This window comes from Heptranchias perlo, chromosome 27 (assembly GCF_035084215.1).
Source record: "Heptranchias perlo isolate sHepPer1 chromosome 27, sHepPer1.hap1, whole genome shotgun sequence".
NCBI lineage: Eukaryota > Metazoa > Chordata > Chondrichthyes > Hexanchiformes > Hexanchidae > Heptranchias > Heptranchias perlo.
The window spans coordinates 29,323,108-29,454,957 of NC_090351.1; the positions used below are offsets into that span (position 1 = coordinate 29,323,108).

A 131,850-nucleotide genomic window follows, 5' to 3' on the forward strand; every position below is an offset into this window, starting at 1 on the left:
TCTTGAGATAATGACACTTGGTAAATTGCTGCCACAAATGTGAGAGTAGTAGAGGGCAACTTGGCCACTGATTTCTCCTCTTCCCCCCCCCCCAACCCATGCCCCCCCCACAAAATAATGGCATTGACTAGCCTTCCCTTGGCACCTTCCCCTAACCCCAGTAAAGAATGCAAATTCATTTAGCACAGAATTGCAAACTTAACCCTGTGTTTTATCACACTAGTTTTAAAGAAACTAGTTTTGCATATTCACATGATTGAGACCTTTTTTATTTTCCCAATTTTCTCCCCACATTGCCCCCTATGGCTTCACAGACACCAGCAGCCTTCTTGCTGAAGTGGCCATTCTTCATGAGAGACGATAGACAATAAGTGAATGCAGGCTATTTGGTTATGGAGGGCATCATAGCTGGACCCAATCCCATCACTCAATAGCTACACATGCTCACTTTCCACCAAAAGTACGTGCAATCAACGGGCAGGAACTTTGATTTTCTTTTCCACTTCTAGCCCAAGGGTGCTGTGGCCAAATGTAGCACCTTAACTGCTGTGTTGGCTTAGATCAGGTAACTCAACACAGATCAGGAATTGATCCTGGGACCTTTTGGTCTATAGAGCTTAGCGTGACATTGGGGTCAGGGGTGGGGGCGGTCCTTATACCTTCTAGATGAGTTCTTTCTCAAAGGAAAGAAGAACATTTATTGGGCCTACTTCCTTAAAATAAAAATGAGAACACCTTTACGATAAACAAGCATCGATAGTTTTAACGTTTTTTGTTCAAAATATTTTTTAAAATTTATTGAAAGAAAAAATGTCATAAAATACAATACTTGTATAACCTTCCAGTCTTTACAATTCTGTCAAATATATTTTCTGATGTAAATATATGGTCCTGATTCTATGCATACTATTAGCGGCTTGTCAATACTGATGTCTGAATGGGAGTACAAACATTATTCTCTATAGTGTAGCATTTTGTTGATCATTGCTATTTTAATATTTAGATTGCAATTTTCATTCCTTCCTCCTGTGGTTTATTGACAGCAGTAGTCTCAGTGCTGTGTTCCAGTAAAGAATGACTGGTCAATGTGCAAGTAAGTCCAGAGCTATTTGCCTCCCCCACATATTCTATATAATCAAATAATTAGTACAGAAATAAAATAAAGTGACCACATTGCATTCTTGGGCACTTATGCCTCTAGGGTCAAGTCCCTTTTTCTGGAGATTTTATTTAATGTAGATAAAGAGTAATGATTTTGTTGGTTTAGGTGATAGTTCATGGCAGCAAAATCATAAACTGCACAATACACATAGTAACAAAAAATAGTAATGTGACACAAATAGTGCTCACGGACACCGAATTTAAATGAGTATAACTATTCCACAATTGTTCAAGTGCTAATCTTCAGCGATGGGGACAAGATTCATTCACAGAATATAGAGTTTACTTGTCAAGCAAGAATATAGAATCAGGCCCTGGCTTTTTGAAACAACACTTTTTTTTTAACCTCATTCCTTACAAAAATATTTGGAATCAAATCCTACACGATCCTATCAGATAGATCAAATTCCTATTGGATTTCATCACATTGTAGAAAATTCAATGGACAGGGTTTGTGCCAATTTAACATTCAGTTCCTTATTTAACTTTTACCATTCTCTGTTTTATGTTAGAGAACTGTAATTTATGCAACAATTAGAATAGTAGAGAAAATATGACATTTTAGTATACAAAAATGTTTTGTCAGAAGGGGTTATAATATTTGTTGCCGAAGCCTTTTGGAAAGGTCCCTTTAATCCTAGGATGTAAGATCAAGACCCCAGTAATGATGGGGCCTGTAATTCAAAAATTGGGATGTCAGTTTTTCTGTCATTAAAGACCTGCTTATGAAATTTTGGGTTTGAAACATGCAATTTCTGAGAATTTCATTAATGGTCTTAAAAGTAGAGAAAATCAGACACTCTCCTGTTTGTTGTTAAACCAGATATTTCACCGTCAATCATTCCTATGGGATAGGTACAATATTCTGCAGAATTGTTCAATAAGAGATTTGTTCTGTGTTTTTGGAAGGTAAGTTTATAAAATAAAATAAATTAAAAAGCACAATATACACATATGCATCTCCTCTGCCACTTAAGGCTAATGGTTTGCTGCTGGAATTTTTACAATGTACAGTTACTGTACTCGTGTGGAACTGTCAAACAAAGCAAAGACACAGTCCGCAGTTAGATGGGATGTCTCTCTAAATATTGAACATCACTGCCCTGAGGCTCTACTGCAGAAATATTCCACTGTCATAATGACTACCTGTCAAAGGAGGTTTTTCCTTTTCATAAGTATGCTGACAAGTTGACTCAGCATCTATACCAGTACACCATTAATAATCTCTTTACAATATCTAATTATTCCTTGAACATTAACTGATTCAGAAAGAACTTGCATTTATATGCGCTTTTTATGTCCTCAGGATGTCTCCTGCATTACAACCAATTAATTACTTATGAAGTGTAGTAACTGTTGTTTTGTAAACAAATGCAGCAGCCAATTTGTGCACAGCAAGGTCCCACAAACAGCAGTAAGACACATGACCAGTTAATCTGCTTTGGGGGTGTTGGCTGAGGGATAAATGTTGGCCAGGATAATGAGAGAACTCCCTGCTCTTCTTCAAATAGTGCCATGAGATTTTTTAGGTACACCTTAAGTCCAAATTATTTTTGAACACTAGTTCATTAGTTTCCAATTATTGGTCTACAGACTGGATCTACTTACTCCTTTCATACACCAAGAAATGAATCTTTAGCTTGCGATGTCCCTTTAATAGCCTTTAAATCTACTACCATATACATATTGGTTAAACAAATCACTCTAAGGTTTGGACATTCTGGGCGATATTGCATTTGCAAAGGTCTCAGCTGAATTCTGTCAAAAAGTTGAGAGTCCAGCGAATTTATTAAAAGAAAGGTTTTACAAAGAGAAAATGAATCAGATATTTAATCGGCAAAATGAGTTTTAGGAGGAAATTATGCATATAAGATGTTAAACAGCAATTTTCAGAAATCCCTATTTACAAAATATGATAATAGACATGAGGCTGCCAAAAAAGATTTTTGGATGGTTTCAAAAAGCACCATCTTAGTGGAAAAGCTTTAATGAAAACCACCATTCAAAGCCACCAGATAAATCCAGTCTGTCCAGTCTCATCTGTATTTAGCCTCCACAGTAATTATGTGGGTTTTTTTTAATAAAAAAAGTTGGGAAGAAAATTTTATTATGTCCAGGCTAATAATCCTTTTTCTAGCTAAAAACAAAATCTGGAAGTTCTTTAAAATTGCAAACTCACTCAAAATTCTGATACAAGCTTATGTACTTTCAAATGGAATAGAAATGAGTCACGATTTCATGAACATTATTGGCTAAATGTTCCACACTAAACTGTAATATTTCCCTTTCCAAAAATGAGAAGGTAGGGATAACTTAAAGAAGACATGGCCACACAAAATAGTTTTTTGCTAAATTGGCCCAGCAAACTAACTGGGGAAATTTTGTTTGGCTTCATGCAATGGATGTGCTTCAGTGCAATGATTTGAAATCAGCAGTCTTAGTCTATTCATGGCGCTATACCTGTCCTTGGCTTTTTACTGTGTCAAAGTAACATGAATAGGGTAAACAGAAATGTTTTTTTTGCTCTGCTAAACGCGTACTTGGAGGGTGAAATTCATCTTACGCAGTAGCGCAAAACTGGTGCTAGCAAATCGGCCGCTCATTTTACACGCCATCCAATTTTCTATTCTGTTGACTTCAATGGAAAAGAAAATCATGTGAAGTGTAGAATGAGTGGCCGATGTGTTATCGCCTGTTTTGCACTACCGCCTGAGACAAATTTCACCCCCTTGGAAACATAAAAGCATAGCTGTAAAATGAACAATATCATAAATGAACATGGAAAAATAACACACAATTTTATAATATGACTATTTTTGGTAAATTCTGATATCACAATATACCAGGGCAGTATGTAAAAGAAAAATAATACTCTAGGTCACCTGACAGTGATGAAGTTTAGTAAGAAGCACCTATGCAAAAAGGTTCAAAAATGTCAAGATTCAAATTTTAGAGTGCAGCCAGAGTCATGAACAGAACGGATGTGAGGAACAAAATGTCATGGGTATCGTTTAACCTCATCAATGCATTCTGGATCACGTTATCCAATGACAACAATGGTACATTATCAAACTCACTGAAAATTCTCATCCCTGTTTTTAATTCCCTCCATGGGTTCACCCTTCCCTATCTTACTAATCTCCTCCAGCCATATAACTACCCCCCCTGACCTTTCCATTCCTCTGACTTCCCCCTCTTATGCAAACCCCCTCCCCCTCCTTTAACCCCACCAATGGGGTTTCAGCTTTTAGCCACCTAGGCCACATGCTCTGGAAATTCCTTCCCTAAACCCTTCTGCCCCTCCACCTCTCTCTCCTCCTTCAAGATCCTCCTTAAAACCCACCTCTTTGATCAAGCTTTAGGTCACCTCTTTTAATCTTTCCTTCTTTGGCTCGGCATCTATTCTGCTGTATGCTTCTGTGAAGTGTCTTGGGAAGTTTTGCTGTGTTAAAGGCACTATATAAATGCAAGTTGCTGTTGAGACATTTTCCCCATTTTAAGCAGCCAGTATCATCAAAACTCCCAGATCAGAATTAGCAGTTGCAAATAAAGCTTCCTCCACTCTGCCCCAAAAAATGCCTTAGTCCAAACCTCACTTGCTTCTCTTTTGCGGCAATTGCATATCCTATAGTAGTTATCCTTTTGGCCTTACTGAAATAGATTGCAGAATTAGTACTACACCCACTGCCTAAACTCATTTCATGAGTCTGGGGTGAATTCAAATCCAGGTCCTAGAAGTGATGCGATGATCTGCTAACTCACTGCATTATCCAGAAAGTAATCTCTCAATCAAGGTAATTTTTTAATTAAAATAAACTGCTCTCAAAGAGGAGATAGTACAGAACAGAAACAATGGTAGCGGAAGTGGAAAGGCACACTACCCCATGCAGGATGTCATCAGGCCACAAGAATAAAAAAATGCAAAGCCATTTCCAGCCAGTTAGAAACAGCAACATTAACAGCAAAAAAACTGAATTTACTCAAAAATGCTAAGAAGAAAGATTTCTGTTAGTTTTATAGTAAAATCTTAAACGCATTCTTTATACGTGTGTTTAGGATTTTATTATAAATGGCAAATGGTGCAAATCTTCCCTCAATGTTTTCTTTAAACTGGTATCATGTTGGTGCTTCCTCATTACTATAGATCACCACTATTCAGATAATTACATATGGTACAGCTCTCCTTAAAGGCATCCAATTAAGAACGCTGTATACTTTCTGAGACAACACTCATGATGGCATTCTACGCAATTACATTCAGATCCAGACATGCAACACTTGATTAGAGAAACTTTTTTTAAAAAAAGAAGTAATGATTTTTGTCTAACAACCAGCTACCAGCTGTAAATAGTCACTTCTCCTGAAGCCCCAAATAGTGATTTGGTGCATTGCAGAATAACCAGTATAACCCTTTGAGCACTGAATGCTCTCTGCAGCTTCTGAACTGCACGTCTATTTCTACCATATCTAAATTTTCTGTAAATTTGCTGTGTTGAGTATTAAGAAGAGGCGGTTTGTAATTCACAGTATTCTTTGAATAGACTTTAAAAAGTAATATAGGAATATGTTGTAATTATGTTTTTTGTCTTCAATACTCAAAGGGTTAAATTAAAACACACTATGAAAAGCAGCTGTTTTTTGGTCAGTCCAGAGTGTAGCTCCATTCAGACATTCTAGATCCTGGCACCAGCCTGCACTTTTACAGTTTTGAAAGCAACATTTGTTGTTGCCTTGTTGTTGCACTTGTCCCTTGAGATAATCGTGCCCAAGCATCCTGAGCAACATTTAAAGAAATGTCTTATGTTTATTTTTTGGTTTCTCTGCAATCCAGTTATCCAGGCTTCCCAGCCTCTTTCAAAGCCTTCTCCAGCTTTTGACGAAATGTGATGTATTTTTGCTGCAGTTGTTGGATCCGTTCCTTTTCCTCTTTCTCCAATATAATGAGGAAATTCTGCAATTCTGGCACGCTAAAGGCATCCCACTGTAGGAATGAAAAAAAAATTCCAAAAGGTTAATATCTTATTCTGAAATATTAGTTTGGATATAAAATACAACCTGAACCTTTAGGATCAATGGGGGTAATTTTAACTTTGGGCGATGGTGTAAAATCGGCGATATCAAATTGGCTGCACATAAAATGTCCCGCCCGATTTTCCTTCCGTTGACTTCAACGGAAAAGAAAATCAGGCATAGTGTATAATGGGTGGCTAATTCGATGTCGCCCATTTTACACCAAAGGCTAAACTTAAAATTACCCCCATTGTCTGATAATGTAATGGCTGTATAGGGATCCGTCATCCTGTAGACATTGAAAGAGGTGCAGAAGTGTTAGCAATCCCCAAAAAGGTAAAAATAAAGAATTACTTTAAAAACACATTTTCTCCAAGGTTTCTTCCCTTTTCTCCTGGAGGAGCTAATTCTTCATGGGGTATGGTTGCAGAGGTGCTGACATCCTTCTGGTACTTCACCCAATTCCTTCATATATAGGCCTTGACAGTGAGTGCCAGCCAACAGGACATCACAACTAAGCCCAATCCTGTTCTCATTAGGGAGTTCAAATTCCTCTTACGTATTATTTTTAGCATAATGGTTAATGTATTTATGTCAAATTCCTATATGTGCTATTTTAATTAAGTTATTAATTGGGGAGAGAGCAAAAAATGTGTTGATTTATATAGCACAATATTTTTACAATCCAGACAGTAAAGCCTAAATTCTATTTTTGCTAACATTATAATCCCCACATGCATTTCAAAACTTTGCATTCTACATTACTCAGATAAACATGACAGGCAGAGCAGAAATCAGCCGCTGATATTTCTTTCCGGATCCTATCAAAGCTTTCAAGCTTGATATTTATATGCACTATACACTATATATGCATCTTTAATCTAATGCAGAATAATTTTAACAATTTACTTGCACTTTCTAACGATGTAATGCAGCAAAGAAAGTGGAAAATAGTTTAAAATATAGGACTTGGTCTAAAACAATTTATATTTTAAATTTGAATACTATTTTTATGAACAGGCCTACAGATGCAACAGGTAGTTTGCAAAATTGCCTTACTTTTAAAAGTGACCATTGATATTTACAAAGTGGTAACCTATGTAGGTAACTGGTTAGCAGTAATTAGAAAGGAATATTGAGTGATCCTATTGGCTATATGGTCTCAAGAAGGAAAGGAATGTCGGTCACATGCTGTACTCTGTTGATTTGGGTTTAAAGTAGCAAGAGCAGGTGTTGGCCCGTGGCCACTTGTGGCTTTTCCAGGTAAATTCAACCCTATGGTTAACATAATTTTGCAGATGATGCTCTTAACACATTCAGACTTCTTCTGAAGAAAATGCTGCAATTTTTCCCTACAATGGCAGTCCAATAAATTATTTCACAGGTCTTCAGAAGTTTAGAATAACATAAACAATGAATAGCTTCTGTGGTACTTAAATGAAAAACTGCATGACACAACCAGTGTAGTTTATTTATTTCTGTAAACTTATCACTTTTCAAAAACATACCTCAACTTCCCCAGTTTCATTCTCCTTCAAAGCAAAACTTGAGGCTTGTGTGTCTGGGCCAGCCAAAAGACGGATTAAAAGGGGATGCTCATTTTCTTTAAGTTTCTGCAGGTGCACTAATAAAAGAAATAAAAAAATGTGGTGTACTCATCGTAATTATTAAGTCTTTTGTGTTACACTGAAACAACAGACTTGGAATCAACAGAATTACTTGCTCCTACTTATGTAGCACACTATGGATCAGGTGTAAAGTATCAGGTAATTACAAATTAAAACAGTAACATGTACAGTTCAAGCTGATAAAATTATATTTAACACAAGAAATATCCTTAAGGGAGCAGGCTCTTATGTTTTGTCAACTGTTGGAATATAACAGCTAAAACAAATGCATAGAACCATCCATTATAAATATATTGGGATGGAAAATCTTTAGCCCTGCTTTGTTGGCGGAAGTGCAGAGACCTCCGCTTTTGACCTTCCTGGAATATCTGGGATCGGGGGCAGGTCGCCCTATTTACATGGTAACACTATGGGTGCAATTTGGATGTCTTCCAGGGAAGGAGAGAGTCAGAAAAGCAGCCCCCAGAAGAATTAGCATTGAAAATGATTGGCCACTTTATAAAGGGAGCCTATCAGGAAGTCTCCAGGGAACAATATCAGGCCTACCTCAGGCCAGGACGTAGCCTCGAGACCCCAACGGGCCCCACTTTTGCCCCATAGCTGATTTGTACACAGGATTTATTCTGACATCCAGGTCACTTGGCGGAAGTGAGGCTGGAGCTGAGGAAATTCCCGGCATAGACGCTCACTCCCTCAGTGTTTCCGACATCATGGGAAATGTTTGGGGTGTTGCCCCAAGCAGGGCCTGATGGAAACTCATAACCTGGTCTGAGGCCAGGCGTAATCTAAGCCTTATTGATTTCCCAGCAGCCACGCTGCTCTCCTGGTAAACTCATGCCAGGAGTGTGCCGCTGGCACTGTGCAACTTTGGGGCCATTAATATTCTCACTATGAAGGCTGACCAGAATTTTTTTTCTGTTCCTACTTAGAGATCAGAAACACTTTTTTTAAAAACAACTATTGAGGGGCTGGGGCGGGGAAGCACTCCTGCTCCTCCTGGCCCACAAGCAATGCTGGAAAGGCACTTACCTGCTGGATCCGGGCATTTTCACCCCCCTTCAGCTGCTGGGTTTCCCGAGCCCTGGAAAACCTGGCTTGCAGCCATTAAATTTAAAACTGTCCTAAAATTTGAGGCACGCAGCCTCATTAAAATATTTAAATGATGGGCCTGCCTCTGGAGAGCAGGCTAGTCGCCAGCCCCACAACCCACCTCCGTTAAAACTGGAAGCTGGAAGCGGATTGGGATCGGATTTCTCATTTTTGAATTTTAACCTATCCTGGGGGGGTTAAAATTCCCCCCAATAGATATGAAAATGGATATAAAAGCAAGTCACAAGGACTACTTTATTGGTAGTTATCTGTTGATCTATATTTCTTTAGTATTAAGCAGTTGCAGTGTTTTGATAAGGCTTAGAAACTTAGGCTTAGAAATCCATTCTTCCTTTCCCTCTCCCCCAAAAAGTAAGCACAATTTAAAATATGTAAAATAAGTCATGAAAACATAACACAAATGTTTAGATTACCATCATTGCCTTTTTTTGTCTGGTAGAAGAGAGCAAATTTTTGAGGATTATCAATCACCATGAACTTTTTGAGCAATCCTGTGATCACTTCAATAACAGTGGTTCCACTACTGATGTGAAGCTGTTTGATTGCGTCCAGTGGCAGGTAAAATGAGGTTCGTTTGTTTGTGATTTCTGCTGGATTCACTTCCTTCAACACGTCATAGATTGATTGTGGTCTGATGCCTGCTGGGACAGTGACTGGACGGCGTAGTTTGAGATGAACTTTGATGAACCCTGTGTATGTGCCATCCGGATTCTGAAAAATAAAATGATCAACTTGTTGAGAATTTAGAAAGAAAATTCCTGTTTCAATAACTGATGGGGAGGTGGCCATAGATTTCTGTTTAGATTCCTATTTTTCTCTGCCAAAGGTGAGCCACCACTTTTTACAACTTTTTCTGGTCTGGCGCTCTCAATGGAACAGCATTCCACAATGGAAGCGGCTCAAAGATTTTTTTTTGCATCATGCTTATTATGCTATGTGTATACTATATAGAAGTAGAACTGAGAAGCAATGTGGTATGTTGGAGGACTAATATACTGCACCACACAGTGGTGAGATGCAGCATCATTGCTGCATATTGTTATAAAGGGGGAAGAGAATGAAATACATTAACAAACACCAGCTCAGCTATACTTTCAACAGATGGTAGGGCTTTGGTTTCCCATGACGCTCAGACTGCCACTGCACAGGCATACATATTTGAGTCATAAATGCCATGTGTATGCCCGTAAATACTCAGCTGAGTTTTGAAGGAGTCTGGAGTATCCAGTGGGCATGTTTGGTTTAATCATGTTGCAAACAGTTACATCTACCCAAAAACATAGGTTTACCAGCCTGAGTGGCAGTTCAAGTCACATTATTAAGTAGATAGGGTAGTTTTAATGTGCATTTGATGTTAAGGTATGTGATGTTCCTCCAATTCTGGTCTTTTGCGCATCCCCGATTTTCATCGCTCCACCATTTGTGACCGTGCCTTCAGCTACATGGGCCCCAAGCTCTGGAATTCCCTCCCTAAATCGCTCAACCTCTCTCTCCTCCTTTAAGATGCTCCTTAAAACCTACTTGTCACCTGTCGTGATATCTCCTTATATTGCTCAGTGTCAAGTTTTGTCTGATTACGCTCCTGTGAAGTGACTTGGGACACTTTATATGTTAAAGGTGCTATATAAATGCAAGTTGTTGTTGTTGTTATTTTGCTTTAGCTGCCAGCACAGCATTTCTTTTGTGTTGAGCCACCTTCTTAGGTGAAGATCACTGTGGGGAAATCGATTGAATCAGGAATGCAATTTGCTCCATATCAGGATTTTCATGGAAAATTTACCACAGAGTGTAGCATGAAAATCATAGTATAAAAGGATTATTTACTATGATTTCTTTAACAACTATTACATTTAATTTTAAAAACTGGTAAATTGAGTACTTACCAAGCGCATTCCCAGGCAGTTTTTAGCCTTTCCATTGTATTCCTCAATTTTTCGTTTAATCTCCTTTTCTGTAAGAACCTTTGGTTTTTCTTCCTCTTTTGTTGCCACATTCTGAAACGTAAAAACAAACCATAATTAGAAGGGGCTTTCTATTTCCTAAATTATCAAGATGTATTATACTCACCTAAATCCCAAGAAAGATTTCAGAAAATTTAAAATCACTTAATTAACTGTTTAAAACCTATGTCTATACTAAAATCAGTGCCATGAGTACTATTTGCCAGGTTTACACGTTAACTTGCTACAGCCAAATATGCTCAACATTGTCATATGACAGTTAAAACAAACTGATTACAATTCCTTCCATATCCAAAGCTATACCAATGTTAAAGCAGCAATGTCAATCTGGACAGCATCTTTGAAATGGCCCAGAATCATAAAATTCATTGTGGACAGCATGCTGAATATCCTCAAATTTATCCATTTTTACTACCATGAATTACAGTCACAATTTTAAGAACAACAGAGCATATTTAAGAATAGAACTTGGGTATGACATCAACAAAGCTGAATATATGTATAAAAAGTAAAAATTGCTGATACTGGTCCTCCTGGCTCCACATTCAGGTAACATTTTTTTTTAAAGGAGCTTGCCTTTTTGGTGGCGGCCTCCAATGGTCCCTTTAAGGACCGCTGGTTATGCACATGTAGACCCCGGTGCCAGCTGCGTTCAGGGCAGCCCAATTTTGGGAAGGGGTCCAAAAACAGGCGTTAGGCTTCTCATTAACATATGCAAGGGGCCTAATGGATATTTTAGGTGTTCACCCGAAATGCCTAAAATTGGGCCCGGCCTACACAGATTGGGCGCAGGCTGTCCGACTGCTAAATTGGAATGCTTTGTGTTCATTTTACGCCTGAAAAACGGTTGCAATGCATACTGATTTCTACCCAGAGTATATAAGGAGGATGCAGTTGTGATACATTTTCTTCATACAGTGGTTTCCTGAATTTTGAATAGAGTTGTTTGTACCACTGCATATATGTAAATATTACACAATTCTGTTTTACAGAAGGCATCTGGCCATCCACAAACAGTTGTGGAGATTATTGAGCAAGGAGAGCCTTCAAGATCCTTTTCTATTATGGCAAAAGAGAGACTAATGGCTCGGGGAGGGTTTGGTGTGATTGTCATCTCCAATTTTACTTCCAAAATATCTATATATACTATTCAAAACCATTAATCACAATCTACTATAAAGACATTTTTAAATTAACCTAAACTATAATTAAAGCAAAAAAAAAGTAGCTGTTCCTATCACTGATCTGCTAACACATCCATATTTGTGCTAGACTGGTATGGATTTCTGGTTTACTCAGCTGGTTTTCGATTCACTACATGATGAGTTTACATTCATATATAGGCTGACTGAGGGGAGTAGCAAGATGAAACGAGGGGGAAAGAAACAGAGGATGAATTAACTGGGGTGTTCTTGCACAGCTCCGGACAGATAGGTCAACAACAGTATTGAAAGAGGCCTGGAAGCAGAATACATTCGTACATTAATATCACTAATAGTAATTTCTAGCCATATGTTGCTGTCTTAAGAAATATGTTGAGTGACGGTTCAAGTCATAACATGGATATGTGACTTTTACATCTTTACATTTTATATATGGTACAAAAGGTAAATATTCGGGTATAGCACAATTCAAAAGGACTGAAATAATGCAATCAATTCCTCCAAGAAAAATTATGGAAATATATAACTGGTTGGTAAGCATCTGAAGGAGAAGAATAGGTAACACTTTTGGTGCAACTGTTCATTAGAAAATGTTAAACAGACTAAATGTAACCTGCCTCTTAACCAATGTCTTTCAAATGCTAACTAACCTGATGTGTGTTTCCAGCATTTTCTGTTTCTAATTTGGATTTCTAGCATTTGCATTTTTGTTTTGCCAATTTCTCCCCTTTCTGCTCCTGAAGGTGTTGACACCTCCTGGAGAACAGATCCCCAGCACCAAGCACCTTCCCTTAATTCGCCCATGTGTCAGTTCTTCAAACATGAGTATAGACAGTGAGCACTGAGGCTATTTTATCGTGGGGGCATCAGAGCAGAGCTCAATCCTGTCCGCTCTCAATGTTCATACAAGTGCATTTTCCAGTAGAGGATGGAGCTGGAACCTTGGTTGATTTTCTCCTCCCTTTCCTATTATCACCCTGGCTGAGATGAGCTAATCCAACACAGATCAAGAATAGAACCTGGGACCCCTCTGGTTACTACAGCTCAGCTATATGCTGCCTCTACCAATTGAGCTGTTTGATTCTCCTTTTATCTCTGACATTTATAATGGAGTGCTTGCCCAACATCCACAGTCTTGGATGAATACTCTCCAGACATTGCTTTCACACATTATTGAAATGACAAACCCTCTAATACTTGTGACTTGTTTTCATCAATAATGCAGAATTTTAAGATTAAGTAATTATACACTTAAATCAATCTCGCTACTACACTGGGGGATTCTTCATTAGATTGGTAATTAAGATAGTCCAGGTTGGATTTATCTCTCTTGCTGCTGAAATGAATACATTAAGTGGTTCAGGCTCTCCTGCCTGTCAACATGCAATTACAACAGTGTTCTTATAACAGGATGGCTAATTTTAAGTATAATTGCTTCTTGCCAAGAGAAATAAAATAATACCATAGAAATCTATGACTTTGTGATAAAATGTCCAAAATATTTGCTGCAATTTTTTTTACTGCAAGTAAATAGTTAAAAAAATACAAAATCTTTTATTCAGATAGTTTAATTTAAATTTGCTGCACACTAATCAATAAAATAATTAGTTTTCACTTATGATATGCCACAGATGATGACAATGTAATTTGAATTCTAAAAAGTAATGTGTGGAAATATGCCTAATAAATGATTCAAAGCAGAATACAACTAATGCAGTTGGCGAATTTGTACCGATACAGGGGGAAGATCCAAAATTTTCTGTTAAGTTTCTATTCCAGAAATATAGGATAAATTTCCACTTAAAATGGTAAATATATTGACATTGGTCCTGAAATTATGCCATGGGATAGCAGTGGATAAATGCTAATACATTCATCTGAAATTCCTTTCTTCGCTACTTTAGCAGAGGCATTAACCAGTTTAAGATAAAATTACTCATCTCACCTGAATACAGATATTTTTAAAAAATTCTTAGAGAGATTTTGCCCATCTCTGCTTCATTTAGTGCACTTTGAACTGCTGATTAAGTGGACTAGAATGTTAATCTGAAAATCTTACAATACCATGGTACAATACGATAAAAGTTCCACCATTGAAAAATAGTGTGCAATAATGTCTCAGCAGTTCTTAGATTTATATCCCCCCCACCTTCTTCTCTTCCCTTCCCCAACTGCTACTCTACTCAGAGTAACTCATTTGGTTGGTTCAAACTGGGTTATATATCAAAGCATCTCATAGGCATTTTTATCCTCTAGTCTGCTGACTGTGCAATAAAAACAGCTGCATGTGGGTAATCTGTGAGGATTTATTTTGATCTACATCGGACTTCAGTGCCACAGATCATGCAGAGTAAGGTTCTGACTTCCATTCTTTCTCAGAATTCTAATTTGTGCATTCATGACTTGAAAGCAGAAATGGACATTTGAAAGATGGCACCTAATTATAACCAACAAGCTGAAAGTTCACCTGTTTCTTGTTTGTGTTTATTGACTGCATTAAATAAGGCTGTAAGATTACTTGCTGCTATCAAATTAGAACAGAAATACTAAATTAGCATTTCTTCATTAAAGGGCATCGTGAGAGAAAGACCTAGTTGAGAATTACTTTTCCCCAAATGGCCTACTTAAAGGTAACGTGTATTATAAAACAAAATATTTAAATTCTTCCAAAAATGTTGCAATTTTAAGAATGTAATCCTTTCCTCAATTTGTAAACAAGAAAATACGATCTGGAAGAAAACTTGATTTCATACCATTAATGTTTATACATTTTATGAATTATTCAGCTAACCTCCCAACCTGCACCTACTAAATTAATAAAATATAAGCAGATGGCAACTTAACTGCTCCTCTACAGAAATCAGTTCCCTCACTAGAGACACTAGAGGTAACAGAAAAAAAAAATTCTCTCGTTATTAGTAAAGCCTATTATACGGATTTGGGTGTTTCTGCTTGTCCCATTATACGGATTTGGGTGTTTCTGCTTGTTACATTGTACAATCAGCAGTCCAAGTCTGTATAGGCAGAATGGTAAAAACACTGCTGCAAAAAGTGGTTTCTAGCTGCAGGAATCGCCAATGAAATTCTCCATAGTCTTCAGGCTCAAACTCCTCACTTCTGCTCATCTCAGCTGATGCTGGCAACTGCTGTGCCAAGTAATTCTCAATCTAAATTACCAAGTGCTTTGCATGTGTAAAAGCAGGAAACTCAGAACAACAGCACCACTGGTCCTTATTATAGTATATGTAAATGCACTCACTCAGGATGCAGTGGGTGAATCGTGTGAAGGGAAAAGTGCAAGAGAAATCGGGAAGAAATTTTGTGGTGGGGAACTGGTGTAAACCTCTCCTGTCCACTTTCCTGCCACAAAAAGTTACCTGCCCCAATTATATGCTGAAATTACGCTGAAAACAGCGTGGAAATTCTCACCCAATATGTATTATGGGAGATAAATAGGATTTGATTTTTTAAAAAATTATTTACTTTGCGCTGCAGAATTTCTGGACATGCTTTGGACTTCTTCAACAAAGAAGACTATTAGCACCAGGGCAGACTGTTTGGAATATGTGCACATTTATCTTTCAAAATAATTAGAAATAGACCATAATGACATGCAGGAAGCAGAGAGTTTGTGGTTCAGTACAATATGCCACCTGGTAGGATGTGGGCTGGTGCAGTCAATGCATATCATCTGTTTATCTGCACTGAAGCCTACATATCACTAACTAGTGAGTTTCTCAAAATACTTTACAAAATGAGGCAAAGAAAGTAAACATTGATGGCTTATTCCAAAGAGTTGTCAGTCATTATAAATGTGTATATGTTTTAAATGAAACCTAGCAACTGACATATTTGTCACCCTCCCAACTGTAATTTCTTATTTAGTACTCCATTTATATCCTTGATGCTTTATAGAACAAATGCTTCAGTACAGATAAGCTGTGACATGTATTGACTATACCAGCCTTTACTATTCTGGAAAGAAAGCACTAACAAAGTGCTGTCTGTGGCGGATGCATGGTAGTCCTACCCCAGCTGGCATACTGTAATATAAAAGATGAACTCCATGGGGTAGATTTTTTCCTGGTATGAAGCATTGCCTGGGCACAGTACAGAGAGGAAAATTGGGCAGGAAGGATTGCATGGATGTAACAAAGTCCACCCAATTTGTATTCCATCTAAATTAATGGACGGAATATTGGATGGGCTCTGTTAACATTATACAAAGCTCCTTATCCAATTTTCCTCTGTGCACTACCGCCGGGCAATGCTTTATGCTCAGGCACTAAAGGTGGAAATCCAACACCACCTTTCCAACCTTTCCCTGTGTTGTAAGAATGGCTGGCAAAGGCATAGAAAGATAGGGCAGCTTCCTACAGACTGTCTCAACAGCTCGAACAGTAAAATTAAAAAGGTAGAGAGCAACAGTAGGAAGTCACAGGTTTCCAGTTAAACATCATTCTCCTGGCGCTCCATAATCAATATAGAAGAATGCAAAACAATTTATATTGCATCTCTGATCACAATGGTAACTAATTTTTAAAATCAAACATTCCTTCTGAAACAGACACTACTTTACATTCCAAAAATAGTGTTACATTCTATACACATTTGAAAAAAACACCACTCAGAAATAGATTCACCTGCTGAAGGATCCAGCCCTGACCATCTGTGGCTTTAACTGTTACATCATAGTACAGCTTGGGTCCTCATACTTAGCATGACTCGTTGGTAGAAATTCAATTTAACAAAAAACATTTTTTCTTCATTTCAAGTAACAAGGATTGTAATCTTTAACGACTCTTAGATGTCAACCAATCTCCTGATCCCTCTTCACTTTCTTCCAACCCAATTTCTCCTTCCAATCTCACCCCTTGCAGGATTTTCACTATCCTTTGTGAAAAAGACTCTCCATAGATGCTGATTAACTTGCTGAGTGTGCCCAGATGTTTTAGATTTCCATATCTGCATTTTTTTTGCTTTTTGTTTACAATGGTAACTACATTCTATGTTATAGTCTGAGACCAGACTTCAATCTCACAGTACTAGTTCGGTATTTACAATGTTCAATGCATAGTGACCTTCAAGCGGTTTTGCACATTCAGATACTGGAAATAGTTCAAAAATATTTCCCTCCTGGATCTTGCAGAAGGTACTCAAATAGCAATACTTCGATCTAGTTGCAGTCATCAGTTGGCAGGTATCCTAGGGCAGATTATTAATAATACATTGGTAACACATATAAAAGCATGAGATTTTTGTTCAGTAACTAGTGTTTATATATACCAGAATGTGGCCTGCTTACTGCACAGCTCTGATTCTGACTGATTTTCACATATATACATAGTTGGCAAACAATTATAGAACCAATATTTACAGTAATTACTGTAATTTGTTGAAAAGAGACTAGGCAACATTAACAACTATTTGTGGAAAATATTTTTTTTATAATTTCATTGCACAAGGTAAGATTGCATCTGTTTGGGTTTTTAAAAACATTCTGCCTTCAGTTTTCTCCTTTCCTCTCGTGAAGGCGCCGACCCCTGCTGAAGTACAGTTCCAAAGGCATTCTCAAGGTACTTCAACCAAGTGAAGGTAGTGAGTGTCAGCATGATACTCAACCATGGGGTATCACAGCTGAGCCCGAACCTACTGTCACCCTTAGTTTACATATGAAAGCTTCCTCGCAGGTGTCATTGGATAGCAATCAGCAGTGAAGACCATTCAAATTTTGTCTCTTCTCTGGCCAAGGGATGCTGATGCCAATTATAACACCCCTGCTGCCACACAGGCTGAGATCAGTGAGCTCAGAACAAACCAGCAATGGAATCTCGGGCTTTCCTGGTCTGTATGGCTGAATTTCAGGCTGGGCTGTGAATTCACCAACTGAGCCACTGGAGCCCCCATTACTTCTTTCTGGAAGGTGTTATCTTTTCAAAATCCAGTTTTGCCATGTTGCACCAGTCCTACCAGCTTCTGTGTCTCTGTTTCTATAACAGATGCCTTACATGTTTGTGATCCTTTTGCTTTTGTTGCCGTACAGCACATTGTTCTAGAAATGAGATCAGAGTGCAGAAGGATGGAGCTGTAGTTCCCATTCCCCCCCACCACCGCCGGTAATCCAGCTGAACATCTGACCAAAAGCCAGCAGCAACACCATCAAGATTTCTCCGCTTTTGTGACAGGTACATTTAAAAAAAAAATCAGTATATTTAAAATTCATGGTACTTTGTCAGCAGCAGCATCTATTAGTAATTCTACCACCAATAACACATTACTATGGCATACTACTTCTTTAAGAATTAGAAGGGAACTTCATTTAACACATTCTGTCAGCTGTTTTTAACACACACACAACAAAAAAAGACTTACAATCTGTCATGGAAGATCTGAATAAAAATTATTTCCCATACACTAGTCTTATACCAACTCTAAATGCCTCCATTCATTCGCTGATGCTGCAATCCAGACTAAACCACTGAGCCCCCAGGGTGTTGCTGCAAATCTATTTTTGGAACAGTCAGTACCAGTCTTGTCTCAATTTGTTTTTCTTTTGCTTTGTCTTTGAATTTAATACCCTAAAGTCTAACCTAAAAAGAAAATTAATTAAAGAAATTCAGAAGAAAATAAAACTTATTGGGATCTATTCTGGCAAGGTAAATATGCAGCAAAGCAATATAAAATAAATGTACAGTTTAACAGTCTAACTTTTCATCACTTCCTCCCCCAGTTTCCTAAATCAAACATTTCCCAGATAATATGTATCATGTGTATTCATTTTATAGCAGAATACATTTGGCAACTTTTTCTTTTACCGCCAGAATGAGTTACTGGATTTGATGTTGAGCGTAATCCTGTCAATGATTAGCTGTAATTGAATTACGAGTGTTGTGACATATGTGCAGCACTTCCGTGTGACACAACGGTAAACTTTCTGTTCCTTTTGCTGAATTTTGAAGTATGGCCTTGAACACAAAGTAAAACGTTCTCAGTACAGTACTTTATTATATTAAAAAGTAGTGTTCATATGATCCTGAAGCAGCTGTAAAATTTCCCAGTAGCACAAGAGTGCTTTCTTAATACCACAAAAATATTACAGCTCTTCCTGTGCTGTATGACAATGCTGTTTGACACCACTATCACTGACCATCATGGAGGATACTCATACAATAACAGACTCCATAGTCACACACATTAAAATACTTTAACCAGTCCCAAGCATAGAGCTATGTATATAAAATAGGAGGTAATTTACACCACAAGTTTAATGTTAGTGCAAAGCAATTTCAGCTCACACCAATGTTAAACTTGTGGAGTATAAATCAGATGTTAAGCGCTGAACTGACCCCGAATTGAAGCCCAGGGAGAAGACTTCCTCCAGCCCCCAACTACCGGGGAATCTCAGGTCAGACCCCGATTCCAATTTAGGTTTTATTTACAGTATAACTGACACTTTAGGGACATTGACGGTGCAACTAAAGACTGTTACTTGCTGCAAATCTGGTGAGCTGTTTTTATTCTATATGAAGCATTTTGTTATCTGAAAGGTGCAACATAAGTTTATGTGGCTGTTATTGTAGAACATTTAACATATAAAAATGATCTTTAAAGGATGAGCTTATTGGGCCAATGTGTTGGCCAACTAGTTCTCAAATTCTTATGTTGTCTAAGAAATAATACAATTCAGCTAGTCTTTCAGAATTACATTAGATTTATCTTAGAAAAACAATAGGGTTATTGGAAGGGCTTTTTTCCATCCCTGAATAAGATATACTATAAGATATTTTCCAGACTTGGCGGTCAGAAAAATTGGGGTAGATTTTAACTATCAGGGGGCGGCTGACCGGAGGAGCATGGCTGCTGGCCACCCGCTACTGCCGGCAGAGCGCCCAGTCCATTTTGCAGGGCAAGCCTCATTACCATGTCATTGGTAGGCTGCAGGTGCCAAACAACTCACCAGCTCCGGACCAGGTCAATACCATGTGGCTCAGAGGCTGACCTGGCCGGCAACATGGCACGTTTGGGTGGGACCACGTTGAAGGGGGGGGGGGGGGGGGGGGAGGGGTTGCCCGGGGCGGCAGCGGCCCACATTAATCTTGTGGAGCCCAGAAGAGCACTCCTGCTCTTCCTGGCCTACAAAAATAATCTTAAACATCCTTGTCGGCTGTACTATGAGGTAAAACTGGGCAGTGCGTTAACCAGCACACAGCTCTGCCCAGCTGTCTACCATGAGGCAATAGGTATGGTATGATATGCATATTGAAAGGAAATACCACCCGAAACAATAGGGTTCTCGGGCCGACTAGTGGTAGGTCCCTTACAGGATAGTGGTGGCTGGATCGGGAGTGGGAATGGGGTGGTCATTTTTCCCTATGATTTTCGGGGTGCTACCACCCGGTTTCTGCCCGTCAGAGCCAGTGAAAATCTCCCTCACTATTTCACTTTTGTAGGTCTATAGTTGGAAGTTTTTTTTTCAAACAATTAAATAATGTAATTAACTGGCTGAAGTGCTGTGTCAATAAGCTCAGCAAAAATGTAACAATCATCAATTATCATGGAAGTGCTGCAAGTCCGAGTATGTGAAATGTTTGTATCCCTTTTGGTTAGCACACTAGTGACTTCTTGTTTCCAAGAAGCACGACATTAATCTCTCTCTGAATGTTAGTCATTTACCCTGAAATGTTGTATGCATTTTTTTGTGGCATTTCCAGTCCAAAAGACAAGTTACACAAATTACCGCAGGTAAAGAATACGCAGGCAGAAAGGAAATGGGTGACCGCCAGGCAGAGTAAAAGGACTAGGCAGGTAGAGCAGGAGTCCCCTGGGGCCATCTCCCTCTCAAACAGATATTCTGCTTTAGATACTGTTGAGGGAGATGGCTTATCAGGGGAAAGCAGCAAGAGCCAGGTTCGGGGCACCACGGGTGGCTCTGCTGCACAGGAGGGGAGGAAGAAGAGTGGCAGGGCTATAGTGATATGGGATTCGATTGTAAGGGGAATAGATAGGCGTTTCTGCGGCCACAAACGTGACTCCAGGATGGTATGTTGCCTCCCTGGTGCTAGGGTCAAGGATGTCACGGAGCGGCTGCAGGGCATTCTGGAGGGGGAGCGTGAACAGCCAGTAGTCGTGGTCCATATTGGTACCAACGACATAGGTAAAAAAAGGGATGAGGTCCTGCAAGGTGAATTTAAGGAGTTAGGAGATAAATTAAAAAGCAGGACTTCAAAGGTAGTGATCTCAGGATTACTACCGGTGCCACGTGCTAGTGAGTATAGGAACAGGAGAATAGACAGGATGAATGCGTGGCTGCAGGGATGGTGTAGGAGGGAGGGATTTAGATTCCTGGGGCATTGGGACCGGTTCTGGGGAAGGTGGGACCTGTACAAGCGTGACGGGTTACACCCGAGCAGGACCGGGACCAATATCCTCGCGGGGGTGTTTGCTAGTGCTGTTGGGGAAGGTTTAAATTAGAGTGGCAGGGGGATGGGAACCTGAGCGGGGAGTCAGAAGGGAATAAAGTTGAGAGCAGCAAGAGAGGGGAAAACCCAGGGGAAATCTACAATACAAATAGTACAAACAGTTGTTCAAGAACAAGTAAAAGGGAAAAGCATGGAGCAGCGGAAAGAAAGTCTACTTTAGGCACGAGAGATAAAATAAAAACTAGAAGGTGCAAGGCGATTAACCCAGCATCAAAGCTGTGGCAGGGGGTTGGGAACCTGAGCAGGGAGACAGAGGAAAGCGTGTCAGGAAGGGACAGAAGGTATGGAGAAAAAGGTAAAGTGTTAAAAAAGGAAAAAGCAGGAACTAAGTGTCACAAAACATATTTGAAAGTTCTTTATCTGAATGCACGTAGCAGTCGTAACAAAATGGACGAGTTAACAGCACAAATAACGACGTATGGGTATGATCTTGTGGCCATTACAGAAACATGGCTGCAGGGTGACAACGACTGGGAATTAAATATGCCAGGGTATTTAACAATCAGGAAGGACAGGCAGGAAGGAAGGGGAGGTGGGGTGGCTATGTTAATAAAGGAAGGAATCACTGTAATACAGAGAAATGATATTGGGACAAAGGATCAGGATAATGAAACAGTTTGGGTAGAGCTAAGGAATAATAAGGGGAAAAAAACGCTCGTGGGCGGAGTATACAGGCCTCCTAATAGTTGCAACTCTGCTGGAAGAAGTATTAATCAGGAAATAGTCGGGGCATGTAATAAGGGAACAGCTATAATTATGGGGGATTTTAACTATCATATTAACTGGACAAATCAAATTGGGCAGAGCAGCCTTGAGGAAGAGTTTATTGAGTGTATTAGGGATGGATTTCTTGAGCAGTATGTAACTGATCCGACAAGGGGGCAAGCAAACTTGGACATGGTCCTGTGTAATGAGCCAGAATTAATTAATAATGTCCTAGTTAAGGATCCCCTTGGAATGAGTGACCATAACATGGTTACATTCCATATCCAATTAGAGGGTGAGAAGGTTGGTTCTCAAACAAGCGTACTGAGCTTGAATAAAGGAGACTATGATGGTATGAGAGCGGAATTGATTAAAGTGGACTGGGAAAATAGTTTAAAGGGTAAGACGGTACATGAACAGTGGTGTTCATTTAAGGAGTTATTCTACAACTTTCAAAAAATATATATTCCACTGAGGAAAAAAGGGTGTAAAATAAATGACAGCCATCCGTGGCTAAGTAAAGAAATTAAGGATAGTATCCGACTAAAAACAAGGACATATAAGGTAGCCAAACTTAGTGGGAGGATAGAAGATTGGGAAGTCTTCAAAAGACAGCAAAAAGTAACTAAAGGATTGATTAAGAAAGGGAAGATAGATTATGAAAATAAATTAGCAAAAAGTATAAAAACAGATAGCAAGAGTTTCTACAGTTATATAAAAAGAAAAAGGGTAGCTAAGGCAAACGTAGGTCCCTTAGAGGATGAGACCGGGAAATTAATGGTGGGAAACATGGAGATGGCAAAAATGCTGAACAAATATTTTGTTTCAGTCTTTACGGTAGAGGACACTAAGAATATCCCAACAGTGGACAAACGGGGGGCTCTAGGGGGCGAGGAGCTAAATACGATTAAAATCACTAAGGAATTGGTACTCAGTAAATTAATGGAACTCAAGGCGGATAAATCCCCTGGACCTGATGGCTTACATCCCAGGGTCTTGAGGGAAGTGGCAGTAGGGATTGTGGATGCTTTGGTAATAATTTTCCAAAATTCTCTGGACTCGGCAAAGGTCCCGGCAGATTGGAAAACTGCTAATGTAACACCGTTATTTAAAAAGGGTTTTAGGCAGAAGGCTGGAAATTATAGGCCAGTTAGCCTAACATCTGTGGTGGGTAAAATTTTGGAGTCTATTATTAAGGAGACAGTAACGGAACATTTGGATAAACATAATTTAATAGGACAAAGTCAGCATGGCTTTACGAAGGGGAAGTCATGTCTGACAAATTTGCTTGAGTTCTTTGAGGATATAACGTACAGAGTGGATAAAGGGGAACCAGTGGATGTAGTGTATTTAGACTTCCAGAAGGCATTCGACAAGGTGCCACATAAAAGATTATTGCTCAAGATAAAGAATCACTGGATTGGGGGTAATATTCTGGCATGGGTGGAGGATTGGTTATCTAACAGGAAGCAGAGAGTTGGGATAAATGATTCATTCTCGGACTGGCAACCAGTAGCCAGTGGTGTTCCGCAGGGGTCGGTGCTGGGTCCCCAACTCTTTACAATCTATAATAACGATTTGGAGGAGGGGACCGAGTGTAACATATCAAAGTTTGCAGATGATACAAAGATGGGAGGGAAAGTAGAGAGTGAGGAGGACATAAAAAACCTACATGGGGATAGAGACAGGCTGGGTGAGTGGGCGGAGATTTGGCAGATGCAATACAATATTGGAAAATGTGAGGTTATGCACTTTGGCAGGAAAAATTGGAGAGCAAGTTATTATCTCAATGGCGAGAAACTGGAAAGTACTGCAGTACAAAGGGATCTGGGGGTCTTAGTGCAAGAAAATCAAAAGGTTAGTATGCAGGTGCAGCAGGTGATCAAGAAGGCCAACGGAATGTTGGCTTTTATTGCTAGGGGGATAGAATATAAAAACAGGGAGGTATTGCTGCAGTTATATAAGGTATTAGTGAGACCGCACCTGGAATACAGCATACAGTTTTGGTGTCCATACTTAAGAAAAGACATACTTGCTCTCGAGGCAGTACAAAGAAGGTTCACTCGGTTAATCCCGGGGATGAGGGGGCGGACATATGAGGAGAGGTTGAGTAGATTGGGACTCTACTCATTGGAGTTCAGAAGAATGAGAGGCGATCTTATTGAAACATATAAGATTGTGAAGGGGCTTGATCGGGTGGATGCGGTAAGGATGTTCCCAAGGATGGGTGAAACTAGAATGAGGGGGCATAATCTTAGAATAAGGGGCTGCTCTTTCAAAACTGAGATGAGGAGAAACTTCTTCACTCAGAGGGTAGTAGGTCTGTGGAATTTGCTGCCCCAGGAAGCTGTGGAAGCTACATCATTAAATAAATTTAAAACAGAAATGGACAGTTTCCTAGAAGTAAAGGGAATTAGGGGTTATGGGGAGCGGGCAGGAAATTGGACATGATTTTAGATTTGAGGTTAGGACCAGATCAGCCATGATCTTATTGAATGGCGGAGCAGGCTCGAGGGGCCGATTGGCCTACTCCTGCTCCTATTTCTTATGTTCTTATGTTCTTATGATGAGTGCCACAAGTTTTTCGTTGCCTTGTGCCCTGAGGTTTAATTTCCCCTCTGGTAGCACACTACCTAATGCATGCGTGTAAAATTCCTTTATGCGCTATTTTAATGCAGTTTAAAACAAACAGGTTAACGATAGTATTAAAATAGTGTACAAAAAAATGTAAATAAACATGTAAAACAGCATTGTGCCATCAGAAGAAATTAAACCCAATTGCGCCTGAAAATGGGTGCGCAGGGGACGGGGCAGTGCTACATGTGCCTGTTCACATGGTCCCAGGCAGCATGTTATATTCGTGCTGAGACCTCATTAAAATTATTCAGGCATACAGCCAGCACTACCCACGCTATTCATTGGCTACATGCCTGTTTAGGGGGGCCAGAAATGTGGAAGATTGCCCAGGTTATGTCCTCTCCACAAAAAACAGGACAAATCAATCCGGCCAATTACCGTCCTATCAGCCTCCTTCCAATTATCAGTAAAGTAATGGAAGGAGTCACCATAGTGCCATCCAGCAGCACCTACTCACCAATAATTTGCTCACTGATGCTCAGTTCCAGTTCTCTCAAAGCCACTCAAGCTCCAGACCTCAGTACAACCTTGATTCAGACATAGACGCAAAAGCTAAATGCCAGAGAGATGCTCTCGACATCAAGGCAGCATTCGACTAGCAAAACTGGTCAAATGGAAAATCGTCCAATGGCTGGAGTCATAACTGACACAAAGAAAGATGGTCGTGGTTGTAAGAGGCCAGTCATCACAGCCGCAGGACAACACTGCAAGAGTTATGCAGGAAAGTGTCCTTAGCCCAACTATCATCAGCTGCTTCATCAATTCCCTCCATCATGAGGTCAGGAGTGGGGGTGTTCACTGACAATTCCACAGTGCTCAGCTCCATTCACAACTCAGCTGATAATGAAGCAGCCCATGCCAGCCTACTACAGGACCTGGATAACATCCGGAATTGGGTTGACAAGTGGCAAGTAACATTCACGCCACATAAGTGACAGACAATGACCATCTTGAGCAAGAGAACGTCCCGCCACCTCCCCTGGACCTTCAATGGCACCGCCATCACTGAATTCCCCACCATCAACATCCTTGGGCTCATCAATAACCAGGAATTGAACTGTACCAGCCATATCAACACCATGGCTACAAAAGCAGGGCAGAAGCTTGGTACTCTGTGATGAATGGCTTACCTCAAGATCCATCAAAGCCTCTCTACCATATACAAGGCTCAAGTCAGGAATGTGATGGAATATTCACCACTCACCTGGATGAGTGCAGCAGCAATAACACTCAAGACACTCACATTATCCAGGACAGAATAATTCACTTGATTGGTGCCCCTGCCACTGGACTCAACATCCAGCAGTATGCACAATCTACAGGATGCACTGCAGCAACAATCCAAAGTTCTTCAAAAGCATCTCCCTTCCCTGCAACCTCTACCACCAAGTAGAAAATGAGGAGCAATGTTGTGAGAACACCATCATCTCCAAGTTCTCCTCCAACATGCACACCATCCTGAGTTGAATATATATCGTCCTTCCTTCATCATCACTGGGTCAGAATCCTGGAATTCCTACCTAATACCATTGTGAGAGCACCATCAACACAAGGACTGCAGCCATTCTCAGAGCAATTAGGGATGGGCAATAAATGTGGCATTGCCAGCATTGCCCACATCCCAAGAACAAATTTTAAAAAAACATTGTAGCATCGAATTGTTTCCTAAATAATTCCAGATTTTTTGCCTCCACTACTTCACCTGGAAGCTTGTTCCATATATTGATCAGAAGTGTAGCCTATTTCGGAGTACCAGTACAACATAGTTATGGTCTGATGTGCTGACTGCTAGGTTGTTTGTGTCGCAAGAAACTGCTTTTGTGTTATTGAGCTGTGTCTCATACTCTACTGGATCAGAACTTGGTAACAAGAAAGGTGTTGGGCTCTGTTCCCTGCAGCCAAGAGGACCCCTGATGCACAGGAAACCTTTTTAGAACAGTTACCTTTGTGGCAGACTTCAGACAGCTGGCCTCCAACAAGTGTTTATTGTTGGGAATGCTATTAGGTTTTCATTATAGCCTCCTTATCTCTAAAAGAGGAGGAGTTTTAAAACATGTTTTTAAACTTTATGAACTGGCTAAACAAATTAGAACAAATGGAAGCACTGCCAAATTAATCCAATTAACTGTGGCTGCATAATCACATGAATTTGGTCTCTCATCAGTCTCATTTAGAATAAAGTGTCAAATCTGCTTAATCTATCATTCCTTGTGAAGTGAATACTCCTTTTATTATCTAAGAATCTAATTTATATATGACATACTATTCATTAGCCATTTTTCAGATTGAGCATTTCTTGCAGAATTAAAAATGACTTAATGGGCATGGTTTTGATCCCGAGCCGGGAAGGGGGCAGGGGGGTCAAATTGCGGACTGGAAACCCGGAAGTACGGGTTTCCTGGACATCCTTATGATTTTGACATAAGGAAGTCTTTTTTTTTGTCGGTTTGCCGTCCAACTGGCCGGCCTGATTGACAGGCTTGCCTCAGTCGGACACGACAGCAGCCAGGGAGAGGACGTGAAAAGGTAAGCCTTCCGGTAAGTCTTTGATCGTATGGAATGGGGGGGGAGGCATGGGTGGGCACCAATGGGCATGGGGCACCGATGGACATAGGGGAGTCAGTAATGGGGGGGGGGGGTGTCAGGATCGGGCGTCATTGCAAGGGTCCGCGATCGTTGGTGGGGGGACTCAAGTCACTGCAGGTAGGCTTGTTGGGTCTGGGGGAAGTACTCCTGCTCCTCCAGGCCCATAAGCTGTGCCATTAAGGCACTTACCTGCAGTTTCGGGCCTTCTCGCCCCCTCTCACTTGGCATGAAGGAGAAGACCCGGGAATCTCAGCCCCCAGGGATTGAAATTGCAAAATCTATAAAAATAGAGGCCCGCAGCCTCCTTGAAAGGTTTTAGTCACCAATCCACCTTCTGGAAACGGGTTGATTGCCCACCCCTTGTCCTGCCCTGGTGAAAACTGGAAAAGGGCGGGTTGGAGGCGGGTCTGTAATGGGTGCGATTTTCAATGCCGCCGCACCCCCAACCCATCCATTTTTCAATGTTAAAATCGTGCCCCATCTGTCATGACATCTGGGGAAATGCATGGGCTCTGGTCTGCAGTGTCATAGATGGGTTGGGGGCTCAATGTGGGAGTTCATGGAAATGAGCCACTGTGTCTTACCACTCCATGATTCATAGTGTTGGGGCTCCAACACACAGTGCCCCTGTGCTGACTTAATTGATTTTTGAATATGCTCATAACCTTATTCTGATTTTTAAAAACATGTATGTTATTCACAACACAGTGCACTAGTACAATGCTAAAGAATGTAGTTAATAATAGTCGGCTCAGTAATAATAGACATGGCAAGTGACAGGTATGATTGTGAAAATCTAGACCTGCCTAAGTAAGGTGAAGGAAATAGTCTTTTCTTCTCCTTGTAAAAGTATACCCTGACAAGTTGAAATGGTTAAAATACTATACATCTTTACATTTATTCTAGTGTCAGCTTAGCCCAGTGGTAACTCTAAAACAGAAATCATGGGTTCAAGCCCCAATCCAGAGACTTGAGTACATAATCTAGCCTGACACTTCAGTGTAATACAGGCAAACTGTTGAATTGTTGGAGGTGACATCTTTGACATGAGGGCCAGGATTTTGACTTGGAGCCAGGAAGGGGGCGGGGGTCGAATCGCGGATGGGAAACCCGGAAGTACGGGTTTCCCAAATGTCCATATAATTTTGACGTAGACATTTTTTTTGGCGGTTTGCCGTCCGACAGGCTGGCCTGATTAAGCAGAGCAAAGAAGAGGACATGAAAAGGTAAGTCTTCAGGTAAGTATGGATGGGGGAGGGGGGGGCACAGGAGGCATGGGGGCATGATGAGCATGGGGGCACTGATGGGAGAGGTCAGTCATCGGAGGAGTCAGTCATGGCGGGGGGGGGGGGGGTGATTGGGGGTCATGGGGGTGCGATTGGGTGTCAGTCACCGGGGGATCAGTCACCAAAGGGGGGTGTCGGGATCGGGGGTCATCACGGTGGTCCGCGATCGTTGTGAGGGGGCGCATCCGTGATCGTTTGTGGGGTTTCCGCGATCGTTGGGGGGTGGGGGGAGGGGGGAGTCGCTGCAGGTATGCTTGCTGGGCCTGGGAGAAGCACACCTGCTCCTCCGGACCCACAAGCTGTGCTATAAAGGCACTTACTTGCAGTTTCGGGCCTTCTTGCCTCCTCTCATGCGGCATGAAGGAGAAGGCCTGGGAATCCTGGCCCCCAGGGAATCCTGAAAATATGGAGGCCCATGGCCTCCTTGAAAGGTTTTAGTGACCAACCCGCCTCCCGGGAGCGGATTGGTTGCCCGCCCCTTGTCCCGCCCCAGTGAAAACCGCAAATGAGTGCAGGTTGGGGGCTGCTCTGAAATTATTGCAATTATTGTAATTTTCAATGTCCCTCTGCCCCCAACCCACCCGTTTTTCAGTTAAAATCCTGCCTGAGATGTCTAATTGAGGCCTGATCTGCCTGTTCAGGTGGATGTAAAAGACCCCATGGCCTAGTCAAAAAAAAAAGCAGGGGAGTTGTCCTCGTGTCCTGGTTAACATTTATCCATCAATCAACACCACCAAAAGCAAATTTACTAGTCATGTATCTCAATGTTGTGTTCAAATTGGTTGCTATTTTTGCCTATATAACACTGACTATGGGGGTGATTTTAGGAGGCAATTGCGGGTGCGTTGGGGGCAATTGAAGCCGGTGGGATGACAGTTAAAGAGCCAAATGTATGTCATTGAGGTACTTAAGGCACTTTACCTGTGACAGAGTAAGTAACTGTAACGATTTTTAACTTACCCGGGCGGCTTGCCCACCGCGTGAAGGGCCAGATCAGAGAACAAGAAACTAAATAAATTAAATAAAAAACCATAGACGGAAGTGAAAACACTAAATGAACCTACCTTTGCACCCTGCTCTAATGTCCGATGTCTCCCGCTCCGATGTCCCCGTTCACCCCCCGGATGTCACCCTCTTCACCCTCCGATATCCCCCTCTTCACCCTCACGACGTCCCCCACTTCACCCCCCCCGATATTCCCCACTTCACCCCCCCCCGATATCCCCCTCTTCATCCCCCCCCGATCTTCCCCTCTCCCCCCCGATCTTCCCCTCCCCCCCACCGATCTTCCCCCTCCCCGCCCACCCAATCTTCCCCTCTTCCCCCCCCCCACCCCAGTCTTCCAGTCCAGCGCCGGATCTTTCATTCTCCCTCCCACCGGTCTTCCAGTCTAGCGCCAGATGACGTCTTGTTCTCTCTCTTTCTTGCCCCCCTCCCTCGCATTGAAACTCCTAATGGCAGCCAGCCTGTTAATCATCAGCAATCAACATGCGATCAAGTTGGAAACGGTAAGTTTTGTTCATGCAGGTTTTCCATGCACACCTTCATCGCCCCCCCCCCCCACCGCTGCCATCGTAAAATCGAGCCCTATGTTTCAAAAATAATTCATTGGCTGTAAAGTGCTTTGGGATTTCTGAGGATGTGAAAGATGCTATAGAATCTCAAGTGTATTCTTTCTTTCTCAGTGATATGGTAACGGCACTCAGATCTGCTATTAGGTAATGTGGGCAGCAGTTCCACATTTGGCTTTACTCTGTAATAAGCAGGGAGGTTCATATGATCCAAGCGTTGCCTCCATATCTTTGGCTATGTCTCATTTGCAAATGTCTCTCATACTTACTACAGTTAAGTTCCAAGGGTTTGAATTACTGAACAAAGACAGTTGTTAACTCACCCAAAGACAGACTTCCAATCAGCTGTTGAAAGGCTTAATGGATGGAAGAAAGTAAGTTCAGCATCATACTGACCATATGCCGAACAGCCCCACTGCCAGGGTTAGAACTGCTGGAGTACAGTCCAATTTTTTTTTGTATTAGTCTACTGTATCTACCATCATGTACAGTACAAAAAAGGCATAGGGGTAGAAATTGTTTCTGTGTTCCCCAGCTGACAATTTTTCACCCATTTATTGAAGGGAGAATCGTGCAGTGGCGAGTGCAGAAGCTGAATTTTTACCCATCAATCACCAAAGTCCTTTTTCGCCTGTTTGTAAAAACAATCGCACAACCAGAGTTGAAATCTCTCGCTGCACCATGTTGCAGTGATGAGATGTCATTGTGACAATTTGCAAGAAGCGGTTTCATTTCTTCCTCCCTGGTGATAAAATCAGTGTCTCTTTAAAAGGAAAAATTATGCTATACTGGAAACATTTCAATCAAGCTCTAAGACTAGAACAATCAATAATGGTCTGCTTTGAAAATTTGCCAGGGAAAATATTTTCATGTATTTATCTTCTTTTCAAAATGGAATCAATGTAGTCTAAAAGAATGGACAACCAGAGAGTAATCCTTGCCACAGTTAACATTGTAAATGATACACATCTGAAATGGAAAGTCCAAGGCAGAGTTCTAATTTGAACTTTAAAGAGGAGCTTTTCTGAGTCCTTACGCGCGGCTGCCATTGGGGGTAGATTCAAAATTACCTGAGATACTACAGAATAGTGGGCTTGTGACACAAGACTTCACTGACTGCTGGGTTCTTTTGCATGGTGAATTACAAAGGAATTTGTCATCCTCCGTGCATTGTTTTGTTATAAGAAAGTTAATTGTGTCTCCTCAAAGTGCTTGATGCAATGGAGCTGCCATAACAATCACATCACAGAATACTGGAGTGAAATATTGGTGTCATGCTGAGAAAAACTATTTATATCAGAATATAAAAAGATATGATCAGGGTTAGCTAGCTAGAAAGGCCAAAGTGGCTCTCTCTTTCTCTATTAACCTGAGATTTTCATAGCAGGCAAGAAATTGCCTCCACTTCATGCTGCACTGTGAGGCATTTTATTCCCAATTTATCTATCAAATTTGAGTGTGCCACTACAAAAGCATGCCAGAAATGGATGTAAATGGCTTCATTCATATTATTTTTAAAATATGAAGTGCATAGAATAGAATAGTTTAAATATTGCCTAAAGGTACAATGTATAGGTGTGTGTATCAGTGCATGAATATCAAATAAAAGAACAAACCTTTATTAGATTTGTAATGTTGCCTGACTCAATTTTCATAACAAAATATGTACACCTGAACAGAACTAAAACTAGCAGTTGCAAACCAATAAAAATGAGACCTTAACGTATACTATAAATTTCAAATGTTTTCCTTTGTTTAGCTGGTTAAATCCTTATGTTCCGTACTCAATGCAGAATTTTTGCATGTGAAGTACACTGGTAGCTGTTGCCAGGATTTCAACAAAAAATCCCAAATTAGCCTCCGAAATTGAAACATTAACAGCATAATACCAATAGCAGTAATCTGAACACTTTCATTAGATTACCATTTCTGAATCAACCAAGTATCTATTATTTACTATGTAATACACACTAACCTTACAATTAAATAGTAAGATGCACTATGGAAATACAGGCCTAGAAATTTGATTCAACAGCACCCATTTTTCAAGTGAAGATTTGATTCTTCAGTTCAGAACTATAAGACCAGATATTAACTCAGGGCGTGAATTGGGCGGGTGGAAAGCCCCCATGACTTAGTCAGCTTGAGGCTCAGGTGATTTTACTCCCGGGCCTCTTTTTCCATGTTAGATGCCCAACTCCTGCTCGAACCCGGCGGCAATCACTAACCAACCGGTGGGCAGGATTTCTGGCAGTGGGAGGCTGCTGCTGGGGATCTTTGGGAATGATCCCTGGCACTGAGGTAAGTGGTCAGGGGGGTGGGGTCCAGAGGGGATTGTGGTCGGGGGAAGGGGAGGGAAGCCCGGAGCAGGGAAGGCACAAAGTTGCCTTGTGGGGCCCAGAGGAACATTCCTGCTCCTCCTGGCCCACAAGAAAACCTTAACAAAATTATAATTACATACCTTCCTGGGCCTCTTCTAGTCCCGCTCCTGTTTCATTGGAGCTTCCAGCGGTGTGTGCGACTTGCGTGATCGGGAGATAAAATGGCTTCAAAATCCAAATTGGACCGCAACTTTTACATATTAATGAAGCTCCTGTCTGCCTATTGTGGGGACCGTTCCAGAAACCAAAAGCTGCACAGTTAAAATGGTGGACGGGCAGGAGCGCATCATGAACCCAGCAGGAAGCGCATGACAGCTATTTTAATCACCTGCCCCGTTCTCATCTGGCGGGCAGGGTTAAAATTGGGTGTCTAGTTTCTATACAGCAGATGTTGGGGAGAGAGTGTAAGACTGTAATTCATACATTGCTTAAGCTGTCTACCTTGTGTTTAAGATGTCCCCAGAGCTCCTGAATTAAATTATAGCCTTCAATCACCTTCACAGCATCCAATATTCTGTATGTCTTTCATAACAAGCCGTTGAAATTTGTGGTCAAGCTTATTGGGGATGTCACGAGATGTTTACAAGAATATTCTAAATTTAGGGGATGAAATTTGCCTTGGGTGGCAGTGCAGAAAATCGGGCGGAGTGTGAACAGGCTGCTGATTCGCTATCGGGCGGAGTGTGAACAGGCTGCTGATTCACTATCGGGCGGAGTGTGACCAGGCTGCTGATTCACTATCGGGTGGAGTGTGACCAGGCTGCTGATTCACTATCGGGCGGAGTGTGAACAGGCTGCTGATTCACTATCAGGCGGAGTGTGACCAGGCTGCTGATTCACTATCGGGCGGAGTGTGAACAGGCTGCTGATTCACTATCGGGCGGAGTGTGACCAGGCTGCTGATTCACTATCGGGTGGAGTGTGAACAGGCTGCTGATTCACTATCGGGCGGAGTGTAACCAGGCTGCTGATTCGCTATCAGGCGGAGTGTGACCAGGCTGCTGATTCGCTATCGGGCGGAGTGTGACCAGGCTGCTGATTCACTATCGGGCGGAGTGTGACCAGGCTGCTGATTCACTATCGGGCGGAGTGTGAACAGGCTGCTGATTCACTATTGGGCGGAGTGTGAACAGGCTGCTGATTCGCTATCGGGCGGAGTGTGACCAGGCTGCTGATTCACTATCGGGCGGAGTGTGACCAGGCTGCTGATTCACTATCGGGCGGAGTGTGAACAGGCTGCTGATTCACTATCGGGCGGAGTGTGACCAGGCTGCTGATTCACTATCGGGCGGAGTGTGACCAGGCTGCTGATTCACTATCGGGCGGAGTGTGACCAGGCTGCTGATTCACTATCGGGCGGAGTGTGAACAGGCTGCTGATTCGCTAGTGCCTATTTTGCGCTACCACCCGAGATGAATTCCATCATTTAGTTTCCAAAAGTCTTATAGAAATCCAAGTGTGACATCACAGGGAAACACGTAAGTGATTGGCTGGTGAGTAATTGACTGGTTTAACTTTCAAAACAAGTGTAACTTAGTAATTGTAAGGTTTTAGTAGTAGTAGAAGGTTTACTAGCAGTTGTAAAGCTTATTGGGAGTAGTAGGGTTTATAAATTATAAATTTAATTAATAATAATAATAAATTAATTAACACACAATAAAGATGGCAGGGCAGGTGATACATAGCGACTGCAGAGTGTGGGAGCTCCTGGACGCCAGTGTGATCCAGGACAAACACGTCTGCAGTAAGTGTGTGCGGCTTGAGGAGCTTCGGCTCAGAGTCAATGAACTGGAGGTCGAGCTACAGACACTGCAACACATCAGGGAAGGGGAAAAATACCTGGACATTTAGTTCCAGGAGGCGGTCACACCCCTTAGGATAAGGTCGTCTAAATTGGTCAGTGGTCAGGGACAGGAGGGTGCGACTGCGAGCAAAGGCAGGTAAGGGGATCGAGAAGGTAAAAGTGGAGGAGCCTCAGCCTTTGCAATTGTCCAACAAGTTTGAGATGCTTGAAGCCTGTATGGACAAAAGCAGGGGCTGCAGGGTGGATGAGCAAACTGACCGTGGCACTATGGTGTTGCCTGCCCGGTGCCAGGGTTCGGGACATTTGCCCTGGGCTGGAGAGGAACTTGTAGTGGGAAGGGGGAGGATTCAGCTGTTGTGGTACACGTAGGTACCAACGACATAGGTAGGATGAGGGAAGAGGTTCTGCTTAGGCAGCATGAGCAGCTAGGGGCTAAATTAAGAAGCAGAACCTCAAAGTTAATAATCTCTGGATTATTACCTGAGCCCCGAGCAAATTGACATAGGATAAATAAGATTAGAGAGTTAAATTCATGGCTCAAAGATTGGTGTGGGAGAAATGGGTTTCAATTCATGGGGCACTGGCACCAGTACTGGGGAAAGTCGGAGCTGTACCGTTGGGATGGGCTTCATCTGAACCATGCTGAGGCCAGTGTTCTGATGAATCATATAACTGGGGCGGTAGAGATGGCTTTAAACTAAATAGTGGGGGCGAGGGATCAAGTAAGGGAAGATGTGATAAATTAAAGAAAGACGACAAGGCAAGAGAGCAAGGTGGCAATAAGGGAAATGATAATCAGAGAGTGGCAGGAAGGGACAGAGCATGCAAACTTAAGAGTGGACCAGCAGATAAGGCTAAAGGTTGCAAAAATAGTAAAAAGACAGTACTAAAGGCTTTGTATCTGAATGTGCGTAGCATTCGTAACAAAATGGATGAATTGACAGCTCAAATAGAAATAAATATGTAAGTTCTGATAGCCATTACAGAGACATGGCGACAGGATGACAAAGGTTGGAACCTGAATATTCAAGGATACTTGACATTTCGGAAGGACAGGAAGCTAGGAAAAGGTGGAGGGGTAGCTCTGTTAATTAAGGATGACATGAGTATAATAGAGAGAAATGACCCTAGTTCTAAAGACCAAGATGTGGAATCAGTTTGGGTAGAGATAAGAAATAGTAAAGGCAAGAAGTCACTTGTGGGAGTAGTTTATAGGCCCCCTAAAAGTAACCAAACTGTAGGACAGGGTATACAGGAAGAAATAATGGGAGCTTGTGAGAAAGGAACAGCAATAATCATGGGTGATTTTAATCTACATATAGATTGGAAGAATCTGATTGGCAAAGGTAGCCTGGAAGATGAGTTCATAGAGTGCTTTCGGGACAGTTTCTTCGAGCAGCACCTTCTAGAGCCAACCAGAGAGCAGGCTATTCTAGATCTGGTAATGCGTACTGAGACAGGATTAATTAATGACCTCATTGCAAAGGAGCCTCTAGGTAGCAGTGAGCACAATATGATTGAATCGTTTGAGGGAGAGAAGAGTAAGTCTAAGACAAGTGTTTTAAACTTAAGTAAGGGCAATTATGAGGGCATGAAGACAGAGCTGGCTAAAGTGAACTGGGAAATTAGGTTAAGGGATAGGTCAGTAGAGATGCAGTGGCAGACATTTAATTTGATATTTCATAACACTCAGCAAAGATACATTCCAGTGAGAAAGAAAGACTCTAATTACTCCCTCCTTCGCTATCTAGGGGAAGGACGTACCATCTGTGGCTAACTAAAAAAATTAAAGATAGTATCAAATTGAAAGAAAAAGCATACAATTCTGCGAAGATTAGTGGCAGATCAGAAGATTGGACAGAATATAAAAAACAGCAAAGAATGACTAAAAGAATAATAAGGAGGGAGAAATTAGAGTATGAGAGAAAGCTAGCTAGAAATATAAAAACAGATAGCAAGAGTTTCTACAGGTATTTAAAAAGGAAAAGAGTAAGTAAAGTGAGCGTTGGTCCTCTAGAGATAGAGTCTGGGGAATTAATAATGGAGAATAAGGAAATAGTGGATGAATTGAACAGATATTTTGTGTCTGTCTTCACTGTAGAGGATATAAATAACATGCTAGAAATAATTGTGAATCAAGAGGTGAAAGGGAGGGAGGAACTTAAAACATTTACATTCACCAGGGAATGGGTTCTGAAAAAAATATTAGAACTAAAAGCTGACAAGTCCCCAGGTCCTGATGGACTTCATCCTCGGGTCTTAAAAGAAGTGGCTGCAGAGATAGTAGATGCATTGGTATTAATTTTCCAAAATTCCCTAGATTCTGGAAGGGTCCCATCAGATTGGAAAATAGCGAATGTAACTCCTCTATTCAAGAAAGAAGGGAGACAGAAAGCAGGAAACTACAGGCCAGTTAGCTTAACATCTGTCATAGGGAAAATGCTAGAATCTATTATTAAGGAGGTTATAGCAGGGCACTTAGAAAATCTCAATGCAACCAGGCAGAGTCAACACGGCTTTGTGAAAGGGAAATCGTGTTTGACTAATTTATTAGAGTTCTTTGAGGAAGTAACAAGCAATGTGGATAAAGGGGATCCTGTGGATGTGGTATACTTGGATTTCCAGAAGGCTTTTGACAAGGTGCCACATCAAAGGCCACTACACAAAATAAGAGCTTATGGTGTAGGCGGTAACATATTCGCATGGATAAAGGATTAGTTAGCTAACAGGAAACAGACTGTAGGCATAAATGGGTCATTTTCAGGTTGGCAAGATGCAATGAGTGGAGTACCAAAGGGATTTTAAGGGATAAACAAGAGTTTATTGAGTGCATTAGGGATGGATTTCTTGAGCAGTATGTAACTGATCCTACAAGGGGGCAGGCAACCTTGGACCTGGTCCTGTGTAAAGAGCCAGGATTAATTAATAATGTCCTAGTTAAGGATCCCCTTGGAATGAGTGACCATAACATGGTTACATTCCATATCCAATTAGAGGGTGAGAAGGTTGGTTCTCAAACAAGCGTACTGAGCTTGAATAAAGGAGACTATGATGGTCTGAGAGCGGAATTGATTAAAGTGGACTGGGAAAATAGATTAAAGGGTAAGACGGTACATGAGCAGTGGTGTTCATTTAAGGAGTTATTTTACAACTTTCAAAAAAATATATATTCCACTGAGGAAAAAAGGGTGTAAAAGAAATGACAGCCATCCGTGGCTAAGTAAAGAAATTAAGGATAGTATCCGACTAAAAACAAGGACATATAAGGTAGCCAAACTTAGTGGGAGGATAGAAGATTGGGAAGTCTTCAAAAGACAGCAAAAAGTAACTAAAGGATTGATTAAGAAAGGGAAGATAGATTATGAAAATAAATTAGCAAAAAATATAAAAACAGATAGCAAGAGTTTCTATAGTTATATAAAAAGAAAAAGGGTGGCTAAGGCAAACGTAGGTCCCTTAGAGGATGAGACCGGGAAATTAATGGTGGGAAACATGGAAATGGCAAACATGCTGAACAAATATTTTGTTTCAGTCTTTACGGTAGAGGACACTAAGACTATCCCAACACCGGACAAATAGGGGGCTCTAGGGGGGGAGGAGCTAAATACGATTAAAATCACGAAGGAATTGGTACTCAGTAAATTAATGGGACTCAAGGCGGATAAATCCCCTGGACCTGATGGTTTACATCAGAGGGTCTTGAGGGAAGTGGCAGTAGGGATTGTGGATGCTTTGGTAATAATTTTCCAAAATTCTCTGGACTCGGCAAAGGTCCCGGCAGATTGGAAAACTGCTAATGTAACACCCTTATTTAAAAAGGGTAGTAGGCAGAAGGCTGGAAATTAAAGACCAGTTAGCCTAACATCTGTGGTGGGTAAAATTTTGGAGTCTATTATTAAGGAGACAGTAACGGAACATTTGGATAAACATAATTTAATAGGACAAAGTCAGCATAGCTTTACGAAGGGGAAGTCATGTCTGACAAATTTGCTTGAGTTCTTTGAGGACATAACGTACAGGGTGGATAAAGGGGAACCAGTGGACGTAGTGTATTTAGACTTCCAGAAGGCATTCGACAAGGTGCCACATAAAAGATTATTGCTCAAGATAAAGAATCACTGGATTGGGGGTAATGTTCTGGCATGGGTGGAGGATTGGTTATCTAACAGGAAGCAGAGAGTTGGGATAAATGATTCATTCTCGGACTGGCAACCAGTAGCCAGTGGTGTTCCGCAGGGGTCAGTGCTGGGTCCCCAACTCTTTACAATCTATAGTAACGATTTGGAGGAGGGGACCGAGTGTAACATATCAAAGTTTGCAGATGATACAAAGATGGGAGGGAAAGTAGAGAGTGAGGAGGACATAAAAAACCTGCAAGGGGATATAGACAGGCTGGGTGAGTGGGCGGAGATTTGACAGATGCAATACAATATTGGAAAATGTGAGGTTATGCACTTTGGCAGGAAAAATCAGAGAGCAAGTTATTATCTTAATGGCGAGAAACTGGAAAGTACTGCAGTACAAAGGGATCTGGGGGTCCGAGTGCAAGAAAATCAAAAAGTTAGTATGCAGGTGCAGCAGGTGATCAAGAAGGCCAACGGAATGTTGGCTTTTATTGCTAGGGGGATAGAATATAAAAACAGGGAGGTATTGCTGCAGTTATAGAAGGTATTGGTGAGACCGCACCTGGAATACTGCATACAGTTTTGGTGTCCATACTTAAGAAAAGACATACTTGCTCTCGAGACAGTACAAAGAAGGTTCACTCGGTTAATCCCGGGGATGAGGGGGTGGACATATGAGGAGAGGTTGAGTAGATTGGGACTCTACTCATTGGAGTTCAGAAGAATGAGAAGCGATCTTATTGAAACATATAAGATTGTGAAGGGGCTTGATCGGGTGGATGCGGTAAGGATGTTCCCAAGGATGGGTGAAACTAGAACTAGGGGGCATAATCTTAGAATAAGGGGCTGCTCTTTCAAAACTGAGATGAGGAGAAACTTCTTCACTCAGAGGGTAGTAGGTCTGTGGAATTTGCTGCCCCAGGAAGCTGTGGAAGCTACATCATTAAATAAATTTAAAACAGAAATGGACAGTTTCCTAGAAGTAAAGGGAATTAGGGGTTATGGGGAGTGGGCAGGAAATTGGACATGAATTTAAATTTGAGGTTAGGATCAGATCAGCCATGATCTTATTGAATGGCGGAGCAGGCTTGAGGGGCCGATTGGCCTACTCCTGCTCCTATTTCTTAAGTTCTTATGTTCTTATCAGTGCTTGGGCCTCAACTATTTACAATCTATATCAATGACTTGGATGAAGGCACTGAATGTATGTTTGCTAAACTTGCTGATGACACAAAGGTAGGTAGGAAAGTAAGTTGTGAAGAGAACATAAGGGGCCCAATATTACCATGGCGGCGCGATCGCAGCGGGGGGGGGGGGTCGATTGGGCGCAAGGGTAACGCGCCCGGTGAAATCAGTCTGCTCCGCACGCTAAATGGATCCACTTACTTGTTCTTCCGGGTTCCCCGCTGCTAAGCTGCGCAGCGGGCGGACTGCGCATGCGCAGTAAGGTCTGTCAGCTGGAGGAGCCCTATTTAAAGGGGCAGTCCTCCACTGACTGATGCTGCAGGAAATAGGAAAAATTACAGCATGGAGCAGCCCAGGGGGAAGGCTGCTCCCAGGTTTAATGATGCTTCACTCCAGCTCTTATTGGATGGGGTGAGGAGGAGGGGGAGGACAGAGATCTTCCCTCTGGCAGGCGGGAGGAAGCGGCCTGCCTCTGCCACCAAGAAGGCCTGGCTCAAGGTGGCAGAGGAGGTCACCTGCACCACCAACATATCGCCCACCTGCATACAGTGCAGGAGGCGCTTCAATGACCTAAGTAGGTCAGCCAAAGTAAGTACACTTACTCATTCCTCTACACTCCGTCTGCCACATCACCGCCCCCACCCCACATCTCCTTCTGCACAGCCAACACTACTCTGTCACATCACTCCTCACACCCACTCAAACCTCATCCTCATCTTACCTGCACTTACCCACCTCGCCAGTACTCATCCCGCCACTACCACTCAACCCAATCCTCATACAATCTCATGGCTCTATCTCATACTCACCCTCTCATGCATCTCTTTCACGGTCAGCCTCACTCAACCTGCCACTACCTGTGCTGCAGCCACAGGGCATGCATCACATATGTGCAGTGGGATGCGTAAAGCAAACGTGTCGTGAGCATGAAGGGGATGCACAAGGGTGTTTGCGGGTTTGTCATGGTTTTTACTTATATTTAATTTCTGGGCAACTCACATTACATATTATATTGGCACCACTACTGCCACATCTTTGCGAATCTTGTCCGGTTTGTGCAATAATGCCATTTCCTGAGGATCACAATAAAGACCCACAACTGATGTCACCCATTGTGTCACTGCAGAGTGGGTGTAGGTGTATTTGCAGGACTCTTTTGTGCAGACGACTGAGAGACGTCGGCGATGGTCCCAGTGGCACCCTGAAAGGATGCGGAGGAGAAGTTGTTGAGGGCAGTGGTGACTTTGACAGCGACAGGTAAGAAGATGGTGCTCGGGCCAGCCGGGAGCAGCTCGGCATGAAGGAGGCTGCAGATGTCCACGACTACATGTCGAGTGACTCTGAGCCTCCGTGTGCACTGCTGCTCAGAGAGGTCCAGGAAGCTGAGCCTCGGTCTGTGGACCCTGTGGCGAGGGTAGTGCCCTCTGCGACGCATCTCTCTCTGCAGTTGCCCTCCTTCCTGCTGTGCAGGTGGATGTGTCACAGCACTGTGTTGTGGAGCTCCACGTGTCAGAGGTGGACGGCGTGGCCGGCAAGGCTGGTGATGCTGTTCGCCCTCCGAGGAGGTCATGACTGCAGCTACGGCAGCCCCCATCCGGAAGATGTACATCTGAGGGGGTCCGCAAGGTAGGTAAATGTGTCTGGACACCGGGGTAAGTGTGTAAGTTGGTGAATTTTGTTGTTCGGAGCAGGGTGATGGAGGCCAAACTTTGTCCAAAGTGATAGAGTGGCCTCCTGCAATGAGTGAGGGTCTCCCCACCCCGACCTGTCAAATGGACCTTTGCAGCTGCCACAGGCTGATGGCTGCAACACGTCCATTTGAACTGGTAGTGTTTCCCCCAGTACGGGAAACAGTCTCAGTCAGTTACAAAATCCGATCCCTGCTAAAATAACAGGTCAATCAGGTCTGTAAACAACCTGAAGTACCTGTTCAAGTACTTTAAGTGGCACCCCGCCGGCTTCAATTGCCGGCGGGAGTCCCACGTGCGGGGGCTGCGCGCGCATGTCAGCACGTCAGTGGGGAAACCCGAAAGTGGGCGGGTTGGAGCCGGGCTCCAGACCCGCCCCGGGAATCCCCGATTTTCACAGCCCCCCCGCCACGAACGCACCCGATCGGGGGTGCGAAAATCGAGCCCAAGGAGTCTGCAAAGGGGTATAAATAGGTTAAGTGAGCGGGCAAAAATTTGGCAGATGGAATATAATGTGGGAAAATATGAACTTGTCCACTTTGGCAGGAGGAATAGAAAACCAGTATGTTATTTAAATGGAGAGAGATTGCAGAACTCTGAGGTACAGAGGGATCTGGGTGTCCTAGTACATGAATCACAAAAAGTTAAAATGCAGGTACAGCAAGTGATTATGAAGGCAAATGGAATGTTGTCATTTATTACAAGGGGTATGGAATTTTAAAGTAGAGATGTTTTGCTACAGTTGTACAGGGCATTGGTGAGACCACATCTAGAATACTGTGTGCAGTTTTGATCTCCTGATTTAAGAAAGGACATAATTACTTTGGAGGCAGTTCAGAGAAGGTTCACTCAACTGATTCCTGGGATGAGGGGGTTATTTTATGAGGAAAGGTAGGACAAGTTGGGCCTATATACACTAGAGTTTAGAAGAATGAGAGGTGACCTTATTGAAACATATAAGATCCTGAGGGGACTAGAAGGGGTAGAAGCTGAGAGAATGTTTCCCCTTGTAGGAGAGACTAGAACTAGGGGCCACAGTTTAAAAATAAGGGGTCTCCCATTTAAGACAGAGATGAGGAGAAATTTTTTCTCTGAGGGTCGTGAGTCTGTGGAACTCCCTTTCCCATAGAGCGGTGGAGGCAGGGTCATTGAATATGTTTAAGACTGAGTTAGATAGATTCCTGATTAACAAGGGAGTCAAAGGTTATAGTATGTAAACAGGAAAGTAGGGTTGAGGTCACAATCAGATCAGCCATGATCTTATCAAATGGCAGAGCAGGCTCGAGGGGCCGAATGGCCTATTCCTGCTCTTAATTCGTATGTTCATATGAAATATAAAAGATTCTGAGAGGGCTTGACTGGGCAGATGCTGAGAGGTTGTTTCCCCAGGCTGGAGAGTCCAGAACTAGGGGGCATAGTCTCAGGATAAGAGGTTGGACATTTGGGATTGAGATGAGGAGGAATTTCTTCACTCAGAGGGTTGTGAACCTTTGGAATTCTCTACCCCGGGCTGTGAATGCTCAGTTGTTGAGTATTTTCATGTCTGAGATCGATAGATTTTTGGACTCTAAGGGAATCAAGGGATATGGGGATCGGGCGGGAAAGTGGAGTTGAGATCGAAGATCAGTCATCATCTTATTGAATGGCAGCGCAGGCTCGAGGGGCCATATGTCCTACTCCTGCTCCTATTTCTTATGTTCTTAGGGACAGGCTTATAATTCACAATTTCTTAGTATATGGTCACCCAGACTGAATTTCAAAACTTCTCGCATGTCATTTTTGGACACAACTTCCCCTTTTTCTACTTTGTAAAGTCTGTTGCAATATCTGTAAATGTATTTGAAATGTAGAAACTGGCTAAGCAACCTGCTCATAAGGTTATGGTATTGCCACTGTAAAACCAGCCTGCAGCGGTATGAACAAGCCCCACTGATTTTCCCTTCAGGCCTCCTTCCATTTGGGGGATGCGTAAATTTGTTTTGTGCCTACCCTCACACCCCAGACAAAACCAGGAAATCATCACATGAGGGAATTGTGGGCAAAAACCTACATTCTGTTTCAGTCCACTGGAGGACAAATACATTATGCTGCTAGTTCCACTTTTATTTGAATTATGATTCAATCCCATGTCTTTGATATTAATGCACTACCATTTGGTTCAGTGGCTGCTAATGGAATTATTTAGAACCAATATCCTCTAACATTTCACATGGATCTTTAAATTGCTAAACATGATCCAATTATAAAACATAAAAATTCATCCTACTGGACTGAAAATTTGTACAATTAGGCCCTAAATTTTAAGAACACCACATATAATATAAACAGTAATCTTTTGAAATGAAAAATATTAACTTTATAAACAATATAACACATACAGGTGAAATCTTATTTATTAATATCTAACATTATTTGTTCCAGCTTTTATAGGAAATATATTGTATGTTAATATGTATTTGGTTTTATCCATTAAAAATGTATATTTTACTTTCATAACTGACATACTGCAATTGGCACCACCTGATCTAAAGCTATAAAAATGTATTAAATAAGATTTTACTCTTTTCTAAAGTACAAACTAGAACTGATTCTGTCAGTTAACTCAGACATCAAGTGAGACAGATGGCTGTGGTCCTAAAATGTGCCAGGCCTGGAATTCAGTGAACGTGCAGTCGTAGTTTCCACTGTCTGGCAACAGTTGTTCATCTAGATCAAATAACAAACATGCTTCACATCTTGTGCTGTTGATTTGAACAAAGAGAGGTTCAGGCAATTGTATTCTACAGGAGTGATTAAAGTGAGTAATGTCGCACAAATTCAGACCAAATAAAAGCAGTTTTGGACAATTCCATTCATTTTACAATTTAAAATTTTTCTACTTGTCTTATTGTGGAGCCGAGGGGAGCAGGAATTTTCCTCACTTGCCTCCCAATTGCCTGCATCCCAGACTCTCCTAAAGGCCTCGTCTGGTGTCCAAGCCGGCCGATCTTCGTGTCCTGTTCCCTCCCCCCCACTCAGGACTGGGGAGCTGCCTTTGAGGCTGTGACTGGCAACTGCAGCCCGCCAGTAATAAGCAAATGAGACTGGCGGAACAATTTGCCGTGGTCCAGCCACCAGCCTCATTTGGACAGTCAGTTCTTTTTATTCATTGGAAATTGAAAGGTGGTACAGTGGGTCACCTAAAGTTTTCTTTAAACTTAGAAATCTTTTCCAACCCATGTCATGACCAGCGACACAAAATATCTACCAAGGTTGAATCAAACCTACAAGGCACCGACTCACACGGCCCATCCATCCACATTTGACACAAACGGCCAGCATTTTGGAAGCCCAGTCTGTGTTTCTATATTTGCAAACAAAAATCAGTCCAGGCCCCACCCCCTCCCCAACATCACTCTGCCCAACTCCTACTCACGTCCTATTGCTGCTCCTGCTGTGAGCCATAGCAATTGCATATGGCTGCATACTGTTGCTGGGAATTCGAACAAAATCAGAAATTCTCGCCCACAATATGCATTTGCATTAAATCACTTTGGGCTACAGCAGCACCAACGGAGAGGCTGGGAGCAACATTGCGGCTAGTGCAATGGGGAAAAACGGTGCCAGCAGTGTCTGGGTGGGGGAAGAGAGGGAAGGATGGTGCCAGCATGGACTGGGGCTTAGGGGGAAGGAAGGGGCCAGCATAGATTGGGGCTTGTGGGGGGGAAGAAGAATTGCGGGAAGAGAAGATGAGAGTGCCAGCATGGACTGAAAGGGGAAAGGAGAGTTCCAGCATAGACTGGAAGGGGGAGGGGAGGGGAGGGAAAGGAGCGACAATTGGAAGGATTGCAATGGGAGCTAGTGTCTCTGTGAACCGAATGAGGAATTAGAGAGGGATAAAGTGTCACTGTAAAGTCAGTATGGAAGGGAAAGACATCCTCTATGTATGGAGGCAGACTTGGAGGGTGTAGCATGTCTGTAAACTACGTGAGCAGTTGGAGGGAGAGAGTGACTGTTGAGGTAACTTTTAGGGACATGATAGTCTGATTGGTCTTTTGAAAATTCACAGGTCACTTATTTCTGAGATTTACTTGTGAAGTGTAAAACTGTTCAAAATGAACCAGAATGCAACATTGTTAATGTAATAATTCAGAATTTCCAACAGCCCTGACTAGAATGATTAAGAACAGGTTTGAATCTTTTATTTGCTATTAGGCAATTTTTATAATATAAAGAAAAATTATTAATCTCCAAATTTTAGCTAAAAAAATGCAATAACAATGTTCATTGTAGACTTCAACATATTCAGAAAAAATGTTTTTTTAGAGATGTCCCCAAACCTCTCATGAAACTAAGACCTAGATTTTCTGCTCGAATTAATTCTTCTGCCAGCAGAACACCTGAACAGAAAATCCAGGCCTAAATTTTGTGCCTTCAACATTGAATCCTTCTTCAGGTTTTCATGTACTCATGTTCTTTTACCCCCTTCAGTAAAAGTGAAGAAATTTTGGACATAAAGGTCAGCCATAGCACAGTGGTAGCACTCTTGCTTCTGAGTCAGAAGGTTGTAGGTTCAAGTCCCACTCCAGAGACTTCAGCAGTAGTGAGGGAGTGCTGCACTGTCAGAGGTGCTGTCTTTTGGGTGAGACGTTAAACTGAGGTCCCGTCTTTCGTCTCATGTGAACGTAAAAGATCCCATGACACTATTCGAAGAAAAGGGTAGTTCTCCCCGGTGTCCTCGTCAATATTTATCCCTCAACTGAAATCACTGAAAAAACAGATTATCTGCTGATTATCAGATTGCTGTTTGTGGGACCTCAATGTTTTTGAGTTATCAACTTTTTTGAAGCTGTTGGGTAGCTTTTGCTAGATATCCAGGTTGCAAAATCATTTCACGTAGGACTGTAACAGAAATTATAGAAAATAACTTTTCATCCGTCAATCTGGGCCACATTCAAACAAGGTTCCAGAGATAAAAAGACAATGTGCCAACCCACTGCACCCCATCCGATCCCTTGGCTGGATAACTATAACACACACATATACATCCAATCACTCATGCATGCCCTCTGTGGGTATGTTAGAAAAACCTTCCAGTAGATTAATATTTATTGTGAGGGAAATAAAGGTAATTTCCAATTGTAAAAAGTAGTTGAGATGTTTGTTTTCACTATCTTGGCACAGAAATAGGGGCAACAACAACTTAGCAATGGATACTGCAGATCTTGCCACAGAGCTGTGTAAGAAGACCACAATGCACAGATATAAATGATGCAATATAAGCTGTGTATAAGGTAGCAGCCACTGTCAAAACCAAAAAAAAGTTATTCATATTATAAGTCACAGGCTGTAATCTCACCCTGCAGTTTAGGTGACAGCTATAAACTGGCCAAATTTTTAGTTTTGTAGTCTGCAGTGTTCTCTGAATCAGATTATCACCTCACTCCCAGGCATCCATTATTCTCTCTCTCTCTCTCTCCCCCACTCCCTCCCCCCGACCCCTCACCAACACAATACAACATCTGGAGCAGAAAGGTTCTTATCAATATATGCTCAGATTTTATTTGTTAATTTTAGATATGATACAGTCTCAGGTTCTAAAACCTTGTAGTGTAGATTTCAACATTCATAACCTGAATGCCCTATCAATACATCACGGCTTTTTAAAGACTATATAGTAAATATTTGTGTGGTAATTTAAATATCTAAACCCCCATGGTTCTGGCAATATAAATGCAGATTAAAAAATAGTAGTGGATTTATTGCAGAATGATTAACTTAGCCACCATTTTGAAAATGGTGGGTGTGAACAAACGTTCTCATTTTAAGTTAGCTCAGTAAATAACACCATTTCACTCATTCTGACAACGTTATACTTACCCTGTTCAAATGTGTTACAAAACTTAGTGTGGCATTGTGCATACACAGAACACACGGAAACGTTACAAGAGGCATTGCCTACTGGAGCTCTGAGCTTGATCAAACCAACTGCTTGAGTGGGTTTCACTGAGCTAGGCAATTAAATCAGAAGTCATTTACCTGCAGTACATTAGGACTTTCATGTCATATTCATGTCTCTACTGAAAAAAAAGCACATTATAACATGTTTGTCAATTTTGTGCCAATTAGTGCTCAATTAACAGCAATTGTGTGCTGCAGCTTAGGAACTGAGGTGAGGCTGCTCCAAACCCATTTCACACATCTCGGTGCTTTATTACGGAGAGGAAATGCACTTTCATCCCATCAGTATAGCTGGTTTTAAACCAAAAAACAATTGAGAGCAAATAGGAGCCATCGAGGAGTGAGGGAAGTAAGTGCTAGGACTCAAGATCACACAAAGACACAGCTTTGTCTGTCCCAGTATTGGAAGTACAGCAAAGATCCCTACACTGATAAGGAGACCGGCAACTTCATAACAAGTTTGCAAAAAAAACTTTTAATTTATAAATAATCCATTTTTTAAAATAAAGATTACTTTGACGGGTGTGTTTTAAGAATAATACTTCAACTTAGGGCCTTATCTAGGAGTGTTCCTTTAAACAAAAATATGCTGCCAAGACTACTGAATTGTAGTTTTGATTTTAAAAAATTCAGTACAATGTGATCTGTCTGCTGATGAGGCAAAGTTTTCATTAATTATCCCATGCCAGTAAAGCATGAATATATCTGAAAATGTACATTTAAAATTGTTACATTTTTCAGTCTGACCTGGAAAAAGTTACCATGATATGATCTGATCAGTTATGAAAGTCATTTTCAGTTTTTTTCCTGTGGCTGCATCTCAGAAAACGGAAATCCACAACTGCACTTCCTCTTTCCATTCTTTTCACACGTATTGAAAATGGCACAAAATTAAAACACTTTTCATAATTTAGGGTGCCTTAAAATGATGATTTCAAGGTGTAAAATGACAAACAATTGATAAGATTGAAGCTAAAATGCAGCAACTGCTTGTGTCAGTAACAAAATTACTGAGAGGGACTGCACTTTCATCCCATCGGTATAGCTGGTTTTAAACCAAAAAACAATTGAAAGCAAATAGGAACCATCAAAAATAGCTATCAAAAGCTGTCCACTCTAAGGCTGTCAGCCATTTTAATAATACATGATTCTACCAAATACTATAATTAGATCTGTAAATACCCTAAATGAAAAATGATACACACTTCTGATTAAATATAGTGAAGCAGGTGTTCTGCATCTTGCAGACTGATACATCAGTGAAACAAAAGCAAAATACCGTGGATGCTGGAAATCTAAAATTAAAACAGAAAATGCTGGAAACACTTAGCAGGTCAGGCAGCATCTATCAGGTGGCAGATACATTAGGTCCTTCTTAAACAACTCCAACTCAGATTGTGCTTTTTATCCTATCCTATGCCAAGTCCCACTCACACATTATACTCAACCTCACTGGCGTACATTGGTTCCCAGCCCCTCAATGCCTCAAATTTAAAATTATTATCCTTGTGTTTAAATTCCTTAATGGCCTTGTCCCTTCCTATCTCTGTAACCTTCTTCAGCCATACAACCATTCCCTGTACTCTCCGTTCCTCTGACTAGATGCCATTTCTATAATTCCCTCCATAAACCCCTTTGCCTCACTACCTCCCTTTCCTCCTTTAAGACCCTCTTCAAAACCTATCCATTTGACCAAGATTTTGATTACCCCTCCGAATCTCCTTCTTTGGCTTGAAAATTATTTTTCCTCTGTAAAGCGTCTTGCACCGTTTTTCTACATTAAAGGCGCAAAATGAATACCTGTTGTTGTTGTATCCAATACATATAGTTCTCTAACTGGTAAACTGAAGAACAAAAATGCATTTTAATGTCTCATCACAACAACTTTAGCACAGTCTGAAGGACTCAATCAAATGTATACAGGCCCATACCCAGTAGCGTGTTGTCAAATCAATTAATTGAATTAAATTTCCAGCAATGAAATATTTTATAATTAGTAATCAATTTAGCATAATACTGCTGCTGCTATATGAAATCTCAGCCAATTGGCTTACACACCTATACATTTAATGTAATGCAATCCTGGCAGCCAGTAAAATTTAGGTTGGGAGACTTATTTTAATCTGTTTTTACTGAACTTCAGAATAAACTGCACTCTAAATTGTGACAAGATCATAGTCTAAGTATGGCTAAGGTTTCTTTTGACAAAATGAAGCAAGCACATTCGTACCTTACTTTTAGCAGGATGGGGCCAGAGGCTATAATTTACTCTAGTTACCAATCTCAGACCAGCAGCTACGGTACCAGTTTGCAGTCAGCAGCACCTCATTTATAGCGCCTGTCTGCAAACCTTAGTCCAATCCAGAAAAGAGCTCTGTACGTACGTACGTACATGCAGTGCTCCACTCTTGGCCAGTAAATCTAAAATCTATTGAGAGCATGTGTGGGAACGTTCACATTCTCAGTGGGGGTTATATCGGATAACCCCCGAAAACTGGGATTGCAGTGTGCGATTAACCCACGCCCGTTGGTTGCGATGCAGGCAGCACGTAACCAGCGCTATTGATTGGCTGTATGCGCCAGCAGGGGGCCCCTGATATTGGGAATGACTAGCTCTACTTAAAGGTAGCCTGTACCTCTTAAAGAGGAGGTGCACTTTAGCAGCAGAAAGTCCTTTGGGAAGTGCTGGAAGATATTGAAGAATCGCTGCGCTGGGAGAGAGTGTGCACCAAGGTTCTGACGGTCTATTAGAGGCCTTGTGGGAAAGGATGGGCTCCAAGCTCTGCGCAAAGCCCTGATGACCGATGTCACAGCTTCGTTTGCACCACAAACATCTGCCATCCAAGGTCTGACTGCTGCTTTAGAAGCTCAGACTGCTGCTATCGTGGCACTAGGTTCCACTGTGGAACGGGGCTTCCAGGGCATCACAGCAGTCCAGCAATCTGTTCTCCAGCAAATCACCAGGATTACTAAGGCGCTGCCCCAGGAGAGTGGCAGCGGCGCCACCTGCTACCTCTCCCAGGATGACAGCATTCCTGCTCCCACCCCTGCCACTCTACTAGTGCCTTCCACCTCCCATGATCCAGCCACTGGGGATGCACTTGTAGGAGCACTAGGAAAGGTAAAGACACACATACGACAGGAACTAAGGGAATGCACAAGGGTGAATAGTATCAGTTTGTTTGAATCATTTCATGTGCAAATCTATAAATGTTGTTATGAATTTGTATTTGGTGTTGGTTTTCATTTCTGCGATGAGCTGAGGGAGGAAGCAATGTGTAATCATAAGGAGCTTGATTTGATGGTCATGTTAGAGAGGAAAGGTAAGGAGTGTGGGACTGTTGTTGAATGGGGGGTGTTGTTGAGGTTACTGGTGTTGTTCATTAATCATCTGATCACGCGGAGCCCCAGCAGACAGGGCCTGTCTACCTTGTTGCCTCCCTGCCTCTTCCTCCACTTTCTCCTCCTCCTCCTCCTCCCTCTTCTGGCAGTTTGTCCTGCTCTGCGTCGCTTCTCTGCGTGCTCCCAGTCATGTTCAATTCCCAGAGAAAGCCCTAGCAGGTCACCCATATCTGGAAGTAGTTTTGGACAGCGCACTTTTTTATGCCACTAAGAATATTGCAAGGCCAGCCAGACCACTCTCTATAGAATATTGCAACTTTCTCCAAGTATAGGAAACTTCCAAAAATACATACAATTGCACCAGCAGCCAGAATAACGAATCCAGCAACTAACCTGTAACTCTGTGTGATCCCTTTAAATAGCACTGGTGGGGGGTCCTTCATGCCGCTTAAGACCTGTTCAGCTGTGCGAGGTTAAGACAGTGCATTAGCTGGAGTGGGGAGTTTGAAAATGCCGCTGGCTGCTTCAAATTAGCGTTGCACACTGACTCGCGTCATAATTTCCCTACTCTACATGCTGCCGGCGTTCATTAGATACACGTGCGCCATCACCTTTCCCAAGATGGTGTCCTGCGCACTTCACGTCGGAAGTGTGCGCCCACATCTCGGATGCCATTTTCAGGGCTTCGGAGTCCGTGTAACACCTACAGAATGGGTGCTACATGGCCTAATTTCATCCTCAATATGTTTAAATGAGTTCTGTAAGCTTATAATGTGTCTAGGAAGTTCAGCTGAACCCCTGAGCACTTTTTGTGGTAGTTTTGTAGACACTAAGGGAATCAAGGGATATGGGGATAGGGCGGGAAAGTGGAGTTGAGGTAGAAGATTAACCACAATCTTATTGAATGGTGTGCAGGCTCGAGGGGCCATATGGCCTTCTCCTGCTCCTATTTATTTTGTGTGACACTGCATTGGAGTTATATTCCATGCAGTGTGAAGCTGATGTGACTCCTCCAGGAGTCAGATTGGGACGCAGCTCTAAAGCTTATACTGCAACTTTTACAGCGATGCAGAAGTATAATTGCACCTCAAGAATGATTTTATTACTGGCAATTCTGTTACAACTAAAACTGTGGTCAAGAAAGTAAATTCATAAAAGTTGAATTGTTAATAGGTAGATGGTTATGAACAACGCAGGGCTACGGGGAAAGACCAGGGGAGTGGGTAGCTCTTTTAAAGGGCCGGCACTGCTATGGTAGGCTGAATGGCCTCCTTCTGTGCTGTAAAATTCTTTGATTCTAACATCTGCAATGATATACCTCAAAATGTTGCAAAAACAGCTTGAAGAGGAAACCAAATTAGCAAAGAAGTACTGTGGATGTGCTGGCCACACTCAGTTCAGTCATTTCCTATTCACCATGAGTTGACAAAATGAAAGGAGTAGTCTACTCGATAGAAAAAAAATCTATAAAATACAAACTCTTCTGCTCTATTATGTTTTCAATGGCTTTCTTCTCCAAAAATTACAGTTTTAGAGATTAAAAGGACAGCAAGATAACTTTTATTTCTAAACTGACTTACTATACAATACTGCTATTGAAGCAGGGACTACTCCTAACACATTTATGTTTTTGGAAATTACACAATAGGACAGCTAGGAACTCTTCTCTGGAATCTGAGTCTTATAAATTTAGAGAGCAATTCTCCCATGTCCAGTAAGAGCTCTGGAACTGAGAACAAGCTTAAATACTTCCAAATCTTGTGGTATGTAGCAAAGAAGTACTGCATTGGCCAAATGAAAGATGCATGTCACAATCTGCTACAAAATAAAAGTGACAATACAGCACCTCCATAAACTTCCTTGTACTGAATTTTCAAACTTGGTATATATACACACACACATATATATAGGCTGCAGTTTCTAAAAACCATAACAACTATTTACATTGGACATGTTAATAATTATTATTTTATTGTAGGAAATGCTCAATGCAGAGTGTAATGTATATGTATGTCATTGCGGTAACTAACTTTATATATCCCATCTTAAATGGAAAGAATAGAGATTAAAAAGTAAAAATCAGTATCTTACCTTACAAAGAATGTGGGAGCTTTTTAGAACTGCAGATTAAAGGCAGTTACACTTTTATGCCTGTTTTCATGACACTTTAAATGACTAACAAATAGATGAAAGTTTTCAAATGTTTCATTAACCCTCATATTGGGTTGCTAGTGCAGGGTACTCGCTTGTATAAGGTGACAGCACAATAAATACCATGTAGTGGCTATTTCAACAAATACCCACTCTCTAGGTTACCTAAAACTTATTCCAGTGACTAAACAAGATGGTGTACCCTTGTACTGTCCAATGAAGTGTTGGCATATAGGTTTGTGCTACTGTTTCCCATAAAGTAGTTCCCATTCTCAGCAGGGCTCTTATTGGGTTGAGAGGTGGATGGGGGACTGATGACGTGTCAACATGGACTGCTCGTCTGCACTTCCTGATGCTGGTTTAAGAGCAGCATGGGTGGAGGCTGGGAACATGTTGCTTTCCACCTATTGTTTGCAAAATGGTACAAGATGTGGGAGAACCTGAAGGGATGCTCAAATTTTCAAATGGCTTATAAAACAAAATTGAATCAAAATAAACGGAACTCCTATAGCAAAAACTTTTCTTGAAAATTCTAAGTATTACAATCCTATTGAAAAAAATGTGTAATGCTTTTGTAAAGCAGTCTTATTATGGTTGCACTTCTCTATACAAGAAAAAATATAGGTCTAGTTAAGTATAGTTATAACACCAAGTCCATTTCAAGTAGATTTGTTTTATAAGTGATTTTAGATCTGAACGAATAGAGATGAGCAACAAAAGCATTCATAGAATCATAGAATGGTTACAGCACAGAAGGAGGTCATTCAGCCCATCGAGCCTGTGCCGGCTCTTTGTAAGAGCAATCCAGTGAGTCCCATTCCCCCGCTCTTTCCCCATAGCCCTGCAAATTTTTTCCCTTGAAGTATTTATCCAATTCCTTTTTGAAAGCCGCGCTTGAATCCGCACGACACAAATGGTTGATTGATAAGATTGTTCCTCGTTTTCACTGTGTTTCTCAAGATTAATGTAAAGAATCTTACAACACCAGGTTATAGTCCAACAATTTTATTTGAAAATCACAAGCTTTCGGAGGCTTTCTCCATCGTTCACCTGACGAAGGAGAAAGCCTCCGAAAGCATGTGATTTTCAAATAAAATTGTTGGACTATAACCTGGTGTTGTAAGATTCTTTACATTTGTCAACCCCAGTCCATCACCGGCATCTCCACATCATGTTTCTCAAGATTGAGTGCAACAGTGGTACATCATATGAAAAAGTGTTAATAATGTGGATCATCTGTGTAACAATTAGATATCATGTGAGTTGAAAGAAGGTCAATGAATAACAAATAAATGTAACTGCCTTTGGTAACTAAAATATATAATTAACAACTAACAACACTTATACAAAATTACACCTACATCACAGTAAACTAATTGCAGATTAGTTACAAGTACAGCATATGAAACATAATACAGCCACGGAGCAGTACTCAGTCTGTTGTTTTCATACCAACCGTTTTTACTTTATTACTTCAGTGCACTCCGTCAACACCACAAAGGATATGACTTTGACCACTTAACAGCATCGGTTGATTTGACGTGAGAGTTAAACCCCTTTATTTTTTTGTTCTGAATTGTGTTCATCATGGTGACAGACCGTAGGATACATGAAACGGTTAACTCGTCTGTACTCTCCACAAAGGCCGACTTGACCTGCTGCGTGTTTCAGGCATTTTCTGTTTTTGTTTCAGATTTCCAGCATTTGCAGTATTTTGTTTTTTTACTTATGGTGTAAATGCAACCTGATGCCAGAATGATGCAGAGCAAGACCCCCTTACTGTATTTTGGAAGTGCTTTGAATCTTCACATTTGATTTACACTCCAAGTTTAGTGTTGTTGCAAAGCGGGTTTGGCTTTGCAACAAAGCTAAATTTGTGGAGTGTGAATGCCACCATTAGTGCTGAAAAATGGAACATTTTCAGCGTCAATGTCAGCCTCATGCACTCCCAAGTCAGGTGCAACACAATTAGATGTTGACTAAAACTTTTTACACTATGTCCCAACGATGTGCATTAGCCTTAGCCTCAAAAGAGCAATTCCAAATGCATTAATGTGCCATTTTTTTCAATTACCCATAACAGTTATCGTGTGGTCTTTGAGGGAGATTGCCAATTAGTGCCAAATTAGGCACAGTTTTGTACTATGGGCTCACATCCACAGGGAAATAGACTGAGATGTGCAAATTCATTTCAAGTAGGGCTCTTATAGTCAACAGAGGAAATCTTCATCCTATTTGAACCCAGGTCCCAGAAATGAAAGGTTAGTATCTAACCCATTTTACCATCCTGTCCCCATTTTAACCTCTAAAATTTGAATTCCTTTTGTGAATTCATCTGTGAAGGGCTACATTCTTTGAGCATATTCCAAGGACATAAAAGTCCAGCCACATTTATACAAGTGAAGTAGAGTCATTCCACTCCAATTAACCTTTCTTCCATCTTACCTCATGATGGTTGAGCATAATCTCAGACTGTAGCAGGTTAAGAAGAAATTTGGGCTCTATAATAATGTCCTAATGTCCATGTTGTTGTCTACTGAAATCTGGTAATGTACAGTATTGCCAGATTTCAATGGACAACAACATGGAAATTGTTGAAAAAGCTTCATGATGACTTCCCAGCCCCAAAATTTAAACTCTGCTGAAACCTTCAATATTGTACATTCTCAAGTATCATCCTGTATAAATTTCAGACTATACTACACTTTGTGCAAATCCAGTAGAAATAAGCATAAAGATCAACTATTTGAAAAGATCACAGTTAAATTGTTCAACAATCTACAAATAAAATAATAGATGCCAGTATTTTATTATCATTAATACGTAAGTACTTGTAAAATGGCTGTTCTGAAAATGCACAATCTTTCATTAAAAGTATTAATTTATGAAGAATTATAGTGACTAGATCATAGTTGCAATAATCAGATCATTAGAAATAAGTAGTAAGTTGTTTTTTCCCTCAGAAAGGCAATATTGCAACCTATTAAAATTAGCATATTCTTTAAAAACAGTGAGACAGACAGAAAGGTTACATTTTTCACAAAAAATAGTGACTGTCACTGGAAATCGGTGAGACCTGACAGGACTGATTACCTCAAATTGTTTATTTATGCCAAACAGCTAAAATGTATGTAGTGAATCAAGCTAACTTCCTGACCTACTTACCTGTACATTGGAGTAAAATTGTTGTTTTAATAACTGCTGCATGAGCTTCAGTAATTGAATGGGTTGCTGCTGTACCACATATCAACTAGCACCAATATACGATTGTTCCTGGTTTCTAGATAATTATTCTAAACATTCACCTTGGAGATCCTACAACCATACGTACATTCTGTTAAATATTGTTAGATCATTGAATATATGTCTTACAACTCATTGAAAACCCACATGTGTATTCTACAACACATTAGCTAATGGAATAAGCACCCAATACTCTGCATCCTGCATATGCAGGAAAACAATCTACATTCAAGATAAAACTATTTTGTACTTTATTAAAATTGAATTGATTTGCCTCAGAGATCAAATGCTAAAGTTTCATTTCTCTTTGCACCAGTATGTTTTGTATGAACTGTCCTCTCTGCACTGTTCACTACATTTCCTCTAATTAAAATGAATTGTGTGAAACTCATGATTTAGATATTTACTTTGGTTGTTTTAAGCATTGATATCTCAATTCATGAATGATTTACAGGAATATTACTGTGGACTATGAAACCAGTCTATTTAATATTAATTTTCTCTTAATCTTTATTCATAAAATTTATAGTATGTCACTAGTGAACTTAAAAGATTACTGCTATCCAATCACACTATGGCACCCTATACTGTGGTTTACAAAATATAGAAAAGTGGGCAACATCAAGATGAAATTAAATAAATATAGCAATAAAGCTGTCAAATAGCATCTGTGCACACTAATTGTACCTGACAATTGCATACAAACTTGTATTATTACTCCACTAATTGAAGGACAGCTTCATTATATACTGGAATAAATATTCATTTACAACTTTTATAAGCAAAGGTATTCATTAATATTCTATCTCCATTACCTCTCTCATTGCCTTTCCAAATACCTCCTTGAAGATGTATTAAGAATTCTATTGGATTTTTTAATCCACATGTTTTCTCAACTTTCTTTTAAAATTTAAATTTTTGTTTGAGCTGCAAGTTTTTAAACATATCATGGGCTTACACTTTGCACTTGTACCCTTTTCCTCTATTATGAATATTTTGTACAGTGTAAAGAAAAGAATTCCACAAGCAATAAAAATGTTAATTAGCCTTGCCTATGTTTCTGTCACTAGATGAATTCCTGTCATTTGACCTTTATGGCTGCATTTCTTTTTGCATTAAATAGATAAGAGTAAAATGTTCTACCGTTCAAAGAACATTTGGAATGTAGGAATGGAATGGTTCACTGATATAACAGAATACTGCGGCACTCTCAAAGACTGTGGTTTGAAACACAAGAGCCTCTGCATCAAATGATCCAAGTCATTTTACTGCATATATGAACTCTTAAATGCATTGTACTCATGGAAGGCTAATTTGCCCATCTTGTACTAACCATAAGCATTATTTGTATGTAAACAAAAGGTGTTTCATTTGGCTCAATCACCAAACAAAATCTGTATAAAGGTCAAGAAATGTTATTCCATTGTTGGTCCAAGACTGATAAATGTGTGCATGTGCCATACAAACTCATTTATTTTAAACTGCTTAATTATGTTTGGGCCACTGAATGAACATGAGCATTTGTGTGTGGGTGTAAGCAAGGCCAACTCAATTCTTAATTCTTATACTCCTATTGGAGGAGGAAACCCTTAAACAAATACACAAAATTCTTTTGCACAAACATTATGCATATTGTAGAGAAGGGTGTGGTCAGGGAGTTTTCAGGCAGGCTCAGTTCCTAGCAATAACAGTTTGCTTCAAAATGCCATCTCAGAACTAGCATGATGGATGCTTTGGACTGTTTGAACTGCAGCAGGCACCATATCTGCTTCAACACAAAAATTCAATGCAGTTTTCTTATTGCTAAAATAAATATTTTGTTTAGAAGACCCACCTCAGTCATCTCTGTGTATAAACATGGTAAAATGTCCTCCAAGATACCTTAATATAGCAATACCATCCTCTTAACATTTTGTTAATTAGCAAACCTTTGATCCAGTAACGAAACTAGATTAACTCCTTGGGATAAATTCCAAAATCATTTCTAAATCTGAATTAAGCATGGTTCAGAACATTTTGATAGCCCCTTTTAGGCAAGTAGAATGCCAGGATGTTGTGACAAGCATCACCTGAAGCCGAGCTATCAAATCAATATCATCACAAATGCTAACCCCAACTTCATGTTCACTGTTCCCAACAAAAAAGACAAAGCACTATCATAAATTCTGATCAGAATCACCTGAATTTAAAAAAGTGGAGGAATAGTCAGAATCTAAATCTGAAAAAAATCCAAATGCTCATGCCCACTAACTCTTAAAAAAGCATGAACAAGGAAAGTTCACTCAGTCCAACAAGCCCATTCCTTCCACAGATCATTAGCCATCTGCCATGGACTCCATCAAAACATTTAATCTGCTATGGAAAGCACATGGGTTCACAAGAACGCACTGAGGATAATATTAAAACAAAAATAGTTTAGCAACATTTAAATATCCGTTAAAGATGATACCACTGGATTTTCCAAATGTGTAGTAATGCTTGAATCATATTTTGTACAGACTCTATTTGCATGAGTATCAGTTACTAATCTCACTACTAAAGCATATGTGTGTGTGTGTGTGTGTGTGTTGAAATGTCATTTATTTTACACAAGCGTATGATTTTTTTTTGCAATTCTTATACTTCATCTAAAGAGTACATAAAATTAACAATGCTACTGCTAGTTAATAAGGGATTTACTCAGTAATAATGTAAGATAAGCAACACATTCTGGATTTCAGCCTTTCTGTGCCCAGTTTGATGTAAACTAAGATCTACTGTGTTAACAAGATAAAACAGATACTATTGTGTTAACAACTAGAAAAAATCATGCCTTTATGGGTGCCACATTGTAATTTGTTGCCTTTTTATAGTTTGACTTTTGTTCCTTTCTTGCTTTGATTCTTCAGCATCATTTACTTGTTAACCCTCTATTCTGGATATTCACATACACTACATAATAAGTCACAAATAAGGCTTCTGACAAGATGAGAATGATGTTAAACACATTAGAGATGAAGTATGAATCAGCCCTAGGGCTATTGCTGTGATGTTGGGAAAAATCACAGAAAGCAAAGGAACAAAAGTCAAACTATTAAAAGGCAACAAATTACAATGTGGCACCCATAAAAGGCATGAATTTTTCTAGTTGTTAACACAGTAGTATCTGTTTTATCTTGTTAACACAGTAGATCTTAGTTTATGTCAAACTGGGCACAGGAAGGCTGAAATCCAGAATGTGTTGCTAATCTTACATTATTACTGAGTAAATCCCTTATTAACTAGCAATAGCATTGTTAATTTTATGTACTCTTTAGATGAAGATGTGTAACAAATTTACATTGCTGGAGATAAAACTATGAAAAATTAAACCAGTCTCAATCTCAGGGAATTTCCTTGAGTTCCTTCAATGACATTTCAGTGGGTTTTAAAAAATCTAACTTTAAGATGGTTAAATTAATGGTTTACTAAAGTTAACATACATATAACATTTTCCTGGAATTTTGCATTTTTTCTAAAAACACCAAAAATAGATTTGACGATCGATACGGAAAGTCTTTTACTACCAAATGTGTAAAGAGTGACCTATTAGAAGCCAAATCATTCATGTGCAACATATTATATTAAAATTGTATATGTTGACGTTCTGGGGGGGGCAGGGTGGGGGCACAGGGGGGTAGTGGAAGCAATCAGCATTTTAATCAAAATTACTAAGTCTCCAAATAGTTTTTATTGTAAGTTTTAATTATAATGAATCTCAAATGCTTTAACAACTGCATCTGCTTTAAAGCAAACTGTACCGTAGCATATTCATTTGACACATTTAATTCTGATTGAGAAAGATAAGTTAAGATACATTACTACCCATGCTTCCCACTAGAAATCTAATTTTAACTACTGTCCACTGTTGTGATTCAAATATGATGAATGATTTGAAAGGATAGCTGGGGTACAGATTCTTGAACTAGAAATAGGCTGAAGGCTGGCAGAATGAAGAGAGCATCAATTTGAATCTCACAAAAATCTGGCACTTTCACCATGCAATTTTGTAAAATAATGATTAGAGCAGATCAATTTCTGTGTCCTTTCTGAAGCCAGTTACTGCCAAGCAGTTGAGGTTCCTGCCTTTCTTTCAATATTATTAGCAATTTTACATGCTAAATAGTTTCATTGCATCAAAGGTTTTTCGGGAAGTTACTGAAATCAAACAGTGGACAACTTATCGATTTCATAGTTGATACAGCATTTAATTCAATTGTATATAAAAAAGTTACCTTTCCTAAAAGCTTGTGCTGAGGTTTCCTGAAGAATGAGGTTTTGGCAGTAAAGAAACAGTCTTCTAAGTCTTCATCTAGGCTGCAATATCCACTGCTCATATTTGTATTCCACGTCATCCAATGACTTAATTTGGTGATCAAAAATCATCAGAATATCCTAGAGGATTTAGTCTGCTATTTACCAGACCTGAGAGCTTAAAACACAGGACCACTGTACTGTGATTTCCCAATACAGACAGGAGTTGCCTTGCACAAGGCAGGAAAAGGGCATCATACAACACATACACGCAGAGTCTTCACTATTCCTGGACCAGCTGCAGCTGTTTGCTTTTACTTCAGTTGCTGTTAATGTTTAACAACTTAATCCTCTATGCGCTTTATGTCTTCGCCTCTGTCACCAAAGTACTGTATTTACACATGGGCTGTGTACCTATCTTTCACTGCCATATAGAAAGTCATTGCTGGCAGCCGGCTTAACATGGTGTAGTTGACAGCCTGACTGTGGAGCTGTTGGCTGCTGTGCTGCACACCATCTGTGGCTAATCAGCTATCTGCATGCATACACGAGCTGAGTGAGGTCAGCTCCTTCCTGCCTCCTAGCTCTATGTGTTTCAACAAAGCAAAGCCACTTCCTGCTGCAAGATTTAAAATATTAAGTTCACACATACATGTTGATTTATTACAGCCATTTTAAGTGCCCCGACATTCTCAAAGAATGCATATGGCATTGCATTTGTAAGCAGTTGTGACATTCTTCAAGAATGCACATAGCATTTAAACACTATTAACACCTACCCTGTTCATTTTAATTCTGTTTCAGATTACACTATCAGCAATGTTTCATTAATCCAACACAGTTTATCTTTTTGATTCCTATGTAACTTTTAAAAAACCCAAACCCACTATGTTCCAACATCTTACATGTAATATGACAGTGTCTTATAATTGCAGAATATATGAATACGAGCTAATTCACTTAAATGGGCAGGCTCATCTGGTGAATGTCTTGCAAAATTTTGAAACAGAAGAGTGCACTATGACACAATGATGTAGTTGCATCACTGACTGGATTGCTTGATACATTTTTAAAAAAAGTAAAAATATACATTGCAAAAATTGAAACTATGACAGATTTAGCCTGCAAACTTAACCTGCTGTCAACGGAGCAGCATTTGAATGTAATAAAATTGTACCAGGAAGTTTGTCTTTCCAAAAACTCCATAATGTAACAACAATCTTTTCAGAGCATTTTCCTTGTATGTACCAATTTTAAAGTCAAATAGAAACTATGAAAATAAAAAATCCTCAAAGGAATTATTTTTGGTCACTGAAGATTATTTTGTTGGCAAATCCTGTTATTGTACATATTTCTTAAGTGAATAGCCTATTTGCCTATGAATTAATAAGAATTCATAAGAACCTCAATATCTTGCATATTTTAAACTAACAATATTTTTTAAACTATAAAATATTTACATTACTGTTCTTAATTTGCTGTAATCTTAGTAAATTGCTCAAACGGATATCATGTAACACAATATAAATAAGATAACGTGCATACCTTAGATTGTAAGTATGGAAAAATGTATAACGAGGATAAAAGAAGTATTCACTGAAAAGAGCTTTGTACCTAAATCTGGCAATTCACTAATACTAAGATTCAATTAAACATCTACCAAATACTAATATATGTATTATATGCTTTTATTAGCTCCCGCCCCTTCTTGGTTACCATTTTTAAGACAGTTGGGATAAATGTTTCCATTCACCTGCACCTTTCAAAAGGGAGCTGGTAATAGGTGTGGTAGATTCAGAATTCATCACTGCAGCAACTGGAGATGGGAAGGAAGGAGGTTTTTGCTTAGGGAATCGATTTTCTTATTTGAAAAATAATTTTAAAACACTGGGGTAGATTTTGACTTTTACTGCCGGGCGGAAAACTGGCAGTGGCGGATCGGCCACCCTTTATACACCACGCCCAGCGGTGAAAGTTAAAATCTAGTCTACTCTTCCTTAATTATAAGATCATATCGCCTTTAAATTCCATTATGAAGTGATACCCATAGATCTTTGGTGCATTTTTTGTGTTAAACAGAAAAAAACTCACATTTATATAGCATCTTTCATGTCGTCAGGAAGTCCCAAGCTCTTCACAACCAATGGTCATTATCGTACTGCAAGATCCCACAAACAGCAATGAGATCAAATGACCACATAATCTGTTTTAGTGGTGTTGAGGGATAAATGTTGGCCAGGACACCAGAAGATCTCTTTTACTTTCACCTAAGACAGACTCTGTTTAACATCTCATCCAAAAAATGGCACCTTTGATAGTACAGCACTCCCTCAGTATTGTACTGAAATGTCAGTCTAGATTATATGCTCAAATCTTTGGAGTGGATGTGAACCCATGATCTTCTGACTCATGTCAGAGGTGAGTGTGGTAACACTGAGCCAAGGGCTAGCAACAGATAAGTAGTGTGCTAAGGATTAAAAACATTGGGCGTTAAATTGGGCTGTGTAGCGCTGGTGGTTTCAACGCTACACAGCCTCTCCAACATCCAAAATGACATCTTGGCTGCGTACGCACGTTTCCAGCGTGACGTGCGCCGAACGCCATCTTGGTATAGAAGTTAGCGCATGCACAAATACTGAACGCCGGAAGCATGTAATGTAGTGAGAATATGGATATGATCGGAGTGCAATGCTGATTTAAAGTGTTATACACCATTTTGGGACTTAACACTCAACTCAACGCACAGTCTTAACCCCGACAATCTGAATGTGTCTTAGAGTGCCTGGAGGACCCCCAGCAGTGCTATTTAAAAGGAACCATACAGGATTTACAGGTTAGTGGCTGATTATTGCTTCTGGCAGCAGAGACATTTGTAACTGTTTTTGGAGGTCTCCTGCACTTGAATGCTAGACACGGGGACATAGCCTAACATTTAGAGCCAGGACGTGCAGGAGTGAAGTTAGGAAATGCTTCTACACACAAAGGGTGGTAGAAATTTGGAGCGGGCGTCTGCAAACGGCAGTTGATGCTAGCTCAATTGTGAGTTCTAAATCTGAGATTGATAGATTTTTGTGAACCAATAGTATTAAGGGATATGGAGCTAAGGCGGGTATATGGAGTTAGGTCACAGGTCCGCCATGATCTCACTGAATGGCGGAACAGGCTTCAGGGGCTAAATGTCACTGTCGCTTGCTGTCTCCTGATATGCACCACCTTCTCCTGCAAGAAAGCGGGACGTTTGTCTCGGTGATGTGCCTATCATGGTTGAATAGCTGCCAGTGTGTGTGGCCTGTGAGTTGTGGGTGGGCGACTTGCAACAATGGTAACGTGTAAGGGTGAGAGAAAGCATCTATCTAATTGGAAGAGTTGAGTACTGATGGAAAGAGTTTGTTGGTCTGTGGGTGATGGAGGGTGTAATGCGTGGAGCAGTGGATGTGGCTAGTGGATGCTTCGTCCCCCGCTGCCTTCCACTGCCTTTTGGGTATATGTCTGAAGGGCCTCTTGCCCCTTCCCCCCCCCCACCCCCCGCCATGGATATAGGATGTCCCTCCTCCTGTCCACCTCTTGCACAAGGCCTCTAGTCCATCAGCAGAGAATCTTGGTGCACGCACTCTCGCAGCCTGGTACAAACTCAAATCGGCAGATTGGTGAGGTCTGGCATGCAGATTGGAGGATGTGGGATTTAGTAGTGCGCAACCTTTATTCAATGTTTTAACATAAGGACTGGAGCTGCATCTGTGTTTTACGTGTGTGATGTCTGATCTCCGTTCACACTCCATGCAGACAGCAGACTGTTATTTTCAGCAAACTTTAAGAGATTTTAAGAAACATCCTCCCTTTAAGAGATTGGGGCTCCCTCTGCTGGTGGAAAGTACAAATTGCATTGTATCTTCACGTCAACGCTGATTCAGAACGCTGCTTGAAGGCAAGTCCTCAGGCCTCACGAAAGTCTTGTCCTGCCTGCGCAGGGACCATTGGGCACAAGGTAATAGCGGATCACGCTATCCCCGCCCAATAATAGGCCCTATCCAATTTTTCCCCTATTGAATCAAGTTACCCCAATGGCTCAAGGAGTTTATCCATCCAGAGGATAAGCCATATTGACCATATTTGATCCCAGGTCTATGCTGAATTATCTGATATCAGTCAGGGATGCTATAATAAGACCTGAAGCCCTTGGGTTATGGAGGGGAAATGACGTCTGCTGCCAGTGCACTTGCGTGGATATTAGTTCATGGTAGGATCCAGCGTGGCTGTTATGCCTTTGTGGTAGATTAGCTTGAAAACAGTCATTGTCAAAGCTCACACATAAAGAATGTCACTTAGGTAAGCTACCAAAGGGCATCAGACATCTATAGTACCATCCCAGGGAAGCGTCAAAGTCTTGAAGAACAGAGGGTACGAGATGCATTGAAGGAGAAAAAAATGAATAAAGCAACCTGGAAGCTAGAGACCACATTTTGTGGATGTTATCAGCAGGATGCACCCTGGGCACTAATGGGGAGGTGAGGGGGAATATATTCAATTTAACATTTATGAAAAGATTGAAGCCAGGTATGCTCTATTTGATGTAAATCTTGAATTATTCTAAATCTTTATTATTTCAGGGCAAATCACTATGTAATTAGTGGCTGCGCTCACCTATGGCAAGTTAGCACCACCCTGACTTCATGAATGATTCAGTATGGTTTGCCTATAGTATCTCTATGAGCATCTTGACTCAAAGTAGGACTGAAAGCTGTAATATAATAAAATGTGATTGGATACATTCAATTTCACAAATGTCTTATTCTTTTATCTCAAAAATGAAATGGATTTCACATGCAGAAGCAAATTATTTTGGTGAACACTATTGATTTTTACAAAATTAATTATGGGAAAATACAGCTTTGACCTGGATTTCCAGCTAAGATTCAATTAAGAAAATTTATACTGGGAACAGTTGGAAAATGGTTTGAGGTTTAAAAGTTCCAATTACTTGAACAGAAATATTCACATATCCATTTCAGTGGAACTAATTTTATTGTATTTCTGGTGAGGAATTGGGTACATATTTATGTTATTATACTGCTCATCAAAAAAATCTATATGACATTATTTTCGTTGGCATGTCAATGCAGTACTGCATTTTATTGTAAATAATTTACAGTTAGAATTTATTGTCCTGTAGTTCCAATGTAAATTACTACTCAGACTGAATGACCTGCTATGGGTCTCTGCACTGTTGTCTTGTAAACTCAAGACTAATGAAGAGATTGTTTGTTCTGTACCTGTACATTTTCCTTCCCATTTTACCTCCATTACCATCAAGAATTCAGTACATACTTGGAAAACATTTTTTGAAAGAAAACAAATCACTGGTTACTGATTTTAACTGTAAATGATTAACTGGGACACAACCTTTGTCATGCCCACATTCATCTTCTCTGCTCATTCTAAGATAAAACAATTGTATGCATAGGCAATTGTATTAACAGAATTTTTAAAAAGTTACGCTAAACGCCATTCAAATCAATCCAGTTAAATGTTCTTTATGTCCAAAATATTTTCAGTGACAGAAAATCGTAGAAACTGCAGCACTGTGCTTAGCTATTAAGTTCACAATTACATATTTTTAAACTAAAATATAAGAACAACTTACTTTTAAAGGAGGCGAACCACTTCAACACCTTTACAATAATTATGGACCGATTAGGTACAAGAAAAGAATACTGCTGGCTCTCCTGATGGCTCAAGTTTATCAACTGAGTAGTTGATCTGTACAGACCAAAAATGTCCTAAGTGTTACGTTAGCTGATTTCAACTGTCATTGGTATTAATGCTTCATTTTGGCTTCAGGACTCCTGGCTAAGTGAGGAGGAAAAAGAATCGGCCAGCATTCCTACTTTTGATTACTATACAGCTATTTCTGCTGGAAATATATGTATGTGGACAATGGGTGAGAACAGGATCAGGCTCACTTGTGATATTGCATAGCCTGATGCCACACACTGTCAAGACACGTACATGAATAATTGCTACTTGGGTAAAGTACCAGAGGGCATCTGGTGGATGTGGAACTATACCCCAGTATGGAGTCAACACCCTCAAGAGAGGAGGAGAAATTGGCTTAAAAGGTGGAAACAAAAGAATTCTCTACTGTAACATTATTAACCTCCACTTACGGCAATGTGCCGGGCACATTCATAAGTAATACGATAATAGCCTCATTTGAGTTTTAAGTCAGAAGGCCAAAGGAAATCTACAATTAAATTGAAAATAATGCTCTATTATTGTCACTCGGGTTCAGCTCTATTAAATCATTAACCACATTACTTCAGTTTTGTTCTTTATATCAACAGTATAAACAAAAGGAGCACCTGCTACAAATATGACACTGTACCGGAAATGCGGTGCATCTTACTGTTCAACCTGTCAACCATTCTGCTCTATGATTCTGCTATTGGTTTGTACAAACTGGATTTAACAGCACACTCCTGTCAATTGCCGCACATCCTCAGAGAATGACCTGAGGGCCTACACATAGGGATGATGTTCCTCGAACATCCTTCTCTTCAGGTGATATTCATGAGATCTGAGTCAATCAGCTTTTGCTAGCTTTCTAGGTTGGTATGTATGCTGCTCTGAACTATTTCAAAGAAACCAAAAACCAACGCAGATGAAATAATCTTTCTAAAGCTCGGTTCTGCTGATGCAACCAATTTAAGTGTAGTGACTGCAGCCTTCCTACTCTAATTATTTCACATCGTTCACCTGACGAAGGAGGTAGCCTCCGAAAGCTTGTGAATTTAAAATAAAATTGCTGGACTATAACTTGGTGTTGTAAAATTGTTTACAATTGTCAACCCCAGTCCATCACCGGCATCTCCACATCATAATTATTACAAATAGGGCAAGCAGAGGGTATCTCAAGCGATATATAAAACAAATAAGTTTGAAAGTTCAAACACATATTATCCAGAGACCCTGATCTTCTAGTAGATACTACAGCTCGTGCTCATATTTTACCTTCCCCATCTTCTCTTTTCCTCCTCCTCTCCCGAAGATGTTGGTCTCATGCTTGAGTACAGTTCCACTGGTGTAGGCCATCCCCCAAGTGGCCATTCTTCATGTGTCAGATTGTCATGTTATTCAACTATTGGAGGTGGGTGCATCACAACTGAATCAAATTCCTGTCCTCATCAATTGGGGACATTCAGGCCAATTGTAACACCCATCACTGCTGTCCTGGCTGAGATCAACTTCCTCAATACAGAATGGGGATCAAACCTGCAACCTTCTTGATCTCTATGGTTTTGTTCCATATGAGGGGGTACACTCACCAACTGAACCACCAGGTTTCCCTTTCTGGATTTTCTAATTGAAGAGTGCTTTTGTTTTGGTGCCACAGTCAACTATATTACCAAAAAGTGCATTAAAATATTGATAAACAGCCTCCCAAAAAAATTCATAAACAATGAAGAATCATAACACAAAGGATTATGAAATCCAAGTGATTCAAGTAATATTTAAATACTCTAGGCATGAGAACTAGGCATATAACCCAATATTAATTCTTTTTAAAAAAAATCATTTTTGTTTGAGACAACAGTTATATTTATATGTTTAACACATATTTCTTTTAATAAAAACTTTAGATGTTTAAATAATACCAAGGTGGATGTTTTAAGATGCATATGATTCTAAAAATTAAAATAGGTAAAAGCACTCAATGTTGCAAATGCCTGGAAAGATATTACAAGGCACAATGTATAAGAAGTTCAATTCTTATGATAAACAGGCAATGGAAAATAGTGGGGGAGAGTGCCATTTACAATGGATTGGGATTTATGATATTTAATTTTTAAACTCAAGTAGTGTTGGTGACAAAAAGTTAATCACTTTAGATTATAGACCAGACTGAAATGGGAAGCAGATATTTAGTAGGTTTACATTCAGAAGCTATGATTAGTCTGTTACAGACTCCAAGTAGTTCAGTGAATGGCGATGCTCAGTTTTGTGTTTACTCTGAAGATAATAATTTCCTGCTGATACACATATCCTGTTTATTATTTTGATTAATATTCTTTTGTTACTTGTTCATATTTATAATTTCCTTTTTAGGCTGCAAAATTGTCAATATGGTTTTGTGATTAATTTAGAATAAAAGGTAATGTGCTATTGAAATATATCTTTATGCTGGTTATTTAATTTGGTGGAAAAAGCCTGAACAGAAAGAAAGATTTATATAGTGCCGTATCACATCCTCAGGACATGCAAAATGTTACACATCTTATAAATGACTTTAACTGAAGCCTGTTGTTAGATGGGCAAGTATGGCAGTTAATTTTATGCACTGCAAGGCTCCACAAACAGCAAATGAGATGATGAGCACCTAATCTGTTTTGGTGGTGTTGGCTGAGGGAGGAATGTGGCCAGAACACTGGAAGAACGCCTTAGTCTTATTTAAATAGTGCCCCTGAGATCTCTTGCATCCACCTGGGGCCTCAGTTTAACATCTTAGCGAAAAAAATGGCACCTCTGACAATACAGCATTCCCTCAGCACTGTACTGAAATGTCAGACTAGATTATATGATCAATTATACTTGGATTATGGTTTGATCCTACCAAATCTGATTTAGAGCAAGATTGCTACCAATTGAACCAAGCTGCCACTAGCAGGTAGAAGTTTAATGCTAAATCACACTTACTTGCATTATGTAATTCTACAGCAGTTATCAATGAACAACCACCCAACATGCATTTCTTCCCTGGATTTAAAATGAGCCATTAAAAGTTAAAGCCCTTGTTATATACATGACTGTACTAACTATTTTACAAGCTGATAATGTCATTTAGATGTTAGGTAACTACCCAGTACCAAAGTGGCGAAGACATTTGTTTCACATTTCTATTGCCCTAGCAGCAGTTGATACTAGTGCATGTATAGACGCAGTTCTGAAACTGCCAAGTACTATGAAAGGACATTGAGCTGAAACGTTAACTCTGTTTCTCTCTTCACAGATGCTGCCTGACCTGTTGAGTGTTTTCCAGCATTTTCTGTTTTTATTTCAGATTTCCAGCATCTGCAGTATTTTCCTTTTGTTTAAGTACTATGACTCACTGTGGTGAAAGCTATACAACACCATGATCACCAGGGGAACTCCCGTGTTCTTCTTTAAATAGCGTTATGAGATCTTTTATGTCCAACCGCGCAAGCAAGCAGACCAGGGTTTAACATCTCACCCAAAACATGGCGCCTCACACAGTGCAGTGCTACCTTGGTACGCATGATGTGGAGATGCCGGTGATGGACTGGGGTTGACAAATGTAAACAATTTTACAACACCAAGTTATAGTCCAGCAATTTTATTTTAAATTCACAAGCTTTCGGAGGCTTCCTCCTTCCTCAGGTGAACGTTGTTGGAAATGAGATACATAATCTACACTGATGTTTCAATGCAGTACCTTGGTACTGCATTGAAACATCAGCGTAGATTATGTATTCAGGTTCAGGAATATGGCTTGAACCCACAACCTTCTGACTCTGAGGCAAAAGTGCTACCATTAAGGCACGTTGACAGAATGTAGCTTACACAAGTGCAATTGACTAAGATAAAAATACAGTTGCCTGCGATCTGTGTCAGGAATTTTTTTTAAAAATAGGAAATCATTCAGTATTTTATTTTAGTTCACAAAACAAAGATTAGCTAACTCGTGAAGACACTTGTGAGAGCATAAACAAAGATTTTTATTTTCAAACTTAAAGATCCTTGTTTGCTATATATTGTCGACTTGTGCATAGAACTGGTAACTTTTTTCAAAATGCAGTCATGCCTTCCTAGAGTCTTAGCCAGGAGACATTATTCCCCAATCTCTCACAGCTTCTGCACCTGCCATCCACAGGGCAGACAACCCAGCTGCACATTTACTGCTCACTTCTAACCACAGACCACACAATACATTGCAGTTAGCACTTCTGGGAGTATGCCCAAGAAACTAACACTTTGTAATGGAGGGTCAGTTAATAAAACAATTATATTTTCCAAAAAGCCTGTGGAAGTGTTAGAATGTAGGCTCCAAGTGTAGCATTAGGATGAGGGAACCAAGAGGTTCTACTTAATATGGTAATTTTTAAAACACTTTAATAATTACTCTGCATGCTACAGTTAGAACAGTGGCCATGCTACTGCATTGAGTGTTTTACTGATCTCAGTGCAGTCAGTATTTTTACAAGAGGTCATAGTTTGATTGGCAATCCCCTTGGAAATTATGAGCAGTCCAATTAGAAAACACAACTGATAACATGCACATTGTAAATTGGGAAATTTATGGCCTAGAAATTTGATGGCACCGCGCTCAATCTTTGGGCACTAAACGGGCACCTAGGCCTTCAATATATCAGATAGGAAGTGCACGCTCATTACGATCTGCAAGTGCGCTGCCCTGCATATTGGCGTAGGCAAAGAAAACAGGCATCCAGGGCCCATGTCTGAAACAGGCGTTAGACTCTTTACATTTGAAAATAAGGGCTTAACACTTGTTTGAGATCCCCTGTGCAAAATTGGTTTACATGCCCGACCTAAATCGGCATTCCTTAAAAGGACTGCTGCAGGCTGCCACCAAAATGGTAAGTTTGTAAAATATACTAACCTGAATGTGGAGCCAGGAGTAGGAGTGCTCCTCCCGACCCCACATTAAAACCTTGGGCCGCTGCCGGCTACCGCTCGTCCTCCCCATCCCGATTGCCGCCTCGCCCCCTCCCCCGATCACCGCCTTGACTTCCCCTCCCAACCGCCGCCACAACCCCCGTCCTGATGGCCCCCTTTTGATCGGCCTCCCCGCCCCCCTCCCGATCCTCTTCCCATTTAAGCACTTACCTGAAGGCCGCTGCAGCTACTTGGGAACACTGGTCTTGTTTATATGAGGCCCGAGGCCCAATATCGGGTGGGCCTTGGGCTACCCATTCAGACGCAGGGGCTGTGCCCGTTCGCATCGGCAGACTGGCACAAATAAATTTCTAGTCCTACAAGTTTTCAGCTTTTTGCTAATTTTGCATGTTTTCATTCTAATGTCCATTTCATAACATAAACATATGCAGAAATATAGGTGATGGTGAACATACTTCTATATTCAGAGCCAGCATCATTGTAAATGCCAATGCGGAGGCAATTTTATGTTCCTTAGCAGAATTTTGTTAAATTGTACTGGGCAGAACAGTTTCTTTTTCCTAATGTTCTCCCCTTTCTGAGGTGTTGATTCTTCCTGGGGTACAATTCCAAGGACAACAAGCCTGAGATTCAACAGCTAGCATTTGGCAGTCCATTCCTTCTTGGGGAGCATAACAGCTGAGCTTGATCCTCTCTTCACCCAATATCCAAACATGATTGTTTTCCAGCTATAGTCACTGGATAGTAAGCAGCACCAGGAATCATGGCTGACTTTCTCCCTTCCTTGCCCAGAGGTGCTGAGGACAGTTGTAACACCCCTATCACTGCCCCAAATGAGATCAGCTAATTTAGCATGGATTTGGGATTAAACCTAGATCCTCTGATTTGTACACCTTAGTACCCATTAAGCCATTAGGGAAGCTAATAATTGTTTTTCACGAGACTATGCACAGCCAGCAAATATGTACATTGTGATTTGCAAGCATTTCAAAGAAAATTAAATCCCTGCATCATTTACTTAAATGGTCCTACAATACTTAGTCAGGATTTGTATGTATATATGTGCAGCTGTGATTTTATTGGGCTTTTTGCCTAGTCTATTAGCTATTAAAATCTGCATGAAGAGAGACTGGGCTTCAAAGACAGTAAAATGATGGCTTATCAGAAGAAAAGGAAGGGGGGAAAAATGGCACAATGTTGTGCTTTGCACGATGCTGGTGGCGAGAGATATCTCATGCCAGCTGGGTGACTAATGTTTATATTGTGAGCTTGAATTGAAGCGTAGCTGCTGCAGCACACATGCAAATAACTAGAATTAAATTCATGATGGACTTCAGCCAGAAGCACACATTAAATATTACTAGCTGATCATCCATGGCATTGCTCACAGGTAGTCTGGGATCTGAATGCTTGACCAAATATACTAATCGATGGTTACGGCTATAAAAAAATGTCACTACTTGTTTTTATTGATAATTGAAGAATAAAGGTTTAAAACAGTGAGAAGGTGAAGTAAATCAGAAAGCAGCGATTCCACGGACTTTTTATCACTCTTGAAAATGGTATAAAAAGAATACAAAAAGAAAACTACCAAGTACTATGCATTATTCTCCTTATGAATTCTCATAATGACTACCCAGAACATTAACTTGTGGAGAGGAAGTGGATATGCAGCTTCTGCCTCTACTTTTGCATCTGCATTTGTTATACCACATCATACATTGTGTTTTCACATGAACTGTGTCCTTTTGCTGAGTTTTCCCACAGTTTAAATGTCCAGTTTTATACACAATGTACCTCATCATCGAGATTATTTTCATTCAAATACGAGTAAAACAAGGCACATGTAAGATTGGGTTTGCTCCTGATAAAGACATCTGCCTACATCCTGTTTTGCAGTTGTAGAATATTTGTTGAAATTATAGTTCAGACATATCTTACAGATGAATCTACAGCAGAAGATATCCAAGCAGTAATTCAAAAAACTTAATCTCAGTTACCTTTTCATAGGGAAAGGAACATATTTATAGCTACTTTAAAAAATGAATGGGAGAAGAGGAAAGGAAAAATAGGAAGCTGCATAAAATTATCAAAAAAACCTCCCTAAAAAGCAGATCTAAAAGTTGAAGCACTTGGAATAAAAGGGGCAGTGGTAGCTTGGATATGAAATTGGGTAAATGACAGGGAACAGAGAGTAGTGGTGAATGGTTGTTTTTCGGACTGGAGGGGTTGGCACTAGGACCACTGCTTTTCTTGATATATATTAATGACTTGGACTTGGGTGTACAGGGGCACAATTTCCAAATTTGCAGATGACACAAAACTTGGAAGTGAAGTGAACAGTGAGGAGGATAGTGATAGACTTCAAGAGGACATAGACAGGCTGGTGGAATGGGCGGACAAACGGCGGATGAAATTTAATGCAGAGAAGTGCGAAGTGATACATTATGGTAGGAAGAACGAAGAGAGGCAATATAAACTAAAGGGTACAATTCTAAAGAGGATGCAGGAACAGAAAGACTTGGGGGTATATGTGCACAAATCGTTGAAGGTGGCAGGACAGGTTGAGCGGTTAAAAAAAAGCATATGGGATCCTGGGCTTTATAAATAGAGGCATAGAGTACAAAAGCAAGGAAGTTACGATGAGTTTGATGGGCCGAATGGCCTCCTTCTGTGCTGTAACCCTTCTATCATTCTATGATTCTAATTTTACCAGTCAATAATTAGTCCCAGATGTTACTCTAATGTGCATTTCTATTGTGCAAAACTCACTTACTTTGTTTAGCTTGATGTTGTAAAGGACTGGAAAAGCACAACTGTTAGCCATGAACACAAGCAGTCTTGAAATGAAGCTCCAGCAATAAACATTTTATCTTACAAGACCATTTGCAATGCAACTGGCCAGAATAGCTGCATGCATGCTGTAGATATTATTCTGAACAACAGCTAGGATTTATTTAGCATTTGCGGGGTGCCTGCCTGAATGAGCTGCTTCATTTCAATGAAACAATAAGGTTGTACCTTTAATGGAAGGGATATTACAGTGCCAAACATATTGCTAAAAAACGCTGCCAATTACAGGTTATTTGCGGCTGTAAAACATATTGGTGAGTATTGTTTCGTCTGTGTGTAGTGTTAAAGAAAATTCTTTTGCAGTCCCTGGCTTAGAATGACAGCTTAGTAAAATAATTTTTCTTTAATTTGGTGCAGTGAAAAATATACTACTGTGGTGCACATACACACACATACCTCCTCTGGTCAAATCATGCTACTGCAAAAGTTCTAAGCCATATGCAGGACACCGCCAACACTGAGAATAAAGGTTTCAAGCATTTGTGCAATATCTTTGGAAATAACATCTAAGTACTTCTAAAAATAAATTTTTGAAAGCACTAAATGTTCATTTACAACAACAAAAGTTAGTTCGACTCCTAGTTCTGCTGAGGAGGACACAGATGCTGACTTTAAAGGAGCAGCCTTTAAAAGAAAGCTGCTTTCTGCGCATATGCAATTGTAAGAGGTACTGGAAAGCCTGCCTAGGAGCTGCCGCATTATGTTTGAAAGTATGGTGTAGTCCGCTTCCAGCTCATGTGGTATTCTGTTGCAGGGCATCATCACTCTAGTCTACCACAGAGCGTGTGGTCATCTCCATGGACACTGCAGCTGGGCCTTCATGCCAGGAGTCTGTGTCACCAGCTCTTTCAGCTTTGATATAAGCTCAAGCTGGTGCCATTCAGGCTCTGGGCTTCAACATCTGCACCTCACTGGAAAGACTGGTGGACCACATCAATAGAGGCGTCAATTATGTAGATAATCTCCTACAATCTCAAGGGACCTCACAGAGCATCAGCAGCCTTCCACTAGCCGTGTTGAAGCCACTGGGGCAGCACTTCATGTGAGTGGTAGGGCTGTAGGGGGTGGTGGTGTGTGTCAGCTTCACCTCTGACTTCTGAGCGGTCCGAATCGCTCCCACTCCCTGGGTTCTAGACCTTGGACTTATTTGGGGGTTGTGACAAAGTGCAGCAGACAACTGGTTTTGGTGCAAGAAACTTAGACCTTTATTCAAGAGAGGAAATACAACACAACAATCTTAACACTCTAATAAAATGGGGAACACTTCAGTACACGCGAGGGAAATTACAGTAGAGGGATACCTCACCCCTCCTAATCCCACTGTACTAGCTAGGTTGGACTCTAAAGGACCAGGGATAATGCTCACCAAACGAAACCTTGACAGTAATTCACCCAGAGGTAAATCAGAAATAGATTGTAGAGTGGAAACTTTGCGGATCTTCGGTTTTCTCCCAAGTTGGTTTTCTTTGGTCGCGGTGGCTCAATATTACCCGGTTGGTTGGTGGTAATATTCGGTTGGTTGTTCCGTAAGGCCCTTGTTGCCGCGAGGTGTCTGATGGTCACTGGGGCTGTTGCTCTGGTTTCTTCTTGTGTGTCGGCCTGCTTCTAGAGTGCTGATCTTCCCTGTCGAACTGCTTTCCCCTCGCCTTGTTGTTTGCTGGAAACTGCTCTTCTTTCCAGACACAGGCAGAACCAAGACAAGCAGCCCACCAGAGCCAGCAAGCCAGAGAGAGAGCGAGAGAGAGAGAGAGAGCTTTCGCCTTGTGGATGTCTCTCTTACAATGGTCTGTTTAAACAGTTCTTACAAAGCCCTTAAGAATCTTTGATGGCTTTTTGATGGTCCCTCATCATATTGCAAATTGCTTCTCCCAATGTGTCATTGTTAATTCTGATTTTCTAGAGCTTGTCACACAAGGCTTCCTTTTGTATCCAACATCCTAGGTGTTGATGGTTTTGCTTTAAAACAAAGGCATGGCCCCACCATGTCTGGAACAGTTACCTCTTTCAATGGGAGTGATTGTTGACCCCCTGCTGTCCGTTTTCCATTAAAACAGAGACATGTCTGAAGCTCCACGGTGTGTGTTGTTGATTTCGTCTGGTGACCTCTCACCTATCCTTCCATTTTAGGTTTATAGTCAATGGCCAAAGTTTTCCCATACTCAGGGTTTTTTAGGGTTTTTCTCCGAGTTTTGGGGGATCTGTGAATTTTGAGAATCTTACACTCTCCCCTGTGATACTTTAACCTTGCTTCAAGTATCATACTGGTAAAAGGTGAGCAAAATTCTTGATCCTCCAGAGACAACCTTCCCCTGTAGTTTACCTATCTAAGACCCAAAACATACATTCCCCTTTAGGTGTAGTGTTCAGATGCAGACACAGGTAAGAATTCAGTTACATTCATATCCAAGCACGGAGGGGGTCCAACACCCCTGCACCACTTGGAAAATACGGTACATACATAGAAAAATAATACACGGTAAACAATAATACTTAAACTACCAACCACCTGAAATAAAATTTAACTAAAACACCCAAACTTAACAATCTCAAAATTAAATAACAGAAGCTATGTACATCCGCCGCCCGTCCCCGGGCGGCCAGGCTAATCCCTGTTCGGGCTACAGCACACTACTCCCTTCGGTGTGGCCGCCCTGTCCTGTACCTTTGGTCCCTCGCAGCCTGCGGCTGCTGGCTGGGGACCTCTGTCCTCAGATCGATCCCTGACTTGAGGGGCTGCCCTTTTAAACTGGGGAGCGGTGACCACGGTTTCTTTGGCCGTGGCGTTCGTGGGGGCCTTCTAGGGACACTGGCTGGTCGGGGTTTTCTGGCTGGTGAGTCTTTAACTCGAGCCACTGTCCCCTCTTGTGCGGTCTGTGGAATCTCCACTGCCGCTGGCTGGGGATTTCTATCCTCAGGCTGTACCTCTTCTAAACCTGTGTCAGGGGCAGGTAACTCTCTGCCCTCAGGTCCCACCTCGTCTGAGTCCCAGATGAGCGGGGGAGTGTCCCAAACGGTGGGTGGGATGGCCCTTCCCTTAAAACAAGCCACTGCACCCGCTTGTGCAGTCTGTGAGTTTGCTCCTGCAACAGGCTGAGGATTTTTATCCTTAGACCTTGCCCCAACTGGCTATTCCCTTCTCTCTGATTTAAACAACTTACATTGGTTAATGTGGAACCATTTGGTGCGCCTAGGCAGCTTTATGGTGTATACCATGGGGCTTGCCTTATCTACAATGCTGTAGGGCCCCATGTATAATGGTTCTAGACTACCTACCCGAGCAAAATTCCTAACCATAACCTGATCCCCTATCTCCCACTCGTGGTGCGTACGGGGTTCTAACAGCAGTCGGTTACTCCGATGCTGTTTTCCCATGTTGCTAGCAGCCTGCCAGTGAACTTGTTTAATGTGTTCAAACAGATTCCTGACAAAGCTGTCCCGGTTCACCTCTCTGAGCTGACCCTCCGTGAGCACCGAGGCTAGCACATAGGTGGGGGTCCGCATAACCCGTGTGGGGAATACTCCGTGCTTTTTGACTGGCTGGCTCGGATCCCCATTAGGACCAACGGTAAGACTTCTACCCACTTTCTAGGTGAGTCTACCGTCTCTTTCCTCAGCCTTTCTTTCAAGGTTCTGTTCATCCTCTCTACAATCCCTGAGGACTGTGGGTTGTGTGCAACGTGCCATTTCCCCTCTATGCCAAGTACCATAAGGGTATTCTGCATGACCTGCCCGGTAAAGTGGCTCCCTTGGTCGGACTCCACGTACTGTGGTAGCCCCCATCATGAGAACACCTCCCTGACCAGGATCCTGGCTGTACTCATAGCCATGGCTGTTCGATAGGGGAAGGCTTCTACCCACTTTGTGAACACATCCACCAGGACTAGGCAGTACTTATAGCCTCCCTGGGCGGTGGGTAGGGGCCCGATGTAGTCGACCTGGATCGACTGCCATGGTCCCTCTACCCTCCTGATGTGTCCCATAGGTACTTTCCTTTTGTGGGGGTCAGGGTTGTTAGCAGCACACACCAGACAGCTGGCACATCTTCCCTGAATCCTGGCCACCATCCTGCCTGTTCCACCCGCTGCTAGGTGGTCTCAGGCCCGGGATGCCCTGCTCCTGGACCCTCATGGGCCAGTTGAAGGAATTCCCTCCTGTGCTGCTGCGGTACTACCCATTGCTCTCCCTTAAACAGCATGCCCTCCTTTATAGAGAGGGCTGCTGTGCTGTAAGGGCCCTCTACCCTTTTCCCTTCTGCCACTGCACTGAGGACTGCCTTGAGGACGGGTTTGGACCGTCTTAAGGTCCGGGGTTAAAGCTACCCCTGCACTCCCCTGTGTCCCATTCCTACCCGTGACTGCTGCTATAGGACGGGACCCAAATGGGTCCCAGAAAGTGCCTGTGCGGGCACACTCCTTAGCTAGCACGTTGGCCTGCCAGTTGCCCTCACTCCGGGGTTCTGCGGAGGAATGGGCTTTCACCTTATGGATGAAAACCTCCCCTTCCTCCCCCACTGCTGCTAAGATTTTCTCCAGCAAGGGTTTCACTGTGAGGGGTCTCCCGTCAGCAGAGGTGTATCCGCGGCGGGACCAGATGGCCAGGTACTCCGTACACGAATTGCATGTGAACATGCTGTCCGAGCAAATAGTGTATGGGGTGGGGAAGATCTCGGGGTGTGTAACCACGTACACTACCGCGGACAGTTCAGCCTGCTGGGCGCTCTTGGTGCTGGGGAGCTTAATTGCCAGGGCAAGGTTTGCCGCTGGGTCAGAAACTCCACACCCCGTGAGTCGCTCACCAGCAGATACTGTGCTGGAGCCATCCACATAGATTTCACGGCCTGTGGGGTGTATCCCGGCCCGTAAACCTATGTTTACTTCCCAAACCCCTTCTATGGAACACCAGTGGGCTGTTCCAGGATATACCAGGTTAGCTGCGAGCTTTGGCTCGCAGAGCCCTTTTACTTTCAGGTCCATCTGTGAGAAAAGCAGAGTCCAGCGAGCAATGCGGGCACTGCTCACTGTCCCATCCTTGATTCTCCCATCCAGGAGCATCTGGGTGGGCGTGTGATGGGTGAGGAGGGTGATGGGACAGGTGCCTGTGAAGATCAGCGATCTTTTCACAGCCCAATATGTGGCCAAGAGGTGCCTTTCACAATTGGAGTAGCTCTTCTCCACATCTGTGAGTATCCTGGAGGAGTAGACTACCGGTCTCAGCTTGCCATGCCGCTCTTGGAGCAGCACAGCACTCAGGCTGTCCCCGCTGGCTGCTACCTCCAGGAAGAACTCTGCCCCTCCATCTATGGCCCCTAGAGCTGGTGTGGTCTGCAGATCTTTCTTGAGCCTGACAAATGCTGCCTGGCAACCCTCATCCCAAACCCACTCCACTCCCTTATGCAGGAGTCGGAGCAGAGGGGCTGCTGTGGCCGCATAGTCCTCAATGAAGTCTCTGCAGTACCCGGTTAGCCCTAGAAACAATCTCACTCCCATGACTGTGTTGGGGACTGGTAACTCCTGTACTGCTTCCCTTCTAGCTTTATCTATGGCCCTTTCCCCAGCGCATATTGTCAGGCCCAGGAATTTCACCTCCTGCTGGCCAATCTGTGCTTTCTTTGGGTTCACTTTAAAACCTTCCTGCCCGAGCAGTTCCAGCAGTTCGGCCAGAAGTGGGCCATGCTCCTCTCTCGAATCGGTGAATAGGAGCAGGTCATCCACGTATTGTACCAGCTGCCTGGGCTGGCTGAAGCCCTTTAAACTGTTTGCCATGCATTGGTAGAAAATGCTGGGGCTATTGTGGAAGCCCTGAGGCAGACAGTTCCAGGTGTACTGTTGCCCTTTAAAGGTAAAGGCAAACTTGTACTGATCCTCTCTCCTTAAGGGGATGGACCAAAACCCGTTGGAGATATCCAGCACCGTGAAAGTGGTCGCGGATGCTGGGATACTTCCTATCAGGTCGGCAACTGCTGCTACCGTGGGTGCACAGGCTGGGATGTTACTGTTGAGCACCCGATAGTCCACTGTGGCCCTCCAGGAGTTGTCCGGTTTTCTAACCGGCCACAGTGGAGAGTTCACGTGGGTGGCTATCGGTCTCAGGACACCCTGTTGCACTAAAGAGGACATGGCTGCTTCCATGTCTGGCTCCGCTTCCCTGGGGAAGTTATATTGCTTTTGTGGTCGGGCCATAGGGTTCCCATCTACACTGACCTCGAACCCGTTGACCCTCCCACAGTCGTGTTTGTGTGTGGCAAATGTGGCTAGGTGGGCTCGCACAAATGCCTGGAACTCCCTTGGCGTATTGCTGACCATGAGTTTGAGGTTATAACCCTCTTTAGGCTTCATGATGCACAGGGTCCCCTTCCCCTGTTTCCCTGTGATGACTACTACTCCGCCTTCCTTTCCTGTATTTGCTCCCCACAGGCAGTGATTCCTCAAATCCACTAGGATCCCGTGGCCTACAATAAAGTCGGCTCCCAGGATCCCTTTTCCACCCTCCACTTCCCACTTCATTAGGATACAGGTCCACTTACAGCGGAGTGTTCCTAAACGAATGTTCTGCGGGATGGAAAATGAGCCAGCCTGTTCTTTACCTGTGAATCCTGACAGACTGTATGGGACCCCGTTAGATAGAGGTGAGGTGGTGGGGTTAGCTGAATGGATCACGGTACATGATGCTCCCATGTCCAACAGATAGGTCCCCTTTACCTCTTCTACCTCCATCTCAACGAGGGGTCTCTTCCATAAGTCATAGGTAAGGGAACACAGGTAAACAGGCTGCGCTGGCTCTAGTCAGGGTTGTGGGTTAGATGGGGCTGATGGGGTCAGAGCGCCGGTGGTGGCTGCTACCTTCCCTGGGCCAGTCAATAGGGTTCTCATGGCGTCCAAAAATGACTCGACCGTGGCGGGAGGGATTCCTGTCTCTGCCTTTTGGGCTGGGGTTGAGGAATTCTTTCCCTTGTTATCTTTCCAAGGATTCTTACACTCCTTCCTCCAGTGTCCATCCTTCCCACACCCATAACAGTTGAGCTTTCTGCTGGAAGGGTTATTCCCTTCCTGATGCCACTCCTTCCTACCCTGGCCGGGTTTCATTTCATGCACTTTCCCTTTAGGTGGGTGTGCATCGGTTCCTTTACCATTACGGTAAGCTATGGTCAATTGTCTGACCACTGTGAGTTCGGTAGTCATGGGATTCTTTGGGTCAAACCACATTCCTGACGCAGCCTTGACCTGTGGCAAGCTGTTTGCCACCAGGCAACGGAGCTGATCCTGGTCCAGGTTAGCTCGGTTAGGCGTCCCACTGCATGCGCTCCTATACACCGGCCACAACCTGTCTGCAAAAGCCTGCGGGGTTTCTCCTACGAGCTGCACTGTTTTTTCCACCCGGGAGAAAGGACTTCCCTCATTCATCCCCATAGCCTCAAGAACTTCCTCCTTGAGCTCCCCATAATCACACTGTCCCATCTTACATTGGTCAGAGAGGGACTGGAAGAGCTTATTCTCCAGGGAGAATAGCAGCATTTTGGCCTGTTCAGCATCACTGCACTCGTTGATGCTTGCTGCTTGTTCCACTTCCTTGAAGTGGACCGAGGGGTCCCCATTTGCCGCAAGTTTAGTTAAATGGCTTACCATGGCCCTAAGCTGTTGGGTGCCGTGGGGAACTACGAACTGGTTTTGGAGGGGTCCCTCATCCCCGTTATCAGCGGGCGGGCAGAACCTTTGCTGCCGGGCCGGGCACATCGGCCCCGGTCCCAGCCTCTCTTGCTAGGGGTTTTCCTCCTCAGCTTCTGCCTCTAATTCCACCCCCCTCTCCTGCCAGATTTCGTTAAAGCTTGGCGCTACGGGTGGTGGTCATGGGCCCTCCTGCTCCTCAACCGGGTCGTCCCTTGGCAATACCTGTGGTGTCTGAACCGTTCTCCCCAGGTTCCCTGTGAAGTTGACCTGGGCTGCACTAGGGCTTATGAGGCATACCATGCCTTTTGCCGTCCTTAGAGAAAGGTTCAGACAGTCTATCTGCTTCTGGCAGGGGCCATGGTCTGCATCCTCAAACCCCTGTGCGCTCACTATCTTATAGGCTGCCTGCTCTCTTACTTGACTTGCCAGGCGGGCATTCTTTTCCCGCAACCTCAGCTCGTTGTTCTTGGCCTCAGTGACCTGACACTGTAAATATTCCTGCTGGGTCTTATGCTCCCCCACTAACTGCACCCTTTCCTGGTTCAGAGTCTGCAATGCTAACAGTAACTTCTTCCCTGCTAGGGCCTTTGTTTGGACTTCAAGGACTGACTGCCGAATCTCAGCTGCCTGTGCTTCAACGAGCCTGTCCAAAAGCTGGATCTGTTTCTTGAAGCACATCAGCCAGACTGCCTTTTCTATGGATTTTTTATGATCCTTCCCTTCTGTCCATTTAGCTGCAGCATCTACCGGGCGCCCAGACTTTAACAGATTAGTGACCCATTTTTTTTCCATATTCATCTTCTGAACACATAATTTGAAATACTCTCTTCCATTACAGTTCTCTCTTCCAAATCAGTGTCCACTGTGTCACAACCCTTTTGCCAAGGTCCCATCTGGGTCGCCATTCTGTAGGGGGTGGTGGTGTGTGTCAGCTTCACCTCTGACTTCTGAGCGGTCCGAATCACTCCCACTCCCTGGGTTCTAGACCTTGGACTTATTTGGTGCAAGAAACTTTGACCTTTATTCAAGAGAGGAAATACAACACAACAATCTTAACACTCTAATAAAATGGGGAACACTTCAGTACACGCGAGGGAAATTACAGTAGAAGGATGCCTCACCCCTCCTAATCCCACTGTACTAGCTAGGTTGGACTCTAAAGGACCAGGGATAATGCTCACCAAACGAAACCTTGACAGTAATTCACCCAGAGGTAAGTCAGAAATAGATTGTAGAGTGGAAACTTTGCGGATCTTCAGTTTTCTCCCAAGTTGGTTTTCTTTGGTCGCGGTGGCTCAATATTACCCGGTTGGTTGGTGGTAATATTCGGTTGGTTGTTCCGTAAGGCCCTTGCTGCCGCGAGGTGTCTGATGGTCACTGGGGCTGTTGCTCTGGTTTCTTCTTGTGTGTCGGCCTGCTTCTAGAGTGCTGATCTTCCCTGTCGAACTGCCTTCCCCTCGCCTTGTTGTTTGCTGGAAACTGCTCTTCTTTCCAGACACAGGCAGAACCAAGACAAGCAGCCCACCAGAGCCAGCAAGCCAGAGAGAGAGCGAGAGAGAGAGAGAGAGAGAGCTTTCACCTTGTGGATGTCTCTCTTACAATGGTCTGTTTAAACAGTTCTTACAAAGCCCTTAAGAATCTTTGATAGCTTTTTGATGGTCCCTCATCATATTGCAAATTGCTTTCTCCCAATGTGTCATTGTTAATTCTGATTTTCGAGAGCTTGTCACACAAGGCTTCCCTTTGTATCCAACATCCTAGGTGTTGATGGTTTTGCTTTAAAACAAAGGCATGGCCCCACCATGTCTGGAACAGTTACCTCTTTCAATGGGAGTGATTGTCGACCCCCTGCTGTCCGTTTTCCATTAAAACAGAGACATGTCTGAAGCTCCACGGTGTGTGTGTTGTTGATTTCGTCTGGTGACCTCTCACCTATCCTTCCATTTTAGGTTTATAGTCAATGGCCAAAGTTTTCCCATACTCAGGGTTTTTTAGGGTTTTTCTCCGAGTTTTGGGGGATCTGTGAATTTTGAGAATCTCACAGGGCAATTGAGAAAACATTTAAGAAAAGCACTATGGATTAAAACATGAATGACAAATGATGTTAAGGGTAATATTACATAAGCCATTAAAAATGTCACCTTTTTTTACTTTCCAACTTTGTCTGCAGTGTCAGGTGTGTATATGAAGTCGGCTCAGAGGTTGGGGGTTCTTTATTGCAGGTGGAAGGACTACGAGAGGTGGTATTGAGAACTGTTAACAGCGGGGGGAATGCTTGAGGTGAACGAGTAAATCAGACGAAGAGCTGGACAATCAACTGATCCCGAACATCTCTGGCTGCCCTCCCACTTCAGTTCCTTCCTCGCCTTCATCCACATATTCCTCGTCAGATGTGGGAAGCTCCTTTTACTGCTCTGGATCTATGTATATTCCACGTTGCACAGCAAGATTATGCACACAATCATAATGCGGGAGGCTCTCTATGGGCTGTACTGCAGAGAGCCCCCAGACCTATCCAGGCACCAAAAACACAACTTGAGGAGCCCGATTTTATGTTCGATAATGATTCTGGTGGTTCGATGGCTCTGGTTGTACCTCATCTCTGTGAGCGAGCTCAGGTTACAAAAGGTATCATAAATCATGTGCGCAGGGGGTAGCCCTTGTCCCCTAGCAGCCATCCTTTGACATTCAGAGATGGGTGGAATAGTGAGGGGATGGTTGACTGGCACAGAATGAAAGCATCGTGACAGCTGCCAGGAAACCAGGCTCCCACCTGCATGATTCTGTGGCCGTGATCACTGACCAGTTGTACATTGATCGAATGATAGCCTTTCCTGTTGATGGAGGGTGCTGGCTGATTGTCGGGTGTCCTTATGACTACATGCAGGCAGTCTATGACACCCCTCACTTGTGGGAAGCCACTACTGCAGCAAAGCCCAAATCCCTTTCATGCTGACTGCTGACAAGTGACTCTAGGCCTGTGAACCCTATGGGGTAGGTAAGGCCTTCTGAGAGCAGCCCCCCTCATGTGTGGTCTCCGAACAGGACCAACTGCTGCTCCTTGTGGCTACCCAGTCTGTTGCTCCTCTTTCTGCAACCAAACTAAAGTGCCAGGAATGCATCCGCCCTGGGCTTGTGGAGGGTGTAGAAGCAGAATATACGTTCAACAAATAAAAAATGTTCCCGTGGAAACCCAAACAACACTATAGCAAACAGATACCAATGATCTGCGTGCTTGCAAGTGAATGGCCCTTTAAAAACCGCTTCTGATTGCTGTTTTAAAACCAATCCCACTCAGCATCACTGAGCAGGTTCAGTGCTGTGCGGAACTTCTGCTGTGACAAGTTAAAATGGATTCAGGGTCCAAATGACATCATAGGACTCCGATCTGAATACATTAATGAAGTTCCCGCTTGCTTCAGGCAGATACCTCGACTGCCTATGAAAACTCTGGAGGCAACATGGCGGGCAGGAAGCAAACAGAAACGGGCGATTTTAACTCTGCTCCAGCCCTGTTTCCACTGGGCAGAGGGAGTTAAGATCACACCTTTTAACTCTATTCATGCTATTATCTTGCTACCCATTGCACATACTCTCACAACCCCTCAGCATTACATAATTAAGGGCACAACAGCACCACTGAAAGTAAACAGTCATGTAAAATAAATCTAGCACTAAAGCTATGCATAATAGATCACCAATTGCTAAACATTAATCATTCCCTATAAATTATCCCATGTACAAACATGTACTTTTTCAACCTTGGCAGTGTTCATCTCTATTGATCTTGCCCTCCACCTAGGTTTCCTCAATAAAAAATGTGTACCCATTAATTAAATTCTGGCAACTTTGCATCTGAGAACTCGTAAATAACTACGAGAAGAAATTAATTGTGCCACAAATTCAGTTTTGACTTAATATTACCAGACCAAATAATAAACACTGAAATGACAGAATTTGGTCAAAATAACATGACAGAAGTAAATATCTGTACAGCTCCAGAAAGCTTTCACCTATTTCCACTGGCCACCTGCATATTCACTTTGGAGTAACAAGCAATCAATACCAGCCCAGGGTCATTTTCAAGCATAACAAAGCTGAAGGTATCAATTACTTACTAATGAATGCAAGGAATAGTTTCTAATGGACAACAAAAATAAAAATACGGTATGTAACACTAGAAATTTAATTTCATTTTTAACAGACTTTATAACAAACATATTGAAAGATGCAATTGAAGTTAATTTAACTCTACTACAAACCTCAATGCAATTCTCAACAAATTTATTAGTGTCTATAAAAAAAAAGGTCAGGAATATGAGCCAATAATATTATTCTCATTTATTGGAAGCTACTTAAAGACAAGGCCCAAAATTCCACGGGCAGTGGCACCAGAATCGCCCCCGTCAGTGCCCTCCAACACTGACCCCGCATTGAGGTTTGCAGGGTCAGTAAGAGGGAACCTCATGTGGCAGATGGGCGCCCACCTCCTCCATGTGCCTGGAACCTTGAACACCCGCCACTTGTGTCGGAGGGGACTGGAGGGGAGGGTAAAGGAGCTCTCCATGTCCCCTTCCCCAACCCTGGTACCACTCCAGTCAGCTCCTGAGCAAAAGGGATCATCCAAATTTTAAAAAAATTCTCCTCTTACCAAACCTCGACTACAATGGTGGGGCCCACATGAGCCCTTGTTGAGGTTGGTAAACCTCATCTCTGTCAGCCACAACCACTACGTCACATCCCTGTCCATGGCCAGGTCCGGGAACTCCTGCTTTAGGGAGTCCCTGCCCCTGATCCCTCATTTGCCTTGTAAAGGGCTGATGGAAGTTCTGTCCCTTACAAATCAATATTGAAACTCCCTGAAACACTGGAGAACCAACGCAACCTGGTCTTCACATTTCTGTGGGGGTTCCACTGGTCTCCCACCAAGGAAATTTGGGACCAAGAACTTCCATTGCAACATGCAAGGGGGTTGATTTTAACTTTTAGGCGTCCAACCAGCGAAGTGCGGCCTACCCATCCCAGCACTAAGAGGCCAGAGCCATTTTATGGCCCGGCCCTCATTTAAATAGAACCAGTGAGCTGTGCGTAACAAATAAGCATCCAGATGTAGCTCACCGAATTCAGGCTGGCCCAGAGGCCACCGGCCAGCAGCGAAGTAAGTTGAGGGGTAGGGTGGGTCATGATCACTGAGGGGGATGGGAGGGGAGAGCCTGAGGGTGACAGTGGCACACATTAATTGTGTAGGGCCCGGAGAACTCATAATCCTCTTGACCGTACAAAAATAACTTAAAATTTCAGGGTCTCTTCGGCTCTATCACCAGTAAGACTGGTCAGAGTGCGCACAGCTCTATTCTAAAATAGCAATTTGGGTCCTATGTATTTCAGATAGGCAATTTGACCGCCCAGTGGCAGACCCCTGTAAAGTGGCAATGGGCGAAGAGTCAGCGTTAAAATGCAGAAAGTCTATCAATCCTATTTTGAGATTGTTACTACCCCATTAACGTTGATTTCAATGACTGTAAGCTCTTTACAAAAAGCATGACAAAATTTGACAGCTACACAGAAGGAATTAAAGCAACTAGGATAAGGCACCAAAAGAAAATCTATAGTTAAATTTATAGATGCAATAATAGGACACTAGGACAGTAAGCCACTTGAACACCTACTCAACAACTCAAAGTAAACACCTCATGGTTCCTAACATTATCTCATTTGGTATGTGTAGCACAAGTGAAAATTACAATCCCAAATAAGGATTGTAGAAATTAAATAAGATGCAGATGGAAATAAATATCTGCAACATGTAAAAGAAACGAGGACTAAAACTGGCACCAACCCCATAATAGTAGTTGGAATTGTACCATAGAATCATAGAATGGTTACAGCACAGAAGGAGGCCATTTGGCCCATCAAGCCTGTGCCGGCACTCTGCAAGAGCAATCCAGCTAGTCCTACTCCCTCGCCCTTTCCCCGTAGCCCCGCAATTTTTTTCCCTTCAAGTACTTATCCATTTCCCTTTTGAAAGCCATGATTGAATCTGCTTCCACCACCCCCTCAGGCAGTGCATTCCAGATCATAACCACTTGCTGTGTAAAAAAGTTTTACCTTATGTTGCCTTTGGTTCTTTTGCCAATCACCTTAAATCTGTGTCCTCTGGTTCTTGACCCTTCCACCAATGGGAACAGTTTCTCTCTATCTACTCTGTCTAGACCCCTCATGAATTTGAACACTTCTATCAAATCTCCTCTCAACCTTCTCTGCTCTAAGGAGAACAACCCCAGCTTCTCCAGTCTATCCACGTAACTGAAGTCCTTCATCCCTGAAACCATTCTAGTAAATCTTTTCTGCATCCTCTCCAAGGCCTTCACATCCTTCCTAAAGTGCGGTGCCCAGAATTGGACACCATTGGCTCGATATTGGCAGGGCTGCGGGTTTGCGGCAGGGGGGCTATTGGGCGCGTAGGTAACCCGCCCGGTGAAATCAGTCTGCTCCATGCGCGATCGCAGCCTAATTGGATCCACTTACCTGTTCTTCCAGGTTCCCCGCTGCTGATCTGCACGTCGGGCGAACTGCGCATGCGAAGTAAGCTCTGTCAGCTGGAGGAGCTCTATTTAAAGGGGCAGTCCTCCACTGACCGATGCTGCAACAAACAGGAAAAAATACAGCATGGAGCAGCCCAAGGGGAAGGCTGCTCCCAGTTTAATGATGCCTCACTCCAGATATCATTAGATGGGGTGAGGAGGAGGGGGAGGACAGAGATCTTCCCCCCGGCGGGCGGGAGGAAGCGGCCTGCCTCTGCCACCAGGAAGGCCTGGCTCGAGGTGGCAGAGGAGGTCACCTGCACCACCAACATATCGCCCACCTCCATACAGTGCAGGAGGCGCTGCAATGACCTAAGTAGGTCAGCCAAAGTGAGTACACTTACTCATTCCCCTACACTCCGTCTGCCACATCACCGCCCCCACCCCACATCTCCTTCGGCACTGCCAACACTACTCTGTCACATCACCCCTCACACCCACTCAAACCTCATCCTCATCTTACCTGCACTTACTCACCTCGCCAGTACTCATCCCGCCACTACCACTCAACCCAATCCTCATACAATCTCATGGCTCTATCTCATACTCACCCTCTCATGCATCTCTTTCACTGTCAGCCTCACTCAACCTGCCACTACCTGTGCTGCAGCCTCAAGGCATGCATCACATATGTGCAGTAGGAAGTGTAAGGCAAACGTGTTGTGAGCATGAAGGGGATGCACAACGTGTTTGAGGGTTTGTCATGGTTTTTACTTATATTTAATTTCTGATCAACTCACATCACATATTATATTGGCACCACTACTGCCACATCTTTGCGAATCTTGTCTGGTTTGTGCAATAATGCCCTTTCCTGAGGATCACTATGAAGACCCACACCTGATGCCACCCATTGTGTCACTGCAGAGTGGGAGTAGGTGTATTTGCAGGGCTCTTTTGTGCAGACGACTGAGAGACGTCGGCGATGTCCCCGGTGGCACCCTGGAAGGATGCGGAGGAGAAGTTGTTGAGGGCAGTGGTGACTTTGACAGCGACAGGTAAGAAGATGGTGCTCGGGCCAGCCGGGAGCAGCTCGGCATGAAGGAGGCTGCAGATGTCCACTACTACATGTCGAGTGACTCTGAGCCTCCGTGTGCACTGCTGCTCAGAGAGGTCCAGGAAGCTGAGCCTCGGTCTGTGGACCCTGTGGCGAGGGTAGTGCCCCCTGCGACGCATCTCTCTCTGCGGTTGCCCTCCCTCCTGCTGTGCAGGCCGATGTGTCACAGCACTGTGTTGTGGAGCTCCACGTGTCAGAGGTGGACGGCTTGGCTGGCGAGGTTGGTGATGCTGTTCGTCCTTCGAGGAGGTCATGACTGCAGCTACGGCGGCCCCCATCCGGAAGATGTACATCTGAGGGGGTCCGCAAGGTAGGTACATGTCTCCGGACCCCGGGGTAAGTGTGCAAGTTGGTGAATTTGATTGTCAGGAGGGTGGTGGAGGCCAAACTTTGTCCCAAGTGACAATGAGTGAGGGTCTCCACCCCCACCTGTCAAATGGACCTTTGCAGCTGCCACAGGCTGATAGCTGCAACACATCCATTTCAACTGGGAGTGTTTCCCCCAGTATGGGAAACAGTCCCAGTTGTTTCTAAAATCCCACCCCTCCTGAAATATTCCCTTAATCAGGTCTGTTAATGACCTGAAATAGCAAGGTAAATACTCTTAAGTGGCACCCCGCTGGCTTTAATTGCCTGCGGGAGTCCCACATGCGGGGGCTGCGCGCACACGTCGGCGCGTCTGTGGGGAACCCGGAAGTGGGCGGGTTGGAGCCAGGCTCCCGACCCGCTCCGGGATTCCCCGATTTTCGGAGCCCCCCCACCAGGAACGCACCCGATAGCGGGTGCTAAAATAGAGCCCCATACTTCAGTTGTGGCCGAACCAGTGTTTTATAAAGGTTCATCATAACTTCCTTGCTTTTGTACTCTATGCCTCTATTTATAAAGCCCAGGATCCCTTACGCTTTTTTAATTGCTTTCTCAACCTGCCCTGCCACCTTCAATGATTTGTGCACTTATAACCCCAGGTATCTCTCTTCCTGCGCCCTCTTTAGAATTGTGCCCTTTAGTTTATATTGCCTCTCCTCATTCTTCCTACCAAAATGTATCATTTCACACTTTTCTGCATTAAATTTCATCTGCCACTTGTCTACCCATTCCACCAGCCTGACTATGTCCTCCTGAAGTCTATCACTATCCTCCTCACTGCTCACTACACTTCCAAGTTTTGTGTCATCTGCAAATTTGGGAATTGTGCCCTGTACACCCAAGTCCAAGTCATTAATATATATCAAGAAAAGCAGTGGTCCTAGTACTGACCCCTGGGGAACACCACTATATACCTTCCTCCAGTCTGAAAAACAACCGTTCACCACTACTCTGTTTCTTGTCACTTAGCCAATTTCGTATCCATGCTGCCACTGCCCCTTTTATTCCACAGGCTTCAACTTTGCTGACAAGCCTATTATGTGGCACTTTATCAAACGCCTTTTGGAAGTCCAAGAGCATATACAGTACAGGGTGAGTGGAAAGCCCCAAACTGTATGCCAGCATAAGATCTGCAACTACAGAACCTCTTAATGTCCAATGTTTTCCAGGAGTAAGTATACACCCAGTCCAGAAATGGTGTAAAAACAAAACAAATATATTGGCATCATGAACAATGACTCCATGTTAAAGAGAAACTGGTGCCAATACAAAAAAAATGGTTAGAGCACAACTAATCATTCTTCTACAAAGCATCCTGTATAGAATTACACCAAAAACATTCTGCCAAATCATATTATACAGGTGATATTGCATAAAAATGGACAAGCTTCAGCACCCTCTAATCCAAGTTAACAGCATAAAATATCACAAAAAATGAAATAAATTAAAAAGGAGCACATTAGGTGAGATTATCCTGGGTCTGTGACCAGGCGCACAGGATCGCCTGGCGTAGAAAATATCGCAACACCAGGCATATGCCTGTAAAGCAATCCACCTGATTTTTCTTCATTTAAATTTATATATAATTTCCAATATCTCTTTAATACAATATCAATATGCGTATTGCTTCTGTTTCATAAAGAAATATGTTCTATTTTGGGGAACAACATGATGGTGATGCTTTTCCTATATTTGTTCTTGGGATGTGGGTGACACTGACAAGGCAGTTTTTATTGCCCATCTCTAGTTGTCCGGATAGCAATAAGAGTCATCTACATCCTAGAGTCACATGTAGGCCAGACAGGTATGGATGGTAGGTTCCCTTCCTGAAGGACATTAGTGAACCAGTGCATTTTTACAACAATCTGTTAACTTTCCTGGTGACAGCCCACAAATTACCACATTTACAGAACTTAATTTCACAATTTTCTGTGGTGGGATTTGAATGCTCTGAGCTACTACTCCAGTACCATAACCTCTAGGCTTCCAAACCCATGCTTCTTAGAGACTAATTCTAGGCATGTCATAACAAGTGTTCATATTTTCTTCTTCCCCTTTGGGTAGAGTATTATGGACTCCCTTATTTAAGGGAGATAGGCAAGATTGCTCTTCTAAAATCTGATTGAGGTTTCAAAGTTCCTCCTTCATCCCTGTGTGATGAGTTTTGTCAATTAAGGTTATAGGATGTGGTTTACATGTGACCTATTTACCCAAATTATTAACAGGGAAATAATGCCATGGGAATACAGGTTACCCAAAACATGCTAAGTAACTATTAAACTGAGAGGAGAGAGGATAATGCTATGCAAAAGAACATTCACAACTGCAGAGGAGTTCCCTTTTAAAGCAAAATTATTCAATGGTAGTTTTAAAAGAAAAATCACTGATCTGGTACTTATTGGCATCAGCCAAGTGGCTCTCTAGTGAATTCTTGATAAAAAATGTTTATCCATGCAAAGGTACAGGAGATAATTAAAAGGAAGATGTTTTCTCATTATTCTTAGAAAATTACTGTGCAAATGGAAATATTAAGAATAATTTACCTCAATTCCTGATTGCATCATTATGTTTTCAGGAGAGATTTTTTCTTCTGAAAGTTGTTCCCATTGTTGGCAGTCAAGTTTGATGAAGTTCCTGCACTCCTGATGAGTGGTGTAATTGCAATCTGTACAGTTAGAGGAATATATTAAGAAACATACAATCAAAATCAAATGGAATTCTGCTAAACAAAGCAGGTTTTCAAGACAAAAGGAAGAAATATACAATAATGAGCTAAGAAAATGTATATCCTTTGTAATTGCTAAGGAACATAGGAATTGCTAAACAAAAAAAATCAAGGTCCATCTGAATTTACTCCCCTTCAAGCCCAGGCGGTGTCCTCCAGTTCTACTGTTCTGGACAAGGTAAAATAGCTTGTCATGGCAGTAGATGTGTGGAGATGTGACAGGATAAATTTAAGTTTGTAGAGGCAAATAGTTACAATTTTGAATATTCAGAATCAAAACTGGAGATTTTCTATCACCAGGTAGCTTTGGCAGGATAAAGACACAATTTTGTACAATTCACTCAGCACAGAACCACAATTGGCACTGAGACTCTTTGAATTAAAGGTTCAGACTTTATCAATAAATCCATAGCAGCAAAAAATTAAAGAATGAAGAAATGTTAACTGGCATGTAAATTATATTGTGTAATTCTTACATAGTCTCTTGCAATAGTGTCTGTACTCAGCTGTTGGGCAGGAATCTAGGGTTAACTATAATATGATTAAATAGAATGGGTTATAGGATTGAGAAAAGGGTTACAGGATTAGAAAAAAGTACTTTCATCCGATAAAGAACTGAAGGACTACCAACACCTGAGGAATTGTACCTCAGCAAGGAATCAATGTTGTCAGAAAAAAGGGGTAGGGAGTAAGTTAAATAAGATTAAATAATTGCGAAGAATAAACAGGATGATCTTATTTTTTAAATTCTCTTTGCCTTTCATCTTCTCCCCGTCATCTTCTCCTTCCTCCAGATTAACCACCGCATCAATGTTGCGCTCCTCAAACAGAAAGGGAAAGTCCAGGCCATGGCATGTCAACCATGTTATTCTCCGAAAGCTTGTGAATTTAAAATAAAATTGCTGGACTATAACTTGGTGTTGTAAAATTGTTTACAAATGTTATTCTACGACCAACCCACCAGAGGGTGCAACTGAGTGCCTAAAGTACTTCATTGTAAACAATTTTACAACACCAAGTTATAGTCCAGCAATTTTATTTTAAATTCACAAGCTTTCGGAGGCTTCCTCCTTCCTCAGGTAAATGTACCTGAGGAAGGAGGAAGCCTCCGAAAGCTTGTGAATTTAAAATAAAATTGCTGGACTATAACTTGGTGTTGTAAAATTGTTTACAATTGTCAACCCCAGTCCATCACCGGCATCTCCACATCATAAAGTACTTCAGAGGAGAGAATTCCTTCTTACTCAGTTTTTCTTCTCTCCTCAGGTGACACAAATGAGAACAGACAGATTTGCCCCGACTATGGTGCAAAAGGAAAGTTCAGCAAAAGCTAGAATTGGAACTCTCATCTCCCAACTGAAAGTCTAACGCTTTAATATTCCCCATTAATTTTTGTAATATAGGGGGTAACGTGGTCTGTAGGTTATTACTGTTATGCACTTTAAGTGGCTTAACTTTAACAAGCATTTTAAGAAAAGAAAGAACGCATTTATATAGCACCTTTAATATCCTCAGGTTATACCAAAGTACTTTACAGCCAATAGGTTCCTTTTTTTTTAAGTGTGGCTACTGTTGAGTATGTAGACAAACAGGTTTTAAAGGCATTAAAGAGGTATTTGCCAAAGAGTTTCTAGTTTTATTAAGAATGTAAAACAGCAAACAAATGAAAATGATCATAGTGGTGTCAGTTTCAGAATGTGATCCTTGACTCGGGAAATTTATCTTGCTTAATAACCGCTACCCTCCCACTAGATTTTTATTTTTGCCATTTTTTTGGTCTCCTACCAAACATCTCCTGCAATGCTGGCAGAAACATATCTACTTTTGATTGCAAGAATAAAGCCATCCATTTTCTAGAATCCTCGCATAAGGTTTGAAAATCCAATGGGAGATTGGGGGGGGGGGGCTGGATTTCTATGATAAATCTGGATATATTCCCTTCCCTTTTCTTCCTTGGATTCCTTTTGATAAAGACTCCTTTTTCTCAGAAATTTGAAATGTAGATCACTTCAACTTAGGAACAGAGCCAATTCTCTGTCGGATGATAAACCAAACAACTTTAAATACAATTGAAGCAGCTGCTACACTTCTGCATGAAAAGATTTTAAATTAAATTATGTTTTCAGTCGCTGAAATCAATCCAATTTGAGCCTTCAGCTTTGGTATTGCTGTAACTTCACCCAGCTGAAAATGGATAAATTTATTCTTCAGCTATACCATCTTCAGTTTAAGGAGACAATTATCAAAATACTAAATCAATTCTTCAACATGTTATCATTTTGTTGTTGATTAAGCTGTAAGCAATACCATATTACTAGGTATATTAAAAAACACACACAATAAATAAATACCACCCTATTTCAGTTTCAGAGTATGTTATTTTCATGTGATGTAGATTTATGAGGTCTGGGCTGGGAAATTTCTCTTGCTTAAGAACTGATGACCTATTAGGGTTTTTTTGGTGTGGTGAAGTCACAGGATACTTGGGGTTACCCGTGGCTAAATTCTATCTGCAGTATAGTGTACACAGCTACAATGGACAAACCACCTCTGGCTTTGTCAAAATGTAAATCAATTCCTCATTTAGAATCTCATCCCCAAAACAGCAGAAGAATGATGCTAGAAATGTCTGAGTTTATTATTCAAATTATTACTATTAGGTTTTTTTGGGGAGGAAAAGGGAGAGTTGTTCAATTAGAATTTTATTTTGTTACAATCTGTAAGATAAACAAGGGGCAATTCTCCTCTTTGTTGTGATTGGGGAACACTCAGTTCCCAGATGCAGCTAAGAGGAAATGGAAATGGAAACGCATTGCGTCAGCTCTCTGTCCCCACAACATTGCCCCGAGATTTTCAGGACTTACCCAAAATAACGTAACTGTGCGCAGGCCCAGCTTAAGCATTATAATGAGGCAGGAGAGAGTGTTCCTGGACACCTGTCACTTTCCTCTCTTTGAACCTGGGGGGCGCCCAAACAGAAGGGCACCCTTAGAAACCTGGCCTGGAATTGGAGTTTGCGCCAGGACCTTCTGTGGACTGGGGGATCTGCAGGAGTCCTGGGAGCACCCTGAAGAAAGAAGATAATTTGCAAGCATTTTGCTTACCCTCACCCATCCTCAGAACAATCTTCGGGGCTCCAGACCTTCTGGCAGCTGCTCTCCTTAGCAGCCAGAAGGCCCTGATGCCAATGGTCAGGAATGTAGCTGCAAGCCTCTCAGGCCTGCAACTTTGCTTCTGTTTTTGGTCCCCCAATCCCAGTGCTTGGCCCGACCATGGGGGCAGGCCAGCATGGAGTGCACCCGTTCCATGTAAATAGAATGCACTCCTCCCCTTACAGGCACAGTGCACTTCTGTTACACTTGGGGTGAAATTGGATAGCACCAGCCCAGGGTCTGATCGAAATTGGGCTTCAGGCTTCATTTAAAATTAGACCGGCAAGCTGCGGACACCTCCTGCATGCCCAGATAGCTCACTGGGACCACTGGTTAGGCCGCATATAGACTTGGTTTTCCTGTACGCAGTAGGTCCGGCTCAGGCTGCGTTCAGGACAGCCCAATTTCGGTAAAGGAATCTGAAACAGGCATTAGGCCCCCCTATTTGCATATGCAAAGGCATTAACATCTGTTTCAGGCGTTTGCCCTGGACGCCTATACTGGAAGCTTCAGCATGGCGGGCGGCACACTTCTGGCGTGGAATGTGCGAGCACATGTCACCTATCACATTGGATGCTTAGGCACCCGTTTTACGTCTATAAAACTGGTGTGGCATCAACAAATTTCTAGACCACTGCATCTGTCAGGCATCCACTAGAGACCAGAGAGGAAAATTGGTCCTATAGTTCCCATTCTGCTACAAACTGCTTGCGTTATAGGCCTCAACCAATCAGTTTCCTTTTTGATTGTCCATATTCACACTGATTAACATCTAAGTAATGAACAATATTAAGACTTCTATCTGTGTTTTATTAAATTATTTCCATTTGTTACTTCTGCAGCAACAAAATTTACAATACATCTGCTAAGTTTATTGGATTTGGTATAGCAAACCTGACTGGTTGCAGGGTCCCAATTCCCCCATAATGTTGGAGAGTCTTTATATTTTACATACATCTATTCTGTAGGGATAAGTATAAATCTGGGCCAAAAATCTTTTGAATAAAACTTTTTATTGATTTTCCAGAATACAGAAAACAGAAATCCCAGAGGGAAACGTTTTCATTACATTCCAAGTTTCCATTGTATAATTCCTGTCTATAGGCACAAGAGCAATTCAGGCAATTCCAAAGACTGAACATTACAATGTCTCCGAGACAATCAACTTATAGGTTAGTATTCCATCTAAAACTAGATTTATATTTTAATAAAAGTTTTTTTTTAAACTGTAAGTTGATTATGTTGAATGTATAGAGCCATTATTAGCTTATGCGTGACAATGTGCAATTTGGTCCTTTCACACAATCATTCAGCCTATTTGCTCACTTGGATGTCTGGGTGTCGTGAAGATCCTCAAGAAGGCTTTAGATCCCACTGGAGTTTAGACAGAACTCAGCACTGAAATAGTTGTACCAGAAATTCTTTTAGGTCAGTTTCCAGGTGCCAAATGGGAGGTCGCAAAATATCGTGGGCCTCACCTAAATAAATGTAGCTTGCCTGACTGAAGAAGCAAATTTTGAGCCACCTGCCTCACCAGCAGTAGCCCTCAGGTAAGTCCCGGGGGCGGGGGGGAAAAACAGCAGGACGGCGACCCATTGTTGCCGGCAGGATTGCTGTGGAATTAAACTTACCTTTTCGGTGGTGGCCGCTGGCTAGGCCACATCCCCGTCTAGAAAACCTCAGCGGAGCAGGCCCGAAGGTCCAGTCAGGGCTGCCCGATTTCCCCGAGGGGTCCTAAAACAGGTGTTAGGCTCCACATTAATATATTCAAGGAGCCTAATACCTATTTTGGCAACTGCATCAGGGATAGTCAACATGGCTTTGTCAAGGGAAGATCATGTCTGACTAATTTGATTGAATTTTTTGAGGGGGTGACTAGGCGTGTGGATGAGGGTAACGCAGTGGATGTGGTATACATGGATTTCAGTAAGGCCTTCGATAAAGTCCCCCACAGGAGACTGGTCAAGAAGGTACGAGCCCATGGAATCCAGGGTGCCTTGGCACTTTGGATACAAAACTGGCTTAGTGGCAGAAGGCAGAGGGTGATGGTCGAAGGTTGTTTTTGTGACTGGAAGCCTGTGGCCAGTGGGGTACCACAGGGATCGGTGCTGGGTCCCTTGCTGTTTGTGGTCTACATTAATGACTTGGATATGAATGTAAAAGGTATGATCAGTAAGTTCGCTGATGATACAAAAATTGGTAGGGTGGTAAATAGCGAGGAGGATAGCCTCAGTCTGCAGGACGATATAGATGGGTTGGTCAGATGGGCGGAACAGTGGCAAATGGAATTTAACCCGGAAAAGTGCGAGGTGATGCACTTTGGAGGGACTAACAAGGCAAGGGAATACACAATGAATGGGAGGACCCTAGGCAAGACAGAGGGATCTTGGTGTGCAAGTTCACAGATCCCTGAAGGCGGCGGAACAGGTAGATAAGGTGGTAAAGAAGGCATATGGGATACTTGCCTTTATTAGCCGAGGCATAGAATATAAGAGCAAGGAGGTTATGATGGAGCTGTATAAAACACTGGTTAGGCCACAGCTGGAGTACTGTGTGCAGTTCTGGTCGCCACACTACAGGAAGGATGTGATCGCTTTGGAGAGGGTGCAGAGGAGATTCACCAGGATGTTACCAGGGCTGGAGCGCTTCAGCTATGAAGAGAGACTGGGAAGATTGGGTTTGTTTTCCTTGGAGCAGAGGAGGCTGAGGGGGGACATGATTGAGGTGTACAAAATTATGAGGGGCACAGATAGGATGGATACGAAGGAGCTTTTTCCCTTCGTTGAGGGTTCTACAACAAGGGGACATAGATTCAAGGTAAAAGGCGGGAGGTTTAGAGGGGATTTGAGAAAGAACTTTTTCAGCCAGAGGGTGGTTGGAGTCTGGAACTCACTGCCTGAAAGGGTTGTGGAGGCAGGAACCCTCACAACATTCAAGAAGCATTTGGATGAGCACTTGAAATGCCATTGCATACAAGGCTACAGACCAAATGCTGGAATACGGGATTAGAGTAGACAGGGCTGATGGCCGGCGCGGACACGATGGGCCGAAGTGCCTCTATCCGTGCTGTATAACTCTATGACTCTATGACTCTATGCCTGAAAAATGGCTCAACCCAATTCCGACTCAGATGTTTTACAGGTATCCTTGAGGCGTAGGATGTTGGTCCCCAAAATTGGGCCTTGTTGCACTCATGTTTCACCTGTAAAACGGGCACGGGGTCCAATTTCTACCCCTATAATGTCCAGCAATGAATATGTGCAGCATTCTATTGTTGGGATGGAAGAGTCATTGAATTCCAAACCTAGACCAGGGCCTCGATTTTTACTCCTATGCGGGAACGCAACAAAGCGAAATTCAAGCCCATTTGGGAGTGGCAGCAGGCAGGCTCGGCCAATTTTAACAGCCGGGCCTCATTTATATGCCGCTTGCCAACTTCCCAACCAAATTGGCCGGGAGGTCGGCAGGAAGTAGCTACCTGACCATTAAAAGTATGCCAGTAGCTGCCGGGAACCAAAGGAAACGGTCCGCGGCACTAAGGTAAATGGATAGGCAGTGGGTGGGTGGAATCCCAATCGGGGGTGGGGGGGGGGGGGGGGGGGAATCCCGTAGCAGAGGAGGCCAAAGGTTTCATTCTGGGGCCCAGGGAGCACTGTATTAAACTGTGTACAGCTCATTTGACTATCTTTGGTATATAAAACCACTTGTTAGTTCACAGCCTGTGTCTCGATTAGGTAAGACTATTTATCCAGTCCATCAGAGAGAGAGGAAGAGAGAGGAGAATTAATGTGGCAGCACATTACACAATCCTGTAGTCGGTGGACAGAATAAGGATTCTCTGTTACAATCCCTTGGTCTTACTCTCATTTACCTAGATTATTGGGCAGAAAAAAGTGCACTCCAGATCATAAGAGATACAGGGCTTGCCTACAATAGTTGCTGGTTGACACTGAATCTGAAAGGTTATCTCGTGTAATAATCCAAAAATGTGACAAGGGCCTAAAAACCCGTGATCCTCGGACTCCATAACAATGATGGAGAGGGACTTCCTTTTCACCAGGCACTTGCATATATTGGGTGGGCAGTATTGGTGCAGCTGGGACACCACTAGGTGGGAGAAGAATTTGCTGCAGTGGTCAAACACTTGGGTCCCATGCCAGCAGGTCCAGCAGAAGAAAAATAAAATGCATAAGAGAAGGCTGCTCTCCTTACAGCCATTGGTCACTGCTATAAAGAAACTGGCCTTTGGTAGGCCCCACTTCCACCACTGTAAAGTACATGCCTGTCTGCAGATATACAGGATACTGAAGGCACCAGAGGCAGGACCGGCAGGGGTAGAAGAAAAACGTGGGACCATGTCACTTCATGCTGTTCTTCTGCATCATCTTACAGCAGGTTCATATTAACAAGGGGTTAAATGCAGGTTATTTTCCCAACCTCTCTGTTGAAAATGAAATGGTGCAGGGGGACCTAAAAGGGGAGAATTTTTTTTTAAATGCTATGTTTGAGTACAGAAGACAAGAAATGAAGAAAACAGTTGCTTCTACGAGTAAATTAGATCAATGTTATACCATGCTGTTCAGCCACACAGAATATCCTTTTAGTTCGGGAAAAAGCGCAGAACAGTGCATCCAAGGTGACCACTGGAGCACCAAGTTAGAGGCCCTGAATTTAGCTTTTATGTGCTAACTATACTAGTTTACGGAGTTAATAATTTATCACACCTAAGTTTCCTGCTTTCTTAAGTCTGAGTAATAATTTGAGAGAGCTGGGGCATGATTTTGACCCCGAGCTGGGAAGGATGTGGGGGACGGGGGGGGGGGGGGGGGGGTCAAATTGCAGATGGGAAGTACAGGTTTCCCAAACGTCCTTACGATTTTAATATAAGGATGTCTTTTTTTTTGTCGCTTTGCTGTCCGACTGGCCGGCCTGATTGACAGGCTGGCCTCAGTCAGACGGGAGAGCAGCCAGGGAGAGGACGTGAAAAGGTAAGACTTCAGGTAAGTCTTTGACTGCATGGATTGGGGGCATGGGTGGGCATTAGGGGCATGGGTGGGCACTGATGGGCATGGGTGGGAGTCAGTCATTGGGGAGGGGTGGGGGTCAGTTACAGGGGCGTGTCGGGATTGGGGGTCATCATGGGATTCCGCTCTCGTTGGGGGGGGGGTTCGGTGGTCATCACGGGGCTCCGCAATCGTTGGGGGGAGGTCAGAGATCGGTGGGGGGGGGGTTCATGATCATTGGCGGGGGGTCGCTGCAGGTAAGCTTGTTGGGCCTGGGGGAAGCACTCCTGCTCCTCCAGGCCCACAAGATGTGCCAGAAAGGCACTTACCCGCAGTTTCGGGCCTTCTCGCCTCCTTTCACGTGGTGTGAAGGAGAAGGCCCGGGAATCCCGGCCCCCGGAGGTTGAAATTACAAAATCTGTAAAAATGGAGGCCCCAGCCTCCTTGAAAGGTTTTAGTCACCAACCTGCATCCTGGGAGCGGGGGGTTGGTTGCCCACCCCGTGAAAACTGCAAATGAGCGGGTTGGGGGCGAGTCTGAAATGGTTGCGATTTTCAATGCCCCCCACCCCACCCCTCAACCCACCCGTTTTTCAATGTTAAAATCGTGCCCCTGATGTTTGACTTGTACATGTGGGTACTAAAAATGTACCAATTTTTATTGCATGATAAATTGTAGTACATGCATTTTTACCAGAATTAATGATTTGAAAGTCCCAATTTCCACAGGAATCTCAGGTCACAAGATTTTGTTTGAATTATTACTTTACAGCTGCATCTTCAGCACTTATATGGTTTCTGCGGCAGAAAAGTTACTTTAAGTATGAACTTTAGTTATTGAATTCCAGTTGATGCTAATCAATAATCAAATGGCTCATAACAATCTCTCCATTCTCAGCTTTGTGTATTTATCTGAATTTTTCATAATTTTCAGGGAATATTTTTGTAAATTTCTGGAACGCACAATGGCAGCATTATACTGACTTAGTCACAGAGTGTACATCAATGGCCAGGAAATCTAACCTGATTAGATGAATGGCCTACTTCTGATTCCGTGCATCTATGCCTTATTTTCACCGTTTTAAATAAGTTATGTTTGCTCTCCACCTTTAGGTTCAAAATTCCTCCTTCTCCACCATGTATCATTTTCACTCGAGAGGGTAGCAGGAATATTCACAATTCACTCTTTTGAGGTGCTTTACTGCAATCATCTAGCAAAAGGTGTGAAAGTGCATTGGGTCAATTGGCCTTCTTCCCTCTCATGAAATACCTCTCACTTAAATTGGCCTCCCTGCCAGTTCGTCTCCATCCATTGAGAGCACACCCAATTTACATAATCGCTCCTCATAATCAAATGCCTCCATCCCCTCAATCACTCTGGTTGTTCTCTTCTGTATCTTTTCAATAGCTGCAATATCCTTTTTATACAGTGGTGACCAGAACTGTACACAATATTCTAAGTGTAGTCACATCAATGATTTATAAAGTAGCAGGATTACCTCACTATTTCGGCTCAGTAGCCTCGAGGTCAGCATTGTGGAGTCTAGAAAGTCCTGCTGGTAGACCAGCATGAAATGAGCAGCCACTCAGTAGATGTGCAGCATTTTCAACTGCGACACAACTACACAGAAGGCTGTTACTGCATCCCCAGATGTAGTCCTTTGCCGCACGCCTTACCACCCCACATCTAAAATGGTTCAGCCTGCACCAGAGATGGTGTGGCACCTCGAAGCCATGCAGTATCTCATCAGGCTGAGGAAGGAGTTTTTTTTAAACAGAGGGAGTAGCTCATTCCCATTCTGTTCACCATAATGAGGTAGCGTCTGCCATGAAGATGGTTGATAGCATAGTCCAGATTGGTCTTCTGCTGGCGAGGCGCTTTCCATATATCTTTGAAAAATTGCGTTATGGCATCTCCTGTATTTTCTCAAGGAGGTTCTTTGCTGCAATATGATGCTTAATGTTAGGAAACCAAATATTTGAGAGGACTAGTAGTCATTCAGTGTTTGTTGGTCTCATAGTCCCTGTTACTATTCTCATTGTTTGATTTAATTGTATATCAATTAGTTTTGAGAGTGGCAATGTTACTACATTTTTGTCATGCATCGTATGATTACCCTTCGGGGGAAACTAAAGCAGCAAACAGCAGATCGAATCTGGACAACCCAGATTCCGGTTACCGTGGTGCTAGAAAGGTTCATATTAGTTCTTCCGTTTCATTCTTTAACGAGTGGCTGTCAGCTGCAAAGCGTTCAGTAACAGAGAACCTCACGGTCTGTCATGAAGTTGATATTATCTGTCTCCAAGAAAGACATGTGGATTCCTTCCTTGCTAGTAGGCTTGATAAGAGGCTAGAACATTGTTAGTTGCAATCTTTAAAGGTGATTTATATTCTTTCAAAATGGAAAAAATAATAATGGGGACTATATAATAAATGTAATAACATTCCTAAAAAGTCTTGTTTAAACACTAATTCTGTTATGATTTGTAGCATTTACACAGTTCACAATTAAATTCTTGTCAATCGACAGTTCAGTGTGATAATGGACCAGATCTTGGTGGAATGGGACATCTTATGGAGCGCGCCGTTAGTTAAATTTTTTTCTGCACCCTTCAGCTCGAAAGTTTTTGCATCATAACTTGCTGTAAGTGCGAGCTGATAACAGCATGGCAAGGGCAACGGGGCATCTGGGATCTCAGTGAACGGCAGGTCCAACAGTGCATCTCCTTAATCAATGAGATTTAAGGATTGAGAAAGAAACAGAGGAACGACGGAGAAGGAGGGTGAATTAGAGTGGGTGAATTAGAATCAAATCAGGTACAGAAAGAGAAAGAGAGAAAAAAAGAAAGACTGGATTAAGGGAGAGAAAAAAAAAACAAAGGAAAGGTAGGAAAAAAAGTTTAAAATTTAAAATGTGACATTTTTAAAATCTCCAACAACAACTGACTACATGCAGGAATGAGATTGAACACTTTAAATTGTTCCCTTTCTGGGCCAGAGAGGTTGACTGACATTACATTAACAATTATCACGCATTAATGCTAAGTTCCAGCCTTAACTTTCGGCAGCGAGTTTAATGGGCATTTAATGTGTCAAATACAACAAGTTCTTAAAAATAACAGGGAGGCTAAGGGCGAGGTGCCGCTTGTGCAAAGCAAAAGGCGGAGCGGCGAAACTTGATTAGCAAGTTCTGGAGATTCATAACTCACAGCGAATCTCTTAATCCTATGAACTTGCTGGCCAATTTGCGCATTAATAACAGCATGCATCGTTAACATGCCATTATTGTTCCAGCAAGATCCGGCCCAATATTATCATTGAGTATCAATGTTAATCACATTTATCGCTATGTATTCCCAGGACCATACTCATGCTGTAGGTGATGTCATTTAGATACTGTTGCTACTGGAAACAGACCAACGTGTTCCAGACTTTGAATATCCGCCCAAAATAGCTGGCAGGATGACAAGGCCTTCAAGTAGAGCAGAACACTGAACATTTTTTTTCCTTTTACTACAAAGCTAAGTTGGAAATTTTCACTATGAACCCACTTTTTAAAAACAGTCAAATTTACATAGAGCTGAGCCTAAAGAGCAAATTCCTGCTCTAAACTGTTGAAATTTATTCCTAATGAGCTCTGTTAGTAACACTAGTCTTGATATAGGCCACACTTTTCTTTTTAAATTATCCTTCTTGCCCAGTTAATCTACTGTATAAAGAGCTGATAGATGATCCTTCCCTCATCGATAGCATCCAACCTTTTCTGGTCTATCCTTACTTTATTGATAGTATAATAGTGCAAAGGAGCAATGACTTTCTTCATTTGTTGCTCCCAAGCTCCAAATACACAATCCTACATGCTCTTCCTTCTTACTACAAAGTCAAGACTCATCATACAGTCTACTAGTCTAACTAATTTTTTCCCCAACACCTCAAAACTGCGGAGCTCCTTCCCCTCCCTTTTCTTACAGCCTATGAGCTTCATACCACCGAATTACTTCTGCTTGATTTGTCTCATCTTTGTTCCTACTCTTTTCAACTTTTTTGCTGTCCTGCATCTTGCACCATAGCCTTTCACCTAGGTTTCTCAACAAAAAAAAAATCAGGTTTGAATCTGCTAAATTTAGCAAAAATCTCACTTCGCTCCTGAATTGATAAGTACTGGTCAGGCCATTCTTCTTATTGTACTATTCTGGGGTCAAGAACATTTCATTCATCCAGACCCCATTATATACAATAGGATTCTACTGCTCATAAATATTATTCAGGAAAATGCTTTTACAACCTTCAAAAGCTAATCAGTAAGTACACAAGAGTAGTTTATGGACAACAGAGACATTGGCACTTTCTAAACTGAAATCAGACTATTTTCTTGTAATATTATTATCCCTTTGTAAAACCACTCGATGCAGAAAAAACTTAAGCATCATATATGTACAGAAAAAAAGTCTCAGAAAAAAGTTTTTAAAAATAGTTCAACCAATTGTTATTCTATTTGTCCAGCACCTATTTTACTGGACTAAGACCATGCTGTACTGGACCATAGCCAGAAATTCTTTGTTGCGTTAATGCTCAATGGATGCCAACTTGGTTAATGAGAAGAGGAAAAGTTTCCACTGAAGAGACAAATTATCCTTCCACTGAAAATCAAGTTTAGGGTCATATCTTTAACCACTGCAGTGTTGATCAAATATAGTCAATCCACTGCATAAATGTTAAACTTTACTTAGAATGTGACAAACAGTGCATGTAGGGATACTTACTTTTTAAATACTAAATGCAGAACTTATCTTAACACAAAAGAAACCAGACAAGGTGTCACAGGTACGAGCTTTCATGTTTTGTATTGCCTACATTATAATTGCAGACAATGCAAAGCCCATTTTTAAAAATTTAGTATCATTCAATTTCTAAGGACTGAAAACAGATAACTGTTCGGTCAGCTCTTCTCAATCATTTAACATCTCATAAGAACATAAGAACTAGGACATATGGCTCCTCGAGCCTGCTCCCCCATTCAATATGATTTTCTACCTCAACTCCACTTTCCTGCCCTATCCCCATATCCCTTGATTCCCTTAGTGTCCAAAAATCTATTGATCTCAGTCTTGTTTATACTCAACGACTGACATCTACAGCCCTCTGGGGTAGAGAATTCCGAAGATTCACAACCCTCTGAGTGAAGAAATTTTTCCTTATCTTGGTCCTAAATGGCCGACCCCTTATCTTGAGACTATGACCCCGAGTTCTAGACTCTCCAGCCAGGGCAAACAGCCTCTCAGTATCTACCCTGTCAAACCCTCTAAGAATTGTATATGTTTCAATGCGATCACCTCTCAATCTTCTAAGCTCCAGAGAATATAGACCCATTCTATTCAATCTCTCATCCTAGGAATCAATCTAGTGAACCTTCGTTGCATCCCCTCTAAGGCAAGTATATCCTTCCTTAGGTAAGGACATTCTGCCCCTTGATTGGTAATCACATTCAAACTAGAGTAGGCAAGCAGTAGCAAACATAACTAGGAGAGCTGACAGAAGATTGGAATTCCTTTAAAAAAATCAGCCCAGCTGGAACTTGAGTATTGTACAAAGCCTGTATCCTAATGCCTATCAAGTGATGGAATATGATAACCTTGGTTGGTGGAGTGTACAGAGAATCCAACTCTTGTTCACAGATTCAGTATCACCCTAAGTGATAGAATTTAATGAACTGAATTATTATGGAATATATGGTCCATGCTAGATTCTACTCTCTATAAAGCTCGGCAGTCAGTTCCCTACAATATCATGACTGAAGCTGCAACAAAATAATTGCTAGTCCCTAACCCAAACCTCTAACTTAAAGTCCCAAACTTAAACCAAAAATACAAGAGCTGTGGCAGCTGCATTTCAACAGTTCTTTCAATTCAAAAAGAATGCACAGAATGCCAATAGCAAAAACTTCACATAAACTTCTCCTACCTCCCTGTCTGATAATGTCATTAACTAGAATCTTCTTTGAATGCAGAAGTTGAAAATACTGGAGCATGTAATTAAGCTATAAGAAATGTTTAGCTGGCTTTGTGGGGCCTGAGAACAATTGACCCAAATTTTCTATAGCTCCTTACAATCACCAGAGTCAGAGTCGATTTCAAAAGTTGCATGTCCATGTTTCAGTTACTTGTGGATACATCATTTAATTGTACCATTTAATACTGGAAAAAGCCTCTTTAAAAAGTGTTTAGTATCTAAGAATCACAGGAAAAGCTGTACTGATGATTTCTACTGCATATAGTGTTTCTGTAGTTTGGTGTTGATATTATGCCACTAGTATGCTTTGGTATACAAGGTACTATTTTCAGCTTACACTTTACATAAGGGTCACTTAACAATTTTACTGCACAAACTTCATCTTGTAAAAAAATCAAATTAAAATTTAAACAGGGTCATTGTGGTTGCATCCTTGGGTCACTTTCACACATCTTCCAGCAACTAGCCTTCAAGTATTGAAGGAGATTTGGGAGAAAATTATGTGCCTGCTCTTTAGGCTATAGTTTGTGTCTGACAGAGAGATGAAGGAATGGAGAGAAAAATAGTGTTACCCCAAAAGTAATAATATTCTACATTGTAAAACTCTGGCTACAGTGTTACATATTTCCCAAAATTTTGACCCTGACTCCACAACCAACTTAAAACCATATACTATGAATGATCAAGCTACACTGAGTCTGACATAAGCAGTTGGCAGCTCAGTGGGTACAACAGTGAAATCATATACAAAAACCTATGCCAAAATGCACATCTCCAATTAGGGGAATAACTTGCAGAGCACTTATATTCGTGGGAAATCCCAGGCATAGCAGAACCTGCGCTAGCATAAATGGGGAATTTCACTAAAAAACAATAACTGAAAATTGCACCAGCTACTTCTGCTTTTGCTCAGTTTTCTTATGTCAAAAAAATTCAAATAGGGGTTTTCCTTTGTAACTGAGGATGACTGGTGTTCTGTGGTGCATTCACTCAGACCTTTGGGCCAGTGTTATTTCCATCATGTTAATCCCTGTTTCTAAAAATTATTCCCCTTCCCCTCTTAATAGTACAATTTGAAGGCAGGGATATTCAACAAAAATAATGCACTGCCTGCCTAAAATTTGAAAAGGCAACAAATTATATTTTCAAGTTAAAAACCTTGGTCCAGTGGCATAATCTTGTAAAATCCCCCTCTTCCTGCCAAATGGTGCAAAACCAAATAGCAAAGTTTTTGTTTTCACTGATAAGCTGACTTTAAGGATCAGCTTCCTCACTACTACTGGGTTTGATTTGTAAATGCAAAAATATTATAATAAAACAGATGATAAATAATCTCGCACTTTCTTTTTTCTAAATTGCTGTGATGTCAAAAAAACAGCAAACCTGAATGCAGGATATTTTATATTGCCTGAACATACAAACAAACAACTTGCATTTATATAGTGCCTTTAATGTAGAAAAACATCTCAATCACTTCAGAGGTATAAGGAAAAATAGATGCTCAGCCAAAGAAGGAGATATTAGGAGTAGTGACAAAAGCTTGGTCAAATAGGCAGCTTTTAAGAAAGATCTGAAAGGAGGAGAGGGAGATGGAGTGGCAGAGAAGTTTGGCCATGGACTTCCACTGCTGATGAGGCGAAGGGAGGAGGGGATATGTAATGAGGCCAGAGTTAGAGGAATGGTGAGTTCAGGGAGGAAGGGATTTTAGTGCTGGAGAAGGTTATAAAAGGTAGGGATTTCCAATCTACAGACGGATTTCAACAAAAAGATGAGAATTCTACATTTTAGGCACTGGGAGACGAGCAGCCAATGTAGGTCAGTGAGGATGAGGGTGACGGTCAAGTGGAATTTTTTTTTTTATTCGTTCATGGGATGTGGGCGTCACTGGCGAGGCCAGCATTTATTGCCCATCCCTAATTGCCTTTGAGAAGGTGGTGGTGAGCCGCCTTCTTGAACCGCTGCAGTCCGTGTGGTGAAGGTTCTCCCACAGTGCTGTTAGGAAGGGAGTTCCAGGATTTTGACCCAGCAACGATGAAGGAATGGCGATATATTTCCAAGTCGGGATGGTGTGTGACTTGGAGGGGAACGTGCAGGTGGTGTTGTTCCCATGCGCCTGCTGCCCTTGTCCTTCTAGGTGGTAGAGGTCGTGGGTTTGGGAGGTGCTGTCGAAGAAGCCTTGGCGAGTTGCTGCAGTGCATCCTATGGATGGTACACACTGCAGCCACAGTGCGCCGGTGGTGAAGGGAGTGAATATTTAGGGTGGTGGATGGGGTGCCAATCAAGCAGGCTGCTTCGTCCTGGATAGTGTCGAGCTTCGTGAGTGTTGTTGGAGCTATACTCATCCAGGCAAGTGGAGAGTATTCCATCACACTCCTGACTTGTGCCTTGTAGACAGTGGAAGGCTTTGGGGAGTTAGGAGGTGAGTCACTCGCCGCAGAATATCCAGCCTCTGACCTGCTCTTGTAGCCACAGTATTTATGTGGCTGGTCCAGTAAAGTTTCTGGTCAACGATGACCCCCAGGATGTTGATTGTGGGGGATTCGGCGATGGTAATGCCATTGAATGTCACGGGGAGGTGGTTAGACTCTCTCTTGTTGGAGATGGTCATTGCCTGGCACTTGTCTGGCGCGAATGTTACTTGCCAATTATTAGCCCAAGCCTGGATGTTGTCCAGGTCTTGCTGTATGCGGGCACGGACTGCTTCATTATCTGAGTGGTGGCGAATGGAACTGAACACTGTGCAGTCATCAGCGAACATCCCCATTTCTAACCTTATGATGGAGGGAAGGTCATTGATGAAGCAGCTGAAGATGGTTGGGCCTAGGACACTGCCTTGAGGAACTCCTGCAGCAATGTCCTGGGGCTGAGATGATTGGCCTCCAACAACCACTACCATCTTCCTTTGTGCTAGGTATGACTCCAGCCATTGACTTCAATTTTACTAGGGCTCCTTGGTGCCACACTCAGTCAAATGCTGCCTTGATGTCAAGGGCAGTCACTCTCACCTCACCTGTGGAATTTAGCTCTTTTGTCCATGTTTGGACCAAGGCTGTAATGAGGTCTGGAGCCGAGTGGTCTTGGCGGAACCTAAACTGAGCATCGGTGAGCAGGTTATTGGTGAGTAAGTGCCGCTTGATAGCACTGTCAACGACACCTTCCAACACTTTGCTGATGATTGAAAGTAGGCTGATGGGACGGTAATTGGCCAGATTGGATTTGTCCTTCTTTTTGTAGACAGGACATACCTGGGCAATTTTCAGGAATCTTACAACACCAGGTTATAGTCCAACAGTTTCATTTGAAAATCACAAGCTTTCGGAGCTTACCTCCTTCGTCAGGTGAGTGAGTGAGTGAAGGGTTTTAAAATCGCATAGCATATATCAGGCTGGGAGACAATCACAGCAATCAAAGGTGTCGTTGGTGTTCAGACAGGTTAGTCATGGAAAACCTTACATCCCAGTATACTGAATACACAATGGGTCAGATTACACAGACAGAGAGAGAAAGAGACCCGAAAGGCAGAGAGACAGAGAGAGAGAGAATGTCCAGTTGTATTAAAAACAGATAACTTTTTTTTCCCGCTGGTGGGGTTACGTGTAGCGTGACATGAACCCAAGATCCCGGTTGAGGCCGTTCTCATGGGTGCGGAACTTGGCTATCAATTTCTGCTCGACGATTTTGCGTTGTCGTGTGTCTCGAAGGCCGCCTTGGAGAACGCTTACCCGAAGATCGGTGGCTGAATGTCCTTGACTGCTGAAGTGTTCCCCGACTGGGAGGGAACGCTCCTGTCTGGCGATTGTTGCGCGGTGTCCGTTCATCCGTTGTCGCACTGTCTGCATGGTCTCGCCAATGTACCATGCTCCGGGGCATCCTTTCCTGCAACGTATGAGGAAGACAACGTTGGCCGAGTCACAGGAGTATGAACCATGTACCTGGTGGGTGGTGTCCTCTCGTGTGATGGTGGTATCTGTGTCGATGATCTGGCATGTCTTGCAGAGGTTGCTGTGGCAGGGTCGTGTGGTGTCGTGGACGCTGTTCTCCTGAAAGCTGGGTAATTTGCTGCGAACGATGATCTGTTTGAGGTTGGGTGGCTGTTTGAAGGCGAGTAGTGGAGGCGTGGGGATGGCCTGAGTAAGGTGTTCGTCATCATTGATGACATGTTGAAGGTTGCGGAGAACATGGCGTAGTTTCTCTGCTCCTGGGAAGTACTGGACAACGAAGGGTACTCTGTTGGTTGCGTCCCGTGATTGTCTTCTGAGGAGGTCCATGTGATTCTTTGCTGTGGCCCGTCGGGACTGTTGATCGACGAGTCGAACGTCATATCCCGTTCTTACGAGGGCGTCTTTCAGCGTCTGTAGGTGTCCATCGCGTTCCTCCTCGTCTGAGCAGATCCTTTGTATTCGCAGGGCCTGTCCATAGGGGATGGCCTCTTTGACGTGGTTAGGGTGGAAGCTGGAAAAGTGGAGCAACGTGAGGTTGTCTGTGGGCTTGCGGTAGAGTGAGGTGCTGAGGTGCCCGTCTTTGATGGAGATTCGTGTGTCCAAGAAAGAAACCGATTCTGAGGAGTAGTCCATGGTGAGTTTGATGGTGGGATGGAACTTGTTGATGTTATCGAGTAGTCTCTTCAGTGTTTCTTCGCCGTGGGTTCATAGGAAGAAAATGTCGTCGATGTATCTGGTGTATAGCGTTGGTTGGAGGTCCTGTGCAGTTGGTTGGAGGTCCTCTGCACACCCTTCAACCAGACGAAATCGAAGTTCTCAGCCGAGGGCTCAATTTCTGCCCCACCACCAAAATGGACCCCATCGGTCTCGCGGCGGACACGGAGGAATTCATCAGGAGAATGAGGCTCCGGGAATTCTTCCACAAATCCCAAGATTTCAGCAGCGAACCCAATGAGACAATCAACGATCCGGAACAGCAGACAGAGGGATCCACGGTACAGCAACCGAAGAAGAAAGAGTCAAACTGGACTCCTCCGGAGGGTCGCTACCCTCAGCTTGACATATATGCTCAAGCTGTCAGGAGATGCGTCAACGCCAGATTCATCAGCCGCACTGACAAGACAGTCCAGAATGTCACCCGAGCACAACGCAACGCCATCGACGCTCTCAAGACCAACCGCAACATCGTCAGCAAACCAGCGGACAAAGGAGGAGCCATCGTCATACAGAACAGAACGGACTATTGCAAAGAAGCATACCGACAACTGGACAACCAGGAACACTACAGACGGTTACCCGCAGATCCGACCAAAGAGCACACCCACCAGCTCAACAAACGGATCAAGACCTTCGATCCAGACCTTCAAAGCATCCTACGCGCTCTCATCCCACGTACTCCCCGCATGGGAGACTTCTACTGCCTCCCAAAGATACACAAAGCCAACACACCCGGACGTCCTATCGTATCAGGCAACGGAACCCTGTGTGAGAACCTCTCTGGATACATCGAGGGCATCCTGAAACCCATCGTACAGGGAACCCCCAGCTTCTGTCGCAACACTACAGACTTCCTACAAAAACTCAGCACCCACGGACCAGTTGAACGAGGAACACTGCTCACCACGATGGACGTCTCAGCACTCTACACCAGTATCCCCCACGATGACGGCTGCAACAGCCTCAGTACTCAACACCAACAACAGCCAATCTCCAGACGCCATTCTACAACTCATCCGCTTCATCCTGGATCACAATGTCTTCACCTTCGATAACCAGTTCTTTACCCAAACACACGGAACAGCCATGGGGACCAAATTTACACCCCAATACACCAACATTTTCATGCACAAGTTAGAGCACGACTTCTTCACTGCACAGGACCTCCAACCAACGCTATACACCAGATACATAGACGACATTTTCTTCCTATGGACCCACGGTGAAGAATCACTGAAGAGACTACACGATAACATCAACAAGTTCCATCCCACCATCAAACTCACCATGGACTACTCCTCAGAATCGGTTTCTTTCTTGGACACACGAATCTCCATCAAAGATGGGCACCTCAGCACCTCACTCTACCGCAAGCCCATGGACAACCTCACGATGCTCCACTTTTCCAGCTTCCACCCTAACCACGTCAAAGAGGCCATCCCCTATGGACAGGCCCTGCGAATACAAAGGATCTGCTCAGACGAGGAGGAACGCGATGGACACCTACAGACGCTGAAAGACGCCCTCGTAAGAACGGGATATGACGCTCGACTCGTCGATCGACAGTTCCGACGGGCCACAGCGAAGAATCGCATAGACCTCCTCAGAAGACAAACACGGGACGCAACCAACAGAGTACCCTTCGTTGTCCAGTACTTCCCCGGAGCGGAGAAACTACGCCATGTTCTCCGCAGCCTTCAACATGTCATCGATGACGATGAACACCTCGCTAAGGCCATTCCCACGCCTCCACTACTCGCCTTCAAACAGCCACCCAACCTCAAACAGACCATCGTTCGCTGCAAATTACCCAGCTTTCAGGAGAACAGCGTCCACAACACCACACAACCCTGCCAGGGCAACCTCTGCAAGACATGCCAGATCATCGACACAGATATCACCATCACACGAGAGGACACCACCCACCAGGTACATGGTTCATACTCCTGTGACTCGGCCAATGTTGTCTACCTCATACGTTGCAGGAAAGGATGCCCCGGAGCCTGGTACATTGGCGAGACCATGCAGACAGTGCGACAACGGATGAACGGACACCGTGCAACAATCGCCAGACAGGAGGGTTCCCTCTCAGTCGGGGAACACTTCAGCAGTCAAGGACATTCAGCCACCGATCTTCGGGTAAGCATTCACCAAGGCGGCCTTCGAGACTCACGACAACGCAAAATTGTCGAGCAGAAATTGATAGCCAAGTTCCGCACTCATGAGGATGGCCTCAACCGGGATCTTGGGTTCATGTCACGCTACACGTAACCCCACCAGCGGGAAAAAAAGTTATCTGTTTTTAATACAACTGGACATTCTCTCTCTCTCTCTCTCTCTCTCTGCCTTTCGGGTCTCTTTCTCTCTCTGTCTGTGTAATCTAACCCATTGGGTATTCAGTATACTGGGATGTAAGGTTTTCCGTGGCTAACCTCTCTGAACACCAACGACATCTTTGATTGCTGTGATTGTCTCCCAGCCTGATATATGCTATGCGATTTTAAAACCCTTCACTCACTCACTCACCTGACGAAGGAGGTAAGCTCCGAAAGCTTGTGATTTTCAAATAAAACTGTTGGACTATAACCTGGTGTTGCAAGATTCCTTATATTTGTCCATCACCGGCATCTCCACATTATGGGCAATTTTCCACATTGTCTGGTAGATGCCAGTGTTGTAACTGTACTGGAACAGTTTGGCTAGAGGCACGGCTAGTTCTGGAGCACAAGTCTTCAGCATTACAGTCGGGACGTTGTCGGGGCCCATAGCCTTTGCTGTATCCAGTGCACTCAGCCGTTTCTTGATATCACGTGGAGTGAATCGAATTGGCTGAAGACTGGCTTCTGTGATGGTGGGGATATCGGGAGAAGGCCGAGATGGATCATCCACTTGGCACTTCTGGCTGAAGATGGTTGCAAACGCTTCAGCCTTGTCTTTTGCACTCACGTGCTGGACTCCGCCATCATTGAGGATGGGGATGTTTACAGAGCCTCCTCCTCTCGTTAGTTGTTTAATTGTCCATCACCATTCACGCCTGGATGTGGCAGGACTGCAGAGCTTTGATCTGATCCATTGGTTGTGGAATTGCTTAGCTCTGTCTATAGCATGTTGCTTCCGCTGTTTAGCATGCATGTAGTCCTGAGTTGTAGCTTCACCAGGTTGGCACCTCATTTTTAGGTATGCCTGGTGCTGCTCCTGGCATGCTCTTCTGCACTCCTCATTGAACCGGCGTTGATCCCCTGACTTGTTGGTAATGGTAGAGTCAGGAATATGCCGGGTCATGAGGTTACAGATTATGCTGGAATGCAATTTTGCTGCTGCTGATGGCCCACAGCACCTCATGGGTGCCCAGTTTTGAGCTGCTAGATCTGTTCTGAATCTATCCGATTTAGCACGGTGATAGTGCCACACAACACGTTGGACGGTGTCCTCAGTGCGAAGACGGGACTTCGTCTCCACAAGGACTGTGCGGTGGTCACTCCTACCAATACGGTCATGGACAGCTACATCTGCGACAGGTAGATTGGTGAGGACGAGGTCAAGTAGGTTTTTCCCTCGTGTTGGTTCGTTCACCAGCTGCCGCAGGCCCAGTCTGGCAGCTATGTCCTTTAGGACTCGGCCATTTCGGTCAGTAGCAGTGCTACCGAGCCACTCTTGGTGATGGACATTGAAATGCCCCACCCAGAGTACATTCTGTGCCCTTGCTACCCTCAGTGCTTCCTCCAAGTGGTGCTCAACATGGAGGAGGAATGATTCATCAGCTGATGGAGGACGGTAGGTGGTAATCAGCAGGAGGTTTCCTTGCTCATGTTTGACCTGATGCCATGAGATTTCATGGGGTCCGGAATCAATGTTGAGGACTCCCAGGGCCACTCTCTCCTGACTGTATATCACTGTACCGCCACCTCTGGTTGGTTTGTCCTGCCGGTGGTGATAGAAGAGTCTGGGACATTGGCTGAAAAGTATGATTCCATGAGTATGGCTATGTCAGGCTGTTGCTCTCCCAATTTTGGCACAAGTCCCCAGATGTTCGTGAGGAGGACTTTGCAGGGTCGACTGGGCTTGGTTTGCCTTTGTCATGTCTGGTGCCTAGTGGTCCGATGCCAGGTGGTCCGTCCGGTTTTATTCTTATTGTGACTTTTTTTAAGCGAGATTTTACAACTGAGTGGCTTGCTCGGCCATTTCAGAGGGCAATTAAGAAACAACCACATTGCTGTGGGTCTGGATATGAACAGCAGAGTTTTGGACAAGCTAAAGTTTATCGAGGCTGGAAAAGGATGGCTGCCCAGGAAATCAATGGAATAGTTGAATTTGGAGATGACAAAGGCATGATTGAGGTTTTCAGTGTCAGAGACAGGCAATGTTACGGAAGTGGAAAAGAAACAGGGTCATCAGGGTCTGATTGAGCCTAAGACAGTGACCAGGGAGGAGGATGGAGTTGATGGCAGGGATAAGAAATTTGTGACTCGAGCTGAAGATAATGACTTTGATCTTTCCAATGTTTAGCTGGAGGAAATTGCAGCTCATCCAATACTGAATGTTGGACAAAAAGTCTGACAGCACAGAGGTAATGGAAAGGTCGAGAGAAGTGATGAAGGTAGAACTTGTCTCATCAGCATATAAATAGAAGTTGATCACATGCCTGCAGATGATGCCACCAAGAAGCTGTATGTGGGTGAGGAAGAGGAGGGGGCCAAAGACAGATCCTTGGAGGATTCCTGAGGTGACGGTGTGAGGTTGGGAAGAGAAGGCATTTGTACAGGTGCTCTGGCTACACCTGGATCGGTAGGAGTGAAACCAAGCAAGGAGAGTCCCAGCAAGCTGGACAACAGAGAGGAGCCTTTTGAGGAGGATGGAGTGGTCAGCATTGTCAAAGGCTGCAGTGAGGTTGAGGAGGAGAGAAGGGATAACGTATCATGGTTACAGTAACAGAGAATGTCGTTGGTGATTTTGGTTAGGGCCATTTTTGGGAGGGATAGAAACCTAATCGGAGGGATTCCAAAAGTATTCAATGAGCAGACAAGATAGAAGTCTGGATGTAAATGCTGAGCAGCACAAAAAACTGCTATTGATAGGAAAACGATAAAACCATAAGCAGTAATTCGTATCTTGCTATTTATATGGATACCGCACAACATCGGCAATACAGATTTGCATACGCAAATTAATGTTGATGAATCTCACTCCAGTAATTCTCTCTACTACTGAGATGTGTAATGTCACAATTTTAAGTTGTACAAGGCAAGATCTAGGTTAGATGTTAGGAGGTGGTTCTTTTCTCAGAGAATAGTGGACCTCTGGAACAGGCTACGGCTCGTGCAATGGAAGCCAATTTGGAAATTCCTTCAAGCAAGAGCTGGACCTGTTTCTGGCTGGGGCAGAGATCACCTCTTCCAAAAAGGCAGATAATGTAATGCATAGAATTATCAGGGCCAGAGTGATCTCCTGGACTAATTTCGATCGCCATAGGGGTCGGAAAGGAATTTCCTAGATTCTTTCCCCCCAAAATCAGCCTGGGTTTTTAAATCTGGTTTTCGCCTCTCCCAGGAGATCACATAGAATCATAGAATCATAGAAGTTACAACATGGAAACAGGCCCTTCGGCCCAACATGTCCATGTCGCCCAGTTTATACCACTAAGCTAGTCCCAATTGCCTGCACTTGGCCCATATCCCTCTATACCCATCTTACCCATGTAACTGTCCAAATGCTTTTTAAAAGACAAAATTGTACCCACATGGTGAGGAGTGTATATAGTGTGACACAAAAGGTATCTCGATTGCTGGGATAGGCTGGATGGAGCAGAGGATATTTTCCGGTCCGTCGTTGTTCATATGTTAGTAATGAAGTCTCTTTATTATTGAGTAATTATAGAAACAAATGATTTTTTTTTACCTCGGACAGCAGCGACAATATCTGTACCCCCGCCACTTAGTCAAAGGAGCAAAGTGGATATTGATCATGGTATATTAGGTAGGCAGATAGAGATCCAGGGTGTAAAATTTCATGAAACGTGAAAATGCGTCCAGTAAAGTTTTAACTTCTAGTAGGCTTTTAATACAAAAAAATCATTCAAATTCAATAACTTGTCATAATACAGACTTCTTGTGGTAAATAATGCTCAAAATTTTGTGTGAAAGCAATTCCCACTCTGGAATTCATACTGTCGCTGATATCTTACAAAAACCCTTTTAATATGTACATGGACACCTTTCAAAAATGTTGAGGTATAAAGCTAACTGTATAACGTGCTCAACGAAGTATAATTAACATCAATGAACTGGCATAGCAAATGAATAGTTTCTCTTGTCTGGTAATGCAACAGCAGAAACGCATCAAAAATACATTGGGGTAGAGTTTCCGCTTTGGGCACCATCAGGAAATTGCGCCCAAAATGCACTCGAAATTGCGCTGGTTAGGTTACAGTTCAAGTTTCCGGTAAAATTTATTTGCATAATCACAAACGTAAAATCCTCCATGAGCCAGCGCAATCAGGCAGCGTAATAGAGCGTAATTGTTTCTTTTTTTATTCCCGTTAAAAAGTATTCCTTGAAGTATTTAACAGTGGTAACCTGGTGCAGTTTTATTAATGCAGCTGAAAATGGGTTTATCAATAAAAATAAGCGTACAATTCTCCACTTGAGAGTAACCTGATTTAAAATCACTGAAAATGACTTTTAAAAAACTATACTGAACCATTTACTAGTTTCATTGGTGTACATTAGTCAGTTTCTTAGTAAAGTAGATATTTTTTGATATGAAAAAGCTTTTTAAATGTGCCTGTGTGCCTAAGAAAATGGGCACAATTTGAAAAACCTTCCCTAGCCAGCATAATCAGCGGAAACTCGTAATGTCGACCTGGGGGCATGGCCAGTTTTGTGGGTGGGTCCTGATCCGGGAGAATTGAATCTTGAATTAGCATAAAAGATCGCGGAAAACACGAACATAAGTGGTTTTGGGTGTATGTTTAAAATTCTGCGATCTTTTGTGCTGTTTCAGCCGATTCCGCCTGGAATGCATTGATATTACTGGCGTAAACATGTGGAAACTCTATCCATTCTAATTGGCTCCAGTTCTATTCATTGATACTCTCAGTAATCGATCGGTGACCTTTTCAAAAAATTCTGGGCTATAAATTGGGCCACATAGTGCCTGTCTTGTAGACACTATGTAGCCTAAGGACCCAAAATGGCATCCAGGATGCGCACACATGCTTCTAGCGCGACGTGCCCCAGATGCCACCTTGGTAAAGGCGTTCGAGCACACGCAGATAATGAATGCTAGCAGCATGTAAAGTAAGGAGAATATGCGTTAGATCAGTGTGCACTTGCAGGATTGAAGTTAGGAAACGCTTCTACACAGAAAGGGTGGTAGAAGTGTGGAACGCCCTTCTGCAAACGGCAGTTGATGCTAGCTCAATTGTTCATTTTAAATCTGAGATTGATAGATTTTTGTTAACCAAAGATATTAAGGGATATGGGGCTAAGGCTGGTATATGGAGTTAGGTCACAGATCAGCCATGATCTCAATGGATGGTGGAACAGGCTCGAGGGGCTAAATGGCCTACTCCTGTTCTTATCTTCCTATAATAAAGTTTCAATACTCCACAGGGAGTGGGCCGGCTAGCTGACAGGCGACAGCAAGGGCACTGGCAGAGTGACAGGGCGGGACAGGAATACCGTCATCCTGAGAGAGGACAACCATCATCCTGAGAGAGGACAACAGGTTCATGTTCCATGGAGCCACTGCCACTTGCTGTCTCCCGTTATGCGCCACCTTCTCCTGCAAGAAAGCAGGACTTGTGTTGGTGAGTGTCCTGCAGGATGGTTGGGTGATGTGCCTGTCATGGTTGAATAGCTGCCAATGTGTGTGACCTGTGAGTTGTGGGTGTGCAGCTTGCAACAGTGGTAATGTGTGAGGGTGAGAGGAAGCATCTGATTGGAAGAGTTGAATATTGATTTAAAGAATTTGTTGGTATGTGGGTGATGGGAGGGGGGTGCACTGCATGGAGTAGTGGATGCGGCAAGTGGTGCAATTGATAGGAAATGCCACTTGGCTGTTGACCTCATTCACCTTGACCACTCAAGTCAAAACTTTGAATTCTTCCTGCACTGCATCTATGTTTGAGGTGCTATGCGCCTGGCATTAACTTTGTCTCTTACTGCCTCCCACTGCCTCTTGAGCATATGTCAGGAGGGCCTCTTGCCCCCCTGCTGATATAGGATGCTCCTCCTCGGTGCACGCTCTCACGCAGGCCTGGTACAAACTCCGATCGGCAGATTGGTGAGGTTTGGCATGCAAATTGGAGGATGTAGGATTTAGTAGGGCACAACGTTTATTCAATGTTTTAACATAACTCAACAATTTGTAAACACAGGGACGGGACCTGCATCTGTGTTTTACATGTGTGATGTCTGATCTCCGTTCAGACTCTGTGTGGACCCATATCTTATATTTTGTAAATAAGAGGTGCAGGCTGCCTTTAAGAGGTGCTAGCCACTCGCGCGATATCGGGCCTCTCTGCTGGTGAGCAGCCATTCAACAGCGCAGCTAGGCCTGGCTGGATGCACAAATGAGGTAAATGACCAGGCAGCACGAATCCCACGTGCTGCCTGCATCTCAACAGTTGGGCGTGGGTTCACTGCGACCCCCATGCCTGGATTCAGGGGTTACCGAATTTAGCCCCCATATAAAATACTTTGAGTGTATCACACAACTGAGGTGAGATTTTGTTTTACAAATATTTTTTGGTGATTTTGGCATACTTTCCTTATCATTGCCACATTTCTATGTACTATTGAACCTAAGTGTTATCCAGGCATTTTAGTGATACTCAAATACTGATTTGGGACATTATGAATTACACATGTAAAACTTAAAAGCAATAGATAAATGATTGAAACCAGAGGTGATGTGTAGTTCAATGGTTTTGGAGGAGAAAATTTCAAATGCCTTTAAAAATACCTAAAACTAATTAACTCTCCCTGACAAGGTGTTAATTCCTTTATTCATGTAGAATCTAAGTATACCAAGATTCATAAAGATTAACGTGGGGTCAACACAAATCAAAGTGTTCAAAAAAATGCATCTTGCTACACTGAGGATGTTTAATGAAGAAACCACTATCATTATATTCCTTTCAAAAATCAATTACAAAGAATTATGGTTAGCTTTAACATATTTCTGGTTATGTTTCTCATATTTAAGCAGTAAATTGTGATAATAATAGCCAAACTGTTTGGAAAAGTTACTGAGTACAACAATGAAGGAGCTGAATTAACATCAGTCCAAATACAGACATTAAGGTTGTACTTCGGTGATCCTGTCATTTTGAATGTGTTTGTTAGTTCATTCCCCTGAGTGCCAAACTCAACTTCTTCACTTTTCAAAAAAAATATAAATAAATGGTGGGGGGATTAGAGATATGTATAAATGAGTTTTCATTATTTGTAACCTTTTGATTTTTGTGGTATTGATGGCATAATTCTTAATTTATGTATATATTATAATTGCAAGTTGTTGGTGACCATTATTCTACCTTAACCAAGTGAAATACATATTCTGGTGAAAGGTATTCGACCTGAAACATTGGGCCCAATATTAGAAGGGCGGCGGGTTGGCAGCGGGGGGTCGACTGGGCTCGTGGGTAATGCGCCCAGAGAAATCGGGGTGCTCCGCACGTGATCGCAGCTTGATTGAAGGTACTTACCTTTGCTTCCGGGTTTCACGCTGGAAAGCTGCGCAGTGGGCGGACTGCGCATGCACAGCATAGGCTGTCAGCTGGAGGAGCCCTATTTAAAGGGGCAGTCCCCCACTGACTGATGCTGCAGAAAATAGGCAAAATTACAGCATGGAGCAGCTGGTGATGCTGTTCGTCCTCCGAGGAGGTCATGACTGCAGCTACAGCGGCCCCCATCCGGAAGATGTACGTTTGAGGGGGTCCGCAAGGTAGGTAAATGTGTCTGCACACCGGGGTAAGTGTGCAAGTTGGTGAATTTTATTGTTAGGAGGAGGGTGGTGGAGGCCAAACTTTGTCCAAAGTGACAGAGTGGCCTCCTGCAATGAGTGAGGGTCTCCCCTTCCCACCTGTCAAATGGACCTTTGCAGCTGCCACAGGCTGATGGCAGCAACATGTCCATTTCAACTGGGAGTGTTTCCCCCAGTACGGGAAACAGTCCCAGTTGACTTGAAAATCCCACCTCTCCTAAAATATCAGGTCAATCAGGTCTGTAAATGACCTGAAGTACCTAGTTAATTACTTTAAGTAGCATCCCGCTGGCTTTAATTGCCGGCAAGAGTCGCATTTGCGGGGGCTGTGTGCGCATGTCAGCACGTCACTGGGGAACCTGAAAGTGGATGGGTTGGAGCTGGGCTCCGGACCCGCCCCGGGAATCCCCGATTTTCGGAGCCCCCCGTCACGAACGCTCAGGGGTGCGAAAATCGAGTCCATTAACTCTGTTTCTTTCTCCACAGATGCTGCCTGACTTGCTGAGCTTCTCCAGCATTTTCTGTTTTTATTTCAGATTTCAAGCATCTGCAGTATTTTGCTTTTGATTTCAAATACATATTTCCTATTTGTTTATCCAACACTGCACTGGAGTCAGTTTCAAATTCTGAAATATTATGAGGGAATTAGACTGTGCCTGGTTATTGTCTTAGATCACAGAATCTTCCAGTAATCATTCTTCAAGAATTCTCCCCCAATATGACATTGGGAAGTAATTGGTTACATGACTGAGTACTTATGACAAAATAAGATAGTTTCGTCTCAGCTTTAGAACGCACTATTTAGACAAGATATGCTTATGAAGGTGTGGCAACCTAACTGTTAAGTACTGTTCACAACAAGGCTCTTCCTAGGACCCTCTTCTGATAAACACTAATTCTGGTTTCAGTCCAAGGTACTTCCTCCAATTTTAATCTGACTAGCTCCATCAGAGTATGCAATTTTGTACTATGCAAAACAGCTCAAAACTGCAGAAGATCTCCTTCATACTTTTTGGTTATTGTGCTACACTTGAGAATTTGTTTTTTTTTTGGAAACCTTTTTACCCAATGGCAATGCTCCAATCATTATAGCTTTTTTGAATTTTACATGATACGTAGAATACATATGTTCTGCATCTTCTATCTATCTTGCAACATTAAAAAAAGTTATAAAGTGCCTATTTTAAAATAGATTTCAACATTTGTATTTAATTATCAGAATATTTTTAACTTTCCATCTTAAGACAGTAGCATTAGAGGGAGTGGGACTAATTGGGTAGCTCTTTCAAAGAGCTGACACAGGCACGATGGGCCGAATGGCCTCCTTCTGTGCTGTAAGATTCTATGATTATCCCTAGGCCGTATATGATCATAATATTTCATTTTATTCCCGAATGTTAGCTTTTTGGAAATGTTCTATATTTTTCTATTCAGTTCTCTAATTTATAACATTCCTCATTGGCAATATAAATAATCCCTAATGAGGAAGAGATGGACATATTTTGAAAGATGAAAAACTAAGGGGTGGAGGCAAGAGCGTCATGGCTGTTATATGGGTTCTGCATTTACAAATGTAATTGGTTTTATCCAAGAAACTTTTCCATTTAAAATAAGCTCTGGATTTAAGAGCAATCAAGTCTTGACGCTACTCTGTCAATGTGAGACAGCATTAACAAAACAGGTTGGTGTGGGTCCAGTCTCCAGGAAAGCCCATGTGGTATTGTGATGCCTTCAGCACAGTATCTATGCTGTGGGTATAGCAAAGCATACAGACAGTACGTGATCTGTCTACTCATACTGTTTGCATTTTAACATTTCAGCAATTGCTGTTTCTAACCACGTCCAAAATCTGATTTTTTTTTGGCCTGGCAGTCAACCTGACTTTTCTTTCTACTATTGTAATTTTTAATCAAACTTCATCCAGCTAGGAGACTTTTTATCCATTCATTTTTGAAGACACAGGAAAAAATGGAAAGAGAGGATGGAGTAGGAGCACATACCAATCCTGCCAGCGAAAATCATCAGAAAAATAAATGAAAATAAATGACAAGGTAAATGAAAAGGTAAAATTGCTAATATATAATATTACAGTTGGACTGCAAACTGTTGAGTAAAGCCAAGTGTCATGTTTTAAAATCTTTTGTCTGCAATGTATCGATTATAAAAGTCAAATGTGAAAGTAAGTATATAAAAGTTCATGGATTAAAAATATACTGAATGACACCAAGAATAATGTCATTCAAATGTTAGGTCAGTCAAACTTTCCCCCCAGCATCAATCCCCTTCCCCCAGAGATGAACTATAGTTCTAATGATTGTTCAACTTTGTAAAATATTGGATAAGATAGTCTACTCAAAGCTATTTTTGTGATGGAAATCCAACAGAAATTTGCAGGAAACTGTAAATCCCATTAGTATTTAAGGTCAAATAGACTTATCTGCCAGAAATTGTCAAACTTCTAGGACTTTATGATGTGGTACGTTAGTTATTATGTTCGCTGTAATCTTAGGTTTGCTCTGTTACTATATTTAAAACAAAGTATGGGATCTTAATCATTGCATTCCCCCTTAATAAGAGTGTCCTTGAGTTTTATTTACTGATAGCCTGCTGCATACCACATGGGCTACAGTTCCATTTACAATGCTTCATTGATTCTATTAAATCTCTAAGTCCCCTGCAGAGATAAATCCAGAGAGAGCAGTTATAGAATTCTACTTGGCCTCCTCTCTTATAGCATTTGCCAGCGACCATTTCAAATTTCATTAGCTCAGCAACTTATTCCCATTGAAGGTCAAGAATCTTTCCTTAAAGTTAAGCTAAACAAATTTGATTGAGAGGATAATGGGTGTTTTTTGACAGGTAAAATAATAAACATATATTCTTCTCAAAGACTGAAGGACAAATATTTTTCATTCTTTGAAGCATCATGTTACAAGTGCAATAATATATTAATTTGCAGCTAAGACACGAATTAAAATTGCATAATTCATGTCTGACATGAGTGATATTTACATTAATTCACTCTGGTGTTTTCTGTTTAATTCATGATCATTTGTTCTACTGATAAAATAAACATTTATTTGAATCAGTGTTCCATAAATCATTTTTTTAACAGGATTACTGATAAATGGGGGGAGGAGGGGTGAAAGGAAGCCTTTGTTTCCTATTAAGATTAAGATACAAAGTAATTGGAAAATAATAACTGTCCAAAATTCTGTTTGGACTTCCATTTTTTTTTAAATGAGCAATATTAACATTCCTGTATGGGGCAGGGGAGTGAAGGGATAGTTATACTTAGTTACTTTTATAATCCATCTACAAACATACTAAATAAAATTTTCCAGGCCTTAAATATCAATTGACCATTCTTCTCTTCATAGCAAATTCAAGGGGTTAGGAACATAGGAACAGGAGTAGGCCATTCAGCCCTTCGTGCCTGCTCCGCCATTTGATAAGATCATGGCTGATCTGTGATCTAACTCCATATACCTGCCTTTGGCCCATATCCCTTAATACCTTTGGTTGCCAAAAAGCTATCTATCTCAGATTTAAATTTAGCAATTGAGCTAGTATCAATGGCCGTTTGCGGAAGAGAGTGCCAAACTTCTACAACCCTTTGTGTGTAGAAATGTTTTCTAATCTCGCTCCTGAAAGGTCTGGCTCTAATTTTTAGACTGTGCCCCCTACTCCTAGAATCCGCAACCAGCGGAAATAGTTTCTCTCTATCCACCCTATCCGTTCCCCTTAATATCTTATAAACTTCGATCAGATCACCCCTTAACCTTCGAAACTCCGGAGAATACAACCCCAATTTGTGTAATCTCTCCTCGTAACTTAACCCTTGAAGTCCGGGTATCATTCTAGTAAACCTACGCTGCACTCCCTCCAAGGCCAATATGTCCTTCTGAAGGTGCGGTGCCCAGAACTGCTCACAGTACTCCAGGTGCGGTCTAACCAGGGTTTTGTATTGCTGCAGCATAACTTCTGCCCCCTTGTACTCTAGTCCTCTAGATATAAAGGCCAGCATTCCATTAGCCTTCTTGATTATTTTCTGCACCTGTTCATGACACTTCAATGATCTATGCACCTGAACCCCTAAGTCCCTTTGGACATCCACTGTTTTTAACTTTTTACCATTTAGAAAGTACCCTGTTCTATCCTTTTTTGATCCAAAGTGGATGACCTCACATTTGTCTACATTGAATTCCATTTGCCACAGTTTTGCCCATTCACCTAATCTATCAATATCGCTTTGTAATTTTGTGTTTTCATCCACACTGCTTACAATGCCACCAATCTTTGTGTCATCAGCAAACTTAGATATGAGACTTTCTATGCCTTCATCTAAGTCGTTAATAAATATTGTGAATAATTGAGGCCCCAAGACAGATCCCTGCGGGACTCCACTAGTCACATCCTGCCAATGTGAGTACCTTCCCATTATCCCTACTCTCTCTCAGCCAACTTCCTAACCAAGTCCGTACTTCTCCCTTGATTCCATGGGCTTCTATCTTCGCTAACAGTCTCTTATGTGGGACCTTATCAAATGCCTTCTGGAAGTCCATATAAATAACATCCATTGACATTCCCCTGTCCACTACTTTAGTCACCTCTTCAAAATATTCAATCAGGTTTGTCAGGCACGACCTACCTTTCACAAATCCATGCTGGCTCTCTCTGATTAACTGAAAATTCTCGAGGTGTTCAGTCACCCTATCCTTAATTATAGACTCCAGCATTTTCCCCACAACAGATGTTAGGCTAACTGGTCTATAATTCCCCGGTTTCCCTCTCTCTCCTTGCTTAAAAAGCATGATGTGGAGATGCCGGTGATGGACTGGGGTTGACAATTGTAAACAATTTTACAACACCAAGTTATAGTCCAATGATTTTATTTGAAATTTACAAGCTTTCGGAGGCTTCCTCCTTCCTCATTTACCTGAGGAAGGAGGAAGCCTCTGAAAGCTTGTAAATTTCAAATAAAATCGTTGGACTATAACTTGGTGTTGTAAAATTGCTTAAAAAGCAGAGTGAAATGTGCAATTTTCCAATCTAGAGGGACAGTTCCTGAATCTAGAGAACTTTGAAAGATTATAGTAAGGGCATCCGCAATGTGCTCACCTACTTCCTTTAAAACCCTGAGATGGAAACCATCTGGTCCTGGGGATTTGTCACTCTATAGTGCTATTATTTTCTTCATTACTGTTGCTTTACTTATGTTAATTTTATCGAGTCCCTGTCCCCGATTCAATATTAGTTTTCTTGGGATTTCCAGCATGCTATCCTCTTTTTCTACTGTAAATACTGATGCAAAGTAATCATTCAACATGTCCACCATTTCCCCATTGTCAATGACAATATCCCCACTTTCAGTTTTTAAGGGGCCAACACTGCTCCTGACCACCCTCTTTTTCCTAATATAACTATAAAAGTTCTTCGTATTGGTTTTGATATCCCTTGCGAGTTTCTTTTCATACTCTCTTTTTGTAGCCCTTACTATCTGTTTTGTGACCCTTTGTTGATCTTTGTATCTTTCCCATTTGTCAGGATCTGTGCCATTTTTTGCCTTTTTGTATGCCCTTTCCTTATGTCTTATGCTGTCCCTTACCTCTTTAGTTGTCCATGGCTGTTTTTTTTGGCAAGTAGAGTTCTTGCCCCTCAGGGGTATAAACCGATTCTGTATCACGTTAAATGTTTCTTTAAACATTTCCCACTGATCATCAGTCGTTTTACCCATTAACAGATTTGCCCAGTTTACTGTGAACAGTCTCTGTCTCATCCCATTGAAGTCGGCTTTGCCCAAGTCTAGAATCTTAGCAGCTGATTCACTTTTTTCCCTTTCAAACACTACATTGAACTCGATCATGTTATGATCACTATTGGATAGATGTTCACGCACAGTTAAGACGTTAACTAAATCTGGTTCATTACTCATTACTAAATCTAGTATGGCTTGCCCCATTGTTGCCTCTAGGACATACTGCTGTAGAAAACTATCCCGGACACACTCAAGAAATTCACTACCTTTCTGACAGTTGCTAGTCTGCTTTTCCCAATCTATGTGAAGGTTAAAGTCCCCCATTAAGACCACTATGCCTTTCTTACACGCTTGTCTAATCTCTGCATTTATACAATCTAGCACTTCAGAGCTGCTGCCAGGGCTCCTATATACAACTCCCACTATGGTCTTAGATCCTTTCCTATTTCTCAATTCAACCCATAAGGTCTCTGTTGGCTGCTTACCTCTCGTTATATCTCCCTTTATCATTGAAGTGATTTCATCTCTAATCGTTGAGGCTACTCCTCCCCCTCTTCCATTTTCCCTATCTCTCCTGTAGACCTTATAACTTGGTATGTTTAGTTCCCAATCCTGACCATCCTGCAGCCATGTCTCAGTAATAGCTATCATGTCATACCCTCCAATTTGAATTTGAACCTGTAGTTCATTTAATTTATTCCTTATACTCCGTGCATTTGTATATAGAACTCTTAGTTGGGCCACACACCCTAGCCTGACCTTTAGCTTTGATGCTGGGTTAATCGCCTTACGCCTTCTAGTTTTTATTTTATCCGTCATGCCTAAAGTACACTTTCTTTCCGCTGCTCTATGCTTTTCCCTTTCACTTGTTCTTGAACAACTGTTTGTACTATTTGTATTGTAAATTTCCCCTGGGTCTTCCCCTCTCTTGCTGCTTTCAACTTTATTCCCTTCTGACTCCCCGCTCAGGTTCCCATCCCCCTGCCACTCTAGTTTAAACCTTCCCCAACAGCACTAGCAAACACCCCCGCGAGGACATTGGTCCCAGTCCTGCTCGGGTGTAACCCGTCCTGCTTGTACAGGTCCCACCTTCCCCAGAACCGGTCCCAATGTCCCAGGAATCTAAATCCCTCCCTCCTACACCATCCCTGCAGCCACGCATTCATCCTGTCCATTCTCCTGTTCCTATACTCACTAGCACGTGACACTGGTAGTAATCCTGAGATCACTACCTTTGAAGTCCTGCTTTTTAATTTATCTCCTAACTCCTTAAATTCACCTTATCCCTTTTTTTACCTATGTCGTTGGTAACAATATGGACCACGACTACTGGCTGTTCACCCTCCCCCTCCAGAATGCATATGCAAAATGGGTAGGTAAATGTGATTAGAACTACTTGCTCACATGGAGGTTAAACATCAACACAGACTGGTTGGGCCAAATGGCCTGTTCCCATGTTGTAACTTCTATGTATTTCTGTGTACATCTTATAAGGTGAGTAATTTTGCTGATGCCTGATGCCTGTCCCCAGGATAGGAACATCACCAGATATTAACTCCATGTGCTTGAGAAGACAGGTTCTAAAATTGTTCTCTGCACATTCATCTGATATCAGTTTCATCTTGGACCACTATATGTTTAACTAATAAAGATATATTTTTATATGAATGAATCTGTTTGAGTTAAGCATATTTTTCTAAAGTACCATGCCCTGCACTCCCTGCAACGATGCACAAGGAGATTGATAGCTTTGCTGACACATTCCTGGAAATCTTAATGCTTTTGTCATTTACTCCTGAAGTTTCACTGCTTGCATTTTTGGAGGGTTTAATATAAATTTTACATATTTGGTAGGCAGTGAATGAAATACATCTTATCTTTTACAAATGAAAATTTCAAAATTTTAATTTTGCACATTCAGATGAACATCGGGTTAAATTTGATCACAAACCAAGTATGTGGATTTAAATAATGAAGTTTTCGAAAAGTAAATTTTAGAAATATTGTAGACTATTACATAAAAAGTTTTACAAAGCAAGGTGTTCTAGAAGGTTCTATGAAGCAACTATTGCCATACATTGGAAAATGTTTTATTCTGGAGCAGTAAAGTGGTTAAAAAGAAACTGCTCTTTAATGTATAAACAAATAATGAGACTTCCAAAACCAGGAAAAGTAATGGATAACTACAAATTCTCAACTCTGCATTTTTGCTTCAGTTCCCAAAACATTGTCTTCATTGTTTTAACTGAATATAAATTATGTGGCAATGTCAGTTTTTCATGGTTAAAAATATATTTACATTTAACCGCTACTGCATGAATAAAGTGAGTTTTCCTTTTCTAGAGTTCTACAACATTCTGACAAGAAATTGCCAAATCAGTAAGAAATGGTCACTCTGGGAAAGGCATTCTGCTTACTGCTATTTAAAACAAAACCAGTTAAAGTTTCGCAATCTGGTTTTATTTTATTCCGACTTGACAAAACCCTTTCCTTTATGACAATTTCTAACATTAGTACAAGTAAATGACACAATAAATCATTATTGGAACAAAATAACCTCAAAATTCAATTTCATTAAAAAAAACTTGTAATTAATATATTCATTGAAGGTGGTTTGAAAAGTTTGAAAAGTGCAAACCTTGCATTTGAAAAATTAATCCTAGGATAAAATGAAATAGTCTCTGAACTTAGAAGGATCAAAAAGTTACCCTCCTTTTAAAAAAGTTTTCAAACGCCTGGAATCTGTTGCATTTCCATATCACAACAACTTGTACAAAGATATGTTGCAGTGATATTTGTGATCAAAACAGGTGATATGGCAACTTCTGCTATTCTTGCCTTCTTTTATATTCTAATAATTAATGTAATTCCCAAAAACATAACTTTCATCTAAAAGCCAATAGTTAAATATGTGACAGTAAAGTTTGTTTAAATTACTAAAGAAATTAAGTTAATGAGAGCTCACAAGTACAAACTCACCCTCAGATCTCCAACGTGATTTTAATCTTCCTGAAAGAGGTCTCAATGTGGGAAAACTGCCAAAAAATTTGCTGATTCTCCTAATAATTTTACCAAAATACACAACCATCTCTATCCTGTTTGTAGTCATACTTACTGAGGGAATAAGCACCTTAGACTAGAGCAACCAAAAAACTAAGACAGCAGTGAGTTAGCACCATAGTGTGGTATGCAGTGTGTACCATCAATAGCTATGTGCCACTTTACTTTACAGGCTCTCAAATTAACCAAACTCTATCCCAAGTATGTTGTACTTACTTACCACTGCAATTCTTTATTCTGTGTATGTGGTGGTAGCAGTGGGGGGGGGGGGGGGTTAGTCAGTTTAGTTTGCTCCAATGTACCTCAATTTCCTGCAGAAAACACTATTTTGTTTTTTTTATAAATAAGATATATCACTGAAAATTGGGTCTGAATTGGGACTTATTTCTTGGAATTTCCCATATCTATTGAGATCATATTTAAGCATCAAATCAAGAGACCAGAGACCCTAAACCAATATAAATTGAAATCAAATGTGCTTGGAATATAAATTCACTTAGTTGTTACTTTTTATAGGTTATATTCAAATTTGTTTAGCATTTTCTCCTTCCCTATTCTCGCTCCTATTTTTATTATTTTAACTTAACAGAACCTTCTGGAGGGGGAGGGTGAACAGCCAGAGGTCGTGGTCCATATCAGTACCAGCGACATAGGTTGAAAGAGGGATGAGGTCCTGCAGGCAGATTTTAAGGAGTTTGGAAAGAGATTAAGAAGCAGGATCACAAAGGTAGTAATCTCCAGATTACTGTTAGCGAGTATAGAAATAGGAGGATAGAACATATGAATGCGTGGCTGGAGAGATGGTGCAGGAGGAAGGGCTTTAGATTTCTGGGGCATTGGGATGAGGGACTTCAGTTATTTGGATAGACTGGAGAAGCTGGGTTTGCAGAGAAGGTTGAGAGGAGATTTGATAGAAGTATTTAAAATCATGAAGGGTCGATACAGAATAGATAGAGAGAAACTGTTCCCATTGGTGGAAGGGTCAAGAACCAGAGGACATGGATCTACGTTGATTGGCAAAAGAACGAAAGGTGACATGAGGAAAAACTTTTTTTGCTCAGCGAGTGGTTAGGATCTGGAATGCACTGCCGGGGAGTGGTGGAGGCAGATTCAATCGTGGCTTTCAAAAGGGAACTGGATAAGCACTTGAAAGGAAAAAATTTGCAGGGCTATGGGGATAGGGCGGGGGAGTAGGACTAGCTGGATTGCTCTTGCGTAGAGCCAACACGGACTCGATGGGCCGAATGGCCTCCTTCCATTCTGTAACCTTTCTATGATTCTACGAACTTTTTTAATATCTTATCTAATTTATTCTACCTACTCTATACCTTTCTTGCTAAAAAAAAGTTTTAAACACTTTACATACTCACTTTCCTCTGCCTCTTAGTTCCCATCTTCCTTTCCAGAGGTGGAAGCTAAATCCAAGAAACTGGATTTTGGCTTCAAAGCCAAAGCAATTTCTTGCATCAAATAAAGGAGTCCTACTGTTCAACATGTTATCTTATAAGTGGTCCAGGCAGCAATGTCATTTCAGTGGGTTGAGAACAGATCTGGCCTGGGTAAATTGGAATCAAAATTGGCAGGCAAAACTGTAATCAAACAATGGGTGGCCTTTAAAGAGGAGATGGTTCGGGTACAGTCTAGGTACATTCCCATGAGGGGGAAAGGTAGGGCAACCAAAGCCAGAGCTCCTTGGATGATGAAAGAGATAGACAGTAAGATGAAGCAGAAAAAGGCAGCATATGACAGATGTCAGGTTGATAATACAAGTGAGAAACAGGCTGAATATAGAAAGTAGAGGAGAAGTGAAAAGGGAAACAAGAGGGGCAAAAAGAGTATGAGAATAGACTGGCGGCTAACATAAAAGGAAATCCAAAGGTCTTCTATAGGCATATAA

The 131,850-nt window shown here is 42.3% G+C and overlaps 1 protein-coding gene across 1 annotated transcript; it reads right to left on the minus strand.

Moving 5' to 3' along the window:
* Window positions 1-4,400: 4,400 nt before the first annotated feature.
* Window positions 4,401-60,954, minus strand: rassf5 (Ras association domain family member 5). The gene is made up of 5 exons (XM_068007540.1): window positions 60,409-60,954; window positions 10,793-10,903; window positions 9,323-9,620; window positions 7,680-7,795; window positions 4,401-6,142 (listed from the first exon to the last, which is right to left on the minus strand). Exons 1-5 carry the CDS (start codon window positions 60,526-60,528, stop codon window positions 5,993-5,995), a joined length of 795 nt encoding a protein of 264 aa, XP_067863641.1. The 5' UTR covers window positions 60,529-60,954; the 3' UTR covers window positions 4,401-5,992.
* Between the last annotated feature and the right edge of the window lie 70,896 nt (window positions 60,955-131,850).

Coding starts and splice junctions, on each gene's coding strand:
- rassf5 (XM_068007540.1), bottom strand. CDS start 60,528: ATGACGTGGAATACAAATATGAGCAGTGGATATTGCAGCCTAGATGAA. Junction 10,904..60,408: donor AGCACAAGCTTTTAGGAAAG/GTAACTTTTTTA, acceptor TTTACGTTTCAG/AATGTGGCAACAAAAGAGGA. Junction 6,143..7,679: donor ATGAAACTGGGGAAGTTGAG/GTATGTTTTTGA, acceptor TCATTCCTACAG/TGGGATGCCTTTAGCGTGCC.